Genomic DNA, 126,960 nt, shown 5'->3' on the forward strand with positions numbered 1-126,960 from the left:
GTTAAGAGCACTGGCTGCTCCTGTAGGGGACTAGGGTTCAGTTCCTAGCACCCATATGGTGGTGGCTCACAACCATCTGTGACTCCATTTTTATGGGATCCAACCCCCTCTTCTGGCCTTCTTGGGTACCAGGCAGGGTGACGGTGTACAGACATTCATGCAAACAGAGCACTCGTACACGTAAAATAATAAATCTTAAATGGGTGCACGTTTCCTGAAGTCTGAGTCATCCGAGGGTGGCTATGGGAACCTCCATCTTTGCAGCCAGCTATTCTGAAGCAAGGGTGGTCCTGAGAAGCCACCAACTTGGCAGTGGTGTCTAAGACGAAGGCAGACTTATGATGATGACAACTGGCCCCTCTATCCGAGTAGTCAGATAACTCAAGCACCATGGCTGAGCACTGGGGAGCTGCCAGGCCATAAGGGAAATGTTACAGGAACTGGGAGCCCTTGAAAGTGAGTGTCAACCATGGCTCTACTCCCCCCCACCCCCCCCTTAACTGTCTAGGCTTTGCTATAGCCTTCTACCCACAAGTAAGACCATAGCACGCACTTAGATCGGCACTTCTTGTCTGCAAGTGTCAGAGACCCATCTTGACCTTAGTTGCGGAGATGTACTGAGTGCTGGCCCAGTGACCTGTGACTGGACCAGGAACAAGCGGAGGGAAAGCCAGATAAGATGCCTGACACAGCACTTACTTCCTAGGAAGGGTTCAGGATGGAGACGGCTTGGCAGTAGGAAGGCTCTGCTCTGTTTCTGAGTACAAGTCCAGCTCTAATCACTGGGTCTTTGGTTCTGCTCACTTGGGTTCAGGTTACTTTCACTGTGCCGGGGAGGCCATGTTTTGTTATTTGCTTAAACTAGGGCCTCCTAGGAAAGGCACCTTGCTGCATGCTTAGGGGTAACCATGGAAACTGGCTGACTTTATCAGATTAAAGGCAAGTTGGTAGCAGTCCTGAACAGTGACAAAGAGAAGGCTGAGAACAAAGACGTTGTGAGCCATATTCAGCAGCATCCATACTTGGGGTTGAGTATTTGGATTCCCTGACAGCCATCACCCAGCTCCGTTCTGGGACCCCTTTTCTCTTAAACCACATGCTTGCCAGGGCTTGGAGCACACCCCACTGTAAACGGCACTGGCCCCCCTTCACTGCCCACTGCCTCCCTGAGAGCTCTGAATAGGATGTTTTTTACTGAGAAGCGCTCCACAAGTTCAGCATCTCTGAGGTTTAGGGAGCCAGGACAAGATTGGTAGGAAGCAGTGCAGAACAGGGGTACCGTCTTAAGAGAAACAAGACCACTGTCACAAAATGCCATGAGCTGAGTGACGTCAATAGCGGAGTTGTCCTGTCTCTTAGATCTGGAGGCCAAATGTCTGAAATCAAATTGCCAGCTGGGTGGGTCTCTTCTGAGGGCTAAGAGGAACTTCTCCATGTGTGCCCTGTCTTCTGGTGAGCTGTGCACCCCTTGGCATGTGTGTGTGTGTGTGGGGTGTGCATCACCCTTTTCTCTGCCTTCCTCTTTGTGTCTCTACATTTCCTTCTTGTTTTGGTTTTTGGTTTTGGTTTTGGGAGACAATGTTTCTCTGTGGAGCCCTGGTTGTCCTGGAACATGCTCTATAGTTCAGGCTGGCCTCAAACTCACAGAGATCCACCTGCCTATGCCTCTCGAGTGCTAGGATTAAAGGTGTGCTGTAACCACCACCTGGATACATTTTCCATTCCTGCCCCCCCACCCCCGGGGGCGGGTTTCCTTGTGTAGCCTTGGCTGTCCTGGACTCACTTTGTAGACCAGGCTGGCCTCAAACTCACAGCAATCCACCTGCCCCTGCCTCCCGAGTGCACCACCACTGCCTGGCTCACTTTTTAAAAGATATTGTACTACTGCGAATTGAACCCAGGGCTTTACATGTGCTGGGCAAGTGCTCAAACAACTGAGCTACATCCCCAGCCTTACGGATGTATATTCCAACACATTTCTCTGCAAGCCTGAGCAGACTTTCTCCAAGTGGAGCACATGCTCTTCTTGGAACAGGCTTTGCCTTGCAGTGTAGAGCCAGTTCGGGTGCTTGTCTCGCTGTACCCTAGCCTCTGAAGGTAGTGGGGGAGAGCCACGCTCCATCCTCAGGGAAAGCAGGGGTGTTGGAAGCTTACAGAAGGGGGGGGGGACGAGAAACCTGCACTTAGATCCAGGCAGGCGAAGTTCAGAGAGTCTGCAGGACTGCTGCAGACGAACACAGGTAGGCAGAGTTACAGTGCAACCTGGTGGAGGTAAGGGGGGTTGCTCTGCCCTTTTTCCTGGATGGTTGGCTGAGGCCCCTCAAGGCTGGGTATTGCCACATTGAAAGCCTGCGGGTGAGTCCAGCCCTGGAGAGAAACGGAAGCAGTCTAGCTGGTTAGGAATATGGAATTTTCCCCTCTAAGCCTCAATTTCTGGCCTTAGCTAAAAATAGTCTTAGAGCCTAGTGCCGGGTCCAAACTAAATACTCCGTACATATTGGTTTCTTTCCACCTTCGAGGACTGCTTTTGGTAGTTGCCACATTTTACTGTTTCTACAAACAAACAAATAAAAAATTAGGGGAAGTGATAGAGTCGGATATGATGGCATATGCCTAGTAATCTAGTAATGCAGTTAAGAGGCAGAAGCAGCAGAGTCAGGAGTTCAAGGTCAGCCTCAGCTACATAGTGAGTTAGAGGACAGCCTGCCTCAAAACAAATAACCAAAAAAAGGGCAGAGAGTGGCTAGGGAGGCGGTTCAGTCTGGTAAAGCATGTGCTACACAGACATAAGGACCTGAGTTTGATCCTTACTGCTCACTTAAAAAGTTGGGCATGGTGGTACCTACCTATAACCCCAGCACTGGGGGAGGCACACCCAGGAGGATTCTCAGAGTTCATTGGCCAGTGGCTCTAACTGAATGGGTAAGCTCTGGGTTCAGTAAGAGGCACAGTGTCAAAAAAGAAAGAAATACAAATAAAATGGAGAGGCTGGAGAGATGGCTCAGTGGTTAAGAGTACTGGCTGCTCTTCCAAAGACCTTGTTCAACTCCCAACACCCATAACCATCTCTAACAGTAGCCCCAGAGGATCCAATGCCCTCTTCTGGCCTCTGTGGGAACTACATGCACATAGTGCAGAGACATACCTACAGGCAAAAAACCCATGCAAGGCCGGGTGAGGTGGCGCACTCCTTTAATCCCAGCTCTTGGGAGGCAGAGGCAGGCAGATCTCTGTGAGTTTGAGGACAGCTCAGTCTACAAAGCAAGTCCAGGACAGCCAGGGCTACACAGAGAAACCCAACCAACGAACCAACCAACCAAACAAACAAAAAACCCATCCACATAAAATAAATAAATCTGGGAGTAGCGGGAAGGAGCCACTATCATGGACCTCTGGCCTCCATATTCATGCAGTAGCATGCACACATGTACACACACACACACACACACACACACACACACACGGGGGAGGGAGGGGGAGAGAGAGAGAGAGATGGGGGAAGAGAGAGAGAGAGAGAGAGAGAGAGAGAGAGAGAGAGAGAGAGAGAAGAGAAGAGAAAGAGAGAGGGAGGGAGGGAGGGAGGGAGGGAGAGAGATGGGGGAGAGAGAGAGATGGGGGAAGAGAGAGGGGGGAAGGGAGGGAGGGAGGGAGGGAGGGAGGGAGGGAGGAAGGAAGATGGGGGAAGAGAGAGATGGCCCTGCTTTGGGCTATTTCTATACAATGAATCCCTGGGTTATGACTGTTGACCCATGACAGGAGCTGTCAATTTGCAGCCCATCCTGAGGTTTTTAGCAGCTCTCCGGGCAGGAGCAGTTATCTTTTCTTTCCTCCACAGAGAAAGGGGGCATCTGTGCATCTCTGCGATTTTAACACTAGGCTAGAACCGGGTCCTCTGAGTGCTAGCAATTATCCTACACACTTCCTAAGTTAGCTCCAAAATACCCACACTTAAGAACAGGTCAGGAGCACCTGATCATTCTGAAGAGGTAATTTCCTTAAATGAGACACGAAGCAAATGAGTTGTCATTATGTATAGCCCCTCCTGCCCCTTAGAAGCCAAAGTATGATTTAATGTGTTTTAGAAACTAAAGTTCCAAATGTGAATTTCCTTTGCAGAGAAAAACAATCTGTCAGAACGCACTTGGTGGTGGTGGGGGCACAGCAGACCCACTGAAAACACCCCCAAATCACATCCTTAGCCTTCTCTTCTATGCGGCTGACAATGTCATTCAAACTCTGCCTTGTGACGAGGGATTGCTTGCTCTCCGTGGCTGCCCCCTTGGCTGGTCCCTGAGGATGTGGGCTCAAGGCCTCTGCTGGCTCCTGGACCGTCACCTACAACTTAGAATGTTGGTGTAGCTCAGTGGGAAGTGGCCAGTCCTGCACCCTCTCAGCAGCTCTTTCCCTGTGCATCCCCCGCTGGACCCCTTTTCTTGTTATGCTATTTATTATTTATTGAGGTTCTGGGGGTGTGAACCTAAGGCCTCATGAATGCTAGGCACCTGTTCTACCACTGTCACATCCCCAGATAGGACCTTTTAAAATGTTTTTTAAATGGAAGGTACTTCTAGCCTGTCAGTTGTCCAGGGCTGGCTGCTAGCTGAGTAAATCTTAGTGTTGTTGTTTTTTTTTTAAGATTTATTTATTTATTTATTATGTATATAGTGTTCCGTCTGCATGTATAGAGGGCACCAGATTTCATTACAGATGGGTGTGAGACACCATGCGGTTGCTGGGAATTGAACTCAGGACCTTTGGAAGAGCAGCCAGTGCTCTTAACCTCTGAGCTATCTATCTCTCCAGCCCAGATCTTAGTGTTTTTAAAACTGAGTCTCCTCATCCTCTGGGTTGGAGGAGTGGCATGGACCCTCTTCCCAGAAAAGAAGCATCTGGTCATTTACACACACATTTGTTTGGAATGTCCGTGGACAGGGGCTGTAAGGCAGAAGGACTAATGTGACGTGAGGCCAGCCTGCAGAGTGTCTCCCCTCCCACAAGGCCTGACTTCCCCTGCCTTCTCCTTTTCTTCTCCTTTATATCTTTTTCATTAATGACCTTTATTTTTTGAGGCACAATCTCAACTAAGTCCAGGATGGCCTCAAGCTTGCAATGTAACTGAGCATGGGCATGGTGGCGCACGCCTTTAAACTTCTGATCCTCCTGCCTTTGTGCTGAGATTGCAAGTATGCACCACTATGCCTCCTTTATGCAGTGCAGGGACCGCATGCAGGACTTCATTCCATGCCAAGAAACCACTTTACCAACTGAGCTACATCCCCAGCCCAAGGCTACTTCGTAAAAAAAAAAAATCAAAACGTCAGGCAAATTTTTGTGAGTTCAAGGCTAGCCTGGTCCATAAATAAACAAGTTACAAACCAGCCAGATCTAAAGTGAGACTCTGTCTTAAAAACAGAAAAACAGCTGGGCGTGGTGGTGCACGCCTTTAATCCCAGCACTCGAGAGGCAGAGGCAGGAAGATCACCGTGAGTTCGAGGCCAGCCTGGTCTAAGCGAGTCCAGGACAGCCAAGGCTAACACAGAGAGACCTTGTCTGGAAAAAACCAAAATAAACAAAAAAAGAAACATATTGCCCCCACACACAAATGCCAAGAGGTCTTCAAGGGTCTTCAGTCTCTCCTTACTAAACTGAGCCTCGTGATTTCTTTTTTATTTTCCAATATCATATGTTCTCAATGCTTAAATGGAGCTGTGTATGAAAACACTCACTGTAATCCCAACACCGGAGAGGCTGGAGCAGGAGCCTCATGAGTTAGAGGCCAGCTTCAGTCACATAGCAAAGCCTTGTCGAGCTTGCAGGGGATAGGGGAGCTGAGAAAGCAAGGAGAAATGTATAGGAGATTTTGAAAGGAGCAAAGGGAAGGGGAAATAATGTAATTATATTATAATATCAAAAATATGGTTTTAGAGACAAGGTTTCTCTGTGTAGCCTTGGCTGTCCTGGACTTGCTTTGTAGCCCAGGTTGGCCTTGAACTCACAGCCATCCACCTGCCTCCGCCTCCCTGAGTCCTTGGATTACAGGCGTGTGCCAATGCACCCAGCTACCTCAAAAATAATTTTTAAAAAGTAAAAGTAAATAAAGAGGTGGGAAAGGTGGAGGATGTAGCTGACGGATGGAGTGCTTGCCCAGCACACGTGAGGCCCTAGGCTCCATCTCCAGTACCGAAAATAAAGATAAATGAATAAATACTTCAGTGGCTTCCTAGTATAGCAGCAAATATGTCTTTAGTTTGCTGCATAGAGCATACCAATTCTGACTACACCCTTTTATTTTTAAGATTGAGAGAGAGAGAGAGAGAGAGAGAGAGAGAGAGAGAGAGAGAGAGAGAGAGAGAGTGCACGCGCACATGCAGAGGCCAGAAGTGGGCATTGGATCCCTTAAACCCGGAGTTGCATGTGGGTTGTGAGCCACCATGGAGCCTGCTGGAATCAGAACTCTAATCATAGGGAAAACAAGAGCTGCAGGCAAAAGGTGGCATGTGCCTTGGTGCCAGGAACAGTGAAACTAACTGTGAGGACGGAAAGAACAGCAATTTTACAGGACGTTTTCGGGTGTTTGGTTATTTATGATTTATTTACTTTTAGGTTCTGTTTCTAGCGTGGCAGACACTGTGCTGTGAATTATTCATCCTCTAGCTCTTGTTGGGTTGTTTGTTTGAGACACGGCCGTGCACATAGCCTAGACTGGCCTGGAACTCATTGCTTCAGAGTCTGGCCTCGAACTTGTGCCGATCCTCCCCGCCGGTGCTGGGATGATAAGGCGAGCCGCCTGGCCTGTCTGTTTTCTTTTCTTTTCAGGCAGGGTTTCCCTGTGGGTGGAAGGCCAGCTGTGCACCCGCTTTGCAGCACCAGGCTACAAAGATGGACCCACAGGAGCTCATTCCATCTTTACAGGAAGCTTTATGGCCTCAGGGTAATAATGTTAACTGATAAAACCCTGAAAGTTTAGAGAGATTAAGGAACGGCCCCCCGAGACTCACCGAGCAAGGACATGTAGCAAATCCCCAGCCTGGTGGTAAAGTGTCAGCACACCTTGTGACACAGCTTAAAGAGAGCCAACGTCAGTCTCGCCCTGGCGGTTCCTATTGCTAAGGCTTTATGCACAGAAATGAGAGATGCTGGTGAGATCTCTTTAAGTATGGATGTCAGTATGATTGTTAGCAAAGCAGGCTTCTCACTCACACCATGGAAAAGAACCAGAGCCATCCAGATTCACGGGAGGCTCCTATTCCCTGTCACAGCGGGACTGACATAGGCAGGATCCCAAGGTGACGCGTTTTCCTCTGAGAGTACAAATGAGTCAGACGCTGTCACTGCAATCAGAGGTAGGCACACTTGTATCTTCCTGGGGAACATCTCCCTGCAGAGACGGGGGAAGACAGCTTTGCCTGCTGGCCGTAGCTCCCCGGGGCCTCCCCAGCTGCTAATGCAGTAGCTGGCACATTAGGAGCTGGAGTGTGCCCATGCCGAAGGTCAAGGTTCTGTTCTTGGAGCAGTGGGGTTGGCAAAAGGAGTGAATCTTGAGGGCATCAGCACTGAGCTGAGAATTGGGCATGCAAAGATGGGCTCAGAAGGGCTGTTGCGTGGTACAGAGTGCAACGTGGGCGGCTGGGGCCCAAGAACACCTGCGCTTTGTTCAAGCAGTATCAAGAATTTCAAAGTCATGGCTGTGTGGGTGGGGGTTCTTGGCTAGCATGGACGAGGCCCTGGGTCTGAGAACCATGAACCAGGCCTGGTGGCACATGCTTGTAATCCCATGAGTCTGGAGGCGGCGGCGGCAGCGGGGGGGGGGGGGGGGGGGGGGGCCAGAGGGGGGCGGGAAGATTAGAGGTTCAAGGTCATCCTTAACTACTTTTTGGCAAAGAGTCTTGTATGACAGCATAGGTTGCGTGCCAATGAGGCTGTTCCTGGGAGAATTAGAGAGCTACAGCCCTCAGAGGGCTCTTAGTCAGTGGGAAGGACAGACAAGCAAGCACGCAGACAGGCACAAGACAACAGTTACTGGGATAAATAATGTGGTTAGGAAGGGAAGATGGTAAGCGTTAGAAGTGCACTCACTGTGTGGTCCTGAACTCTCTATGGAGCCCAGGATGACCCTGAACTCATGTGGATCCTCATGGCTTAGCTTCCAGAGAGCCAGGACTGCATGTGCCGGCTTTGATGTTCAGATGTTGCACAGACATGTGGTCCTAGGTTTTCTTGTCCCGATCCTTCCTTTTTTTTTTTTCTTTTTTTCCTTTAGGCTTCTACCAAGAGTGGGGTTATGGGCTGGAGAGATGGCTCAGAGGTTAAGAGCACCGGATGTTCTTCCAAAGGTCCTGAGTTCAATTCCTAGCAACCACATGGTGGCTCATAACCATCTATACTGAGATCTGGTGCCCTCTTCTGGTTTGCAGGTGTACATGCAGGCAGAACACTGTATACATAATAAATAAATTGTAAAAAAAAAAAAAAAGTGGGATTAGTTGGTTATGTTGTAACTATACACACACACACACACACACACACACACACACACACACACACACACCAGCAGCAGGGCCGGGAGGACTGGAGTTCAGATCCCAGCACCTCAGGTTGGACAGGTCACACCAACACTTAACTCCAGCTCCAGGGCATCTGACACTGGCACACTTCTGAGCCACTGCAAACTTACGCCTCCTCTCATCCATGCCATCACACGCTGCCATCCAGCACCAGCGCTGTTCTTTGGGATGCAAATTGTGTTAAATTGGACAGCTCAGAGCTGGAAGATTTTAAAGGTCTTTAATATAATCTGTATGCCACAAAATATGATGTACAAGAACATGAAACCCTAAAATACAGGCTACTGTCAGGTATTTTAAAATACCTTTCGAGTAACCTGTCAACATAATGTGTTGTTCCCTACTCCAGGGGAAATCTGTTGACAGGCCCTTTGATTTTATGAGAAGCTACCTTGTAGAACATTTCCTTGGAAGCTCCTGTCGGTGTATTATGATAGCACGTCTTCCTAAGAACGCCAAGGGGGTTTCGATCTCCGTGTGCTATTTCGTTTGTAACCAGAGTCTATTTCTTTATTTTCTCCTTGGTGCTGAGGATAAAACCCGAGTCCTCAAGCAAAGGAAGCTTTTTATGATTGAGTCACGGCCAGGCCCAAGATCATGAGCAGCTCTAACCTTTCAAAGTGGCAGAAGAAGAATTAGATGTTAATTCAGATCTGTCTGCCCGATCGCCCTGCATTTCAGACCCTGAGTGGGTGACGGAATAGGAGGTGAGGAGAAAACTGTGAACAGCTCAGACAGAGTGTGCCGGTTTCAGCTTCACAGTGAGCTCAAGGCCAGTCTACAATACCCTGTCTCCAAAAACAACAACTACAACAAAACCGGATGATGATGGCTTTACCCCACAGAGACCATATCTTTCCTCAAAGAGCAAGAATCAAAGGGAAGCTAGGTGGTCCTGCAACTTGGAAGGCAGAAGGTTAAAGATTATTCCACAGTTCAACCTTGAGGCTAGCCTGGTCTGCAGCATCCTGGAAAAAAAAAAAAAAAGGAGAATCTGGAGAAATGAACCAGTGACTAAGAGCAATTACAGCTCTTGCAAAGGACCTGAGTGTGGTTCTCAGTGCTCACGTCAAGCAGCTCACACGCACACTTACCCTAGTTCAGGAGTCAGATGCCCTCTTGTGGCTTCCACAGGTACCTGCATTCATGAGTACGTAGATGCACGCATTAAAATAAGTAATTGGAGGCAGGCCTTTAATCCCAGCACTCAGGAGGCAGAGGCGGGCAGATTGCTGTGAGTTCAAGGCCAGCCTGGTCTACAAAGTGAGTCCAGGACAGTCAAGGCTACACAGAAACCCTGTCTCGAAAAACGAAACAAAACAAAACAAAACAAAAAAAGTAGTTGGGAAGCAGGAGCCGTAAATCTCTGAATTTGAGGCCAGCCTGGTCTACAAAGTAAGTTTCAGGGGCTCACAGAGAAACTCTGTCTTGAAAACATAAACAAACAAAAGAGAAAGCAAAGAAGAAAAGAAGGTAAAAGAAACAAGTTTGTAGCTTTTGTTTTCATGGCCACAAGACAATCTCTGAACTACTTAGGCGTTGCATGCATGTCCTGGTGAAAAAGAAAAAAGAAAGACAGACGGAAAGAAAGAAATGGCCAAGAGGTCAAACTTATTGGAAAACTTTCTCCAGGGCCCTAAGCAGGTCCTTTTGTCCATGACTTTTAGGCAAAATTAGTATACTTGGTCTTTTCCCTGAAGAAGATGTGCATAGAAACATGATTATGAATAGCTCATTGGTACCTAATAACCAGGATCTTCCACAGCTCCATGAACACCAGAGCATCTTTAGTTGATGTTTCAAACATGTAAATTTTGTGGGTTTTTTTTTTGTGTGTGTTTCGAGACAGGGTCTCTCTGTGTTAGCCTTGGCTGTCCTGGACTTGCTTTGTAGACTAGGCTGGCCATCCTCCTGCCTCTGCCTCCTGAGTGCTAGGATTAAAGGGGTGTGCCACTATGCCTGGCTCAAAAATGTACCTTCTAAAGGGGCTGGAGAGATAGCTCAGCAGTTAAGAGCCCCTGCTGCTCTTGCAGAGGAGCTGCTTTAGGCAGCCAACAACTGCCCATAGCTCTAGTTTTAAGGGACCCAATGGCCTCCCTGGGCACCCGCATGAGTCGGTGCATGTACATGCTCTCAGGCACACTCATTCTCACACACACACACACACACACACACACACACACACGATTTTTTTTTCAAGACAGGGTTTCTCTGTGTAGCCTTGGCTGTCCTAGATTCGCTTTGTAGACCAGGCTGGCCTCAAACTCACAGCGATCCACCTGCCTCTGCCTCTGCCTCTGCCTCCCGAGTGCTGGGATTAAAGGGGTGCACCACCACACCCAGAAAGAAATCTTTTTTTTTTTGAAAGGGAAAGAGAAAATTATAATAACAGGTTTAATTTTTTAGATGAAATTTAAAAGAAAACAAAATGTTACTCTATTTTACTCTCTTTAGATTATATTTTTGAAGGCCAAGTACCAAGTGCAGAGGGATTCAAGGACTAGCGATGTGCTCAGAACCTGTTGTCTCTCGGTGGTGGCTTCTTTACTTCTTTCTTTTCCTTTTTTTTTTCTTTCTTTTTTTTTGGGGGGGGGGCACAGTTTCAGGTCAGGGTCTCTCTGTATAGTCCTGGCTATCCTGGACTCACTTTGTGAACAAGGCTGGCCTCGAACTCACGGAGATCTGCCTGCCTCTGCCTCCCAAGTGCTGGGATTAAAGACCTACACCACCACACCTGGCTCAGTGGCGGTTTCTAATCCTATCAAAACAGAGAGGTGGGTACTCCTCCCTTGGTGACCCTCCCACCCTCAACAGTTCTTCCTCACTTTTCCTTAATAAACATTAACAAGTCTACATTTGCTCTGCTAAAGAGAAAGGGACAGAGAATTAAATCTTGAATCACTTCTTTAAAAATAACTGTCTTGGTCAAAGAGTCAACATCCTGTGGAAATGGTCCCTTTGTGAAAATTATCTTAAATCTAGTTCACACTTGGACACCCTGGGCAAACTAGCCTTGATAGCCAGATGAGCGCAGCAGCACCTCCAGTGAGTGTAGTGACTTCAGTCAGCTATTTATAAATCACTTGAACTAGATAAGAACAGCTAACAAGAGGGCTATGGCACCAGGCATGGGGTTTCGTGCCATTAATCCCAGCACCCAGGAGGCAGAGACAGATTCTCCAAGTTTGACTCCCTGTATCAAAGACATATCCAGACACACACACACACACACACACACAGAGAGACAGAGACAGAGACAGAGACAGAGACAGAGAGACAGAGACAGAGACAGAGAGACAGAGAGAGAATTATTATATTGTTACATTGAGTATCATATTTATAAATATAACTTTAAAATCATAGTGATGATGCCATCCTAAATTCTTGTCCTGACAGGCAAAACACAAATGCGTAGGCTTCCTTAAAATCACAGTTGCGGAGGCTGAAGCAGGTGGATCGTTGTGAGTTCCACGCCAGCCTGTCCTACAAAGCAAGTCTAGGACAGCCAGTGCTATACGGAGAAACCCTGTCTCAAAAAACCAAAAACCAAAACCAACCAAACCAAACCAAACAAAAGCCACTATAGTTGTAGGGGCTGGAGAAACGGCTCAGAGGTTAAGAGCACTGGCTGCTCTTCCACAGGTCCTGAGTTCGATTCTCAGCAACCACATGGTGGCTCACAACCATCTATAATGAGATTTGGTGCCCTCTTCTGGCATGCAAGCATATATGCATGCAGAATACTGTATACCTAATAAATAAATAAATCTTTAAAAAACAGTTGTAGGGTGTCAAAATAGTTCAGTGGGTAAAGGCACTTGCCACTAAGCCTGACAACTGAATTAAATCCCCAGGAACCTCAGAGTTGAAGGAACAAAAGGAACTCTGAGCTAAGCAGCAGTGATGGCGCACACCTTTGATCTCAGCACTCTGGAGGCAGAGGCAGGTCGATCTTTGTGAGTTCAACGCCACAGGCTGGTCTACGGGTCGAATTCCAGGACAGCCAAGGCTACACAGAGAAACCCTGTCTCGGAAAACAAAACACAAACAAACAAATAAAAATAAGTTATCCTCTGATCTCCACATGTGTGCTCTGGCACACATTCATGGATGTGAATGGCATGTACACACACATACACACATATTAACAATAAATGATTTAGTAAAAGAAAGAATACTAAACCAGACATGATAGCACACACCTTTAATCCTAGCACTCGGGAGGCAGAGGCAGGCAGATCTGTTGAGTTTAAAACCAACCTGATCTACAAAGCAAGCTCTAGAAAAAAAAGAAAAGAAAAATATAATGTATTAGGCTACAGGTTCTTTTATTTCTTCTAGGTCAGGATTTGGGAAGCTAGCTGGGTGTGGTGATGCATATCTGTAATCCCAGCACTCGGGAGGCAGAGGCAGACAGATCTCAGTGAGTTCGAGGCCAGCCTGGTCTACAAAGTGAGTCCAAGACAGCCAAGGCTTCACAGACAAACCCTGTCTCAAAGGTTAAAAAATAAAATAAAAAATAAAAACGATTTGGCAAGCTATGACCCATAAGCCAAATTTGGATGGTGCCTGCTGAGAAAGAGGTTTTTTTTTAGAGGACCCCAGAATAGCCATTGGCTTATGTGGTTCCTAAAGCTGCTTTGCAACTATAGCAGCTGGCCCGAGGGGCTGTGGTGGAGACCATGTGGCCCTAAAAGTCTAAAACTGAACGCGGGCCTCCACAGAGGAGGATAGTTGGTGCTCAATAATTGCTCCTCCTTTCTCCATTACTAAGGATTATGCCCAGGATTTGTGTGTTCGTGACAAGTGCTCTAACCCAAAGTCAGATCCCTAGACCTCGTGGTACTTTTTATGTAGAGACAGGGTGTCACTCCGCTGCCCAGGCAGGCCTCACTGGACATCCTCCTGCCTCAGCCTTCTGAAGAGCTGGCATTACAGGCCTGTATCACTGGGTCCTAGAGCATGTCATATTAAGGAGCTCTCTGTAGACGTCTAGGTAAGACCATCCGCAGTAACGACCCTGAACCAAAGCGCTCCACACCTTCCCTCTAGCTTGCATTTGCCTGACGGAGACCACAAGGCCTCAGAAAGGGTCTTGTTAGTGTGTCACGATTCCAGAGCACAAATAGCCCTCGGTTCAAATTTTCAGAGTCGGCCTTGGAGCTAAATATGGCTCACGGACATGTTTTATTTGGCCCACAGAATGCCGGCTTTTTTTTTTTTTTAACGCAACATTAGCTGCCAATACTTCAAAAGAAAAAGACTTCACAGCCGACTCCAGACTCCAGACTCCCAGCTCTTTAGAATCTGCACGATCTGGCAACGCAGGCGCGCTATATCGTTAAACTCATACCTGCCTATGTAGGGTTCGGCAGCTGCAGCCTCCTTAGCTGGGGCGCGAATTGTCCTTCGCCACAGTCCTCATCACTCCCTATATCCTTACTGTTCCCAGGCAGAGGTCCCATGTACCCGGCCTTTGTAGCCATTTGTGCTTAGGATCTTGCGCAACGGGGGAATGCCGTTTGCTACCGAGGCCCCTAAACTGCAGCACTAGCTGGTAACGCCAGATGTGTACTTATAGGCATGGTGGCACCTGCTTTTTCCTGCAGGCTCAGCCTCCCTTCCCATCAGCTCCATCCGCCCACCTCATCCGCCAGGCTCTTGCTTCCCTTAAACCCAGGGATACCTTCTCCCTAGCTCCCCTCCCTTCCTCTCGCGTAAACAAGCACCCTTGGTCCTCTCTGCTTTCAGAATTTTACCGTTAATCACGGCGGGGAAACAGACAGGAAATAACAACGAGGAGGACACTGAGAAGTTTAAGAAGACTTTACAGTCTTAGTCACTGTCCTGGGTTCTGTGAATGAGGGCACCTGGAAGCGCGCCCCCTCCCTCCGCTCTTGTGAGCCTCTCAAAGCTGGTGTTGTGAGTAGACGGGGCTGTCGTGTTGCTGAGACAGACAGACAGCAAGAGAACCGCCCTGACACAGAACAGCCGTTAGGTGGCGCCACAGGGCACATCTTTCCACACTAGATGGACCCAAGTGAGGCACCGAATTTTCTAGGAAGGGATAACCTAGAACCATATCAGGCCAGGCATTTGGGCTGAGACCAGCGAAACAGTGAGTCAGCCAGCTGGGGCACGCGTTTATCTCCTTCCCTTGGTAGAAGATTCTACAGCAGACCTTAGGCCCTATAGAATATGTCCACTCCAACATGTAGATTTTTCTTTCATATTAATTTTTTTCCAGTTCTGTTTTTGTTTTCTTTTTCTTTTCTTCTTCTTTTTTTGTTTTTTGTTTTATTTCTTTTTGTTTTTCCAAGACAGGGTTTCTCTGTATACCTGTGGCTGTCCTTGACTTACTTTATAGAACAGGCTGGCCTCAAACTCACAGAGATCCACCTTTCTCTGCCTCCCAAGTGCTGGGGATTAAAGGTGTACACCACAACACCCAACTCTGGCACATAGATCTTATAGGCTAGCCACCCAGAAGCCCTGACACTGGCCTGTCCTCCTATTGGCTCTGTGCTAGGAACCCAGTCCAGTGTGGGTGTGGTCTGTGTGTCCCCTACTTAGCATGACTAAATCACTACTAATTTGAGCCAGGCATAGTGACAAAGGTCTGGAATCAGCACTGTGAAGGCAGAAGTGGGAGGATCAGAAGTTCAAGGCCAGCCTCATCTACTTAGCAAACAGGCCCTCCTTGGCTATATTGCTATAGTTCAAGGCCAGCCTGGGTTATTTGATACCCTATCTCTGGGGTAGGGAGTGTAAGGGGGGGAGGGGGGATTAATTTGATCTTTTCCTATTTTTCCCAGAGTGGAACTAGGGGGAGAATCTTTGCACATGGTGGAGCAAGGGTTTATGGGACGTGAGTAAAAAAAAAAAAAAAAAAAAACAAGCTTTCTTTCTGCCTCCAGCTACCTAATCCACTTGGGAGAAAAGTGAGAGCCAGGAGGTCCAGCATAGCGGAGTCTGCAATGTCAGCACTCCATGCTGCATGGAATGTGTGCCTTTTTAGGGAACTAGCCGGTACAATCGTGCCTCTTATCAAGAGTGGCCTAGCATTACAGGGCTGGGCCATGCACACCCAAAATAACTCACCAGCCCTCTCCAGTTACATTAGTAAAACCAAATGTATTCCTCGAATTTAAACGCAAGCTCAGACAACCGCCGCGTAACAAAGCCATGCTCTTAGGCTTCAGCTAAATTAGGGGGCAGGCCAGTGATCAAAGCAGAGAAAGACCTTATTAGAAGGTAGCGTTCGCTTGAAAGGCTTGGACTCAGAAGGCAAAATTTCCTAGAAACAACTAACCAATTCAAAGCCTAACCGAAAGAAAGAAAGAAAGAAAGAAAGAAAGAAAGAAAGAAAGAAAGAGAAAAGGCCCCGGGAGCTCCCAGCAGGCAGTTTGACACCACTGAGTTCCAGGAGCACCACAGCTGTCCCTCAGTAGCCACTTGAAATGGCATGGCACACGGCACAGGCACTCTCCCAGCCTCAAAGAAAGGGAGCCTTGGTGCTGGGTGGACCAAGTTGGAGCCTCAGCACAGTGGCACACACCTGTAATCCCAGCACTTAGGAGGCTGAGGCAGGAGGATAATGTGTTTGAGGACCAGCCTGGGCTATATAAAGACTTTCAGGCAAGCCTAGGCTATAAGCAAGACTCTATCTCAGAAGAAAGAAAGAAAGAAAGAAAGACAGACAAAGCCTTTACTGGTTTATACTGAAACACTACACTGGGTATCACAAGGCCTTCTGAGGTCCAGGCAGGAGGATTAGGAATTCCAGGCTACCCTTGGCTATGTATCTAGTTTAAGGACAATCTGGGCTATGTGTGACCCTTTCTAGAAAACAAAAGCCCACTACTTTAGGCTACCCAAGAGAAAAGGTGACCAGTAAAAGGTGCCACGCTTCCTTTGCTAAAATAGTCCTTACCTATGGAATATAGGTTCTGGAACACAAGCCAAAGGTGTGGAAAATGGCATTAAGAAACATCACATTGGGAAAAGAATAAACAAAAACACAAAATAAAAAGAATACATTAGGGGCCAGTGAGCTGGCTCAAAAAGTTGCCCTCAGATCTCCACAGGCACATACCCGACCATACACACATACATGCATATACATACATACACATACATATATACATACATACATACATACACACATACATACATATACATACATACATACATACACATACATACACACATACACATTAAATAAAAAAAATTTTTGAGACAGTGTCTCACTTGTAGCTCTAGTTGTTCTGTGACTCACTTTGTAGACCATGCTGGCCTCAAGCTTACAGAGATCCTCCTGCCTCTGCCTCTGGAGTACTGGTATTAAAGGAAGGCGTGCACCACCATCATCTGAAGTTTAATTTAAAAAAAAAAAAAGATGTATTTATTTATTTATTGCATAGTGTTCTGCCTGCCCGTATGCCTGCAAACCAGAAGAGGGCACCAGATCTCATTATAGACGTTAGTGAACCACTATGTGGTTGCTGGGAATTGAACTCAGGACCACTGGAAGAGCAGCCAGTGCTTTGGACCTCTGAGCCATCTCTCCAGCCCAGAAGTGTAATTTTTTTTAATTTAAAAAAAAAAAAAAGGATAGCTGGGAGTGGTGGTGTACACCTGTAATCCCAGCACTCAGGGAGGGAAGTAGAACAAGCTCATAATGGATGCTAAGGGCGTAGAGCACCCAGGGGAGGAAGGGCATTCCCAGTGGACAGAGCGGGATCAAGCTGAGAGGTAGCAAGGTGTACATTTCAGGCAATTGCCTACTCATGTGCCGATATTTCATGCATGTTCGCAGGTTTTCAGGACCGCTTGCTGTGTCACCCACTGCCTACCCAGATAACCTCCCCATAGGGTCAAAGCCTCTGGTTCTCCTGGGGACTCATTAAGCCTGCACACTCATTTGCATATGCAAACTGTTACTTCTTTAGCGTCAGACAGACCGGGTCCTGACCCCTTCCCACCTTGAGCACTTGGTTGTTTCCTGGTTCTTTTGTGATTTCTTTGGGGAGTATGGCAAATGGAATTTCTTTCTGTGCGCTTTCTTTCTTCCAAATCGATAGGGCCTCTCTCAGAGGAGGTGCAAATCTCTGCAAAAGCCCTTAATCAGATCTGATAAGTGATTAGTCTCAAAGCGATCATGCTTGAGGGCCAGGCCTTTATGTGAGAATGTGGGAAGTTAGTCCTGTTTCCCTATCTGTGGGTCTAGGTTTTCTTTCCAAAGTGAAACTGATTCCCATGAAAGGTGAAATCCAGAGTTTTAACATCTGCTTTCCAAATGAGCTGGTGTGGTTGTCACCCTCTCTTCACAAGGGTTGTCCTAGAAGTGAAATAGTAGGGATAAAATGGAAAATGGCAGCAGGCGGCGGTGGCACACACCTTTAATCCTAGCACTAGGGAGGCAGAGGCAGGTGGATCTCTGAGTTCCTGGCCAGCCTGGTCTATAGAGTGAGTTCCAGGACAGCTACACAGAGAAACGGGGGAGTGGGGTGGGGTGCCAGAGCGCCCCCACTGGATGTCTGAGGGAAAGGAGGTAAGAAGATATGCCAGAAACCGAGGTTCAGAGAGAACATTTTTTGGGGGGAGAGAATACCCTTACATAACTCTCCCCTCCACCGCCCCCCCCCCATACATGTAGTGCAGTCCGTGTGCGCTACATGCATGTGGCAGCCAGGCACTGATGTCAGCTGCCTAGATGGCGCCCTCCAACTCTCTCGACCTTATTTTCTGAGACAAGGTCTCTTGCTGAACCAGGCGCTTCCGTGATTCGGTGTAGACCGGCCAACAAGCTGCAGCAAGTCGCCTCTCCCCTCCCGCCTCCGCCTCCTAGCACTGTGATTACAGGCACACCGCTGCACCTGGGCTTTACATGGGCAGCGGGAGAGCCTAACCCAGGGGCTCAAACTTGCACAGCAAGCACTGTGCTCACAGAGCCCTCCTCGCCAGCAACTGTCCCCGCCCCCTTTCAGTTCTTTAGAATGGGGTCAGGCGGAGGAGCCCTGCCCTGCTGGAAGCGCCATGAAAGCAGGATGGCGCGAGCATGGAGACTGCCTGGGCTGCGTCTGCCCCGAGCTTTGGGCCTACAGATGTCTCTGCCTAGCAACACTGGCAGGGAGGAAGGCCTTACTGGCCCAGGGCAGCCAACTGTGCATCTCTGGCTGAGCCTATCAGCAAGCTGTCTGTCACCAGCTGGCCAGCACACTGGGGAGAGGGTGGGAAGGTTCCTAGATCCACACAGATAATTTGGGTGGATAGGAATAGCATGGGGGGCAGGGAGGAGAGTGGTGTCACCTGATCAATTCTTGAACTTCCCAAATGAACGTTTTGACTCCCTCCGGCTCTGGTTCTGACACTAAATGAAACAGACAGTTTGCTCCCAACAACAGAAAATTCATTTCGCTTAATGAAAGTCATCTAGAGACTTGATAGATTAAAGAAAAATCCAGGGTGAGCATCCTCTAGCCTGGGTTCTGTGTTTATTTAGCATTCTATACAACAATGTGTCTTCATATTCTCTCTCTCTCCTCTCTCTCTCCCCCCACCCCTACCCCCCCCCCAGTGTTGGGGTTTCACATGTAGCCCACCATGACCAGCAAATAGTCATCCTTAAAGAACCCAGGGTGCTGACACATGTCAATAGCCCCAGTGCTCAAGAGGCTGAGGTAGCACAATTGTGAGTTCAAATGCTACCCTGGGCTGTGGAGGGAGCCCCTGGCTCACTCTCCACCTCCAGTGACTCTTCAGCCCTGTATGGTAGTGTGCATCTATAGTAAGTAGTCCCAGCTACTCAGGAAATCCAGGTGGAAGGATTCCTTTGACCTGTGAGTTTTTGAGACCTGGCTGGACAACATATGAGGACTCTGTCTCAGGAAAAGGAAGGGGCGGGGGAGGCTAAGACTCTTTTTACACCCACGCAGTAGCAGCCGCATCCACAATAGCTAAAAGGTAGAAGCAATCCAAATGTCTGCCGCCCTGTTTGAATGATAACCAAACCCCCTGGGTGCACTCTGTAGAGCATCGTTCAGCCTTAGACTTAGAAAACATCTGCTACAAAGAGAGTGAGAAGAAATGAATGCAAGGAAAGGGAAAAGGAAAAAAAAAACCAAAAAACCTACAAGTCAGAATGATGTCATGTTGAGTTAGCTATAAAAAGACCAACATTGCTAGGTAGTGGTAGTGCTTGCCTGTCTTGAGTCCTAGCACTCCAGACAGAGGCACAGACAGGTGGTGAGTTCAAGGTCTACCTGGTCTACAGATGGAGTTCCAGGACCGAGAGAATCCCAGTCTCAAAAAACAAACAAACAAACAAACAAACAAAAGTAAGTGTCATAAAGTTCACTGATATCTGGAATAGTCCAGTTCATAGGGACTAAAAGTATAGTAGTGGTCAGAGTGGGCTGATGGGCCTGCATTGCGTAACTGTATTCCAGTTTCGGAAGCTGAAAACTCTCTGGAGCTTTGGCATGGCGCTGCAAGCCCATAATCACTACCCTCAGGAGGCAGAGGCAGGAGTAGCTGGACTTCAGGGCCAGCTTTGACTACATTGTGAGCTTGAGGATAGCCTTAATTGTAGAAGACCCTGCCCAAAACAGAAAATAAGCAAAAGGCGGCTGCTGCTGCTGCGGCTGCGGCTACGGCTGCTGCTGCTGAAAAGATGGCTGGAAGGTTGAGAGCACTCACTGTTCTTCCACAGGACCTGGATTTGGGGTGTTTTGTTTTGTTTTTTGTTTTTCGAGACAGGGTTTCTCTGTGTAGCCTTGGCTGTCCTAGGCTAACTTTGTAGATCAGGCTGCCGTCAAACTCACAGCGATCCGCCTGCCTCTGCCTCCCAAGTGCTGGGAATAAAGGCGTGCGCCAGCACCGTGCTCGGCTCCAGGACCTGAATTTGGATTCCGGCTCCCACAGCAGGCTGGTCACAACTTGTAACTCAGGCTTCAGGGGTCTAACACCCTCTGCTGGACTCCGCTGGCACCCACAAAAGCTGTACCTTCAAAAATAAGTACAATGAGCCAGGCATGATGGCACACACCTCTAATCCCAGCACTTGGGAGGGCAGGCACAGGCAAGGGGATCTCAGTGAATTCAAGGCCAGCCTGGTCTATTTACTGAGGTCCAGGACAGCAGGACGATAGGGAGAGATCCTGACTTGAAAAAAAAAAACAAAACAAAGCAAAACATGGGTACAATCGTGACAGCAGAGGCCTGAGGAATTCCTGCTACTCAGTGAGGCTGAGGCAAAGAGGATCACAAGGTCATGACCTGCCAGGGTTACAGAGTGAGTTCAAAGCTAGCCTGGGCAATTTCATAAAGCCTTGTCTCAAAATAAAAATATCTGAAGGGGTTAGGGATATAGCTAAGTGGCAGAGTGCTTTCCTAACATGTAGAAAAAACCTTAGATCCAACCCCTGGTACTAATTTAAAACCTTTTTTTTTTTTTTTTTTGGAAAAGCTAAAAAGAAAGTATAGTTTACGTCATAAATTTGTGTTCACAGACGCTGACAAACTGATCATATGTCAATCAGCCATGCAAAACAAAGCACAGGTCGCAATACTGTGACATAAAGTTTAGCAGGCAGGCAGTTTCCTATCTTGTAGATCAGTTTTTTTCAAGCCCAATGTGCACGGGTGTCACTCTGGCATATCTTAATAAAAACACGGACTCTGATGTGGGAGACAAAGGGTGCGGCTGGAGGTTTCCGTTTGCTTAGCCTGTTCCCTGGTAATGCTGAGTCTGCGGATGCGAGGACCCATTGTTAGTTTGTTAGTAATGTGTCTAGACCTCTCTCTACAAAAAAAAAAAAGATCCCTGTTCACCCCTTGGGGGGTCCCAGCTCCCTTTAAAATCAGAACACAGGCAGATTGGGGTGAGGGGATGATCTCTGGGTGATATGAATCATTCCTGGGGTCCTCTCACTTTCTTTCTTTCTTTTTTTTCTTTTCTTTTTTTGGTTTTTTGAGACAGGGTTTCTTTGTGTAGCCTTGGCTGTGGACCAGGCTGGCCTCGAACTCACAGTGACCCGCCTGCCTCTGCCTCCCGAGTGCTAGGATAAAAGGTGTGTGCCACTACCACCCAGCCCTATTCCCAGTACTTGGGAACGCTGTTTCAGGCTAGCCTGAGCTACATAATGACACCTTGTCTCAGAAACCTAAAGCCTGGAGATGTAATTGGGTGGGTGTAGCATGCCCAAGGCTCTCGGTCTGGTCCCTATCTGGGAATTGGGAGTTGGGGATTCTCCACACCAAAGCATGAACAAACCATAAATAATTCCCCTGCCTTTGGCCTCTCCAGGTATAAGCCAGATCAGCTTTGACCTGAAAATCCCAACAGAAAGGAAGGAACAAAGGATAGGACGAAGTAAGAGAGGGAGAAGAGATGGATAAATTTGTACAAAATTTAATCTTTATTTTATATGTATGGGTGTTTTACCTGTACATATGTCTTGTAGTGAGAATTTTGGTTTCTCTAAAAACATTATAAGAATAAGTTTTCATTTTAATCCCAGGTGTGGGAATATGGGGCTGCTTTGCAGCAGCTGAGTATGATTTGCCTCGTGCTCTGGCAGATAGTTCCTGCAACTGTGAGATGTTTGGAATTCTGGGGACTTTTCAGAGGGTATATAAACGCCAGGGCCCCAAGAGTTGGTGATAGTTGTCAGTGGGTTGTCGTTGTCAGTCGCCGTCGGTCATTGTTGGTTGAGGTGTGTCCGGTAGTTGTGCACAAAGAAGAAGAAATTAGATATCCTGATGGCGAAGATCAAACTTTCCCCGAGGTGCGTGGCATCGCTAATCAGCAGGAAGTAGGCCTAATGATAACGTCATCCCCTTCCAAGCCCCTGATTTCCTGTTCCTTCCTTTCCTCTCATTTTTTTTTTCTCTCCTATCTAGTGGCAGGGGGGCTGAAAGAGAAGAAGAAGAAAAGAGTTAGAGGAAGGCTGGACGAGGGAAGAGCCCACAAAGTAGCTAATGTCAGCTACATGTGTCTGTGAATCACATCCGTGCAGTGTTCATGGAAGCCAGATTAGGGCTTCAGATGCCTTGGGACTGGAGTTACAGATAGCTGTGAGCCTCCATGAAGGGGCTGGGAACCAAACCCACATCCCCTGGAAGAGCAGCAAAGTGCTCTTAACCATGAGTCATCCTCCAGTCTCTTTTCTTTCTTTCTTTCTCTTTCTTTCTTTCTTTCTTTTTGTTTTTCAAGACAGGGTTTCTCTGTGTAACCCTAGCTGTCCTGGACTCACTTTGTAGGCCAGGTTCCCTCCCTCCATCCCTCTCTTACTGAAGACTGAACACAGAGCATTGTGAATATCAGGCAAGTTCAGCTGCACCGCAGTAAGTTCACACTCTAGGAGGACCACAGGGGCCTACCAAGCCACCAGATGCCCAGTTCTCCCCCTTCATCTCCTGCGTGTTCCTCTTTGTTCAGCCATACCGGATTTTTATTCATTGATTTTACAGTTATTGTACCTTGAATCTGGACCCTTATCCTCCAGCATAACATTTGGCAGACAGCATCTCTTTTTGTTTGTTTATTTAGTTGGTTGGTTTGATTTTGGGTGTTGATTTGTTTCATTGGTTGGTTTTGTTAAGACAGGCCTCTTTAAGCGGGCGTGGTGGCGCATGCCTTTAATCCCAGCACTCGGGAGGCAGAGGCAGGTGGATCGATGTGAGTTCGAGGCCAGCTGGGTCTACAAAGTGAGTCCAGGACAGCCAGAACTACACAGAGAAACCCTGTCTCAAAAAACCAAAAAACCAAAACAAACAAACAAAAAAAGACAGGCCTCTTTGTATAGTTCTGACTGTTCTGGAATTTCTTTTGTGTTTTTTTGTTGTTGTTGTTGTTTTGTTTTTGTTTTCTCGAGATAGGGTCTCTATATACAGCCTTCGCTGTCCTGGACTCACTGTGTAGACCAGGCTAGCCTCGAACTCACAGCGATCCGCCTGTCTCTGCCTCCCAAGTGCTGGGATTAAAGACATGTGCCACCACACTCGGCTGTTGTCCTGGAATTTCTTATGTAGAACAGGCTGGCCTCCAACTCACAGAGATAGATCCACCTGCCTCTACTTCCCGAGTGCTGAAGTTAAAGGCCTGTGCCACTGCACCTGGCCTTGGGGAGGAAGCGTGAGATAGGGTCTCTTGTATCCCTGCCTGCCTTGAACTTACAAAGTAGTGGGTAATGCTGAATTCCTGATCCTCCTGCCTCCACCTCCCAAGTGCTAAGACGACCAGCATGCATTACACACACATGGCCCCATCTCTTTCCTTCTTCTTCCTCTCTCTCTCCTCCATCTGTCTCTGTTTCTCTGGGGTACCCCTCCCCCCTTTCCTTCTCTCCCCATGCTCACTTAATAAACCTCATAATATTAACAAACAAACAAACCCACCTGCCTCGTCTGAGAGACTTCTCTCCCTGCTAGCAGCCGTGTCTCCTGCCTCTGCGCTGGGATGTCCACCATCGTCAGCTGCAGGCTGTGCTTACCTCAGTGACAGCCTCTGTTTGGGTCCGCTGGACAATGGTCTCCTTGAGAGGTGAGAAGGGTGCCTTTTGTCCCTGGCAACTCTCTGGGGCCTTTTCGGATGCTCAGGCAATGCTGAAAGGATCAGCAAGTGCAGGAGGACCGAATGCTGCGTGACACTCGAAGACTCTGCTCAGCTCCTGGAACACTGTGAAGGTGGCCTCAGGATGACTTTTCCAAATGTCAAGCATATTACATCAGTTTCTTCTGTTGAGCTCTCCAGTTCCAACAGACTACATCTCCACAGCGTCCACACTTGATAGTGTTTAATATGTATGTCCTCCTGCAGCCTAAGGGCAAGGAAACACACAGGGTGGTGGCACCAGGTTTCTAATAGAATTTGGGGATTAAACCCCCCAAAATCATTCTTCTTCCCTCTCTCCCTCCCCCTCTCTCTCCCCCCCCTGCATCCCCCTGCCTGCACCTTCTGAATTTCTGAGTCCTGGGACTACAGGTAAACGCCACCGCATCTGGCTCATGAAGCCCTGTGTACGACCCCGGGGCTCCACAGGTGCTAGGCAATCATCTGCCAGCTGTGTTCTCTCTTTCCTGAGGACAGGTCACAAATGCCATTCAGGAATTCTCCCTCAGCCGCTCTGACCTAATGACTGCCTCTCTTCCTGCTTGCTGTGACTCCCGGTTGTCCCCTGGGTCCTCTTTGGAACCCTCTCTTTGCTTCCTTTGTCAACCCCCCACACCCTGCCCCTCCAGCCACCTTCCAAGGCCACGGTGCTAGAGTCCCTCAGATCCACTGCAAGGTCTCTTCTACAGCTGTTTCTTCAGCTGTACCTAATCTGTGCCACGTGAGCCCAACACACATGGCACCTGCCCATGCCCAGACCAAGCCCTAGCTTCCTTCTTTCTGAACTCAAAAGCCAGTGTTTTAAAAAATATTTTGGCCCAGGGTGGTGCCAAACACCTTTAGTCCCAGCACCCAGGAGACAGAAGCGAGCAGGTGTCTGTGATTCCCAGGCTAGCCTGGTCTATTTAGCATGTTCTAAGCCAACTACAGTGAGACCCTGTCTCAGTCAAAAATAAAATAAAAATACTGTATTTTTATTTTAAATTTATATATATATATATATATATATATATATATAGTGGTTATATATTTTCATGTAGTACCCTCAGAGGCTAGAAGATGACAGGAGATCCCCTGGAGGCAGGGTTACAGGTGGTTGTGAACTGCTTGATGTAGGTGCTACGAACAGAATTCTGGTCCTTTGCAAAAGCAATATGCACTTTTAACCACTGAGCTATCTCCCCAGCTCCATAAGGAAGAATTAATTAACTACAAATGAGGTATGTCCACTGTATGTTACGTGGAAATCTTAAACATAGCATTTTATTATCTATTGGCGAAGATATGAGCCCCCATTTTCTTAGCTGACAGTTATTTCCCAAATCACCACCATCATCATCATCATCATCATCCATCATCTTACTGTGATTCCCAGACTGGCCTTGAACTCACATAATCCTCCTGCCTCAGCCTTTCCAGTGCTGGGTGGCCCACCCGGTGGATCAAACCTTGCTGACTGGATGCCGTTATTCTTAAACTCGTCCAGTTGATTCTTTTTCCAGTGTCAGTGCTGAAGACAGTGTTGTCTCTCATCCAGGTTACTGAACTAGCATTCCACATGACTTAGAACCCACTCGCCTTTTCAGGTCCCTATTCCGACACACTCAGATCCTTGCATACCAAACTACTTACCAAGGCCTTAGCATACAAACTGCCTCTTCTTTCAGGGGCTTTCCACTTCTCCTTGGAAATTCAGTTCTAGAACTTTCTTCCTGGTCACTTTCCTTATGATGACTTCACCTCCAAGCACTCAGGACGTGTTTCTGTTAGAGCACTGGTCATGCTACAGCCATTGTATGTCTCTTCCCTGCTTGCTCTGTGCTCCTAGCATAGTCTGCCTTGTACCTGGCCTTGGGCCTGACTCCCCGTCAAGTGAGCCTTCTATCATGGTTCAAGCATAAGTAAATGAATAAATTGTCAACTATGATACAGTCCCAGTAGAAAAGCAATACAAAAGGTACAGAAAGGGTGCTGCTGTAGCTTCCACAGGGCTGAGTCACACTTATGGAAAAGACTTTGCGTGATTGGATTCACTTGGCCTAGCCTACTTGGTTATGGCAAAGTTCAAGGTCAGTTCTCAAGCAAGGCCCACCCTTCCTCCAACCTCCTCTCTAGAAATGAAGCCAGTTCTGCCTTTTCTGTCCCTGAAGTGGAAGCTCGCCTTGACTATACTATGTATCCCCGGCCTCAAACTCCAGACATACTCCCTCAGGCCTCCCACATACTTGTACAGTCGTGTGCCAGTGCACAGAGTTTGCATACAGTTTCTTTCTTTCTTTTTTTTTTTTTTTCAAGACAGGGTTTCTCTGTGTTAGCCTTGACTGTCCTGGACTTGCTTTGTAGACCAGGCTGGCCTCTAACTCACAGAGATCTGCCTGCTTCTGCCTCCCGAGTACACCACCATGTGTAGGCTCAATTTTCTTAATATATTTTATTACGAACTTATTAACCGAGAGTACCTAACTTATAACCAGACTAACCTAAACAATAGGAAAAGAAGGTTAAAGAATATAATAATGAACCTGTAAGGATATCAGTTTCAAGGAATGATTCTCCTGGCGTAATCAGCAGGATTTCTTCTGCTGGAACCTGGAGTAACCAGAACCTGGTACCTCAACCAGAGCCAGGAGCCCAGAAGCCTTCCCTGGAGCGGCTCTCTCTAGGAGTGTCTCGAAATGGAGCAATGAACAGCCGAAACTCCCCAAGTCTCCTTTGCCCCGCCTCTTGTTTTTAGCTCACATTCATACCTCCTCTCAGCATTTGTTCAAGGATGTTTTTCAGCTGCTTAATAACCAACCTCCCCCTCAAGGTGGTGCAACTTCTAAGGGAATTAACATCACCTGCTCTCGCACAAGTCTTTTTCTCATCCCCCACTTACGAACTAAACAAAAAGACATGTTTCTCTCTCCTTCAACCATGCATGACATAAACACATCCTTTTTTTGTTTTGTTTTTCAAGACAGGGTTTCTCTGTGTAGCCTTGACTGTCTTGGACTCACTTTGTAGACCAGGCTGGCCTCAAACTCACAGAGATTTCCTTGCCTCTGCCTCCTAAGTGCTGGGATTAAAGTTGTGCACCACCACACCAGGCAAGCATGTCCATTTTTTAAAATGAGGGTTGGGGATGAGGCCTTGAGAGCCTGAAGCCCTGGGTTCCAACACTGTGTACATCAGGCCTGGCAGCACATATTTATAATCCCAGTACTGGAGGGAGAGTCAGAAAAGTCTTAGATTCAAGGTCATCCTCAGATACACAGCAGAATGAGTTATCATCCTCAGGCAACTTGAGGTTAGTCTGGGCTTCAGGATCTCTTCTTTATCTTAAAAAGTATTCAAGGCAGGCATGGTGGTACACTCAGGAGGCAGAGGCAGGTGGATCCCTGTGAGTTCAAGGCCAGCCTGGTCTACAGAGTGAGCTCCAGGACAGCCACAGCTACACAGAGAAACCCTGTCTGGAAAAACAACAACCAAACCAAAACAAGACAAAACAAAAAAAGTATTCAAGTGCCTACAGCATAAACAGACTGTGTGATCCCACCATCGCTGCTGCTTCTTCTTCCTTCCTTCCTTCCTCCTCCTCCTCCTCTTCCTTCTCCTCTTCCTCCTTCTTCTTCTGTGGCAGTGGGGTAGGGTAGGGGGGTGGACATGGTTGTGGACCAACTCAAGCTTTTCATATATTGAGAATATACTCAGCCATGCTATAGTGGCACACGCCTTTAATCCTAGCACTTGGGAGGCAGAGGCAGGAGGATCTCTGTGAGTTTGAGGCCAGCTACAAAGTGAGTCCAGGACAGCCAAGGCTACACAGAGATACCCTGACTCAAAGAGAGAGAGAGAGAGAGAGAGAGAGAGAGAGAGAGAGAGAGAGAATACTCTGTCCCTAAGCTATACCCCCAGCTTCCTGCTGTAGCTCTTTACATAAAAATATTTGCCCCTAAAAATGTTTATTGATCTAGAACTGGGAAGCCAGAGTTAGAGGCAGAGGCAGAGGCAGGTGGATGCCTGAAAAAATACAGGATTTCTCAGGCACCATGAACAGTTTTGAGTTGCTTGGCTGGCATGTTCTCACAGCTCCTGAGGACCAGCAGTGGTGTTAGCAAGCATGACCCCATTACTCTCTGTGCAGTTATGCATGCTGTGGGTTTTCAGTCCACTCAGGTTATATCTTGTTCACAGATCTTTTGAGCCTAGAACACAGAGGCCCAGTGTATCTTCATGGCTCAGAGCTCATACAGCCCTGATCTGCCTCGGTGTAGTTAATGGTTATCCCCTAAAACAACCAATTTTTTGTCCTTTAGTCAAACAGAAATAACAACCCACACTAATAGGTGGCCTAAGTGAGGTGACCTGCACATTTTTCTTTATGGATATTGCCTCAGTTATTATCCCAGGCCAGCCTGGTCTATAAAGTGAGTCCAGGACAGCCAAGGCTACACAGAGAAACCTTGTCTCGAAAAACAAACAAAAAACCAGAAGAAAGTCGGACATGGTAGCACACACCTGTGACAAGGCAGAGGACTTCTTTATTTTTTTTTTTTAATGTTTTTTTGGTTTTTCGAGACAGGGTCTCTCTGTGTAAACTTGGCTGTCCTAGACTCCCTTTGTAGACCAGTCTGGCCTCAAACTCACCGCGATCTGCCTGCGTCTGCCTCCCAACTGCTGGGATTAAAGGCGTGCGCCACCACCGGCCCCGGCAGAGGATTTCTAGGTTAACATGAACCTTGGTTACAGAACAAGTTTGAGGCTAGCCTGAGCTAACATAAAAACCTGTTTCAAAATCCCAGGGGGCTCAGGATGTGGTTCAGTTGGTAGACCATTGACCTAGCATGCACAGGGGCCTGCGTCTGCTGCATAAACCCCGCACAGTGGTACACTCAGGCGGAGTAGGACACAGGGACAGAAGTTTAAGATCATTTTCAACTTCATAGTCAATTTGAGGCTGGCTTGTTCTACATGAGCCTCAGTGCCAAAACAGAAACAAAGCCAAAAGCCTTTGAAACCAGTGCTCTCATGGAGCCTTGGCTTGCCTGGAACTCCCTACATAGAACAGGCTGGCTTCAAACTCACAGTGATGTTGGAATTAAGGGCATGGTGCCACCATAGCCAGCATGTATACGGCAATATCCAGGGGTTGGAGCGAGCCCTTTACTGAGTCAGTACAGAGCTTGCCTTGCAAGCATTAGGATCTGAGTTCAGCTTCCAGAAGCCATGTGAAAGTGTTGAGTGTGGTGCCACACACTAGGAAGCCCAGTGTTGGCAATGAGGACACAAGACAAGCCTTGGGGCTTGCTGGCCAGCCACGTAGCCTAAAGGTGCTACAGGTCAGTGAGAGGCCCCGTTACAAAGGAAGTGGGGACGCCTTTAACCCCAGCATTCCAGAGGCAGAAGCAGGTAGATCTTTGAGTTCAAGGTCAGCCTGGTCTGAAACAAACAAACAAACAAAGAGGTAGGCAGTGTTTCTAAGGATGATATCCAAGGTTGCCATGTGGTTTTATATTGTGTGCGCAAACACACACACACACACACACACACACACACACACACACACACACACGCACACAGCCACGCATGTAAAACAAAACAGGAGGAGCTGCTTTGAATAACACTTGCATAGGATTTGGAATGCAAATGTCTGGTTTCCCAGGCCTGCCCACACACACACTAAAAAATAACATGATCCCTTTGCTTTTTTTTTCCTCCGTGTGTGTGTGTGTGTGTGTGTGTGTGTGTGTGTGTGTGTGTGTGTGTTGGGGGGTGGTAATGATATTAGACCATGGCCTCAAACATACTAATCAAAGGTCCTGCTACTTACTGGGTTGCACCCCAGCTCTCTATTTTCACTTTTATTTATTTTTTTATTTTGAGACAGGGTCTCTGTGTAGCCTTGGCTGTCCTGGACTCACTTTGTAGACCAGGCTGGCCTCGAACTCAGAGATCCACCTGCCTCTGCCTCCGGAGCGCTGGGGATTAAAGGCATGTGCTACCACCCCCCCCCCCAAGCCCCCCACCCCCACCCCACCCCACCCCGGTTTACAGGCCAATTTTACAGAGGCACCTTCTGGTTTAAGATTCCTTCTTTAGTCAGGTGTGGTGGTGCACACCTTTAATCCCAGCACTCAGGAGGCAGAGACAGGCGGTAGAGGCCAGCTTGGTCTACAAAGCAGTCCAGGACAGTCAAAGCTACCCAGAGAAACCCTATCTCGGGAAAAAAAACAAAAAAACAAAAACAAAAACAAAAAACCAACAACAAAACAAAACAAAGCAGGGCCTGGTGGCACACACCTATAAATGGGTCCAGGACAGCCAAGGCTATACAGAGAAACCCTGTCCTGAAAAACCAAAATAAAAATTAAAGCAAAACAAAACAAAATATGTCTAGGTTTATGTCAGGTTGATTTAAAAAAAATTAAACCAAAAATAAAAACCAATCAGCAAAGTTGTAGTCCCTTCTGCCTTCCAAAGAGATGTCCAAATTGCTGAGCTTTGTGGAAAGGTCCCATGTCATCCTTAGTGACAGAGCCTAGAGTCACCTGAGAGACAGCAGGCCTATGAATATGGGGGTGTGGTGGGGTGTATCTCGATCCGTTTATTAATGTGGAGAGACCTATATTAATTGTGGGGTGGGGCCATTCCCTGGTCAGGGTCCCCAAATTGTAGAAAATGAGGAAGTGAGCTGAGCATGGTCATGCATTCCCCCTTCTGCTTTCTGACTGTGGGTGTGACCTCCTGCCTCAGGCTCCTGCTGCCTTGACTTCCCACCAGGATGGACTTTGGGGAGCCTGTGAACTGTGAGCTAAAACCCTTTCTCCTTTAATTTCCCTTTTTTGCCCCCAGAGTATTAAAAACAAACAAACTTTATGTGTATGGGGCTTTTACCCGCATGTATGGCCTCCAGAGGCCAGAAGAGGGTGTTCCTTACAACTGCAGTTATGGATGGTTGTGAGCCACCATTTTGGGTGTTGAGAACTGTCCTCTGGAAGAACAGCCACCACCATTGCTGTTAACCCCTGAGCCACCTCTCCAGCCTCTTTATCGGTGTTTTATCACAACAGCAGGAAAAGAAACTAAGGCAGAGTACTAATGATAAATTTGTTATTGTTTTATTTGTTTGTTTGTTTGTTTTTGAGAGGGTTTCTCTGGGTAGCCCCAGCTGCCCTGGACTCCCTTTGTAGACCAGGCTGGCCTTGAACTCTCAGAGATCTGCCTGCCTCTGTCTCCTGAGTGCTGGGATGAAAGGCGGGCACCACCGTGCCCAACCTGATAGAACTATTTTTGTTGCCACTTCATAACTATAGTGTTGCTACTGTTATGAATCATAATGCAGATATTTGATATGCAGGATGGTCTCAGAGAACCTGCTTGAAAGGGTCATTCCACCCCCAACATGGCCACGACCCACAGGTTGTGAACCGCTGATCTAATTAGAGCTGATCGCAGGAGTTGGAAGAGCCCGCCAGGACTTGGGCTCCTCCCTGTCTGGTAGATGGTACACCTCCACTCTGCGGCAGCCAAGGAGCGGGAAGCACCCAGCTGCCAGGAGACAGGCGTTGTGGCACAGGTGGCTAGGGAAAGAGCCAGAGAGAGCAGAGCCAAGGAATGGATGTGTTGTTGCCTAAAGTCTGGATCCAATTGTTCCCAGATCTCCACTGAGTCAATAAGTGTTTGAAATCACTTTGCTTCATTTGTAATATTAAACACCGTCATGGATACATACTAGTTAGTTTGTAAAGTAAGAATGAAGGCAGAGTGGCCACCCGTTCCCACTGTTGGTGCATTTCCCATGGGAAAGACACCTTCCAACTCTGCCCACTTGACAGCTAAGAGACCGGGTGTTCTGTAGACAAGTAACGAGGAGCTTGAAGCCAGCTTCTCTAACTTAGCAGGAAGTTCCCAGTAAACCTGTTGGGGTCTTTGTGGAGGTCTAAAATCAGCAGGCCCTTCCCTTCCCTGCAAGTTTCAAATGGAATCAGAAGGCATTAGTTAAATTAGATGCGAACTCAAAATAATCTTTACTGCAGATAAACCGATAGAGAGAATGTGGCTCAAAGTGTTAAAAAAAATTGAGCTTCCTGGAACTCAATCTTAGGGTCAGGCCAACTTGGCCACGTAGAGAGGATCCTGGGCCACGCTGAACTCCTGTTTGTCACCCTGCAGGAGAAAAGTATGAACACAAGAAGGCAGGAAAAGGGATGCTATGAGGCCTGCTTCTTCCTCCTTACCCATAAGTCACACTAAGCTCCTCCTCCTCAGGGAGGGGTGGGTGAGGAGGGGAGAGAAGCCAGGAGTGCTATGCCAAGGAAGAAAACGTCAGCCAGGATGGGCCCTCTGCCACAGACCTGTAGTTCAAGCTACATGGGAAACTGAGTCAAGAGGATCAGGTGTTTAAGACCATCCTTGGCTACATAGTGAGGTCCAGGCCAGCCTGGGCTACAGAGTGAGTTCCAGGCCAGCCTGGACAAAATTAATGAGATCCTGACTCAAAAAAGAGAAGCAGGGAGGCAGAGGCAAGCGGATCAATGTGAGTTCAAGGCCAGCCTGGTCTACATAGTGAGTCCAGGACAGGCAAAGCTACACAGAGAAACCCTGTCTCAAAACAAACAAACAAACAAACACCCAAAAGAGAAGGAGAGGAGAATGGGGAGGCTAAGGAAGAGAAGGGGAGGAAATGAGTGACAGGACCGTACTGTCCTGCTGCATATCAGGTGAGAGGCAGTCAAAGATGCAGCTTTGTTTTCAGCCAAAATGGATTCTTCTTCAAAGCTGTGGAATTTTAATCTAAATTATCTCCAGAAGTAGCTCATACATCACAGCAATACCCACCTTCCACAGGAATTAGAGATCTTAGCTTAGAATTCTTTTATTTATTTATATTTTTAAATGCATTTGGAGATGTAGCTTAGTGGTAGAGCACTGTGGCTGAACCTGATGGCCTGAATTCGTTCTCTGAGATCCTGTGGTAGAAGCTCCTACAAGTTGTCCTCTGATCTTTACACACATTTGTGCCTTGGCACGCATGCAGACGTGAGTATACACACACACACACACCATTTGGGGGTCCAGGCACAGTAGTGTACAACTTTAACCCTAGCTCTCGGGAGGCAGAGGCAGGTGGATCTCTGTAAGTCCCAGGCCATCCAAGGCTATATAGTGAGACTGTTTGAAAAAAAAATTTTTTTTAATTTTTTTTTAAAAAGCAAAATTCAGAAGAAGAAACTAGAATTCATGAAAAAAAAATTACATAACCAGGGGCACTAGGTGGCAACAGTCCTGTGCCCACTCACCATGCCCATCAAAGGCGTCTCAAGAGCACTGAAACCTCACATGCTTCCCACGCCAGCTGTCAACGTCTTTCTGGATGATGTCAGAGTAGCACAGTGCGTGTGAGTCACCCAGGAGCAGAACCAAAGCTCAACCAAAGCCGGCAGGAGAGGGCGTGTCGCGATGGATTCTGGGAAACTCAGGCACAGCAGGGCAGGGGGGGGGGGTTAGGTTTCCTCTTTCAACACTGGGGCCTGAGCTTAGTTCACAACAAATGGCCAACCTGGCAGCGCGCCCGCCTGCCCCGTGCTTTTGGTTTCTCTCATAGGCACTTTCCCCTGCTCCCGTCTCCTAGGGGCTTACGTGGCGGTGGTTTTTGCTTTGTTTTGAAACAGAGATTTATGGAGTTCAGGCTAGCCTCAGACTCACAATGAGGCCAGGGGTGACTTTGAATTCCTGATCCTCCTGCCTCCATCTCCTGGGTGCTGGGATAGTAGGCGTGGTCTATTTATTGCACCTGGTTTATGCTGTGCTGGGCCTCAAACACAGGGCTTGAGCATGCTAGGCAGGTAGCCACGTCGTGGCTGACATTCATCACCACCACCCCCCTTTCTTTTGCAATACTGGGGATTTAACCCAGGGATTTATTTACCACGTGCCAACGGCTTGCCTGCTGAGTTATGTTCCCCATATGGCTACCTTTTGTTTAGCTGTTGCTGTTTTAAAACCCTTCCTTTCGATCTGCTTTTGAGACGTCGTGTATCTCTGGCTGGCCTGGAACTTGTTATATAGACCAGGCTGGCTTGGAACTCACAGAGGACCACCTGCCTCTCCCTCCTGAGCGCTGGGAAATAAAGGTGTATGCCACCATGCCTGACCTAGTTTTGTTTTAAATTTTTATGTGTGTGTGTGTGTGTGTGTGTGTGTGTGTGTGTGTGTGTGTGTGTTTGCCATGTGTAAGGGGGTGCCTGTGGAGGTCAGAAAAAGGCATCTGATCCCCTGGGTGTGGAGTTTCAGGCTGTTAGGAGCTGCCTAAGACAAGTGCTGGGACCCAAACTCGGGTCCTCTTGAAGAGGAGCAAAGACTTTTAACTTAGGGAGCCGTTTCTTTCTCCAGCTGCTCGGTTTGGCTCGTGAGACGGGCTTGCCCTAGTCCTGGCCAGAGGTCACTATTTGGATTCTGGTGCCCAGGCCTGGGACAGCACAAGCTAACAGTGGAAATCTAGGACGAAGCAGGTTAAGACAGTATGTCCCCATCCTGTCTTCTCCAAAGTGAAGCCATCTTCTAATCTGTCGCCCCACCTCCACCCCACCCCCACCCCGTTTGTGCCATCCAGAGCTCTCCAATGCCACTTAAGTGATCAGTAGTTGGCAGTGAGTTTTGCAATAAACAGCTGCCCAGAATCAATCGAAACCACTTCCTCCAGAAGAGCTGACTGGGAGATTCCTCAGCCGCCTACCTGTCCTCTGATTCTTATTCTTGCCTCTCACAACGTCATCTACCAGAAGAACGTGAAACTGTAACCGTTTTACCTAGATGTGCAGTTCGGAGTGGGCATTGGATATTTGAGAACCGCTTGAGTTGATGAGCAAAGGAAGCCGTGGCTGCACCAAGAAGGTGCTGGTAGCCAAGTGCCCGCTGGGAATCTCAGCCCCTGGGAGGTGGAGGCAGGAGGATGCGGAGGCCGAGGACAGCTTCCATAGTTTCAGTTAGCGGTGAGGTATATTGGTGGTAATAACAACAACAACATTTCAAAATAAAATGCAACAAATAAAGAAGTTGTTGCATTTTTCATAAGGAGCAAGAGCGAGCTTTCCCGCTGACTCTTAACTCCCTCCTTATTTCAGAGGAAAAGCTCCAGGGACGGCTTTGGGTAACAAACATGGCTGCAGGGGAAAGCAACGGAAGCCGGAAGAGAAGCAGCAGGGAATTGCCAGCTGTGATGGGCCCATTTTCACTTTTGCTGGTTTATTTATTTCATGAGCAAGATGCCCTCTGGAGGGCCCAACTTGCCTCTCACCCACTCCCACGGCAGATGTAAGATGGGTTTTTTTTGGTTAGCTCTTTGTCCTGACAACCAGGGACATGGAGGAAACTGGTCCTGTCTCTGTGGCCTCAATGAGAAGGCCGTGGACCTCCATTCTCTGGAGACCTCGGTAGCTTCTGATTTTTAGAGACCTCCTACATTTGGAGTAAATACTTGCTTTCCTCCGCTCCCGATCTTGTGGCTGTGACGCAAAAGTGTCTCACAGTGAAGCAGCATTGAGAAGGGCCTTGAGCCGGGCGGTGGTGGTGCACGTCTTTAATTCCAGCACTCGGGAGGCAGAGGCAGGCGGATCGCTGTGAGTTCAAGGCCAGCCTGGTCTACAAAGCGAGTCCAGGACAGGTAGGGCTACACAGAGAAACCTGGTCTCAAAAAAACAAAAGAAAGAAAAGAAAGAAGGAGGGGGGCTTGACTGTGCAAAAGGGAGTGAGGATCATGGCCCCACGAACTCAGGGGACCTCCGTGTGCACAGGGCTCCGTGGGCCTGCCTTTTCTCTCCTGGTGCTTTAAATCATCCTCAGGGCAGTGGTTATCATGTGGTTTAATGTTTACGGCGGAAATAAAGGAGCCATGGTGATGTCTCCGTGTTTATAACTGACCCCATGGTCCAGGGAATCATCACCCGCACCGAGGGTGAACTCTGTCCCATTTTTATCTGTGCAAAATACCAGGACGTCTCTGCCTCAAAGAGGTTGACCCTGTTGTCAGCTGTGGGGTGGGTGGGTGAGGGGGTGTGGGGGTGTGAGGAGATGACACACACAGCCAGGGTTGCTGTTTACACCCCGAACTGTGAGCTGGGTAAAAATAGTGCTAGCAGCCTGGTCCAGCTTTAAACCCCCGGCTTCAAACTGCAGAAAGAGATTATTTTGGGAAGGGAAGATTTTCTTTTCCACCCACAGACCTGAAAATGGTCACTTCTCCGGAAAAAGGGAGACAATCCCACACAAAGGTGAAACATACCCCTTTGTATGCCTCCCTAGGAGATCACCCCAAGAACCAGTGAAGCAATGTCCTCCTCTGACAGCCAGGTCCATCCCCAGCACAGACCTGTGGGTGACCTAGTTCAAGGTACAGTGGGAATTAATTAACTTTGACCACGGTGACAGAAGGCAGCTGCCTGGGCCCGGATGCCTCTGCTCTCCTGCTTCCTAGTTCTCTCAGGCTCTTTGCGAGCAGGTTACAACTATAAAGAGATGAACTGTTTCCATAATGCCAGGACTCTGAGAGTTGTGGGCTGAAAACCTTTGTATATTGCCAGAGCCTGGGGCCTGTGTCCCGGCTCATGGAATCTCTTTCAGGCTTGGAAATTGACAAGCAATGGAACGAAAAGACGCACCTCGAGATGCCTTTCCCCTGCCCTTCCGTCCCCCTCACTGCATTCCCCCAACCCCCCACACCCCGGGTGCTGGCAATGTTTCAAACTAATTTTTATTATTTTTATGTGTATGAGTGCTTTGCCTGCCTGCTTGTATACCATGTGCATGCCCCTGAGGCCAGAAGAGGACATCAGATACCCCTCTGGAACTGGATTTACGGATGGCAGGGAGCAACCAACCATCCCCACCTTGTGGATTGAACCACGGTCCTTGGGAAAAGCAGCCGCCGGTGCTCTTAACCATTGAGTCATCTCTACAGCCCCCTGTGTTGGGAATTTAACTCAGGTTAAAAACAAACGAGCACATGTAAGCACACAGTAATGACACCCAGAGGGGAGGCAGATACATATGGATATGTTTGTTTAAGAGGCAGGGGGGACTCTCTGTGAGTTCGAGGCCAGCCTGGTCTACAGAGCAAGTTCCAGGAACAGCTAAAGGCTACACAGAGAAACCCTGACTGGCGGTGTGTGGGAGTGAGTGGGTGGGGGTACGCGGGACGGGGCCTCGTGTAGCACAGGCTGACCTTCCAACTCACTGTGTATCTGAGGGTGACCTTGAAACTCTGATTGTCTTGCTTCTATTTGCCAAGAGAAGGGCTTATGGGCTGGTGCCACCTTGCCAGTAACCCACAGATGGTTTTTATCACAGAAAGTCACATTAAGATATGTTAGGAAGGGCTGGAGAGATGGCTTAGCGGTTAAGAGCGCTGCCTGCTCTTCCAGAGGTCCTGAGCTCAACTCCCAGCAACCACATGGTGGCTCACACCCATCTATAATGTGATCTGATGCCCTCTTCTGGCCTGCAGGGGTACATGCAGGCAGAGCACTGTATACATAATAAATAAATAAATCTTAAAAAAAAAAAAAAAAGATGGGTTAGGAAGTTGCAGGAAGTGCTTTGGAGTTGGCTCAGCCATTAAGAGTGCTGTCTGCTCTTCCAGAGGGCCTGGTTTGAGTCCCAGGAATCACTCTAATGGGTGCGGTGGTATACACCTTTAATCCCAGCAACTCAGGGAGGCAGACGCAGGCGTATCTTTGTGAGTGTTCAAGGCCAGCCTGGTCTATGAAGCGAGTCCAGGGCAGCCAAAGCTACACAGAGAAACCCTGTGTCAAGAAAGAAAAAGCTGCAGAAAAAAAAATCACACCAGACCAGCTGAGCCTGGGGTGGGGGGTGGGGTGGGGCAGGTGCAGGCCTGTGAGCAATTTAAGGAGAATGGTTCTCTGAATGAATGAGCAAGCAAAAGAAAGGCTGGGGACGTAGCTTGGTGGCAGAGCACTGGCTGAGCATGCGCACAAATGCAATCAGACCAATGGTAGCGCTCAATTGGTCTATAATCTGTAAATTCCCAGGTTACTGAGCTGGAGCCCAGTGAATATTTATTTAATCAATATTTCAGGGAGCAGGAAAAGACATCTTCTATGCCCCATCTCCACTCCCTTCGGTGACCCAGCAGCTAAAGTAGGTCATGGGTCTTCCAGTTTTGGAAAACATACCTAACTGTTAAAAAGAATTTCTTGGGCAGAGTGTTAGTGGCCCACACCTTTAATCCCAGTACTCAGGAGACAGAGGCAGGTGGATTGTTGTGAGTTTGAAGCCAGCCTAGTCTACTAAGGACAGCCAAGGCTACACAGAGAAACCCTGTCTCAAAAAACCAAAAATAGACGATCTCCCCCCCCCCTCTCTCTCTCACACACACACACACACACACAGTTGCACACACGCTCATGCATGCATGCCTGCACCCATGGTCTCAGGGTGAGTATACAATAGCATCAAATATGAGATGACAGCTGTCTGGGTCATTTATAAGAGACAGGAAGGAGTGTACCTCAAGTACAGAGGCTACTAGCTGTAGCCTCACTCAAATTTTCATTTTATTTTTGTCACCAAGTCACTCCACCATCTACCTCCCTGGGGAGGGGGTGTGGATCCCACGTGTCGGGTCTAGTGAAAACGTTCACCCTGAGGCAGTCCTCAGACGGTGTGTGCTATGGTCTGCGCAGACACTGGAAAGCAGAAGTCTAGCTCTAGAAGCCATTTCAAGTCTCCCATGATCCTCTGGGGAATCTATCCTGCTTCTAGGTGCCAGACGATGTTAACATGGCCAAGACCCGTGGACGTGCGGTACATCACCCAAGTTGCAAAGGATATCTTGTTCCCCAGTGGCCCTCACCTTTCCACTTCCACCTATCTCTAACAGCCACATCCCTGAGCCTTGTCACCAAGCCAGAAACAGAATCCTTCTGCTTCTGTGTCTCAGCCTCTGGGGAGCTCTGACCAGCTAAGGGGCCGGCTCAGCACTGTCAGCCTGGCCAAAAGAGGCCACAGAAATGGAGTCCAAGTGCCCTTTTCCAAGTCCCATCGACCCATGACAAGGAGAGAAGGGCTGCCGCCGAGGCACAGCCTCTCCAGCTATTTGTGTCCAGGGCTCCGAGACTCCCCGGGGACCAGGGAGAGACAACTTAAAAGGCCCTTTGTTCAGGACCTCTTCAGGTTGTGTTTCCCAAATTGAGAAATCCAGATAATGCTGACGGTTGCCCAGGAGGGAAATGAGCTCAGGCAGGTCTGTCCCATCCACTGACCTCTTGCAAAGGATTGTAGGCCAAGGTGGCCCAGCTCCGCTCACCAGCCTAAGTCAGCTTCCTTCTGAGTCAGCTTTCTTCACCTCCCTATTAATAGCCACTGCTTTGGCTGACTCCACTCACAGTATGATTACAGTTTAATAATACATCTCAAGCAAGGAAGCAGAGCCCTTCCTGAGCTGGGTTGCCAGGGGCCCGCAGAGAGCACAGGCTCCAGGCCGGAATACAGAGGGAGGCTGTTGCTTGCTTCTCCCAGATGAGGCAGTCTGGGACAGAGGTTGGGAGACTTAAAAAGACAAGCCACAACCACAGCTGTGGGGTTGTTTCCAGCCTGCGGGTCTGACCACGGGTTCGGAGGAGGAGACAGGCATGCAGCCTGATTGTCACCTTAGTCCCAGGTATTCCTGGGCATCACTGAGAAAGCGTGGCTGTTGGCATACCTACCATGCAGATGCCTCAGCTACCCTGGATGGCTAGTTCTGTGCCAAACTGGAGTTAGTCTCTACCAAGGTCATCTTTTCTCAGCCTCCACAGTAGTAAGGTGACCTACTTACGAGAGCTCTGATTATCCGAGTGGGATGGGGTACTTTGATCATACCAAACTCCACCAAAAAAACATGTTGTTTTTTTTCATGCTTAAACCCCATCCCATTTCTTCCCAGTAAAGCCAGATAGGATGAAATATGGCCCAGTGTTTAAATACACACACACACACACACACACACACACACACACACACACACACAGAGACACAGACACAGACACACACACAGATACACACACGCACACACACACTTTTCAAGGGCTTCCATGGACTCTACCACAGATTGCTTCTCTCTTTTCAATGTTTTCCTTTGGCAACCCGGCCTGCGGGAAACACTCTATCAGGAAGGCCGAAAGAGAAACAAACTATCAGGATAATAATACTTTTAACTCACTAAGAGCTCCGCTCCCGTCCGGCCCCTGCCCCTGCCCCCCCCCCCAAACCTGATTATTCCATGGCAAATAATGGTGTCTTTCACGCAGTACCAGGTTGCTTCTCTCATCTAAGTCCCTCACCTGTGCGGAAGGGGGGCTGGGAGCCTGTGCTTGCTCCAGCTCGGCTCATTTCCTTCCTGCTTGCCAAAAGCTGGCTTATGCTACACGGCCAGAGGTCTTGGCAGAGCGAAGTAGGGCAAGCCGCAGCATGACCTTACCCCAACCCCAACCCCTCTGTACAGTCTCTAGACTGGCACTCGACAGGGCAAGTGCAGGAGGACAGAGCTGGTTCCAACTTGACTCAGGCTCTTTTCCATAATAGCAGCCCAGGCTGGGGTAGGGTGGGCCACGCCTTTAAACCCAGCACTTAGAAGGCAGAGGCAGGCGGAGCTCTTTGAGAGGGAGGCCAGCCTGGTGTACAAGAAGAAGTTCCAGGCCAGCCAAGGTTATACGTATACTCTGTCTAAAGGGGGGAGCTCAGAATAGGCAAAAAGGCAGTGCCTGGCACCTGTTAGAAAAGGTCCATCCCTCCTTTTTATGCTCGTAAGGACATGTTAACCCTAGCCTGGATCCACCTGCAAGCAAATGGTGAGGGGTTGAAACACATACTGGAATTTGCATGCCACAAAGACTGCCCTGTGAGGGAACAGCACTTAAACATTTGCCAAATCATAAGAGGACCAGCCACTCAAACATTTGTTCAATTATTCTTTTTGGGGGGGGGGGCAGAGGGGTTGTTGCTTATGTTTTTTGAGACAGGGTTTCTCTGGGTGTTTTTTGTTTCTTTGGTTTTGGTTTTGTTTTGTTTTTTGTTTTTGTTTTTTGTTTTTTTTTGAGACAGGGTTTCTCTTTGTAGCCCTGGCTGGCCTCGAACTCATAACGATCCGCTTGCCTCTGCCTCTGCCTCCCGAGTGCTGGGATTAAAGGCGTGCACCACCACGCTCGGCTCATGATAATGAATTTTTAAAACTAGGTTTGTGCCCTAGATGATGAGCATCAGAACTATCAAGTGACTAACTGGAAACTGTGAGAGATGCCATTGAGAGAATTATAGCAACGGAAGGTAACAGTTGCCGTACAGCGTCTGACGTAGAAGAGAGGGAAAGGGAAGGCCCACAGGAACTCCTGATAGGAGAGTTTAAGAACTTGGGGACTTCAGTAGCAGATTGCACACGAAGGTCTCCTTTTACTACTCAGTTAAAAGTCCAGGAGCCTGTCACTGACAGTGGTGGCTTCTCTCAACAAAAGCTCCAAGATGAATCTAAGAGTACCCCAGTCAGGGGTGCCCAGAAATGCATTCTGGGATATGTCTCTGATGTGAAGCATCATTTCTCTTTCCTTTGGGCCCTGGCTACTACTGCCCTCAGTGCCATCACAGTTTGAGTATACTTGTCCCCACCCCCAACCCCCGCCAGCCTCCTTGGTTCTGACACACACACACACACACACACACACACACACACACACACACACACCGCCCCCGTATCTTCTTTCCTCTGTGAGGACGCTGCCCTCCCTGGCATACCCCAGAGAAGCTTTTTATGGTCTCACCATCTTTCCAAACGCCTTCATTCTGGGATCCCAGACTGCCCTTCAGTGTCTGGAAACCAAATAGCTCTGCGCTTCAGGAGGCGAAACTCACCATTCCTGCTGGACCAGCTAATTAGAGTCACTTTTCTACAACTCTTTATCTGGGGGTTGTTTTCCCAAATTAGCATTAGCCAGCTAATGGATATCAGCCTATCTACCCGATGAGTTAAGGATTTGGATGTTCAGTCTGACATAAAGACAGCTTCGACGTCAGGGCCAAGCAGACCTGCCGATGACTCCCCCTCTATAAGCGTTGTGGCCTTGGACACGTTATGCATCTTCTTTGGGATTCAGGTTCTTTGCATGCAAGATGAGGAGGCAGATGGTTACCTGCTCTGCAGAGTCTTGTAAGAAATGGCCTAGAGGTGTGAAAGGCTGACGGGATGGAAAAGGTAGACCACCACTGGGAGTCTTGGTCATTATCGAGGTATAAATAATCTGCAGCCAGGCGTGGTGGCGCACGCCTTTAATCCCAGCACTCAGGAGGCAGAGGCAGGCGGATCGCTGTGAGTTAGAGGCCAGCCTGGTCTACAAAGTGAATCTAGCACAGCCAAGGCTACCCAGAGAAACCCTGTCTCAAAAAACAAAACAAACAAACAAAAAAGTCTTCGCAAAAGCCAGGCAAGCACTTGAGAAACTAAAAGCAGGAGAACTGTGAGTTAAGGACAGTCTGGACTACATAGATATGGATATTCTGGGCCAGCCTCGGCTGCACAATGATAGCCTGTCTCAATAACAGAGCAATAGCTTTTTACTGCCTGCCAGCCAGCCATCATGTACCCTCAAGGGGCCCTGTGGCTGTAACATCCCCAGGAGGCTGCCATTGACATCTGACAATGCAAAGCAAAATAGATGTGCAAACTGCTCGAGAAAAGCCAGACTCCCTCAGAGACTGGTGCAACCCAGAAGAACTCACGTGGTGTTGTGCAAGTGAGACTTTCAAAGTCCAACGGACTTGCTTCTGAACCTCCTTAGGTAATCCACCCCTTACCTGTGAGAGCAGTTGCCTTCTACAAGCATCTTGAGAGGAGCAGAAAGGATAACGATGCTAAATTCCATTTGATTCAGGCGGAGAACTGAACTCACCAATTGGCTCCTTCACTATAAGACTCTTGGCAGTGGTGGCGCACACCTTTAGTCCCAGTACTCGGGAGGCAGAGGCAGGCGGATCGCTGTGAGTTCGAGGCCAGCCTGGTCTACAAAGTGAGTCCAGGACAGCCAAGGCTACACAGAGAAACACTGTCTTAAAAAAAAACAACAGGGGCTGGAGAGATGGCTCAGAGGTTAAGAGCATTACCTGCTCTTCCAAAAGTCCTGAGTTCAATTCCCAGCAACCACATGGTGGCTTACAACCATCTATAACATGATCTGTTGCCCTCTTCTGGCATACCGGTGTACATGCAGACAGAGCATTGTCTACATAATAATAAATGAATAAATCTTAAAAAAAGAAACAACAACAACCAAAAACAAACAAGCAAACAAACAAACAAACAAACCCAAAAAAGCAAAACAAGCCAGGCGGTGATGGCGCACGCCTTTAATCCCAGCACTTGGGAGGCAGAGGCAGGCAGATCACTGTGAGTTTGAGGCCAGCCTAGTCTACAAAGCGAGTCCAAGACAGTAAGCCTACACAGAGAAGCCCTGTCTCAAAAAACAAAACAAAACAAAACAAAACAAAAAAGGCTGGGCAGTGGTGGTGCACATCTTTAATCCCAGCACTTGGGAGGCAGAGGCAGGTGGATCTCCATGAGTTTGAGGCCAGGACAAAGTGAGTCCAGGACAGCCAGAGCTCAGAGAAACCCTGTCTCGAAAACAACAACAAAACAAAAAAATAAAACCAAAAAAAATCTAAGGTCTGTCTGACATGATGACATACCTTTGGTCCCAGCACTCAGGAGGCAGAGGTAGGCAGCATAGAGTCCTGGGCCAGGCTACACATCTGTCTCATGACAGCGCCGGTTAGTGAGATGGGACTGTTGGGAGGCATCATTTATTCGTGTCTGTCTCTCCCCCTAGATAACCGGAGCATTCACAAGCATCGGTTCTTCCTTGTGCAGCTCCAGCAAAGTATCACAGAGGGAGTTGTCCTTGGGCTCGTGGTCAGACAGAGCATCATGGTGGGGGCATGAGATGGACCATAGAGACTCACTTTGTAGCGCTGGAAGCAGGGACAGGGTAGCTCCAACGTGGCATAAGTTCCAACATGTGAATTCTTACTACACACACACACACACACACACACACACAAGGCCTGGCATGGTGGCACTTGCCATAACCCCAGCCTCAGCTACATAGTGACTTTAAGGCTAACCTGGGCTATGTGAGATACTGTCTTCAAATAAAACCAAAGAGGCAAAGAAAGGAAGGAGGGAAGGAAACTAAGTCAGCAATGGGCCTACTTTTTTTTCTTCTTCTTCAAAACAGGGTTTCCCTGTGTAGCCTGTCCTGGACTCACTTTGTAGACCAGATTGGCCTCGAACTTACAGAGATCCACCTGCCTCTGTCTCCCAAGTTCTGGGATTACAGCCGTGCGCCACCACGCCTGGCACAATGGGCCTACCTTAAGGACTAATGTGAAGACTGCTAAGCAGGCCTTTACACTGTGTGGCGATGGCACAGCTGTGCACTACGCACTATTATGGCTACCGGCTGTTTCCCTACAGCTCCATTTGACCCCATCGTGTCACCATCGTTTTTGGACCAATGTTTGGAGTCCTCTCTCTCTCTCTTTCTCTCTCTCTCTCTCTCTCCTCTCTCTCTCTCTCTCTCTCTCTCTCCTCTCTCTCTCTCTCTCTCTCTCTCTCTCTCTCTCTCTCTCTCTCTCCCTCCCTCCCTCCCTTCCTCCCTCCCTCTCTCTTTCTTTCTCTCTCTCTCTCTCCCTATCCTATCCCAGATATCTCTTTAGGACTCAGTTACCTCCTTCCACTGTAAATCCTGAGGATCAAATTCAGGTCATCATGGTTCTGCACCAAAGGGCTTTTACACTCTGAACCATCTCACTGAACAACACTTGTTGTTGTTGTTTGGTTTTTTTTTTGTTGTTTTTTTTTTTTAGAGACAGGATTTTTCTGTGTTCTAGCTGTCCTGGAACTCGCTCTGTAGACCAGGCTGGCCTCAAACTCAGAGATCTTCCTGCCTCTGCCTCCTGAGTGCTGGGATTAAAGTCATGTGCCACCACCGCCTGGCACCATTTTTTAAATTAATATAAAAACTCACCCTTGAATTTACTCTTGAATTTGTACTTCATTTTATCAAATAGGATTTTCTGCACATTTATCTCAAGGAAGAAAGTGGTGGTAAAAGCCATAGGTGGGGGAATCTGTCACAAGGACCAAAGTGACAAACGAGTGGATGGATGGTGCTCAGTGCTGACAAAGCTGTACAACCAAGGACTCTAGTATGTGGCTGAGTACACAATGACACAACTATTAGGAAAAAAAGTTTGGTAGTTCCTTATAAACTTAAAATTCCCCTTACCACTTATACATATATAAATTTACATGAACTAATCCACAAATGTTTACACAACTTTATCAGAACAGTTGAAAACTGGAAACCAGCTGGCCTGGTGGCGCACGCCTTTAATCCCATCACTCAGGGAGGCAGATGCAGGTGGATCTCTGTGAGTTCAAGGCCAGCCTGGTCTACAAAGCAAAGCCAAGACAGCTAAGGCTACACAGAGAAACCCTGTCTTGAAAAACAACAACAACCAGACACCCAAAACAAACAACAACAATAGAAAACAAAAAAAGAAAAGGAAGACAAAGAAAACTGGCAACTACACAAATGTCCGTTCATGGAAGGTACTCTGTGGGATACTGTGTATCTGCACGATGGTTATACCACAGTGTACCTTCAGCAATAAAAAAGGAGCTTATTGGTCCATGAATCTGTTTGTTGTTGTTGTTGGTTGTAGCCCCGACCCCTCAGGTGGGTCTTTGCTTCCCGCTATGTTCGTCCCTTACATGAGGCCAGGGAAAGGATGGGACTCTAGTCTCCTGACTAGAGCGTAGCGTGTGTATGACCCATGGCCCGTCACACGGCCATACCCGTGTACTTTTTGTCCATTTCCTACTCTTGTCACGCCAGCAAAACAGGAAAAAATATTGAAGTGACAAACTTGTTTAGGAAGTGATACCAAGAAAGGGGCAAAAAACAAAAACAAAAGGAGGTTTTTTTCCCCCTCCATTATATTAATAATCCTTCTCCTTGCACAGTCACACTTTTGTTTCTCCCTTTTAATGAACACACATGCAGGCCTTGCACCCACCCCCGCCTGAGCAGTCGTAGGCTTTAGGGTGAGGTCCTATGTCTGTCAAGGCGCCTTCCGTGCCTCCCCTGCCTTGGTCTTCACAGCTCTTAGATGAGCCTCAGGGATAACGGACCCATCCATGCTCAGAACCTAGAAATCTGACTCCTGCATATTCCCCCACTTTACTCCCAGGCTCCCCAGCCCACGGGCAGGACAGAGCTTCAACACAGCGTAGGTTCTTGACCCGCCCCTTTTTAAAGGCAAGCATCCCTCTAGCTAAACATGGATTTTTGTCAATGCAAGAGTTAGTATCTGACACTCTGGGCACAACTGGCCTGTGCCAGTCATCTAGGACACAGCTCTTCTCAGGATGACTGCCCAACCCTTTTGCTAAAACAAAAACTCCCTTGGGTCCTCCCTACAAAGAAGTCTCTAGAAGGTCAGTGGCTCTTCCTCCCCTGCAGTCCTCGCTCTCAGATGGCTGGCATTCTCCTCAGTAAACAATTTCTTTTATAGTATCATTGAGATCTAAAATGAAATGAAATGAAATCGGAACGTTGGCTATGTCTTGTTGCCATGGAAACAACGTCAAGCCTGAGTGCCTCCAGGAGATGTGGGTGCTGGGAGTCCTCTCCCAACTGCTGGGGAAGTAAGGGAATGGGAGCTGGACAAGGCTAAAACAAGGGTTTCTATTAGATTAGCAGCAGTTTGGGTCACACACACACACACACACACACACACACACACACACACATTACGTTCAAAACGGAGCAGTGCCACCAGCGGAAGCATGATCCACACAATAGCTTCCGTGTCCACAGGGGACTGGGTGGGTACAGAGCATACCAGGCAAATAAAGGACCACTCAGTCCACTTATGCAAAACTCTATTAAGGCTCAGGAGACTGGGATGGTGGAAAGGCTTAAGCAACAGCACATTTCAAGAGCTTTATGAAGAAGCATTTTTGCTTCTGTGAGTGGGAAACCAAAAAAAATTATTTTCTTTTCAAAGATGGATTTATTATTATTTTATGCAGTCTTCTGCCCACACGTGTGCCTGCCCACCACAAGAAGATACCAGATCTCATTACAGGTGGTTGTGAGCCACCATGTGGTTGCTGGGAATTGAACTCGGGACCTTCAGGAAGAGCAGACGGTACTCTTAACCTCTGAGCCATCTCTCCAGCCCCCAGTTTTTTTTTTGTTTGTTTTTTAAGAAACTCTTTTAAGCCCGGCGGTTGTGGCACATGCCTTTAATCCAACCACTCGGGAGGCAGAGGCAGGCGGATCTCTGTGAGTTCAAGGCCAGCCTGGTCTACAAAGTGAGTCCAGGGCAGCCAAGGCTACACAGAGAAACCTTGTCTCCAAAAAAAAAAAAAGCAAAGCAAAAAAAAAAAAAAAAAAAAAAAAAAAGACTGAAAGCCAGGGGCATGACTCAGCAGTAAAACAGAACAAATGACGTCATAAAGAATGTGGATGGGAATGAGGGGAGAATCTGAAAACCCAGCCTTGACTTTGATGGGCACTACCTTTGGTGGTCTTCAGGAAATCAAAATCGGCCCATTATACCTGCACCACACTGGACCAGGCTGGCCTTGAACTCACAAAGATCCGCCTACCTCTGCCTCCCGAGTGCTGGGATTAAAGGCGTGCGCCACCACCGCCCAGGCCCAGCTTTCATTCTTTTGAACATACTATCTTTCAAAATCTTGTCTGGGTAGGTCTGAACCTCATGCTACTCCTGCCCAGGCCCAGAACCCTGAGTTACATAGTGTGTGTGTGTGTGTGTGTGTGTGTGTGTGTGTGTGTTACTTCCTTGTAGAACTGAGGTTAGGGGAGTTAATGCTACGTATCTGCAAGCATCGTGCATCATGGTGAGCTATAATAACGCCAAAGGAATCCACGTGCCAACGTCTATTTGCGCTGGTGGTACTGTCTTTTGTACTTGACCTCCTTTTTGCTTTGTTTGTATCTGCCCCCCCCCCCACAACCTCCACCCGCTCCCCAGACAGAGTTTCTCTGTATAACAGACCTGGCTGTCTTGGAACTAGCTTTGTAGACCAGGCTGGCCTTAAATTCACAGAGATTTGTCTGCCTCTGCCTCCCAGTGCTGGGATCAAAAGTGTGTGCCACCACTGATAGTTTTCAAGACAGAGTTGCTCTGTATGTAGCCTTGGCTGTCTTGGAGTCACACCCTGTAGACTAGGCTGGCCTTGAACTCAGTGATCCGCCTGCCTCTGCCTCCCGAGTGCTGGGAGTGCTGCCGAGTGCTGCCTCTTATATTTGACCCTTAATAACTTAGGTTGGTGCTAGCATCTCTGAGTGCCAGACAGAACTCAGTTCCTGCATTGTAGTCACTTTCTCAGAGGTCAGCGTCTACACAGTGTACACCTGTACGTCCTCCTCTAAACCCCAGAGCCAGTGCTCTTTCTTGACTCTGATGGTTTCTTTTGCGAGCATTGTGGGATTTTTTGTTTGTTTGCTGCTTTGAATGTAGTCTAGGTTGGCCACAAAGTTGTGACGTGGCCCAACCTGCCTCCATTTCCCAGGTGCTGGGATGACAGGCATCCACCGCTGTCCCCGGTTTGACTCTGAGTTCATGAACTTGTCGAGAAAAACCATTAACACTATTTTCATCCCCCCCAAACAACACTTAATTGTTCTGTCATGGATTTTAGATAATTTGCTAAGTGCCTTCAGAATAATATCTTTTTGGCTGTTCCATTAAAATGATTCTCATATCACTTGGAAATTAGAATCCTCTTGATGTGACATATGACGTTTAAGTTCTTAAAAAGTAGTCTCAAGGGGGAAAAAAAAATCTTAGTCTCAGTAGATAGCCTACGCTGCCCTTGAATGTCCAGACCTCTCGCTTCTGCCTTCTTCTTCCTGCTGGGATCACAGGGGTGCACCTCAAGTCTGCTGTTTAGTGAACATTTCCTGGGTAGACACAAACACCTACTCCCCCCCAGCCCCATACAGCTCCAAAGATAGACCCAAGTAACCATTATGTCAAGATGCAACTTTGGGAACCAATGGGTATGCTGGGCTTATGTACAGAAGCAGAGGTGAGGGGTCAACCGGTGAGTGACCCCCAAAGAGTCACACCACTGAAAAGTCTTTCACACAAGTGCTGCATAGATGACATCATTCATTTAGTTTAGTTTTGGTTTTTTGGTTTTTAGGTTTTGTTGTTGTTTGTTTGTTTGTTTTCTTTTTCTGAGGCAAGGTTTCTCTGTGTAGCCTTGGCTATCCTGGACTCACTTTGTAGACCAGGCTGGCCTCAAACTCACAGCAATCCACCTGCCTCTGCCTCTTAAAGGCATATGTCACCACTGCCCAGCTTGAGATAGCACCTTCTTAGAGACTCAGACCAGGCACAGGAGGCTCAGGTGAGTCTGATGACCTTCCTTGTCCCCTTCTGTGAGGGAGCACAGTAGGCCCAACGGCAAAGGCACCTGTAAGCAGTCACAGCTACTTTGACGGAAACAGCTGTTAGGGTCAAAGTCAGCCCCTTGGCTTGTTCCACAAGAGTCTGGCACATGCAAATGTCAGATAGTGCGATATCAGAGTCACTTTCATATGGGTAAGTGCTGGGATGTGCGCCACCATGCCTGGCCATCATTCTTAACTGAGGGCAGCAGGTTTTCTCTCTCCAAAACGATAAAACAGTCGACAGTCCTGAAAAATGACAGACTTTCTCTGTTCTTAGATCTAAGCTCTGTGCTCCTAGTGGTTGAAGGCCGGGATTTCTCTCAGACTTAATGACAAATGCCATCTTACTAGCTTTTTTTTTTTTTTTTGAAAGGACTCATCCAATGAATCCTGTCCTGGCCAATTCAGATAAGACTGCCTGGGCAAAAGTGGGCCCTTTTTATTGTTAAGACCCCACCGGGTGGGGGTGGCACATGCCTTTAATCCTAGCACTTGGGAGGCAGAGGCAGGTGTATCTCAGTGAGTTCGAGGCCAGCCTGGTCTACTAAGTGAGTCCAGGACAGCCAGGGCTATTACGTAGACAAACCCTGACTCGAAAAGCAAAGCAAAGCAAAGCAAAGCAAAACAATACAATACAATACAAAGACAGACTTGCCATTCTCCAGTATGGCTTATCCAGTGCCGGGGACTGAACCTCTGGGCTGTTACTTGCTGGTCATACATTTTTTGCTGGGCTGCATCCCTATTGCCAGGACTTGGAAATTTTATTTATTTATTTAGTTAATTTTTCTGGATGTTTGTTGTTGTTGCTATTTTTGGTTTTGTTTTGGTTTCGTTTTTTCGAGACAAGGTTTCTCTGTGTAGCCTTGACTATCCTGGACTCACTTTTTAGACCAGGCTGGCCTCAAACTCAGCATTCCACCTGATTCTGCCTCCCAAGTGCTGAGATTAAAGGCATGTGCCACCACCACCCAGCGTTTTTTGTTTTGTTTATTGTTTGGTTTTTTGGGTTTTTTTTTCTTTTAGCTAGGGTTTCTCTGTGTAGCCTTGGCTGTCCTGGAACTGGCTCTGTACACCAGGTTGGCCTTGAATTCACCGAGATACACCTGCTTCTGCCTCCCTAGTGCTGGGAATTAAAGGCCTGCACCACCACCTGCCAGCCTTAAGCTATTTGGTATTTTGAGACAGTGCCTCACTCACACTACAGTCCAGGCAGGTCTCACCCAAACCCGCCCTCACCCCAGTCCCGCCAGTGCCAAGACTGCAGCATGAGCCACCAGGCCTATAAAAACGCAGGCATGGCCTGGGGGATTCTTTTTATGGTCTCAGATCTTTGCTTTCCTCATCTTTATTGGTTTTTTGTTTGGGTCTTTTTTTTTTTTTTTTTTTTTTTAGTTTTTCAAGACAGGGTTTCTTTGTGTAGCCTTGACTATCCTGGACTCACTTTGTAGACCAGGCTAGCCTCGAACTCACAGCGATCCACCTGCCTCTGCCTCCCGAGTTGCTGGGTTGTTTTTGTCTCTAGAGACAGGGTTTCTCTGTGTAGCCTTGGCTGTCCTGGACTCACTTTGTAAACCATGCTGGCCTCGAACTCAGAGCGATCCGTCTGCCTCTGCCTCCCAAGTGCTGGGATCAACGGCGTGTGCCACCACTGCCCGGCTTTCCTAATCTTTAAAGGGAAGGATTATTGTGAAAACAAAATGGTGTAGAGAGCAAGGAGCAGTCAAGGTAGACAGACTAGATTATTCTATGAGAAGCCACGGCCAGCTTAATAAGGCTGAAGGGGTGACCTAAAGCTTGGGACCTGAGCTAGACCTTTGGTCCCAGTACTAGGGAGGTGGATCGCTGAGATCTAGGCCATGTAAGCCTACATGACCCTCTCTAATCGGGGCTAGAGAGATGGCTCAGTGATAAAGGGCACTTGCTCTTGCAAAGGATCAGGGTTCAATTCCCAGCACCCACAGGATGGCTGACAACTCTCCCCAAACCCAGTTCCAAGTGTCCAAAAGGCACAACTACATTCATGCAAGCTAACATTTATATTTGTTTATTTATTTGGTTTTTGGGTCTCTCTGTGTAACAGCCCCGGCTGTCCTGGACTCGCTTTGTTGACCAGGCTGGCCTGGAACTCACAGAGATCTGCCGGCCTCTGCCTCCCGGGTGCTGGGAATAAAGGTGTACGCCACCAGGCCCAGCTACGCAAACATTTATGAAGTTAAAATGAATAAACCTGAAAATCAAAATCACCGAAACCCCCTGGAACACAGAATAGGGGAAACCTCCAGAGTCATGAAGTCAGATGCGCTGCTTCCTGATCCATCGCTTGTTCTGAAGATGATTAGCACGTGACCACACTCCCATAGGATGCTGAGAAGTCCCTAGAGTGATGTGAAGAGGCGCTATAGTTTAAAGGTCCCTGCTCAAGGTTCTGCAAGCAAAGCAAGAGTCACAGGTCAGGCAGGGACCCAGGCAGGCGCTCCGTGCTGTCCCCTCCCGGCTACCTTAGGCAGTAAGAGATCATCAGAACAGGGGCCCAGGATGACTGGCTGGCTGCAACACATTGTCTTTTTCCTCATCTCTGTCCACAAAAGGCAAACGAGAGAGGGATGATAGCAGGCTGCTAGTCTGCTGAAGCAAAGCAGGTCACAGGAAGGAGATAAGGCGCTGAATGACAAATAAAAAGACAGCAGCAGCTGGGCCCAGAAGGTAGGTGAAAGGTCACGGGAAGTAAGCAGGGGTTTTTACATATGTAGTCTTGTTTCTGTGTGTAGCCCTGGCCGTCCCAGAACCCTCTGCTGACGGGCTGCCTCTGTCTCCTGAGCGCAGGGTGCTGTGTGCCACCACGTGCAGCCCTCTGAAGTAGTTTACAATACAGAGCAGGAGCTGGGATCGGACTTAGCACTTGCCTAGCCTAGCATGCACTAAGCCTTGGATTCAAACATAGAGTAAAACGACTCTTCTTAAAAAGGCACCAGGATAAATAAATAATTCTTTAAAAAAAAAAAAAAGTCACCAGGACAGCCAGACTTGATGGTACACGCCTTTAATCCCAGCACTCAGGGGCAGAGCCAGGTGGATCCTTGTGAGTTCGAGGGCAGCCTGGTCTACAGAGCGAGTCCAGGACAGCCAAGGCTACACAGAGAAACCCTGTCTCAAAAAACAAAAAACCAAACCAAACCAACACACAAAACAACCAACCTTTCTTTTTTTCATTCTCTGTGACAAGGCATTCTGTACCTCAGGCTGATTCTAAATTTACTATATGGCCTAGGGATGATCTTGAACATCAAATCCTCCTGCTCGACTTCCCCGGTGCTGGATTGCAGGCGTGTATCCTGTGCCTGGTTCGTGTGGTTCTGGAAACCAAATTTTGCTTTCTTGTTTGTTTGTTTTTGGGGGGGGGGGGGGACATGGTTTCTCTGTGTAGCCTTGGCTGACCTGGATTCTCTTTGTAGACCAGGCTGACCTCAAACTCAGTGATCCACCTGCCTCTGCCTCCCGAGTGCTCGGATTAAAGGCGTGCGCCACCACTGCCTGGCTAACTAAAGCTTTCTACCCCCAACCTACATCCCAGCCCAAATTCTTGTTTTTCAATTTTTAAAAAATTGTTCACGGGGCTGGAGAGATGGCTCAGAGGTCAAGAGCACTGTCTGTTCTTCCAAAGGTCCTGAGTTCAATTCCCAGCAACCGCATAGTGAGATCTGGTGCCCTCTACCAGCCTGCAGGCATACATGGGGGCAGAACACTGTATAAATAATAAATATTTTTAAGAATTGTTCATGAAAATATTAGTATATTGAAACCTCTACTTGTGAGCCTTATATATTTAATAAAAATTGTTTTAAATGAACAAAAGGGCCCATGAGAGGCTAGCTTAATGAGTAACGGTGCTTGCCATGGAAGCCTAATGACAACCAGGACTGCTATACAGAGAAATCCTGTCTCAAAACAAAACAAAACAAAGCAAAACAAAAAAAAAAAAAAACCCTGCACTTACAAGTGACTGGCTTGTGATTTATTGCACTGAGAATTGTCAGGGCTTGTTATCACAATTTAATACTTGAACAAGATTTGCTTTTTATTCCCCACCCCCATTGTTAACTGTGGAATTTATCTCCTATTGTCAGCTCACCCCCTTTTTAACGCAATCTTATCCAAAGACAATGAGGTCATCAGGAAAGCTCTCAGTCTCTTAGAAGATGGGCCGTGGCATAGATAAGAGGTAAAGGTCATTCTGCACTTCCTATAGCTAAAGCCAAGAGAAACATGCAGACCAGAGACCTGAGCGAAATCCCTCCATTAATTGTCTTGCTGTTTTGAGAGGAAATATCCTTTATGGTGTCAGCTAACAGGTCTGTGATCAGGCTCAGACAGATGGGCCAGTGAAGGCTTCCCAAGAGCACAAATGTTAAATGTCACGATACATACACATGTGTCACAGAAAACAGATGACCTCCCAAGAGTTGGTATTTGAAAACTTTATTTTCTCAAATGAGCACCAACACAGATTGGAAATGACAGAGAGAAATGCACTTCTTACTAATACTGAATCATTATGTACAAATACCGGAAAGAGGTGAAGACAAATTACTTGAAAACAATTGCCTTTGTTATTGAAGCAAAGTGGCCCAGAAATTAAAAAAAAAAAAAATGCCACCAAAGAAAACCAAAAATGAAAAACAACACAAACAACCCGAACCCAACAAATATAGTTTGTAAACACAGACAGGCAGACAAATCCATGGTACACAGTCTCTGTAGGCTAAGGAAAGGGAACGGACTCCCGCCTTCACCAAACCACCGTGAACACTGGGCAGATGCAACCCCAGAAAGACAGTGTCTCCACTGCAGTTCATGACTGTATAGCAATTTTATAAACCATCTTTTCCACTCATAGAACTAGTATATATTTTTCACTGAGGCAGATTTTTTTAAACATAAAAGTTTTGTTCCAGATTTGATTTGCCAGTCTCTGTCTGAACCCAAAGCAATCTGACCTTTTAAATGTCCTTTTAACCTGAACCAGTTAACATTTAATGGCATGGCGTCTGGAACAACCAGGGCCCCGGGATGCACGCACACTTCTCTCAGGCTTCTCTTCACAGATTTGCTTTGCAGGCTGTAGGAGCTGAGCACACAGAGGAAGAGGAACTGGCCACAGCTTTGCGCTCAGGAAAAGAAAATCCTGTTGTTGGTCCATTCAAACATAGAAACCAGAAAGGGAAAACTATGTGCCCAAGGTGTAAACTGTAGTTCATAGTGTCCTCAGTAGGAAAGCAAACAGAAAAATGAAGCGCGCGCACATACACACACACACACACACACACACACACACACACACACTCACTCACAATGATTCCAATTTCTTGGAAGTTCTCCCAACTACAGTAATTACTCTTAAGTTGTTACTACTAAACTCGTTTCCTTTCTAGCCAATACTGGGCAAGAAAGAATCAGTTCACAACCTCATAGTTTACTAGTATACTCCACTGGGGGGGAAAAATGCAAACAGAAAAAAAATGCAAAAATGTTTAAAAGCCTCAATCCATTTTAAAGTGACAGATCTTTAAAAAAAAAAAAAAGTATATTGGTGATTAGTCTTTCCCTTAAAATATACTTCAAGAAACACAGAGGAAGCTATAGAATTGAAAATAAAAGTGCTCTCAGGGAATCTGAGAATGCAGCACCAAATATATTATTTAAAAAATTAAATATTATTTACAAAAGTATATTTCACAAACAACTGTGTGTGTATATATATATTTGGAAATTTTATTATAAAGGGGACACCTCTTTTCATACACATTGATTCACCAGCAAAGATTTACTTCATCTACATGGTCTGTCATAGGTGTTGGGGTGGTTGACTCAGCCTGGCCCAGCTGAGAGGCTGTGGGCATCAAGCCTAGCTACACTCTCATGTTGCTGTACCTGTCAGCAGCCTGGGGGAAACACATGGAGAGGGGGGACGAGGATGTGCTCCAGGGTGGCCGCAGCCCTGTCACCTCCAGTGGCACGGGGGAGAGGGAACGAGAGTTGGTCAGCTAGACTTCAGTTCAAAATGAAGGCAGCTGGTGGCTGAGGTATAGACCTTGGGGCCTTTTCCTTCCTCTTCCTCCTCGCCCCGCCCCCAAGTCTACCAAATCAACTCCGATTCCCTGAACCTATGTGGGATGAATGGATGGGGTCTTTGGTTATGCTGACTCAATAATTTGGTGAGGAAAATAAAGAATGAGTGGACCGAGGCCTCGAGTGCTCAGCTGCAGACCCTCGAATACTGCTAAGTGTCAGCGTCAGGTAGACAAGCCATGAATGGAGCTACGGTGTAAGAAGCACTTTTGGTTTCACTGTCACAGAGGGAAGCTAATGAGCTTTGGTCCCACCCGCCCCCCACCCCCAAGCCTTGTAGTTATGGAAAACACTCTACTCTTATCTTCTGCACCAAGTATGCCGCCGGGTACCCGCTGGATGGGCAGAACCAGGGTCCCACTGGAGCTTGCTATGAGCCAAGACAATCAGGAACCAGGAACCCCACACCGAGAAAAACAGTGGCACACTGGTCTCCTTTCTCTGCCCCTTGAGAATGCCAGGGCATCACGTAACCAGCATCTTCACGTCACCAATTTTAATTTTAAAGAGAAAAAAACAAAACAAAAAAAAACCCCAAACCATCTACCCAATTTTAATCATCACTCCTTATTTAAGGAAAAAAAATATAGAAAAGGTCTCATAGCATATCACTGGGTTTTCCCTGAGCAAAGGGTCTAACCAAATCCTTAACTGAAGACCACACCCCTCAGACAGGATAAGGGAGGGATGGGGGGAAGGGGGCGACGACAATGCATGACTTCTGAACCTGCAAGCCAGCTTAGGAATGTGAAAGTGGAAAAAAAACGTTGTGTCACTGAGAGTTTGAGCCTGGGAGGGAGCTCAACACTTGTGAGCCTCAGCTGGCCTCGCAGTCCAGGGGGTAGGATGGGAGGATGAGCCAGCCAGGGCTCAGGACAAGGAGACTTGAGGGGGGAAAAAAAATTTCTGTTTCTAGGAATCCTTTTATATCCCAGAAGAGAGGCAGTCTCCTGCTAACGCGAGCTGGCCTGCTTTCTGTTGCCCTGCCACTATCACCGGAGGGGCAGGGCCAAGTCCCAGTTCTTCCATTCCCAGATCAGCACTTGAGGGACAAGGGACAAAGCCACGTCCACCATAGCTCTCTCTGCACTGAGAATTTGGCTCTGCTGAAGATGCGAATTGGAAACAGTCCTGGGTGGGCTGTTTTAACCTTGGTTAACCACTTACTTCTAAGGGTTCTTATCTCTGTGAGCTCCCCCTTTTATTAGGCTTTTTTGAAGAGGTGAATTTTTTCCTGTAGGACCAGCCTACTTAGTTAAGAGAATGAGATGTTGAGAATTACCTAAAATTCATGTATTTTAACATTATTTTCTGCCTAGGAAATAGTTTCGGCCATGAGCCACATAATAGCTAACTGCTGCAGAGCGCCCTTCACCGTGTGCCTTAGATAAGTTCCTTCTTGTTTCCTGAGACTTCCAGGGACTTTTGTCTCCATTCGTAACTCAAGGGAGCTTGGGTCGGGTGGTGGGTACCATGTTGGATCTGCAGTTCCTCCCCACCGCTGGACGACACTGTCAAAAGCTTCCTCTCCACAGAAGACACTCAGGTCTAAGAACAACACGGGCATGAAGGATGGAACCTTGGATCTCTGTTTCCCAGGTTACGATGTGGGGGGGGGGCTGGGGGGGGTGAGGGGGGAGACACACCAAAAACACCACACACAAAGAATTGCTGATCCATGGAAGCTACTGCACATCCAACGAGCGAAGATGTGCCGAGCCTGCACTCTGCCTCCCAGAACCTCTCCTGGGCTACATTGCTCCCATGGAATTGCTGACTAGTTCCCAATTTTGACTTTTCCTGCTGGCTTCCTTTCCAGCTTTCCTCCATCGCTGATTTATCTTGTGTTGCTGGCTAACTGGGGCAGTTTGCATCTTGCATCTTTCCCCTCACTTACAAAACAGCTAAGGAGACCAAAGAAGGTGACTGCTCAGGGGCAGGGTGGAGGGCAGAGTCACTAAAACTCGCTTGGATTTCTTTTACCTATCCCCGTATTCACCCTAGCAGGACATTCTCCAATTCGGGTCCAGAATGCCAAGGTCTTGACCCATCAGCTAGCACGAGGGCCACTGCTTGTGCTAATCCGCTGTCCTGATCCATGTGATGTTAGGGAAGGAGTCTGTCATCAGGGAGAGTGCAGCCGTGAGGTATTTTTTCTTTTCCTCTTTGTCCTTTTGAAAGAGTCGATTATTTCAAGCCTAAAGTTATCAGGTCTCCAAGAGCGATACAGTTCGCTTCCATCTCCACCCTCCTGCTCCTCACCCCAAGTCCCAGGGCTCTCAGGTTCCCCTTTGCTCTTCCTCGCGCCCATGAGCCACTGCTCCCACAAGAGGCCAGTAGGCAGCTCTCCTGCGGGTGCGGGCTGGGGGCCCCTTTCCAAGGCGGGCTGCCACCAGGCGGCCGAGGATCTGTTCTGTTCGTTATTTTGTTTTCAGCCAAGAACACTAGAACAGAGAAGCCAAGATCAACTCACAAACAGATACAAAGCAAAGAGACAGAGAGACAGCGGATTTAGAGGCCAGGCACCAAAAGAGATGGTGTCAGGGTGGGAGGACGCCCCCTGATGGCAAGGCCCCTGACTGGATGGAACCAAGTGTTCAGTTATTCTCTCACGCGTGGGTAGAATGTTCGGTTGGATGGCATTCACGTGGACGCTGCTGGGCTGGGTGGAGGCAGCCAGGTCAGTCCCAGCCATTGTCCTTGATCATGTGTGCTAGTTCAATGATATATTTGCCTTCTTTATACTTCTGACTGCTTTCAAAAGCGTGTTCCTATAAAAGAGGAAAAGAGACACTGGGTAACCCAAGGCAAAGGTGATGGCCGAGGCACAGGAGCAGAGATGGTGCTGACGACTGGCACCAGGACAGCAAAGGTCAGGTTCACTGAACGCTGCGCACACAGACATTCAGAGTTCCTGTAGGGAACAGCAGGGAACAGCTGGGCGTGCCCGATAGCCTGACAAAATCTATTTTGGATCATTGCTCAAATGTCACCATCTTGGTAAGTTCTTTCCCAGCTACTCAACACCTCTCTTCCCAATCCTTCCCTTATTTCTATTCGTAGTATTCCTGACTTTCCAATACACACAGTGCCCACTTCTATTCATTTGATGTTGCCTATATATATAATGCGATATAAACTTCAAGCAGAGATGTTCATGTTTTACATGCTGCCATATTCCTGGAAGACCAAAAGCCAGATAACAGGCCTTCCAGGAAAGAGATGAATGACACTTCAGTATTCCCTGGCACTGTGCGTGCATGCTTGTGTGTCTGTACACACAAAAAAGTGCTATGATTTGGGAATTAAAACTTGTTGTGCCCGTGTTTAGGGAAGAAGCGGAGGAGTAAGAATATTAGGGTGAGTTTTCCTCAGATCCTGGGGGGCGGGGGCGGGGGCGCACATCCCAGAATCAGTAAACAGAGGCAGGAGGAAGGAGTACAGTCTACGCTACCCAGCGGGTCCCCAGCCTGCCTGGGATGCACGTTCCCTATTAAGTAAGAAAAAAGCAAATCCACCTGCCCAGGGGCATCTGTGATGGCAGCACTGGACTTGGCAGCAAGAGCCAGTAATCTGGGTCATTCTCTAGGAACTGCTCACTTAACCCACTGACCTGCCAGCTGGGCGTGGTGGCACACGCCTTTAATCCAGCCCTTGGAAGCAGAGGCAGGCGGATCTTTGTTCAGTTCTAGGCCAGCCTGGTCTACAGAATCTAGGACAGCCAAGGCTGCACAGAGAAACCCTGTCTCAAAAAACCGGAAAACAGAGCCGGGCGTGGTGGCGCACGCCTATAATCCCAGCACTCAGGAGGCAGAGGCAGGTGGATGGCTGTGACTTCGAGGCTAGCCTGGTCTACAAAGTGAGTCCAGGACAGCCAAGGCTACACAGAGAGACCCTGTCTCGAAAAACCAAAAAAAAAAAAAAAAAAAAAAAAAGGAAACCAAGAAACCAGCTGGTGGCTGTGGAAGCATACAGACCCAAACACAGGTAGAACACCACCCACTCTGCAGTGTATTTTGTGTCTTGGTTGTCTGGCTGTTTATTTTAGTTTATTGAGACAGGGTCTCCTGTGGTCCATTGGGTCTGTAATCTACCCATTTCAACCTCTTGAGTGCAGTACCTTGTTTGGATAACTAATATTTTTATTATTTGTTATATGTATATATGTATTTGTGTGTACATGTGTGTGTGTGTGTGTGAGAGAAAGAGAGAGAGAGAGAGAGAAAGAGAGAAAGAGAGAAGGTGTGTTAGCCAGAGGTTAATGTCAAGCGTCTTCTTTATTTTATTTTATTTAAATTTTAATTTATGTGCCTTGGTTGTAGGGGTTTCAGATCTTGGAGTTACAGACAGTTGTGAGCTGCCATGTGGGTGCTGGGAATTGAACCCGGGTCCTTTGGAAGAGCAGGCAGTGCTCTTAACCACTGAGCCATCTCTCCTGCCCCTCAAGCATCTTCTTAAGTTGCTCTTCTGTACTGGGAGCTCACTAAGCGGCTAGACTGCCTGACCCCAAGCATTCCCCTGGTCTATGCCTGCCCAGCTCTGAGATTAAAAACACAATTCCTACTCCCAGCTTTTGCCATGGGTGCTGGGGGTCAGAACTCAAGTGCTCACACTTTCAGACAAGCACTTTGCTGACTGAACCGTCTTCCCAGTGTTGTTATATCATGTGTCCCTACCACACAGCAAGCTGTCAGGAGACTGTTTTAACGTCCTACTATAAAGGTACACATATACGCGCCCACATGCATACAGGGCAGGTGAAGGAGTGAGCGCGAAGGAGTCAGTGACTGTCTTGGCCAAAGGGAAGAGCCCACAGGGCTGAGGGAAGCCTTCGGAAGAATGCATCCTTCAACCATGAGGCCCCTTCGCTATCCTTCCTAAGCCCCCCTACCCCCACCCCAGGCTCTGCTGTACTTACATATTTCCAGCCCAGAGTGGTTTTGCAGTTTTCACAGTAAATGTCTGCAACGGCGTGTAGTCCTGTTAGCAACACCCGCTCCTCGGCAGGCCCACAGCCCACATTAACTCTATGCCAAAGACAGAAAGAGAACGGGTAGTTAGTCATAAGGATAAACCACCATTAGTCACTCAAGCTGAGCTTCTGGCAAAAACAGACTGGACAAGGATACTCCCGGGGAAGCCAACGGGGAGAGGGAAGTCAGTCTAAAGCTGAGATGAAAAACATCCCCTCGCAGGTAGCCACATGGAAAAGCCTCAGCGGGAGGACAGCCGCGAAGTGCACGCCTGAGCTCCGAGAGTTTACCAAAATAGCCCTGGGTGACAGTTTGCTTGGGATTTAAGTCTTCTGACACAAATTTTTAGTCGTGTAACTAAGGAAAATTTCATATTGCATTTACTCGCTGGGTTGGGGGGACACATGTATGCTGTGGTGTATGTGTGGAGGCGAGGGCAAGGCTGGGAATGGGGGAGGGTGTCTCTCCTCCAGTGATAAGGATTTCTAGGGATCCAGCTAGTGGTGTCGGGTTTGGCGGCAGCAGTAGTGCCTTTACCTCTGGTCCTCTCCTCCTCCTCCAATCTTGTAACTGAAAGGGACAAGGAGGCAACTACACAGTAAAGTCCACAGCCTTCATAAGGGTCCCCAGCAGTCACAGAGGACTGGATGCCGCCTAAGATGGTGAATAAGATGCCTCACAGAACACCTGTTTCAAGCTGAATGCACTAGATTCCCTTTTCCTAGTTTGGATTTCTGTGAGCTCTGCCTTCCTTAATCTAGTCAGAGGCTCTGAGTCACATGCCCATGGTGACAATGGGGGGTGGGGGGGGAGGAACACGGCGCTGGGGCCATGTAGACATCCTCTGCAGGAGGGAGGAGGCTCTGGGAGAGGGCCCCTCGACATCTTCCTTGTGGGAAAATCCAGCGCCGGAGCCACTGTTGGAGATGCTGCCAACAAGATTTCCCCTAAGGTGCTGACGGGAATGCCCCTAGGGATTTTACTGTTGTTGCTATTATTACTAAGGCAGAGGTCATTCTGAGTCACAGAAGAGCACTTTGCCCGCCCCTCAAAAACTGCACCCACTAAATAGATGCCCCGTTCAGAGATACTTACACCGAATTAAAGAGGTATGCTCGTCCTTGGCTCCCCTGGAAAGACTGAAATACAACAGTTAGACATGCATGTTACTTATCTGGGACGCTGACCCCCAAATCTTAACAAACCCGACCTCTGGGACTGGTGTGATGGTGCAGCGGGTCACACTAGCACTGGCCACAAGCTAAGGCCAGCCTGGGATACACGGAGAAACCCAATCTTTATTTAACAGCAGAACACCAGGTAATTAGATGCCCCTCCGTTCTTGACACTGCCTGACAGTGAGTTAGTTCACTGGAGAGAATAAATCCACACTTCCCTGTTTCCACTATCTGTGGTGGCATCGCTTCCCGCGGTGGCTGGGCACGGGGAGCCAGGACCGACAACCTGTTTGTCCTCTTTGGACTCAGACCCCACACAAGAGCCTGCACTCGGTACTTGCTTCTGGTCAGTTCTATCGGCCACAGCAGTTCCGGTCCTAAGGGGGACTAGAGAAGTCCCATTTCAACCTCTAGATGGGTCTCCCTACTGTTGAGAGGCGGAGTGACTGGGGACGGGACAGAAAAGGAGCCGGGGGCTTGCTGTGCAAGCTGGCATCTACCTCCGCTAGCACAGGCCTGCCTTGCTGGGGTTCCCCGCCTCTAGTCTCACTGAGCTGTCTGCATGACATGAGCCAGGCGTGCTCGCATTGCTGCCTGCATTTTTAATGTGGTATGACAACTGTATCCCAATTTAACTTCCTAGTCAGCTCTGGGGGGTGGGGGGGCGGGGGTGGGGGGGGGGGAAAGGCAGTATAAAAACAGACAAGGGAACAAGAAACCCTGAAGAAATCTGGGGCATCTAGTTGACAGATGACTGGAGGGTAAGAACACCAGATGGGTCTCAGATCACTATGGCGGAAGACAGCCATTTTGTCAGGGGCGCAGGTCTTCCGTAGCGTCGGTGCCTCTGGCCAGAGAAAGGCCAGCTTCCTGTGGAGATGCTGATAAGGAACAGCTGGGCTGCTGGATGCCTTCCTGCCCAGGTGCAGCTCAAGGAGCAAGCAGATGTTCCCCAGCTGCTGCCCAGCCCCAAAACAGCCCAAGGAGCCTAAGACCTCCCAGGCACAACAAAAAAAGCTGCTCTGGGAATCTGGGCTTCTAACACCGAACACCCAGGTCCCAGGGACAAAGCCTAGACTTTACACAAACTGTCCAACCAAGGCAACAAAAGCTGCCCACTTCGCGGAGGTGGCCCTTGCCCAAGCCAACCACACTCAACAGCTCCCCAGCTTTGCCCACCCTGTTCTCTCACCTCAGAAAGACATACAACCAACACCTATGTTCTGGATTCTCCCTAGTCCCCATGGGTTTCCTTTTTTTTTTTTTTTTTTTCATCTAGATATAAATCTTTTGAGCCAAACTCCATCTCCATGCTGTCTCATATCCTCAGTCTCCCCAAAGCCCCAGGATACAGCAGATTAAAGGCGCGTGCCACCACCACTCAGCAATGATTGCTTATTTTATTTTGAAGAGTCTCTCTATGTATCTCAGACTGGCCTTGAACTACAAGGGTTCCTCCTACTTCAACCTCCAGAGCTGACAGGGCCATGGGTGTGAGCCGTGACATTCAGCTCAATCAGCAAAAATAAGGACTTATCCAGTGAACTAGAGTACCTCTATATTTTTTCTTCACACACTACTGGGGTGCACTACTACATGAGTTGTGACATCTGAACACCAGTGAAGCCATCACCACAACCAAGATTAAGGATACTTACCAGGCCTGGTAGCAACACAGCACTTCAGAAAACCAGTTTTCTTCAAGACAGGGTTTCTCTGTGTAGCCTTGGCTGTCCTGGACTCATGTCATAGACCAGGCTGTGAACCAACTAACAGAGGATTGCCTGCCTCTGCCTCCCTGAGTGCTGGGATTACAGGCATGTGCCACCACGCCCGGCTTCAGGTGTGCATTTTCTTTAGGGTAGGAGAGTACTACGATTAAGGACGTGTGCCACACCACACCTGACCTAGATCTCTGTTCATTAAGGCCAACCTGGTCTCTACATTCATCACACCCCTTAGATGATTTCCTTGGGCCTCTGCGTGTAGCCCCTTCCCTCTCCTCGTCATCGCTTTCTCAATTATGCCTCACCGTCACTCACACACTACATAGCATTTTCTGTTAGACTTTTTACTTAGAATTGTTGAATTCGTTTGTTCCTTTTGAGTCAAGGTAGCCTTAGCTGCCCTGGAACCCATTCTGTAGATCAGCCACCACTGCCTGGGTATTTTAAAAAGTTGAAGGTGTTATTTTATTTATGTGAATGCATGTAAGTTGGTGCCCAGAGGCCAGAAGAGGGTGCTCATCTCCTGAAGCTACAGCACTAGGCGGGTGTGAGCCGCCAGATGTGAGTGCTAGCAACTGAACCGAAGTCCGCTCTAAAAGCAGCAGGTGTCCTTAACCACAGAGCTGGCACTCCGGCCTTTAGCATAGTTTTCTTTTCTTTTTTGTTTGTTTGTTTTTGTTGCTGGGTGTTCTGGGTTTTTTTTTGGGGGGGGGGAGGGCTGTTGTTGAGACAGGGTTTCTTTGTGTAGCCCTGGCTGTCCTGGACTTGCTTTGTAGAGCAGGCTGGCTTCGAACTCACAGCGACCTGCCTGCCTCTGCCTCCCAAGTGCTGGGATTAAAGGCGTGTGCTGCCACTGCCTGGCTTTGTTTTTATTTTTTCAAGGCAGGGTTTCTCTTGTCGTCCTGGCTGGCCTCAGAACCCAGAGATCCGCCTGTGTTGGGATGACGGACCTGAGGCACCATGCCTGGCGGATCCAGGCTGTCCTTTTCTTTCTTTTGTGCCACAGTTTCTCTCAGGTACATAACCGAGGCTTGCCACAGGAGCAGCGGTCCTCCCTGCCTCCAGCTCACAGGTGCAGGCAACACCAGTCCCAGCTCTGTGGTTTTGTTTTGTTTTAAGAATGACCAGAGAGGTGGCTGTGGTATCACAAGGCTTAATCCCAACACTTGGGAGGCAGAAGCAGGCAGAAGATCTCAGAGTTCAAGGCCAGCCTGGTCTATAGAGTGAGTTCCAGGACAGCCATGGCTACACACAGAAGCCAGGCATGGTGGTATATGCTTTAATCTAACAGGTGGATCTCTTCACGGGGTGGGGAGGAGTTGAGGCCAGCCGAAGCTACAAAACAAGACCCTGTCGCAGACAACACCCAGACAAAAAGACCAGAGAGGATAACAGGCGAAAACAACTAGTAGTCATCATGCCGTGTCACTGTAGGAAATGGTGAAACAATAGACTGTCAATAAGATAACACAAAAAGAAATAGAGATTCCATTATTCTTTTTTAAGTTTACTTATGTATTAGGGTATTTTGTCTGCCTGCATATCGCACCTCAGAAGAGGGCACTGGATCTTTAGCCGCCATGTGGGTGCTGGGAATTGAACTCAGGACCTCTCCAAGAGCGGCCAGTGCTCTTAACCACTATGCCACCTCTCCAGAGGCCATACAAAATTCTTACGTTCACAACATGCACACTTTATAGCAATCAGAACATGAGTGTGTGCATTAGACTTATGCTCAGGCACTTTGCTGACAGGTCGCTGCCCTGGGGAAGCCCGCCTGCTTCAGGGAGTAGCTACTTCCAACCTAACCCAGATGAAAATTCCTAGAGAGTAGGGGCTGACAGGAGGACTCGTGGCAAAGAAAACAATCTCCTTAGGCTCGAAGGTGGCTCACCAGTATGCCAGGACAGTTCCTCTGGGCATGTTTGGTCAGAGTATGCTGGCAGAAATCCAGGTCCTGCCTAAGGTGCAGGGCTGTCCTGGTGGGTGTACTTCCTCAGGTATACCCTTAGAAGCAGCATCTATCACCCTCAGTTTCCTCAGCCTGGCACCCACATCCAGCTGCATTTTTTGAGGCAGAAGTCTGGACACTCTTCTACCGTGACTTCCACCACCCTGGGGACTCTGCCAACTCAACATTTATGATGAGAAAAACAGACACTGAACAACAACAGGCTTCTTGCAAATAGACATAGACAAGAATAGCCCGGCTGGGTCACTGTATCCTGCCAGCCCAGTACAACCTGGCACAGCCTGGTGTTCCCTTGGGTGAGGGTGGTACTAAGGTGAGGAAACTGAAAGGGAGCTGAGGAAGCAATTAAAATGAAGCAAATAGAATTCAGACCAGGAAATGCCAAACAGACTGCCAGACACATTTGTTTGCTGTCATTACTGCCAGGCAACAAGGCAGTTCTTTTCCACGTTGTGTGTCAACCAAGGCTGGTGTGAGGGCCTTCACAAAAGGGTTGGGTTTTTGTTGTTGTTTTTTTGGTTTTATTTTCTTTCAAACCATACAAAACTTTTCTTCTATCCTTTAAAGTACTGTAATAGTTGCACCCAGCCCTTCCAGCCAGCTCAAAGAACCGGAAAGGGCTCTGGGTTTCCTGTTTGGTAGCCAAACCAGTGATTTCTGGCCCTCTTGGAAGTCTGGAAGGCAGGAACTCCTTTTTAGAGCACAGCTGCTGGCGCTGGGCGTGGTGGGTGCACGTCGGTAACCCAAACACTTGTGAGGCCGTAGGTGGAGGAATGCAGGTTCGAGACCAGCATGAGCTACAGAGCAAGAACCCCCTGTCTCAAAATGAGTAAAATAAACAGGCTTCTGGCTTGGCAGCACACAGTTGTAACGGGGGTGGAGGAGCAGAATGCAGAGATTCGGGAAGCGGGTGTAACCTCTGGGTATGAGGAGTGAGCCACCCCAGAAGACTCAGGCTCCAAATCTGACTGTGCAGCCCCGCCTTACTACTACGTGAGCCTCTTGGCTCTCACTTCATGCCTTGCTTCCCAGGGCAGCAGTAACAGTCAAGTCCCGAGTGGAAAGTTTCTGTCTTTACTCAGGGCTTTTCAGGAACCTGAGGAAGAGATGAAAAGGCTCACTCAATTAATTCCTCAAGCCTGGCCAGGCAGTGGTGGCGCACCTTTAATCCCAGCAGAGGCAGGCAGATCTCTGTGAGTTCCAGGCCAGCCTCGTTTACAAAGTGAATCCAGGACAGCCAGGACGACACAGAGAAACCCTGTGTGGAAAAAAAAAAAAACCAACCAACCAAAATAAAACAAAAATCTCTCAAGTCTCTTTTTCTTTGGCGATATTGATCTTTCTATCTTTAAAAAGAATAGTTTTTATGTGTCTGAGTGTTTTATGTGTCCAGGTGTGTATGTGTGCCTGGTGCCCAGAGGGCATCAGATGCCCTGAACCTAATGCTATGGATAGCTGTGAGCCACCAAGTGAGTGCTGGAAATCATATGCAGGCCCAACTCTAAGAGCACCAAGCGCTTTTAACAACTGATCTCTCTGGCCTCTCTTCTCATGACAACAGGTGAGGCTTCCTCCCTGGGAAACTCAAGTGTCATCACAAAAAGACAACAAGGCTACTGTGTTCCAGACTAGCCTGGGCCAGAATACAAGATTCTGACTCAAAAACAAAACAACAACAACAAAGACAACCAAAAACTTCAGACATAAAAAGGATGGAAATGTGAGGCAGGCAGTGGTGGCGCACGCCTTTAATCAATCCCAGCGTTTGGGAGGCAGAGGCAGGCGGATCTCTGTGAGTTCTAGGCCAGCCTGGTCTACAAAGTGAGTCTAGGACAGGCAAGGCTACACAGAGAAACCCTGTCTCGAAAAACAAAACCAAATAAACAAAAAAGGATGGAAATGTCTTAAATATAAACTCAGTGGATCTTGGTATAGTCACAGATTGTACAGTCGTTATCACTAATTCCAGAACAGAAATCTCCCATCACCAGCAACCAACCATCCTTCCCCTCTCCCGCCTCGGTCTCTGGTAGCCAGGCTCCTTTCTACCCTTGGAATTTTGGCTGGCACCGCCTGTTACCCAGCAGGAAACAGATGTACCATGTTATGAGAACGGGTCAGGTCAGCCATTTTCCTATTATTCTTTTCTTTTCTCTGTCTATCTTTAATGTCTATGACGTTTTCTAAGGTAATAAACCACAGGTGTCACTGTAAAGGGCTGGAACCCAAGCGAAACAGTGCTAGATCCTGCCTGGACCTCCTCCTCGATGAGCAATAGAGAAGTGAACAGAACCAGAAGGCAAGCGCAGCTTAGCTAAGAGAAAAGACTACCGCGGGGGGATTTCTCCCATCTTCTCTACAACAAGAACCAAAGGAAATGGACTCACATGGAAACAGGGGAGACGGGCTAATTATAAAGGAATTTCCTGACTGATTTCCACACTGGGACATAGGTCACCAGGAAAGACTGGGATTAAAAAACAAAGCCATTTGTGTATCTTCGTGACTTACCAAAAGCTCTCACATAGGGTTCTAGAGACCTTAGGGGTGATAAGCCTGGCATCGCGGCATGCCTGTAATCCCAGCACCTCGGAGGCAGAAACAGAAGAACTGCCTACAGCTCAGTGTGCTGAGTACCACGTGACCCGGAGTTACAGAGGGAGACTCTGGGTCAAATAAACAAGAGGAAAGGATCTTCTGCAAGATGGCTTCCTGGAGGTCTCTTCTCCATGCCTTTGGCCTACGGGTCTCATTTGCCCTCATGATCTTTAAGCACACCAAAGGCAGGGCAGAAGGGACTGGTTCTAAAGGAAGAACTATCTGCTGTACAGAGGTTTCACACACCTGGTCCTGTTGACCCATGTGACTTGTAGTTTCAAGGCTGGGCCCAAGGACAGGTGGTGGCCCTGCTCACACAGACACCTCCGCCTTGTGTTTGATAAAGAGAAGGCTGGCAGCTTTGGTGCTTGGGAAGCCTTGAGCCAGCTCACTAGCTGCACATCCCTGGGCAAGTTGTTTTTCAGCCTCCGGAACCCATATGCAGAGGGTTTAAAAACAGTGCCTCCTCCACAATATACCAGGCAAGAGGGATGGCATGACAAGTAAGTGCATGTGTGTATATATTAGGAGTGCAGCCCGCATCATAAAAAGGTCTTAATAAGCGATCGTTTCCTTTCACACAACTTTAGCTTTCTGGAGTGTTTGCGCCAATAGGCCTCCCAGACTCCCTTGCACACACACGCTCAGTCCCCACAGGCTCCTCCCTCAGCGGTCCTAGGGCCTCCGATGGACTTGGCCACTGTGGCTGTTCTCTGCTGAGCTTCTGAGTCTGTGGCAGTGGGTCTGAGTGGAAGATGCCAATGTAAACATATTCAGCCAGTGAGAAAACAGATCTGCCAGCTTGGAGCCATCCTCCCTCCCTCCCCTCCCCCTCCCCACAGAGAAGTAAGGCCTGGCAAATACTCCCCCTGCAGTGAGATAGGGTAGAGGATGCCCAAAACTCACACACCCTGTCCCCAAGGACAAAGGCTGGCCAGTCACCCTCACAAGGCCTTGCTTAGAGAAAAGCGGCTTTTTCTGAACTGGCCAGTGGGGACGGTGGAAACGATGTCACCGCAGCCGGTCACCACTGGGCCCTTTGCAATTCAAATATAAAACTAAAAACTATTTGATACTGGAGCTCAAGTTCCCCTCAAAGTCATGGGGCCTCCGAAAATAATTCAGAGCTGCTATTATCTAAAGAAAGATAATGCTATGGCCATGCTTCAAGTATATATAAATCAATAGAAAAATAAAAATATCCGCTGACTTATATTTCAGTCTGCACCCCTGCTCCCAAAGTCAATGGGGCACTTGTAAACGGAATGCCCTTAGAGCACTAAAGATAACTGTGGAGTCCTTGGTTAAAACCAACAGACGCCTAAAGAATAAGCTAAAGCCACATGCCCTACAGCAAACAGCCCTTCCTAGATGTTTTTTTTTTTTTTAAACAATTACTGCAGTGAAGCTGGAGAGAGGGAACACATGAGATTGAAGGGGCTCACTAGAAGGGTCGAAGGGGGTGGCAAGATGGCTCAGCAGGTTAAGGCACTTGCCAAGTCTGATGACCTGAGTCCATTCCTAGGACCCATGGTGGCGAGGGCCACACACAATAAGTGACACTTGCTATGTGCCGTGCAGGATTCAAACTGTGATCTGAACACAGTCCTCTAAGCAATACAGATGAGAAAGTTAAATTGCTCCCCACCCACCAGATGCAGAAAACACAAAGTAGTTGAGGGCCAAACAACAACACATGGCGACTCAGGCAGTTGGCTTTATTTTTTTGGTTGGGAGCCTAGCCTTTAATGGCTGAGCCATCTCTCCAGCCCGTGGCAGGTGGCTTTAAAATCTGGGGGAGGATGAAGATGGAGTGAGGACAGCCCTGTATGCATGGCTTCCTAAGAAGAAAGGAATTGGTCTCAAACACGTGTATATCGGGCTCCAGGATGTATAGTGCACATTACAGGCTCTGCCTCCAAAGCAGAGCAATGCCCAGAGCCCAGAGGAACCTCCCAGCTTTCACACAGCTTGTATAAGTCAAGGACAGGATGTAAGGCCCATGGCTTCTGACTCCAAGCCCCAAGGTTTCCCCAGCAGATGTTCCCTGGGGAAAGCTGTCTCTTTAATGAAGAGGGATGGGCCAGTCTGTCAGGACTGATGAAATCTCATAGGCTGGTCAAATGCCTCTGCTCTGGTGCCATATTTACAAGGGTCTAAATTTAATTCTCTCGCTCAAGTGAGTTTACCTTCAAGGAAGATAACACACAGTCCAAGCCTCCAGGATTAAGCACACCACTGTAAATTAATGAACTCGAATTCTGGCTTACCAGACAGCTTCCTATGCGCCATGTTACAGTGAACATGCTTCAGAGTTCGTTCACTCTTGAGTAAACGAAGAAGAAAACAAAAAACTTGATTTATGGACCTACAATGTTTAAGGCTGGCTGAGGACCACCCAGGGAATGTTGTGCGCCACAGACTAAAACCAGCTTTTCCAGCTCACTACTGAATGATTACTTCACAACACTTGAAATAAATAATTCAAAGCTAAGACGTTAGCTTTTAGCTTTTTTAGCTCCTTAAAAAAAAAAATCCTTTCCTTGGCAGAGAAGGATTAGGAGACTGCTTGGGACTTGTACAGTGAATGCTCCAGTAACCACGGTCCCTTGAAAGCCCCTGTCATGGGCTGTGAGTGCATTGGAAGCCCTCCAAGGGCTTGGGTCGTTATCTTATTTTATAGACCCGCACGGTTCTTGCCCAAATTACAACCAAATCCCAGTGCTTTTTAGAGCGAACTCACCGCCTCTGCGTCAACCCATTCTACAGCCAACGGCTCCTGCCAAAATTCCTCAAATGAGCTGAGTGAGGCCTTTTCCTTCAGCGCTGCCTGAATTTTCCAGCGCTGGATCGTGTGCTATTTTCATTCTTTGGGCTGCCTATTTGAAGTTCTTCTTGTCGGCATCAAGCACCAATGGACTAAACACTCGGCACTTTCGTGTAATGAAGGAAGTAAGGCTGGGTCGGGTCGGCTGGCACGTACTTCAGATATATAATAAAACACTGTCTCAAAGAGTGTGTGTGTGTGTGTGTGTGTGTGTGTGTGTGTGTGTGCGCGCGTAAACAGCAGTTCCCTAAGAGTAGAGGTTGTGGTGTCTGTGCAATGCTGAAATCTTCTAGGGCCAAGCTTCTCAGAATACTCCGCTGACACATGACTGTACTTGAGCAAGCTACACTTAATTCCTGTCATGAGCTTCGAGTGTCTCTGGTCCCAAGTTCCTCCTCTGTGCAATGGGATGATGACAGTGTCCGTTTTCCTTCAACTGCCCTTTCTGTTTTCTATATATAACTTTGCTTTGCATCTCCCCGCCCATCTCTTGGCTTCTGTGCCTCATTTTCAGCCCTAAATGGGCAATACCTCCTTCTCCTCCTTGAAATGCGTATCAATGTACATGGTAATTCTTACAATTAATTGTGCTTCGGGTTGGCTGTACAAACTAAAGGAGGCTGGTGACTGCGTTCTTCCCCGCCGTGGCAGCTGTCTAGCGTATACTGTATTAGCATATTCCTGTGTCTGGCCTCTGCATTTACACACCTTCAGGGACTAGGTTTTGAAGAGTTGAATAGTACAGTTATGAAGTCAGATCCGGTACTTAAAAGGTCACCTCAACATGTGGAAGGGGAGGCTGAAGCTTGGGAAAGCAGTGAACTCCAGGCTGGCCTGAACTACAGAAAAAGGCCTGAGCTAAAAAATGAGCCAAGTGTAGTGGGGCACGTGGGGAGGCACAGGCAGGTGGATCTCTCAGTTCCAGACTGCATCTACATGAGTTCAAAGACAGCCAGGACTACATAGTGAAACCATGTGTGGGGTGGGAAAGGGGGCAGGTAGAGCACATGGGGTGTTTACTTAAAGGGCAAAGGCTACACACACAATAAAGACTCCTGAGCTGGGCCTGGTGGCGCACGCCTTTAATCCCAGCACTCAGGAGGCAGAGGCAGGCAGATCGCTGTGAGTTCGAGGCCAGCCTGGTCTACAAAGTGAGTCCAGGACAGCCAAGGCTACATAGAGAAACCCGGTCTTGAAAAAAAACCAAAAAAAAAAAAAAAAAAAAAAAAAAAAAAAAAAAAAAAAAAGACTCCTGGTATTTCTAGCTCCCCAGAATTAGAATATATAACTAGATTCGAATAACCAATCGGTCTGCCCCTACCCAAGCCAGGAAAGACTCCACAGGCTGCCCTACAGAGGATGGTGTCCCTAACGCTCTGTGAACTGAGGGGCCTGAGAAGGTCTCTCGCTCAGCAAACCTCTAGAGACAGCAACTCGCATGCTGACCATCTCTGACCTTCACTCATGTTTGTAAACTTCCTCTTTGCGTCTTCGATGCTCATTGGCTGACCTATCTGAGGATCCCTTGCTTAGGGCTCTCAATGCTGAGATGCAGACACTGAAATTCCCGCCACATGAATCTGGTGCTCATCCTCCTGGGCCAACATGAAGGTGCTGTGTTCACATGAGTCAATTATCAGGCACTGGAAAGTCATTTCCTAGTCAAAAGGAGAAGGTGCCAGTCTACAGAAGCGAGGATGCCTAAACGGCCAGGGAGGGAGGGAAGGGCTCAGGCCCTGCAGCGTGGTCACATGAACAACATACTAAGTGCTCTTTCTTTAAAGCTGCAAGACCTCCTGGGTACCACGGAGGATTTTAGCTACTCATCTCTGTCCTGTTCTTGAAGGTGCCTATTACAATCTGGCTAAGCAGAAGACACAAATAATAAAATGAAAAAAAAAAAAAAAGCAGGAGACACACATACTAAAAACCCCACACAAATAATAAAACATTCTAGCACACTGCGGCTGTTAGTGGAGTTTAGAGAAGACGTCTGGCCTGGCGAGGACAGACTGGAGCATTGTCCGGGTCAGTCCATAGGAGAGGGCTTTCTCTGGGAGCAAAAAAAGGGATTAAATCTAAGCTAAGAAGCCAGAGAAGTCAGAGGCCCACAACCTGCCCTGTGTACATGTCATAGAGACCAACAGTTGTCAAGACCGTCAAGACAGGATCTCGCTGTGAATACGTAAGCCCGGGCAACCCTTATAATTCCCTCAGGTATGGTATTAAATGAGTTTTTAAACATGTATTCATTTATTTTGGGAGTGTGTGTGTGCGCGTGGAGGTCAGAGGACAATTTCCAGGAACCAGTTCTTTCCTTCCACCCTACAGGCTGCGGCAGGGGCTTGGCGGCAGCCACCTTTAGCTGCTGGGCCCATCTTGAAGGCCCCTAAGCACTCTTACATCTTCTAACCCAGGGACTACACAGGTAGAATTATCTGTATTATCTGTGTTTTATGGGAGAGGAAAGGCCTGGGGCCTGGGCCACTCTGACCCCAAAGAGAGGAGCGCTGGCCCCTTGCAGGCCTCTGCACACTGTTCTGTGAGCCTTGTCTATTGTGTGTGTGTCCAAACACTGGGCGTTCTTACGGCTCCCTGACTCCTCAACTTCCATCACCGATGGGGGCGGAGAGGGTGTGCCATATCTAACAGAAGGGCAGTCAATGTGAAAGCAGAACTTGTTAGTTTTTAAAACAAGGACAGGCCAGTTGGACCAAGGAGTGGGTGTCTCCACATAAACTGCAGCTCTTTCATGTTGCTACCATGAGCTGAGCCAGGACAGTGAGCCCTGGTGTTCTGCAGTCACTGACAGAGCCTCTGATTAGGTCTAGCAAGGGACTCAATTAGCATCATGGAAACACAGAGCAGATTTCAGAAGAAAGGTCAGCCACAAGCCCTAGCATTTGCTGTCAGCCATCTGCCAGGCAGGAAGTACTCCTCAGATCTATTTTTAATCATCTTCCCTGGGCTCAGGCTCCTGGGAGAAGGCAGAGGCTGGGGTTACTGCAAGACAAACATTTAATTGCCACCTTTCTATACACATTGGAAAACAGTCTCAGGATACTCAAGACCAACGTGGAGGCCAAGGTCTTAGATCCGGGTCCTTCTGGCCCGGACCCGCAAGGTCATTCTTTGAGAGCCATGGGTGAGGAATCGCTCCTTGGGAAAGTGTCTTGAGACTGACTGAGTTACCAACTCTATTAGGTAACTTGGTGACCTCTATAACCAGGTCCTGGGTACCGGGTAATGGGAGGGAGTCTCGGCCTAGAGCACATAGCTGTTCTCCAGAGCAGGCCTGTGAAGCGATCTGTGCGGACTTCCTCATGGTGCCGTCTCTGTTTACACACGCATATCCCATCAGAAAGGTAAATTAAAACCAGTGCAGCCGGGCGGAAACCACATTCCTTCCTCAGTATATGGAAAGCATAGAAAAAGGACAGGCTCTGTTCCCAGGGACCCAGGCTGTATACTGCAGTAGGCCCATCAGAAAAACAGGAACATTCTGTCCGCTGGCTTCTCCTCCTGTCTCAGCCACACTAGTGTCTCAGTTCAGCCCAGCCCGGCCCAGGGAATTGGACAGGGGAATCTTGCATGACCAGGCCAGCATATGCAGAACAAGAGCCTGGTTCAGGGAGCTGCTCTGGTCAAGGCACACACCTCAAACAGAGATGCCTTGTCTCTTGCCTCAGCCTCCAATTTCCATCCCAAGGCAAAGCCTCAGCATATGTCATCAGCCAGCAGAGGCCTAGAGTTAGGCAGCTAGTCACCACTACCCTATTCAACACGGCACTGGGGAGCTTCAGGGCGCTGTGCCCACCAACAAAGTGGTCTACTGGGGGCTGGAGGGGGGGCAGCAGCTATCCAACTCTGTGTCGTCCCTCTTCCTCCTCTCGGGAGCTTATGTATCAGTGAGAAGCAAGCAGGAAAGGAGAGCCGAAAGAGCGCTTGGCTGGCTGCAGGACCTGGGCCCGAGGATATGAACTAGGAGACTGGGCACCGGGGCAACTTAACAGCGGCACCGGCAGAACCAGCGTGCCAGGGAGGAAAGGGGGGGGGTGATGAATAGGCAAGCCTGGGCGCCATAGAAACAGACTCCCTCGGCTGGGTGCTGGACTCCCAACCTCTCGGTGATGGGGGAACTCTGCTCCAGTGAGCTGAAGCATACATGGAGGGGGGGGGGAGACTCCAAAGGTCGCTCCCCTGACCTAGTTGGAACACGGTTAATTAAGGCTCCCAAGGTCTGCTGACTCGAGATTTCCTCTTCTTGTCTGGTTTCAGGAAAGAAGGGAGCTAACCAGCCAACAATTTAAGAAAGGTAACTTCTTTACCCTTGCTGAGGATCACAGGTTCAAAAGCACCTAAGGGTTGGTGGGCTGGTGCTTGCCATGCCGTCTGGTGACCTGAGCTCCAGGACCCACGTGGTAGAAGGAGAAACCGGTGAACGCCAAGTTGTCTTCCACACAGCGGGTACACCTGGCTGTATACTTCCCCCCCCCCCACACACACACACACGGAGACAGAAAAACAAAGGTTGTAAGAGGAATAAGACCTTGTCTTTGAAAGGCTAAATCCGAGCTGAGGAGATGGTTCGGTGTCGAAGTGGTCAATGTGTCCTAAGTCACCAGCACCCACGGGGAAGCTGGGCCTGGCAGGGCACACCTATAACTAAGTGTCAGGAAGAAGTGTGTAGGTAGGAGAAGATGGAAGAAGGTGCCTGAGAGACAGGCAGATTCAGGGCTCTCACAGCTGGCCAGCCTTGCCATGCTACTAAGCTCTAGGCAAACTCACTTGCACAGGCAAACTCACTGTGTGCACATCACAAATGGCTTTTTTGTTTTTAAGTAACAGAAAGACCTTCCAAGAGCGGGGCTTCGGGTGACAGCTTCTAATCATTCAGGCAGCCTTACTCCTCAAGAAGTCAGGGACATTAGCGTAGACAGAATGCCCAGGCCCCAGAGCCTCCAGGCCACACAGGGAGCATTTATAAAGGTCTGCCATGGCCTGTGGTTTGCAAATGATTTACCAACTGCTGTTCAGCTGATGGCATCGTCAGGGATGGAGCCCGCTTTTATTGATTATAAACAGCCATGGTACATCATAATGCTTTACCAACTGCTATACGTTATCAGCCAACTCAAGACCCTCGGCCGTAACAGTTTACAGAAGCCAATGGAAGCCGGATTTTCCTGATGTGGACCATGTTACAACATTCCTGTCCACTTCTTATCAAATCCTATTGTTCCCTCCCTTCAAGCCATTTGGTGGCTCCCTACAGCACACAGAACTGAGTCTAAACTCCTGAGTGTGGCCCACACCTGCTGACCTCCGGCCTCCCTGAAACATGCTCTGCCCATCTGGTTTGCCTGTGTTCCCCATGCATGGCTTCCTCTAAGTAACGCCTTCTCTTCTCTACTGAGAGCCAACTCCTGTCTTAGGCACACAGCTTTAGAGAACACATCTGCACAGTAAACAGAATAATCCGGTACGCACAGCCCGTGTTTCAACCCATCTTTTAACAGCTCAGCCACTTGTCTTTTGCTTGAGAACACTGGCTGTCTTACAGGCATTAGCTATATTCTTGCTACCTCCACAGCCTTGGAGCACCATCCAGCAGTGTTCCCTGCATGCTTGGAGGTCAGGGAGGTTAACAGACCGGTCCAATGCAACAATGGAGATTTAGTGCAAAGGCCGCTTCACCCTTCAGATCAGGGTTTTGAAAATGGTGCCGCTGGTTCTTTGCCCAATAGGGCTGCACAGTTGTTTCCCAGTGACGGTGAGGAGCCTGTTTTACACTGTCTGGTTTGGTCACCGGCTTAACCTATGGTGGGAATGAAGTCGAGCCAGTGGAATGGAATTTTCCATACAGTTGCCTCAATCCCTATACTACCCATGCCACGCCAACTGGAGATTTCTCTTTAAGTCCTGTGGGGCCACTTCCCCCGACACCCACTTCACAAGAGTCATCTCAAACATTCAACCGGGGAGTTAGCAAAGCCTGGGAGCCCTTTTTGTAAATGAGGTTTCGGTGGAGCTCCGCCACTCTGGCTTGTTGATGTTTTCTCCAGTGCCACAGAGGCCGGCCATTAAGACAGTGGGCTCAGCAAAGCCCAATATTTACTATCTGGTCTTCACAGAAAGTCTTGCAGACCCTTGGCTGCAACCCAAAGAAGAGAGGATCGAGACTCTGGGAGAGCCCCTCCCTCCTGGAGACAGGCTCCTCACTTCTCACCCCCCCACCTCCCCTCTGCAAGCTCGGTTTTTTGAATGAAGTCATTTCTTTTTTTAGCGATGTTTGCAAGCCTGGGACCCATACAAGTCTGTTAGAGACGTACAGGAGCCTGAAAACCCCTAGCACATGACCTGCCACCTAATGGTGCTCAATAAATGTTTACTGAATAAACCAAGGCGTGGGAAGCCAGCCAGTCTAGCCCCGAACCAAAGTCCATCCCCCTGTCAGCTTCAAGGTGACCAATCACACAGGTGGCTGGCAGCAGCCTGGTGACCTAGATGTGCCAAGGCTTATCTTATCGGCTTTCCTTCTTCCTCATGTACTTACCCAGCACCCCGCCTCCTCACCCCCGGTGCCCAGGGCGGAATGGCCTGTTGTTTTCACAAAGAGGCAGAAGCGGACAGGCAGGGAGGGAGGGAGCTTTCCTCCCCCACAGATATATTTTGCATTTCTTCTTTCTCCTGGCAGGGGGAGGATGAAGAAATATGACTTCATTTGCCTGCTTCCCGCGCAGCCCCTAGGTGAGGCTGTCTGGAATAAGGCTCCTTAGAACCTTACCTGTTGTCTGGAGCAGCCTTCAGCATGGCTGAAGTGAAAAGGGGTCAGTTGGGCAACTTTTAGAAGGTCCAGTCACGGGTGAAGCAGCCACTAGCCAGGAGGGAGAGACCCAGCCCTGGGAACAGAAAGCCTCCCCAAACAGAAGCAAACAGCAGTGCAGCGGTTGGCATGGCAGGTCAGGCAGAAGCACAGCTGTATGTATTGGGCCGCTCCACCCCCCCCCCCAACACATACAATCTGAACTGACAACAGTAGGGAAGTGATGGCCTCTCAGCACCACAGATAATCTCTAGGACCAGGCTCACACAGGGGACGACTCCCCCGACGTAGCTGCCACCCACGATGTAGCTGAAGGGTCTTGTGAGGCAGCTCAGTGAGGCCAAGGCTTTGTCTCTGTCTGCTACTGCGCTGCCTGAGTCTAACCGCTAAGGGATGGGCTTAGAGCAGCAAGCCGCCTGCTGGGCTCTTGTTCCACACCCATGGATGTGTCTTTATCCATCTGCTCGGAAACTGCTGCTAAAAAGAAGAAAAAAAGAAAGGAAGGAAGGAAGGAAGATGGATGCTTTTAATGGGGCCTGACTCTCGTGTGGAGTAAAAAAGCCAATTTCCTTCTGATGCCCCTGCCCCAAAAAGACCCAACAAAAGAGAGAAGCCCATAAGGAAAGGGGGACCAACTCCACCTGCTATGCCCCGGCATTACTGTGGTCTAGAGAGTGTGTTCATGGGCTGAGTGGATGATGCTGTTTTTAGCAGCAGTTGGTGGAGCTATCTCCTCCCCCCATCCTCTGACTCAGTGCCCAGAGAGCAGCCATAGGCCTGGGAGGGGACAGAACAGAGTTTGGCAGCTCTGACCTCAAAGATAATACTTGGGATCACCAGGTCAAACCCTCCCCGTCAGGAGTTTTGCTGAACTTTGGGAACAAAGATATCACTTTTGTTTTGCGTTGGGTCTTTTTGTTTTTGTTTTTGTTTTTTGAGATAAAGAAAGTATCTCCTTTCAAAAGAGCCCCAAGCCCCACGCCCAGCCTGCAGCCTCACAGAATGAGGCAAACTGACACGCAACTCACACAGCCAAGGGCGCAGCGCCAGTCTGGAAGCCCTCTCTTCCAGATGCCAGAGCAGCGGTTGTCACAGCGGGTTGACGTCTCTGTGACTGGATGAAAGGTGGGCCCAAAGCAAAACCAAACCAAAGAGCTACACTCACTGGACAGGTTAGAAGGGAAGGCGAGAGTCCCTGTGCTGCCTACGGGCCTTAGAGCAGCACTGCTCCACGGTGCCGGAGTTCAGTTACCTTAGACTTGTAAAGAAAAGAGACCCTACAAGCGTAAAGGCCTCACGGGGGACAGCTGGTGGCTAGCATGCACTACAGAAGGGAAACCACAGAGTGCCAGCCCCTGCTTATGTCTGAACGTCGCTTCCTATTCGGTTTTACTCAGCATATCTTGATGGGAGAGCGGCAGGAGCTACTGCCAACAGCTACACACCGCACACACTAACTTCCACCGATGATGTCATTGAATTTCCCTTAAAAATAATCCCAACCACATGATCTCCTGTTATTTCACTCTTATTTTGTCGCTTACACCAAAGTCACTTATTTGCACGCTACCAGGTGAACACTGAACACTGAGGGGCTGGCAGCCTTGGATCTGCTTCTGCTACAACTTATATTCAGAAAGTGGGGTGGGAGGGTGGGGGGTTGAAGGAACCTTAGACAGTCTAAGCTTCCTGCACTTATTTAGATATATGTGGGGGGTGGGGAAAGAGCCCGAGTAGAGCCGTCCCTGGAAGACCACAGGCTTGACACCTTCATGTCACTGGGGCTGGAGCCAGCACTTACAAGCACCTGTTATGTACAAGGGAGTAAAGTAAAAAGCCACTCTTCTCTCTGGGTCGTGGTTTCCTAATTCATAAACCGAAAAGGTTCAGGTTCAAAGGCACTGGGTTCAAAAGGTCTAAAGGCACTTAGAGCCTCATTAGAAAACGAGGCAAATAGCTGGGCGGTGGTGGTTCGGGCCTTTAATCCCAGCACTTGAGAGGCAGAGGCAGGTGGATCGCTGTGAGCTCGAGGCCAGCCTGGTCTACAAAGCCAGTCCAGGACAGCCAAGAGTACAGAGAGACCCTGTCTCAAAAAGCCAAAAAAAAAAAAAAAAAAAAAAAAGATTAAAAATAAAGTTTAAAAAAAGAAAAAAAAAAAAAAGAAAGAAAGAAAGAAAGAAAGTGCCTTGGCAGGGGGTGTGGGCCCATTAGCCCAGAACTTAAGAGACTAAGACAGGAGGATCCAGCACAGCCTGGGCTACACAGTGAGACTCTGAGTGGGATGGGGCTGGGGGTTAAAACACCGTGCAGTTCTGCAGCAATTAAAAGCAGGCACAAAGCACGGAGGGAGGGACGGGCTCTTACGGCCAGGCAGAGTTCCTATGAAACAACCTCAGCTGAGAATGAGCAGAGATCTAAAGTAGCAGCAAGGTGGCTGCTTAGCGCGGCTGAGGGCCTGGGTTTCATTCCAGGGCTCAACCCCACCCCTCCAGTGTGTGGAAATTAAGTGAAGAAACAAGGAAGGTGCCCCAGCATGGGCTATGGTGTCGCGAACAGAGGGCGGTATCCGCCACCAGCACTTGTACTCCGCCATTGGTCAGCCAACGCCAAAAGGAGCTGCCCAGGCCGCACAGGCTTCGGTGAAAAGAAGTGGGCGGATCCAGGGTGGCCTATTTGGCTTCTCTGTAACCTTGGCCTCGGGCATGCCACTTAATGCCTACCTAGAAGGGCTGTTGTAAACTGTGGGGAGGAGAAACATATCTGAAACAGTTGGACACACAACCAGTCTCATTAGAAACATTCTGCTACAGTCTGTGATGAGCCTTGCTCTCCCGCATCCCACCTACTAACATCACTGGCTCTCGCTGCAGGAATCCTGTCAGTTTCATCTCCTCCTCCCTAGCACCTGGATCAAGTGGTAAAATAAGTATTGTTCAGGCTCGGGGGCCGGGGTTCCACTCCTATAATCCCACCACCAGGCAGGCTAAGGCACAGGATCCCCGGCCCACACTGACACATACATATAGGCAGGGGGCGCGGGGGTGGTGGTGGTGATAAAAGATATGAAATATCATTGAACTGTACAAGAACAGTGGACTCTGGTCAAGCTCCCAAAACCTAGCAGCCAAACTAGCAGCGGGGCAGTTTTGTCTTTCCAGAGGCCACAGCAAAAGCCCGGGCTAGAGCAGTCGCAGAGCTAAGTCTTGTTCTCCAGCGTGAACAAACACTCCTGAGAAGCTGCTGGCCAACAGTGGTGGTGCCGACCTGAAGTCTTAGCAGGAGGCTGAGGCAGAGTATCTTCAAGTCTGAGGTGTACACTAAAGGGAGTTCTAGGCCAGTGTGTGTGTGTGTGTGTGTGTGTGTGTGTGTGTGTGTGTGTGACCCTGTGTGTGTGACCCTCTTGGGGTACCCATGTATCTGTAGCCCACAGAGCAGGCTTGTAGGACATGCTCCACTTGGTCAAGTCAACATCTCTTTTTGGTATTTAAAGTGTGCTTACACAGAAAGAGGATCCCATTTGAGCAGGTTGTGTTCTGTCCCCTGCAGTCTGCAGGGAGACACAGGTTATCCTCAGTCCCGGTCCCTGGAGCGCCCTTGATAACAGACCAGTGAGTGACGTGACATGTGCCAGGTCATTCCCTTTCCCAGGGAGCGCCCATGACTAAGGGGCCAGTTTGACTCTCCTATAGAGAGTGAGAAACAGCACTGATTCCCCTTGTCCACGCCTAAAAGTGAAAGGGTGTGAGGCTTCTACTGCTGACTGTGTGTATAGTCTCTGCCGAGCAGCAGTCCACCGTGGGGTGCTGGATTACCATGCAGTTTCCAGAACATTCGGACCACAGCAGCAGAGCGGTGGACATAAGCAAGTTGCCACTTCAGCCCCTCCCTCACCAGAGGGCTAGCCTTCCACACCACAGCAACACACACCTCAGGCTGGCCACAGCCAGGGGTTACCCAGTCTGCAGAAACACCAAACTCCCAACAGGATGAAGCTTCAACTTCCAACAACCTGGCTTCAACCCACTCCTTTAACACACTTACTAAGCCCCAAAAATGGCTTCTCCCTGCAGGCTTCTCGTACGGCCTTTGATCAGCCTGCCCCTCCCATCCATTTCTATAGGCTTCCAAACACAGGGGGTGATGTTCTCCTGCCTCAGTTTCCCAAGTGCTGGGGTTGCCAGGCACGTGTCACCACACTTGGTTCACAGGTACTTGTTTCAAGGACACCCAGACCTACTTTCTATACAGACAGGGGATCAGCTGGTTTCTTACTCGACCGGTCAACAACTTCCAATACCTGATGGAAGCCATCTTCCTTAGAAATACACCTGTGTGTGTGATTCCTTTAGTCAGTCCACAGACCCTAGATTGAAACTCCCTAGTGAAAACCTGCCACATGGTGCTAAAGTCATATTTTACTAATAGAAAAATCTACCACCGGGCATAGTAGCGTATGCATTTGATCCCAGCAGGCAGATCGCTATGAGTTTGAGGCCATCCTGGTCTACAAAATGAATCCAGGACAGCCAGGGCTACACAGAGAAATGACATCATGACATCCCCTTAGGTTAACACCCAGGCTAACGGGACACACATGTCATCATACTGGTGGTGACTGTCTCGGGAGAAACTTCAGGTCAGATACAAACTTTCCAAGGGATGAGCCTATTGTCTCCTTGATGAAATCATAGAAGAGAGGAATCTCCTCTCTGCTGCAGAGCCAGGCAGAGAGAACGCCCCTGTCATCACAAGAGCAGCCTCGTCTGCGGTTCACCTCACCCTGAAGAGGCTATATGGTGCACTGTTTTCAGGTTCCCAGGGGCTGTAATCCAACCAAGGTTCAAAGATCTTTCAGCTCAGACTTCTTTTACACACACACACACACACACACACACACACACACACACACACACACACCTTTAAGGCATTCAGGCTGGGGAGATATAGGGCTTGCTTCACAGGCAAGAGAGACCCAGGTTTGAACCCCACAAGCCACGTAAAAAGCTGGGTGTGGGAAAAAAAATTCAGGTGAGGTGGTGAGCACTCGTAATTCCAACTGGGAGGCAGAGGCCGGGAGATTCCAGTCAGTTGCTCAGGAAAGCCTGATCGGAGAGGTCTAGGCCAATCAGAGACAAGACGGACAGCAGCTGAGAGGAAGAACGCTGAAAACTGACCTCTGGCCTCCACACGGAAGCACAGGCACGTAGGCACAAACACACTTACAGGCAGACACACACACACACACACACACACACACACACAGAGAGAGAGAGAGAGAGAGAGAGAGAGCGCTTAAAAAAGAAAAAGAAACAAACCTATTACTAGGTCACACAGGAATGATTCAACCTCCTGTTATGAGCCCTTTAGTTACAGGGATAGAATCGGAGCCCAGGAATCTTAAAAACCTTTATGAACTGGGTAGTTACACATTTAACGTCAATCCTGTTTTCTCCCCATTGTCAACAGAAATACTAATTTCATTTCAATATTTTGTTTAAAAGAAAAATACAGCACACATCCATTGGATTGGGGGGGAAACTTTGCAAGGAGCTGGAGAGATGGCTCAGCAGTTAAGAGTGCTTGCTGGTCTTGCAAAGGACAAGAATTCAGTTCCCAGCATCCACAGGGTGGTTCAGGACCATAAATAACTCCAGTTATAGGGGATCCACACGTAGTACACATACATTCAGGCAAACACACACACACCACACACACACACACACACATTCAACATCATTTGCAAGCTAGAGATGCTACAGGACTAGTCAGTGGGAGCCCTGTTAGGCGGACATGTTCCTTGAATTTTACTACACTCTGTGGAAAAGCACACGGTGCCCTAAGTAGCAACCCAGTGTCTACTCGCCTTTCAGGTTTACCTAAAGAAAAGGAAATGTGGGCATTTCGTACGCGCACATATTCATCACATGACTTTCGTGCAACTCAAGTTGGCCACAAACTTGCTAGGTAGCCAAGGATGACTTTTAAGCTTTCCAGTCCTTCTGTCTTCATCTCCTTAGTGATGGAATTACAGGCAGACCGCCATGTTTTTTGTGGTTCTGGGGATCTAATACAGGGCTTCCTACATGCTAGCTTAAAAATTCTGCCAACTGGGCATGGTGGTGCGTGCCTTTAATCCCAGCACTCAGGAGGCAGAGGCAGGTGGATCGCTGTAAGTTCAAGGCCAGCCTGGTCTACAAAGCGAGTCCAGGACAGCCAAGGCTACACAGAGAAACCCTGTCTCAAAAAACCAATAATAATAATAATAATAACAACAATAATAATAATTTAAAAATAATAAATAAATAAATTCTGCCAACTGATGAGATACATCTCTGCTCAGGACCTTAATACTTTAGAGCAGTGGTTCTCAATCTCTCAACCAGATATTTGCATTACATAACTACAGTTATGAAGTAGCAAGGAAACTGTTTTATGGTTGGGGGTCACCACACCATGAGGAACTGTATTAAAGGGTCACAGCATGAGGAAGGCTGAGAGCCATTGCTTTAGAGTATTTATTAAAAGCACAAGACGGTGGGCAGTAGACACTAGGAGAAACGAAGTTCTGCTTTGACAGGACAGTCAGCAGGAAGGGACAGGGCTCTGTAGTGCCTTGCCGGCACCCCACTGTGTCTGCAACCTTTAAGCCTTGCTGGGAGCCACAGCTGTCAAACACGAGGGCTCAGAGACACAAGTGGGAAACTGAGGGCGGGCTGGCCCCTTAGCAGCCACTACAGAACTACAGCCTCAGCACACCCTGCCCTCCTGCCTCTCTTCTCAAAGCAATGCCACATCTACTCTCTCGGCAGGAAGAGTCCAAATGCCACCCCAGCCAGCCTGAGGAACGCCACAAGGCGCTAGCTGCACCTCAGGAGGGCTGACAGAAGCACAAAGGCAAGTCAGCTCATAACTCTCCCACATGGGCTCCTCACACATGGCCCAAACTGGAGACAGAGACCCCTGGCTCAGGGGCAGTGTGACCTAAGGCTGGTTACTGCCTCACCCTGACCTGTTTCCTCACCAAGACCAGCTGGTCTGTGGTTCTGGAATACCTCTGTCTCCAGGAAACAATCAGACCTACAGATCTGACCAAACACCAACAAGTAGGTTGGGTGATGAGCAAAACATGTCTTCCTTCCACCTGCCCTGGACCCCCACCCGCCAGCCTCCCACCTTGCCCTTCCGATAAGGATCAGGTCTTGGGATGAAGTCACAAGTTCCCAAACGCCCTGCTACTCAGGGTTGGCAGGAAGACAGCTGAGGGAAGGCTCCCACACAAACCGCTTTGTGGAGCTGGACCTGGTGCTACAGGAGGCCTATGTCTTGGCTACTTGGGAGGTTGAGGCAGGAAGACTCACTGATCCAGTGGGAGCCATTATTATTTTATAACCAAAGTGTGTTTCTGTGCTGGCTGGGGCTGGCAACGCTAAGAAACAATGGTGAGAGCAATTCTTCGTGCCAACTCAAAATACCTCTGCAGGCAAACACCCCAGCATGTGGGGCCACAGCACCCTCTAAGCAAGAGATTGCAGGGCACCTCTCAGCACATTCCCTCCCCTTCCCCACAGTGCAAAGGCTGTGTCGCTTCCTATAGACACCCTGGGCCATCAACTGTGCTTTCCGTACACCCAGTGCCTGGGCACCAGACCTTAACGGAAAACTCCTGGCTACTAACTAAGCAGAACCATCCCTCCAACCATTTCGGATGATAAGGCCAAAGGGAAGAAGCGGAACAAGTTCCTATTGCAGAGAGCTTTGTCATTTATAAACTATCCTGATCTTGTCTGAGTTGTGTGGCAACCCAGTGAGGTAAGGCTTACTCCCTTCCCTGTGAGGTATGCTTCGCTATGGAGACAGCGCACGGAGGCACACACTAAGTGCTACCTACCTGCCACTTGATATGGTCTGAATGCCTACCCAGCCCTCGATCGTATTGAAATAGGTGTATTGAGACGTGTGGCCCTTAGGAAGTTATAAAGCCACGAGGGCAGAGCTCTCATAAGTGAGATTATTATCAGTTTAAAGGGGCCAGAATGAGACAAGCACAGAGGCACATGCCCTGTATACCTGGGAGGTAACTCGGCAAGCCTGTCTCAAAGCACATACACAAAATAAATAAACGAATAGGCCTGAGGGAGATCCTTTGCCCCTCCCACACGTAAACCCACACAGTAACAAGAAGCCATGTGTGAACTGGAAAGTAAACCTCCGAGACACCGAGTTTGCCAAATTTCCAAATCTGGGGTTTTCTGGCCTCCAGAAGTATGAGAAGTAAACTTGTTTGTTCAGGAGGCAGTCTGCTGACAGCCCATTGTTACCCCAGCTCTCACAGGCCTCAGACACCAGTAACACAGCGAATATCATCTTGCCCAGTTTATGAGTAAGAAACCAGACTTGGAGGTTGGACAGCTGGTTGCTGGCAACTTAGCCCCTGGGTATGTAAAGTGAGCTGAGAAGGACGCAGGCCCAGCACAGAGCTTTCCACCACCAGAACCAACACGTTCAAACTGTTTAAAACTTTACAATGCTGCATTTCCCTGATGGCTTAAGCCATGCTGACAGGGAGCCTGAAGTTGCCTCGGTCCTCTGGACCTTTGTGTTTCTTTCTCCATAATAAAAGCAGACATTTTTTTTTTTTGCTCTCCCCTCCCTTCCCGCTCCCCCCCCAAACAAACATCCATCTCTCTGACTAAAGACCCTATTACAAGCACAAACACAAAGGCTCATTTAATTGCACCACTGCAGCTATCTGCTGCCCAGCTCTCAAGTCCTCCTGGGCAGACTCTGAAACCACACAGGAGATTGCGTGGAGAGGGGAGAACAGGAGGGACATTCTCCCCTTGAACTTTCCTAAACAGAAGGGCGGCCATGAGAAGAAAGGCCCATTTTTCCAAGGAGGGGGCCGGGGCAATGGTCTTTCCATTAAGCGGCAGTGCATAAGAATGTATAGATTATTTAATGCTGGGGGTGGCTGTGGTGGGGAATAAAGGAATCTTTGTACAATGCCAAGTGCAGTCCCTTCACTCTTTCCCCACTCAGGCATCTCACCCAACTCTTTAAATCACCCAGCTCTAATGTACCCCATCTGTGCACTGGCCGCAGCCAATGAAATCAAAGCCTGTGCTGCCTCTGGATTAGACCCGTGAGCCTTCCTGCCCCAGAAGGGGTAGGACAGAGGACACGAGGCCAAGGAAGCTTTTTTTTTTTCCTTTTTTTTTTAAACTTGTTCCTCATCTCCATCTGTCCATTTATTTGATCGTTTCCTGAGGTTTTGCCACGAGTCAAATTCTGATCAGGGGACAACGTCAGAGGACACACAGAAGGAAACAGATGGGTTCATGGGAGGAGGTGAAGGGGGCTGTGCCTTTGCAGAGGCTCGGGATGCCCCTTATAAGCATGCCCAGGACCACTGCTTAGTGTCTAGTGGGAGACCATCTACCGAAGGCCCTGAACACCTGACTAAACCCGGCAGATTCAAGCTCGGAAGCCATTACCATCATCAATCACTACGTGTCCAACTTTCCCCCACCTTTTCAGGCCCAGCTCAAAGACCCACCTCACTGAGACGTTCTTAGCGAAGGCCTGCAGACAGTAATCCCTCTGCTGACCCTCCTTGAGGAGTCTCAGCTTCCTCGAGGTCATAACATGTGACTATCTACTCACCTTAGAGCCACAGTGTTAGTGGAATAGCTGTTGTGGTTTTTGTTTGTTTGTTTGCCTTTAGTGTCAGGTAGCTGATTTTAGTACATAGAAAAATGGCGCCTTGACTTCTTGCACCACAATACTTCTTGTGTTAAAATGGTGGCCTGGATTCCTCCCGAGATAGAAACACTTATTTTGGGAAATGTACACACACACACACACACACACACACACACACACACACACACACACGGTTGTGGAAGGGAGACAGCGCCAACTCAAATACAAGTCTGTGGGCTCACGTTCCATGCCAGGCGACTGGCTGGTTATCCTGTTGCCATGACCCCCCACATCCAAATTTCCAGCCAAGGGTTTACCCCCAAAACTCAAAAGGAGATCGGCAACAAGATGACTTATCTGCTATAGAGGGAAACTAAAGGCTGTTCTAAGTGTCAACAACATAAAGTTGAGGAATGCAGGGGAGAGAATGGGACGAGATGAAAGCTCAGCCAGGACGATGAACTGGACCCAGCACCGACACCGCGCTAGGACTCGGGTCAGCATCTATGACCGCAGGCCTGGTGGTCTGGGCGGCCTTCGCGGGCCAGTTAAGGCAGCCAGCTGAGGAGGAATGTTCTGTAACTGCTGGCTAGAGCTGTCAGCCCTCTTGGGCTGAGACAACTAAACCCAAGGCAAAAAAAGGCAAGCACGCCTTTGCCAGCAGGTCTTATAAATAGTTCCGAATCGCTAATTTTTTTTTTTTTAAGTCTGGGTCTGCATAAAGTGTCTGTCCTCTGATTGTATGAAGGCTAGCTTTGAAGGAAAGAAGCTACTAGGGGGAAACTCTCCCACGATCTTTTTCTCTTTGTCACCTAGCCCTAGTAAAACCTGTTTCTCCTCCCTTGGGAATCTAGGGCCAGGAGGGAGATAGCTCCCTTGAGAATGCTACCCCAAGCATCTGGTTCCTGCACTACACAACTGAGAATCCTGGGTTTACTTATTGGTAACCCCCAGCCTCAAAACTTCAGAAGCAGCTCTCAAGGCGCCTCTGGAAAAAAACAGGGTCTTGTGCATCAGCTACGATCAAATGTCACCCTGTATTACTTCACGTAGAAAGGTCCCTACAGGCTGGAGGCTCAACTTCTTCATCAGGCCGCTTTTGTTTCTCTCCAAGGGACAAGTTTTCACAGGGCTACAGCCTAGCAACTTTCCTTGGGGCTTGCCAGGGGCTCGCCCATCTCAGCTAATGAAGCTGCTACAATGGGATTGGAGTGTGGCTCTGTGGTCGAGTTCTTGCCAAACATACAAAGGCCAACATACAGATACCAAACATCACCATCTACAAGACTCTCTCTTCTTCACCTCTCTTAGAATTCACTTCCAAGCAGACAGTATTTTTCCTTGACCAAGATAAACCAAGGAAGAAAACATGAGGCTCTAACTGTTCCTTTATTCCTGCCTTGTCTGGCCTGTGAGCTGCCAGACCCCCCAAAGCCTCCAACACAGTTGACATTTAACACCCATAATAACCCACTGGACCACTATTCTGTCCCCGAAATCCTGGGTTAATTCTCAAGTTGAGTGGACAGCCCATGTGGGTCAGCCCTCCCCCTTAATAAAGACAGCATGCAAATATCCCAGACTGTTTGAGAGCGCTTGTAAGTCTGTGACCCCAAGAACAGACCTCATGGTAGGCAAGAGAGGCTTTCTGGGGAAACAAAGTACCTTGGAAATGAGTTCGTCGTGATTGGCCAAGTGAGCCCTGCAGTGAATACAGCTGTAGGTGCGGTGGCAGGAGGGCAGGTATGCCTGAAAAGTCTTCGATCTTGTCATCTTCACCATTGGTGCTGCTGAGCGTGGGGTGAACTCTGGGGCAGCCCACGAGGCACTCCCACAGGATGGGTCGCACGGGAAACACCGAAAGACGCAGGTAAAGGCCGTGGTTTGGCAGGGGTGGGTGTGCGGCAGGTTCCACACACTGGTGACTTCGTCAGAGGAAGGACTCTCTAGCAGAGGTCTCGAACTGGTTCTCAACAGCCTGTAGCAAAGGAGGGGGGAAACCATCAGCAGACGGAGCCATGCCTCCTACGAGACGTGCGCAAGAGCGTCCCTGAGAGGGGGCAACAGACACTGGCCAGATAAGCGGTTGTCTTCTCTAGTCCCTCACAGTGTGCCCACTCGAGTCTTGAATGCGTTGACAGGTAGCTGGAGATTCAGTGTTAGCACAGTATTTTCAAGAATTACACAGGCGCCCAGCCAAACTGGTATCACCAAACCTGGACAAAGACCAGGACTGAAGACGGGCTACACTCAGGCCCAGAGAGAAGACCTCTGATGGCAGCAGCTCTCCGCCACATCCAACAGTCCTGTTTGTATCTTGCCCATTTTCAGATACCAGGAGTATGCCAGCACTTGAAGCTGCCACCTACAGAGGAGCAAACTACCCAGCAGCCTCTGCGGGAATAAGTGTGAGATACGGAAGACCAGCTTCCCATTTAGCAAAGGCCGGAGGAAGGTAGCCAGCTTGCGAAGGGGTGCCCTTTACAACACTTTGCCCAGACAAGATGCCCAGAGTGTGGTGTGTGTGTGTGTGTGTGTGTGTGTGGTGTGTGTGTGTGTGTGTGTGTGTGTGTGTTAAAAGGCAAAGCAAATGAATTCAATCAAAGGCATTAACATTCTCACTTTTGAAAAATCTTAAGAGCAACGGATTTCACCGCAATTTCTTCCTAATTCTCATCACATCTCCACCGTTACCTCCCATAAAAGATTCCCCTATCACGCGTGTGGTCCCAGCTTTCTCGCACTGCTGGGAACACAGGACACTAAGAATGGGGAGGAGGGCTCTAAAGCATCTCTTTACGGGAGGCCCTGACACCTGTCTATGCTGCAGACTTCACTAATAGGGGAGGCGTTCCCACTTGCCTACCTTCCCAGGAGAGCAGTGGTAATTAACACCTGCAACATGCTTTGAAGCCTGAATTATTTAGAGGAAGAGGGGGGGAAATAAAACAAGCTCTTCCTTGGTGGACTGTCTGGGATCCGTCTGGACTTGAGAAAACCTGCAGCTGGGCTCGGTGGCGCACACCCATAACCCCAGCACTAACCCCAGCACTCAGGGAGGCAGAGGCAGGGAGATCTCTGTGAGTTCAAGGCCAGCCTGGTCTACAAAGAGTTCAGGAGAGCCAAAGCTACAGAGAAACCCTGTCTTGAAGCCCTGCAAATCATAATGTCCTTTTTCCTCTAAATCCATGCGGACCAGGTCTTCCGTGGGAGGCCACTCACCCCGCCTGCCTGCCATTCTTCCTGCCATAGCCATCACATTTGGGCTTGCCGTTTTTTTTTTTGTTTGTTTGTTTTGTTTTGTTTTTGAGTGGATAATACCACTGCCCAGCACTACAGTGAAACCAAGAGTGGCCACTACCCCTCACACGTGCCTCTTCGCCGAATCCTTGAGCCAAGCGGGCTCTGTGTCCGACACACATCTCTCCTATGACCTGTCTGATTTCTAAAGGGGTTCAGATTCAAACCCACAGGGGCCAGGGCCCGATGCCATCCCTGATCGGTCTCTCACCTGTTCAAGATGAGGAATTGGGTTACACCAACACAGAAATGCTGGCAGTAGACAAGAGGCAGGCAATGACACCCTCGGCTACGCCTCAGAGTTAGGCTTAGCCACAGGATACAGATGCCTCGGATGCTCAGCCAGCCTGTGACCTGTGACCAAAGGCTGAAAGAGCTAAGTGACCCTCTCCCCACGCTTCCAACTCGGTTTCCTGACACATCCTCAATACTTCCAGTATCCCTGTCCTGCTGTTAGCAAGGACAAAAATACCAGGAAAGGAGGCAGAGGGAAGTGGAAGCAGTGTCCAGCTGCAGTCCATGACAAATGCTGTTTTGTTTATTGGCAGGCAAGAGTATGGGGCAGTTTCTTTTTGTTTCATCTGAGTTGTGGGTTCCTCTGTGTAATAGTCCTGGCTGTCCTGGAATTGCTTTGTAGACCAGGCTGGCCTTGAACTCACAGAGATCCACCTGCCTCTGCCTGCGCTGGGGTTAAAGATGTACACCACCATGCATGGTATGGGTTGTGTTTTTGTTTGTTTGTTTGTTTGTTTGTTTTTTCATAGCCCAGGCAGGCCTGGAACCTGTTACCTTCAGTTCCATGGAGGTGGGGTTGGAAGTGCCCAGCACCATGCCCAGCTGTCTACACCAAATCAATGGCAAGTCCACAGCCTTGGCTACCCCAGTGGCCAGGATGAGCAGCATTGAATCCACGGGCCATACACAAACACCAAGGAGAGAAAAGAAAACCATGGCCCTGGCAGCCTCTCTTCTTTATAGAGGCCACACAGTGTTTTCTCAAGCACGCAGACAGCTTCTCAATTATGCATTTCCCTGGAGTAGAATTATTTCCTTTCTCACTTTTCCTCTGTAGAAAGCCTTTAAAAAAAAAAAAAACCAAAAAGTACACAGGCAGAGGTTCCCAGTTCTGCCCTGAATCCAAAAAAACACTGAATTCGCAGCTCCTTCTACAGAAAAAAGTGTTTGTAGCATCTACTGGAAGCTGAGGAAGTCACAAGCATAGAGCCACGAGACACACCTCACCATGGCTAAGCAACCATCGTGCTGCATGATGCTGGAAAACCCTGGAAAGAGTGGGCTATGGGTAGGTTTGGTTTTGAGACGTGGTCTCCCTATGTAAACCAGGCTGGCCTTGATCTAGAAGCCCCAGCCTCCACAGCAATGGGATTAAGCTGTGCGCTATCAAGACCTGCATTACTGCTCTTTAGTCATCTCACAAGCACCCTAAAGAAGGGACTTGTTGGGGGCGGGGCCTGGGCAGGGAGGCAGAAAGCATTAGGAAGAGTGCCATGCTCAACTGGTCCAGGACAAGCTAGAAGGAATGGGAGACAAGAACAGTAGTCAAGCAAGGGGCATGGAGAGATGGCTCGGCAGTTAAGAGCATGAGCTCCAGCAGGGTTAGCTTCCAGCGCCCACCGCAGAGGGCTCACAGCGGCCTGCAACGCCAGCTTCGGAGGAGCTGGTGCCTCTGACCGCAAGGGCTGCCTTTGCACTCACACGTGCACACCCCCTCTCTTAAAAATAAGCAGTCTTGGGAAAAAGAGCGGTGAAGCAATGGTAGTAAGAGGCGCTCTGTACCTAATTAGAGAGAGCGCAGGCCAAGTAGAAAACAAAGATGGACACCAGATGGGGGAGGGGTTGTGGGGGGGTGGGGGGGGTTGGGGGTGGAGGCACCTAATCACCTAGTGTCCTCCTCCTTCCCATTTGGGGCAGTCAGGGTTCTAGAGGGACAGAGCTCATATGGCATCAGAGCGGCTCACAGCTGTGCTCTAGCTAGCCCGACAATGGCTGCCTACCCACAGAAAGGCCAAGCATCCAGCAGCTGTGCAGAGGCTGGTGTCCCCGCTGCCTTCTGCACAGGCCCAAATCCTGAGGAATTCTAATGCCAGTGAGGCAATGGACTTGCCAAGGAAGACAAGCACACAAGGAGCAAAATGCTTTCTTCTCCCAGAAGAAGGTGTGGGCCCAGAGTAAAGATGGGTCTTCCTACCTCAAAGATCCAGATTAAAGTGGGTCTTCCAATTTCAAATGAATCAAGAAAAATCCCTAGCTGGGCGGTGGTGGCACAAGCTTTTAATCCTAGAATTTGGAGGGTGGGGGTGCGGAAGGCAGGCTGGATCTCTCTGAGTTCAAGGCCAGCCTGGTCTACAGAGAGAGTTCCAGAATAGTCAAGGCTACACAAGAGAAATTCTGTAAGGGGGGGGGGGGAGGGGCGACATTCATAGGCGTACCTAGCAATCTGGGTTTTAATTCTTGAAACAGTCAAGTTGACAGGCAATAATCACCATGGAATCATTTAAGGGAGGTTTAAATTGCTTGATTTAACTCTCAATAAAGAAAATACATTGATTTTCCTGAAGAGAGAAGTGTATACAGGGCTATAGACCTCACCACATTTTAATTTCTTAACTTTAGTCCTGCTAATGGTGCCACCGTGCGCAAGGGCTACAAGAGTCCAACTTGCTGAGCATTTTGCGAGGCCAAATTGATTTCCAACAATAATCAAAAGCCCTCGGGGCTTGTGTACAATTTAAACAGCATTTTAAGTGAACTAATAATCCACAGTGGAAATTAATGGGAGACTTTCTACCACCACCAGCTAGCTCATGCTGACCGCCACGGAAAGAAAAATGTGAAATATTATGATTAAAAACAAAGATCTCAGATATGCTACCACCTCAAGAGCCGACAGCACAGGGAACACGCACTGAGCCTGGCAGGCCCTCCTGACTGACAGGCCATTCCCATGGGGAGTCACAGTAGCAACTGAAATTCAAAACTGTCCCTTCCAGGCGTCACTGGGAGGGAAGACTGCCATGGGCTCTTTCTTTAGTTAAGCCATCAGGAACCTGAGAGGTGGCCCGGAAGCCAGGCAGCATCACACAACAGGCTCAGAAGCTGGGTGGTGGTGGAAGTGGCCTCAGGAAAGACAGGACTACCCCTACCATGTGCCTGTGTTGTTTTTGTTGTTGTTTTAACATAGAGAAGGCAGAAGGTAAGTAGAAGCAGGTTCTAGAATCCCAGAAATGAGTTCAGTTCCTTCCTAGCTGGGGACACCCGGCAAGCTTCTCAACTGCTGACCCTCGCTTTCCCTTAAGTATTAAAATGAGATGACCGTGTGCTCGTTAGGGCTGGCACGCATAAGCTGTAGCTATTTTTAGTGGTCAGTGGAAACAAAATGATGCCACTTTGGATGGGACAACTCGAACCGCCCATGGTTCCAAGACACCACACATGCACACTTCCACACTTTGGTTGCCATCCCCCGAGTCCTGTACAGCCCTCTCCTGTCTCTTCACCAAGCTCTTACTGGTCCATTCAGACCTAGCCAACCGAGGGCATGGCGGTGCTATAAAGCTGGCGTTTGGAAGCTGAGGCAAGAAGATGACATCTGTTTGAGGCCAGCCTGGGCTACAGAGCGGGGAGGGGGAGGGGGAGGAACACAGGGCCTGGGGGCAGGTGAACTTGGATTCGGTCTGGATTCTTCCAGCTAGTTGTGTTAACCCTGGGCAACATGCCTCCGAGGAGGAAACCCTGCCGCCTTCACCCTGAAGTGATTAGAAGGACAAACAGTCACACACAGCCCCAGGCACATGGTTCTCGACAGCCCTCAAGAGCAAAGGGCGCAGGAGTTACTGTTCTTATCCCACCCCCCAAGCACCCCCTACCCCCCCACCCACCCCCACCAAGACCAAAGGTACCAGTGCCCCTGGCTGATTCACAGTGGTTAGGAAGCTGCATAGACTTACAGGCCAGCTAGAGCCTGTACATAGTAAGACCATGTATCAAAAACAAACAACAGGGAGGGGGAAAAAAAAACTAACAAAACTGTTATGGGTTGGGTGTGACAGAGCAGGCCTAAAACTCAAGCACTCTAGGAAGACTGCTCCAGGTTTGAGCTAGGCTGGTCTCTGTTGCAAGTCCTGGGCCAGCCAGGGCTACATAGTGAGTGAGACCTTGCCTCGGTTTCCAAAACCCCAAACCAACAACTCACAAAAGGAGGGGGGAGCAGGAATGTGTTGTCATTTCGGGCACCTCTTTTATAGCCGTGGACCACAGAGAACTCCAAACGCAAGGAGCCATGTTCCTTCAGAGACACAGACAACCATTCGTTTCAAACCTGGATATAGGGTCTGTCTGCCCTTGATTCTGGGCAAGTATCTGACATATGGCAATCCTCCATCGTCTCTGGGACTCCTCGTCTCATTAAAGTTTTTGTTGTTGTGTTTGAGCGCTGGCATTAAAGGCTTGCATCCCGAGCGTAGTGTACATGTGTGTACATACAACTGTGTGTGCAGTGCCCTTGCAGGCCAGAAGAGGGCTGGCTGTAAGTCATCCTGTGGGTGCCAATAACCTAATAAGGTCTTCTGAAAAGACAAGCGTTCTCTCCAGCCCCTCTAGTTCCAAGTTTTAATGTTTAAGCAGAACCTCGGCGCACAGTGAAGCCTCTTCTGTGCACTGACTTTCATTTTCTTTTTTTTTTTTTTTTTTTTTTTTTTGGTTTTTCGAGACAGGGTTTCTCTGTGTAGCCTTGACTGTCCTGGACTCGCTCTGTAGACCAGGCTGGCCTCGAACTCACAGCGATCCGCCTGCCTCTGCCTCCCGAGTGCTGGGATAAAAGGCGTGCGCCACCACGCCTGGCTCCTGACTTTCATTTTCTTAGGCCCATCAGTTCAGCAAGGCAACAGAACATGGCGGTCTTACAGAGTCCACTCAGTGGCTGCTGAATGGTGGTGGCTTTGCAGCCTCCGCCAGAAGAGCAGTGTGCTACATGGCTCTCAGTGCAGCACTGTAATGGGGGTGGGGGGGGGCGTGTCTCACCTCTGCTAGCACATCTGTGTGGAAAGAGAGGGTTCCCCTGAACAACCGGCAATGTGCAGGGCACTGACTAGGTACTGGGCAGAAGCCGCTGGGGCTGCCTACCGAGAAGATCAGATATTACAAGTTGCTCTACAACCGCAACAGAAAATAATGCCAAGGGCTCTCAGGGTTTCTGAAGACACTAAGGCACTCAGCTGCAGATCTCAACAGCTCTAAAATGAATTTAAAAATAACTTACAAAATGTGTGCACAGGGAGGAGCCGGGCATGGTGGTGCATACCTGTAATCCCAGCACTCGGGAGGCAGAGGCAGGTGGATAGCTGTGAGTTCGAGGCCAGTCTGGTCTACAGAGTGAGTTCAGGACAGCCAAGGCTACACAGAGAAACCCTGTCTCAAAAAACAAAACAAAACAAAACAAAAATGTGTACACACGGATAGAGATGATGGTGCACCCCTTTAATTCCAGCATTCTGGGAGGCAGAGGCAGAGGGATCTGAGTTCCAGAACAGCCTGGTCTATAGAGATCATTTCAAAAAAAACAAAACAAAAAACCCAAAAATGTATATAACATACATTAAGATTTTAAATAGATTAGTCGGATGTGATAACACACACTTTTAATCCCAGCACTTGGGAGGCAGAAACCAGCCTGGTCTACTAAGTAAGTTTCAGGACAGCCAGGGCTACACAAGAAACCCTGTCTCAACAAACAAAGATTTAAAACAGACTTTAAAATTAGGAACAGGTAATAAAATTAAGAAAAAAATGTTAGGGTACTAGAGAGATGGCTCAGAGGTTAAGAATACTGGCTGCTTTTCCAAAGGTCCTGAGTTCACCAGGCATGGTGGTGCACACATTTAATCCTAGAACTCAGGAGGCAGAGGAAGGTGGATTGATGTGAGTTCCAGGCTAGCCTGGTCTACAAAGTGAATCCAGGACAGCCAGGGCTATACAAAGAAACCCTGTCTTGGGGGGGGGGGGAAGGACACAAAAACAAAAGGGGGCTGGAGAGATGGCTCAGAGGTTCAAAGAACTAGCTGCTCTTCCAGAGGTCCTGAGTTCAACTCTCAGCAACCACATGGTGGCTCACAATGAGAGTGGATGTCTTTTTCTAGAGCGCAGGCATGTACATGCAGACAGAGACTGTATATATAATAAATAAATAAATTTTTTTAAAAGAAAAGAAAAAAGAACAATGGTCCTGAGTTCAATTCCCAGCAACCGCACGGTGGCTCACAACCATCTATGATCTATAATCCATCTGGTTCCCTCTTCTGGCCTTCAGGGAGGACACTGTATGCAGTCCTTGACTCGCCATGTAGACTATGCTGGCCTCAGACTCACAGCCTGCCTCTATAGGGTGCTTCTGTGCGGCGCCACCACGTCCAGCTGTTTGTTTTTCAAGGCAGGGTCTCTCTGTGTTGCCCCGGCAGTGCTAGAACTTTCTGTAGACCAGCCTGGCCTTGAACCTGGACATCCAACCTGGTTCTGGAGTGCTGGGATTAAAGGCGTGCTGGAGGAAGAGTTCAAAAGAAAAGGGAGATGGGGAAGGAAGGTGATGGGAGGGAAAATGCATGTTCTTCATATGCAGAATCTAGGTTTTGTTTGTTTGTTTGTTTGTTTTTGGTTTTCGAGACAGGGTTTCTCTGTGTAGCCTTGGCCATTCTGGACTCACTTTGTAGACCAGGCTGGCCTCGAACTCACAGCGACCCTCCTGCCTCTGCCTCCCGAGTACTGGGATTAAAGGCATGTGTCACCACGCCCAGCTCAGAATCTAGGTTTTAAATATTTTTTTTTTAATTAAACAACAACAAGAGGGCTAGAGAGCTGGAGAGATGGCTCAGAGGTTAAGAGCACTATCAGTTCTTTCAAAGATCCTGAGTTCAATTCCCAGCAACCACATGGTGGCTCAAAACCATCTACAATGAGATCTGGTGCCCTCGTCTGGTGTGTAGACACATTTAGGCAGAATACTGTATAAATAAATAAATCTTTAATTAAAAAAAAGAGTTGGGCTAGAGAGATGGCTCAGCAGTGAAGCTTTTGATGCTCTTACAAGAGGACCTGGGTTTAATTCCCAGCACCCACATGGTGGCTCACACCAACTCCTGTTCCAGAGGATCTGATGCCTTCTAACCTCTGGTGTGTGCCATGCACATATGACGTACAGACATACATGAAGGCAAAACATCTCTACACATAAATAACAAAGTTGGGGCTGTGTGGTAGTTTGACTAAGAATGGCTCCCATAGGCTTATATCTGAGTGCTTGGTCACCAGGGAGCAGCACTATTTGAGAAGGAATGGGAGGTGTGGCCTTGTTGGAGGGGGTGTCTTATGGGAGGTGAGCCCAGTGTTCTGCTCTCTGTTTGTGGTTAAGATAAAGGTCTTGGCTACTTCTCCAGCGCCATGCCTGCCTGCCACCGTGCTTCCTGCCATGTCTAAAGTGACCTCTGAAACTGTAAGCCTCCAAGTAAATGCTTTTAAAAGAGTTTCTTTGGTCACAATGTCTCGTCATAGCAATAGAGCAGTGACTAAGACAGGCTGAACTAATGGCCCAGTGAGAGCCCTGCTGCTCCCCTAGAGGACCTAGGTTTGCAGAGCCCCGTGTCAGAAGGCTCCTGACTGCCTCTAACTCCAGCCCCCGTGAATCCAACAGCCTCTTCTGGCTTCCATGGGCATACACACACACACACACACACACACACACACACACACACACACACACACACACACGGGTAACACTTGATGCACGTGCACACACTCGCACACTCTTTTAAAACATGTATGTATGTATGTATGTATACACACCACATACATACATGAATAATAAGGACGCCAAGCCCAGCTTGAAATGAGTGGTCTTAAAATTGCTAAAATACTACCTCATAACCTGGGGAAGCAAAAAAAAAGAAACTGCCCAATTTCGGGAGGCAGAGGCAAGTGGATCACTGTGAATTCAAGGACAGCCTGGTCTACAAAGTGAGTCCAGGACAGTGACAGTCAAGGCTACACAGAGAAACCCTGTCTTAAAAAACCAAAAAAAAGAATAAGAAGAAGAAGAAGAAGAAGAAGAAGAAGAAGAAGAAGAAGAAGAAGAAGAAGAAGAAGAAGAAGAAGAAGAAGCTACCCAACCAGTATACAGATTTTTGAATTTTTGCTGTGAGGGCAGGAAATAATGAGAAATCTAACATACAAAATCCCAGAATAAAATAGGCACCGTGGCTCATTCCTGTAGTCCCAACACTCAGAGGCAGAGAGGCAAGGACTGCCGCAGTTCAGGACTAGCCTAACCCACATAGAGTTCCAGGCCACGCTGTCTCAGAAACAAAAATCTTCCAACTCTATCACAAGAGTTCATATCATGTGATTAGCTTGCAAATTTGTTCCTTGGAGCATCCATCTGAGAAAACAGACATAAACAAACTACAGCTTGACAGGAGGGTCAGAGCAGAAGGGGCCAAGACCGTGGATTTCGGATGGTCTTGCTGGATCCTAGGGTCAATGCTGACTCAAGAAGAATGAAGAGCTGCGGAAGTTTCTGGCAATGCTTCATGACTATCATTAATCACAATCAAGATTGAGTAACAAAAAACATGGGCCTCTGAGCAAGCAAGTGGCAAGCACTGAAATCTTATCCACCGCTGGGGCTATTCTGCCTTGGTGGGGCCCTCATCTCCTTCTCCCTAAGCTTATGGACTGAGATGGGGAGGACTGTGCATACCTATAAGTCTATCACTTGGTTTAAGACCAGCATAAACAATAACTCGAGACTTCATGGGCCTGAGCTGAATAGTAAGGTCCTCTATCTCAAAACCAAGGCTGCCTAGGCTTCACTTCCTGCCTAAGGCTGGCTCTCCGGATGTGCCTTCTGCACCTTTGACCCCTTTTCTAAAGAGTACATTCGGTAAACTCCCACCCAAGAAGACACTTGACACTAGGCTGGGATGAAGATCAGGGATGGGTGACTTACCTACCCATGAGGCCCTGGGTTCAACTCCCTGCAGGGACCGGGTTTTTGTTTTTATGTTTGTTTGGTTTCTCGAGACAGGTTTCTCTGTGTAGACCAGGCTGGCCTCAAACTCACAGAGATCCACCTGCCTCTGCCTCCCAAGTGCTGGGATTAAAGGCGTGCGCCCATACCACCACCACCACCACCACCACCACCACCACCACCACCACCACCACCAGGCTCAGGTGCTGTATTTTTAAAATGTAACATTATTACTGTGTGAATGTGTATGTATCCGTGGATGTGTATGTATGCTTGTGTGGGCAGGGTGACTCGCACTCAGTTCACCAGGCTTACACCAAAAAAAGCACATTTACCCACTGACTCACCTCACTAGCCCTTGTAAGCAGTTTTTGTTTAAATGTATTGAATGTTTTGCATTCGTGTTTGTGTGTTCACAAGAGCGCTTTGGTGCCCGCGGGGACCAGAGGGCACTGGATCCCCTAGAACTGGAGTGACAGATGGTTGTGAACCAGCAGGCAGGTCCCAGGGATTAAGCCCAAGTGCTCGTAACTGCCAAGCCATCGCCTCAGCCCCTAGAGGTAGCTCATTGAGAGCTCCATCATTGCTTGCCTCTTCCCCACAGGCTGGCCATCATCTTCTTCACTGCATCCTTTCACTCCACCCCTCTGTCCCGCTGGGAACTAAACCCTGGGCCCTGCACACACTAGGCAGGTGGGCGGTCTGCCACCCAGCCCCACTTCACCTCCTTAAAGACCCCCTGACGGATCAGGTTAACTCCTTTCTCTCCCCTTTTTATACTTCAGGTCCTCTAACCGACTCTGGTTTTTGTTCTTGGTTAATTGTATGGAGTTTGTTTGGTTGGTTGGTTATGATGCTGATACCAAACCCAGGGCTGCAGGCATGCCTGGCAAGCGCTATACCACTGAGCTACACACACCCCATCCCTGGCTATGCTGCTTAATCCTATCACCCACAGCAGTCCTCACCAGCAGCCCTGCACAGGTGCCTGTCCTTTCAGAGGACTACTGTCCTTGCTTCTTTTCTGTTTGTTTGTTTGTTTGTTTTTTCCTAGACAGGGTCTCTCTGTGTAGCCTTGGCTGTCCTGGACATGCTTTGTAGACCAGGCTGGACTCGAACTCACAGAGATCCACCTGCCTCTACCTCCCGAGGACTGGGATTAAAGATGTGCGCTACCACGCCTGGCTCCATTCTAGAATCTCAAACACAACTTGGCCACATCGCTCTACTACCCTCTACTAGTTTCCTTCCAGGCTATAGGGCACAGTCCAAACCACTCTGGTGGGACCAAGAACCCGAGTCAACCCCTATATTTCGTCACCTCCCCACTCCACTGCAAACACAACGGCCACCTTACCCTGTTTCAAACCATTTCAGTTACCTGCCGTATTTTAATCTATCTCCCAGCGGGTGTAAGTGCCCGCTCATCCCTTAACACCCAACACAAATCAAACCCCGAAGCAGACCTGGCAGCCCCCCATTCCCGCACACAGAGAACATCTTTCTCTGAGATAGAATTTATCCCACAAGACAGGGCAGTTTCCTGACCCGCCCTTCACAGTGGCTCCTTCAGGACTCAGCAGCTACCTTGAAAGATAGCTAGCCTCAAATCTTACTCTGCGCTGCTCCTGTGCCCCTGCACACTCTTACACACATTAATGGGACTCACCATTAACTCTTGAGTGGCCAAGTCACCAGGGCTGGAAGACTCAGCACTGTGAGGTCATAGCCCACATGAGCTGTGCAGCATGAACCTCTCTGTTCTGCCTCCCTGAGCCTTCGTACTCTCTTGTACCCCTTGAGAGCTTCTCACTTGACCTCACCCAGGCTGCAGGTACCTTCCAGAGCCGAGAAGCTCTGAGACTTCCAACCTAGGCACCGTCTTCTCCAAGGGTTCCCTTACAGAACCCGCAGAGATAAGCCCTGTGTCAGGGCCGGCATAGGATCCCTCAACCTTGCCTCTACTGAACAGGAGAGGTCCCAAACAACCCGCACTTTTTTTTCCCCCTTCCAGGCCTCCCCTGACATCCCTTCAGTCAAGCCTTTTGTATTTGATCGGGCTCACAAATGACAATCCTGGTTAAAACAAAACGAATCGCATTCTTTCTACGCTCTGTGACCCAGAGCGCTACCTAGCCCGTCCCTTCTGCCCTGAGGCAGGGCTATACTTGAACTCTCATGAGAAACAGCCATTTAGGAGCCCTGTTGAGAACACAGCCTTAGAAAATGAGCCGAGCTAGGAGTAGTCTTGTCTGGGACCCCAAAACTCGGGAGATAGAGGAAAGAATGCTGCTGTAGGCTTGAGGCGATCCAAGACAAGTGAGTTCGAGGCCAGCCTTAGCTACACAGGAAGACCAAATATGACCAACCCCCCCCCACACTGCCCAAAGGATACAGTATGGCTTCTCTTCAGAAGCTACACGGCCAGAGCTCTCGCCCTGTCACCCAGCTCCAGTCTGGTCCCCTCAGAACTTGAGCTCTCAGAACCATCTTCATTTTCACTTCTATTTATGTGTTGTGATCACATCTGGGCTCCCCAAACTGATCTACCTGCGGAGTTAATGGCCGTCTTGGAGGCCAGGCACTGCTGTGACCTTGAGCGCACTGATGGGTCTCTAGGGCACAGCTGGAGCCCCAATTAGCTACAAGTTACCCATCCCAGACCTGCCAATACAATGCTGTCATTCAGCTGTCAGCACGCCTTTGGCCTTCTCACTTTTATCCCCAGGTCACATAAACCCCACGTTCCGGATGCGGACTGTCTGTGGCTGAGCCCCCTGCCTTTCCACACCTGGAATCCGGAAACTGGACTTTTAAAATGTAAGAGAAAGGGACGAGATAGTATTGAAAGGCTGCCTTTCGATCACCAGCCTGTAGATGGATAGGTTTTTATTTCGGGGTATGGAGCGGGATAGAGGTGGAAGAGGGAGGGAGAGGGAGAGAGGAGGAGAGGGGAGGGGGAAAGGAGAGAGAGTCAGAGACAGACAGACTCCATGATGAATTTCTGGCTTCTCTATATGGAAACAGCAAGTAGACCCTATTCAGAAGTCAAACCTTTCTCCTTTCAGGCCTGGTGCTTGGAGGACAGATTGCACTTTGCCAGTTCAGCCTCTCCATCTAAGAAGCTTCCACAAAGCTAGTTAATGGGTCGCCCCAAAAGCCGGGCATGAAGTACAAAGCTGGACAGCTGAGCCGGACCAGCTGTGGGCACATGCCTGAACCCCTGGTGCTTCGAAGGCTGAAGCAGGAGGGTCAAAGTTCAAGGCCGCCTGGGTGACAGAGGGACACCTTAAACTGGCCATGTAGCCAAAGGTGACCTTGAAACCCTGAGCCTTCTGGCTCCCAGAAGAGGACTCTGTATTTTTTATTCCGGTGCCCCACAGAGCTTAAACAATGAAGGACTCTACAAGCTACGTGGTAGGACAGCATGGCCAAGGCCACTCTGTATAGGACACATAGTAAGACACTGCCTCAAAATACAAAACCAAAATACAAAATACAGGGCTACAGATGTATAAATACAAGATATACATACAGGGATGGTGGAGGGCTTCAAAATGCAAAAGAAAATCTTTCAACGTGTAGTCCTTGGACTAGGGACACAGCTTGGTGGCAGATTTAGCTTGCCTGCCAGGCCCAAGGCTTTGGGTTCAATTCCTAGCACCACAAAAATATAATAAATAAAATTTATTACACACACAAATTACTAGTTTTGTTAGGTTAAGGTGATGGGGGGGAGGGGAGCAAGGCAAGCACATAGCTGAGGCTGGCCTGTTCAGAATCAAAACAATCCTCCAACCTCTAAGTGCTTGGATTATAGCTATGCACCACATATCTATAATATGATATAATATAATATAATATAATATAATATAATATAATATATCTGAGAATTCTGTCAAATCCTCATTCAGATTCTGAATGAGAATGCCGAATTCTCTTGAAACATCACCAGATTCAGTTCTTCAACGTTAAATTCCAGAAACAGAAAGATGACTAGGGTTTAGATCATTGGCTGCTCTTCCAGAGGACCTGGGTTCTGTCCCCCAAGCACCCACATGGTGGCTTCACATCCATCTGTAAGAAAGCTTCAGTGTCAAGGGATCCAACCTCCTCTTCTGTCCTCTTCACAGACACATATACAGGCGAAACACTCACACACATAAAACAATAGTAAATGCCAAACTTAGGGAAAGTAGGGGTGAAGGGACTAGGTGACAGCCTAAGGCAGAAGGAAAAGTGATAGATTAGGCACAAAAAGAAACTAATTTTTGGTTCTTATAAATGGAGTAGTTCAAAGCTATAGTTAGGTGTGGGGATAACCTTTTCCTCAAATCCAGAAGAAACCAAAAATCTTTAAAATTCCAGCCTTTGGAGGTAAAAGCAGGAGGTTCAGGAGTTCAGAGTCAGCCTAGACCACACCACAAAAGGCAGGGATTTAGGGAGTGAGAATGAACGCATATGTCAATTTTGTTTTGTTTTGTTTTTCGAGACAGGGTTTCTCTGTGTAGCCTTGGCTGTCCTGGGCTCACTTTGTAGACCAGGCTCACCTCAAACTCACAGAGATCCACCTCCCCGAGTGCTGGGATTAAAGGCGTGAGGACATTTTAATCAATGCCAACGAGCCACTGTTTGAAGCTCTTCAACTTCATTCAGTTCTACTGAGAATGGAGGTCAAAGTTCATTTCCACGAAGGTGCCCCCTTTGCTGCAGCAATGCCACCCCAGGCAGCGTTCTTTCCCCTGTGTCAGATGACTTCAAAGCACCCCATAGCCTCCCTTTGTCTGTGCCCTTCAGAATACACTCCTCCCCCCCCCCACTTAGAACCTCTTTATTCAGCCCCTACCTCCAAAGCCCCACCCTTCCTTCCCCATCTCCACAACGACTAAGCTCTTTCTACCTTGTACCCTTCATCGCTGGTTAGACAATGTACTTCTAGGGAGACAGGGTTTCTCTGTGTAGCCCTGGCTGTCCTGGACTCATTTTGTAGGCCAGGCTGACCTCAAACTCAGAGATCCATCTGCCTCTGCCTCCCCGAGTACAGGCCACCACGCCTAACCAAGATCCATGTCTTAACTGCCAAAGCCTTATTATCTGAGTAATGATTATTACCCATGAAAATAAAAGAACCGAGATCACATTTTAGCCAAGTTTTGAAGTTCTTCTACTACTGTTCCAAACCTTCACGGGCAATCACGGCCAATCCTAACCTCCCAAGCCCTGGTACTATATTCCCAAGCACAACTGGAGAAGAAACCAAATGCTCCAAATCATTAGGAAGGTCAGTGTCTCCCAGGATCAGCCAAAACAAAATAAAGGCAATCTGACACAGCCAAGTGCCACTGTCATTCACCCAGAAACCCTGTCGGAGCCCAGGGGCACGCACTGGCCATTGCCACAGGCACATCAACCCTTCCAATCCCACTGACAAACACAAGAGACCCACAGCCCTGCTTTTTCTTTCCTTTTTTTTTTTGATTGTTGTTTGTTTGTTTGTTTTCTGGAGACAAGGTTTCTCTGTGTCACCTGGCTGCCCTGAAACTCAAGAGATCTGCTTGCCTCGGCTTTCCTGTGCTGGGATTAAAGGCATGGGCCACCACAGACCCGCCAGGCCTACTTCCTTCTGAACTGTAACTTTTGTTTGGACATGCCACATTCTCAAGACCACAAGGAAGGATGGCCCTGTAGCTGTAGAAAAGCCGTGCAGCAGGCATGCAGGCAGCAGCATTGCACCACACTGGCAGAGATGCCCTGGCATTGAAAAGGTTCCTTTACCATGGCTTGGAGGAGGCACACTTTGCTTAGGACTGAAACATTATGGGCAATTTAGGGCTAGATCAGAAGTGGGCACTCCTCTGAAATGTGCAGGGAATAGAAAGAGCCTCTGACCTGAGAAAGAGAAGGTATGATCTGTACTTGGAGCCTGTTTCTTTCATATCCTAGGCTGACCATGAACTTCCTGCCTCAACCGACCAAGTGCTGGGATTACAGATGTGCACGGCCATGCCTGCTTTAGAAGATGCTAACACTCGAAGCTGAGGATTCTTAGCGCATCCTAGGCAGGAAATCACTCTTAGTGAACTACATCCCTAGATTTGTTTGATGCTGTTTCAGGTATCTCAAGATGCCTCCACCTCCCTAGTACCCACTGAGCTTTGCTTTACCTAATTAGAGCTATGTCTTAAGCAAATCTTCAAAAATTATAAGGTTACCACTGTGGGGGGCGGGGATTAGGATGCAGGCCTCTGTGAAAGCAAAATCAAGCCACAGTTTTGGCTCTGTACTTCCTGGCAATCATAACAAAAAGAGAAATATGAGCGGTTATAAATTTCCAATTGTAAAAAAAACAAAACAAAACACCAGCCGACCAGTTGCTCAGAAGGGCCACAGCATTTCCTGGCACTATGATCTCCCTAGACCTCTTTAGAGGAGACATCTATAGAAGGTTGTAGAAAATCTCCAAGGACACTCAGTCCAAGCACTCCTGAAGACGAGAAGAGGGTGGCCCATCATGCAGCTTCCGGTCAGCCCAGCTTGAGGATCAAGGCTAAAACAAGAGCGGCCACAACAGGTAGACAGCATACTTGGTTTGTTTTTTCTAGACAAGGTCTGTAGCCCTGGCTGTCCTGAAACTCATTCTGTGGGTTTTTTTTTGGGGGGGGGGGTGCTTTGTTTTGGTTTGGGTTTTGGTTTTTATTTTTCCCAAGTGCTGGGATTAAAGGCGTGCGCCACCACGCCCGGTTTGGTTTTTATTTTTCAAGACAGGGTTTCTCTATGTAACCTTGGCTGTCCTGGACTCACTCTGTAGACCAGGCTGGCCTTGAACTCACAGTGATCCTCCTGCCTCTGCCTCCCGAGTGCTGGGATTAAAGGCGTGCTCCACTAGCCAGGCCCCTGGAACTCACTCTGTAGACCAGTCAGCTGGAGCTAGTGAGCTCCAGGCCAGTCTGAGCTACAGGAAGACCCAATTTCCAAAAAGATTCAAAAATAAGAGTTGTAGGGCAGCTGTCTACAACTTGATGATCTCTAAATTCCATTCCAGCCGGGTGTGGTGGTGCACGCCTTTAATCCCAGCGCTCAGGAGGCAGAGGCATGGGGATCGCTGTGAGGCCAGCCAGTGCTGCATAGTGAGACCCTGTCTATAAAATAAGCTTTCTATTCTAATTCTGACAAATTTGAGTGGTGCTTCTGGCCTTCATCTACTTAATATAAGTTAAGACTTGGTCGTTGCCCACCACTCACTGCCAAATCAGTTGATTAGGAACGGACTCCTGTCGGCTGGAGATGAGGTGCTACCTCATACTGTAAGTGCTGTTACTGCCAGCACGCACTGAGTGCCGCCTACTAGGTGCCAGGCCTGGTTTCTCTGGCACTCCCACCTAATCCTCTCATAAATCCTGAGTGATGGCAACTATTATTAGTCCCATTTTACAAATAAGGACCAAAGATTGAGAGAATTGTAGATGGCCCAAGGTCACAGGGCTAATTATCCGGTTCTTTCTGATTCCAAAGACAGGCCCATAGCTCCACTGTAGGGCCCGCTGGTATTAATGAAATGTGTGGTTGCTGACAGAAGCACTAATGTATGTCAGGAAAAACAAAAAACAAAAACAGTGAGGCCCAAAGTGAGGTCAGCAAAAGAGGCATAGAATGTTTAATAAATAACTCTAAACATCACGGACTTTTCAGAGGCGGGGAAACCTATAAATGGAACAATAACAAAAAAAAAACAAAACTGATCTCAGCACTGGGGAGGCAGAGGCAGGTGGATCGCTGAGAGTTCGAGGCCAGCCTGGTCTACAAAGCGAGGACAGCTAAGGCTACACAGAGAAACCCTGTCTCAAAAAATAATAATAAATAATAAAAGCGTGGTTCCTTTGGTCTTTATGCTTTTAACCAACAGGTATTTCTCCAGCACCCACTAAATGCCAAGTGCTGGCTAGCAGTGAGCAAGTCAGAGTGGCACGGATGCTCTCGATGTTCCATTCCAGTAAACAAGTAGACAATATAGTTTCAGAGGGTAGGAAACTTGTTTTGATGATGATTATGGTGGTGGTGGTGGCGGTGGTGGAGGAGGAGGCGGCTAGGGCACAGCTGTCAGTAGCTTGCTTGCTTAGCAAGCTTTAAGTGGGGAGCTCAGCAAGGTATAGAACTCAGCCTGCAAAAGCTGGGCATAATAACTCGAAGACCAGCCTGGGATCCAAGAGACCCTGTCAAAAGAAACAAGTTAAGGGAACAAAAGAGGCTGTGCGGAAGCCTGGCTTTCATCTGGAAAAGGGAAGTATCAGCAGAAACAAAGAAACAAACAAACAAACAGCAAAAGCAAAACAAACAAACAAAAACAGGGTAAGAGATCATGTCTCCTTGAGGACCAGAGTTTGGTTGCCAGCACCCACAGTAAGACCAGTTCCAGGCGTCCTTGCTACTCTCCTCGTCTGGTGCCATAAATACGTGCAGACAAAACTCTTTCAAAAGAAAAAGGTGTAGCCAGGACGGGGGGGGGGGGGGGGGGGGGGGGGGAGGCTTGAAGTTGGGTGTGGTGACATACACCTGTAATCCCAGGAGTCAGGTGATAGAGGCAAGAGGGTCAGTAGGTCAGGGCCAGCTTGAGCTACATAACAAGCCAAAGACACAGCCTGTGAGCTTGGAAGATACTCTCACCCGAACGCACGGCCCATGTCAGAAACTTCACCAGGGCCCGTGCAGTTGCCGCAGAAACGTAACGAGGGCGGGAAGGCAGGTGGGGAGAGCCTGAGAGGGCACAGAGGAAGAAGAGCTTGCCACAGACACCAGGAAACCAAGGCAGGTTGCCATCTTCCACAGACCCAAGTAGACAGCATCTTTTGTTATGGATATCATCAAAAACTTGCCAGCCTTAACAAAATACCTTTAGCTTGCAGGCAGGCTGACAGGAGGGCACTGGCTGGTTTTCCATCACTGTGGGCTAGAATTTAAACCAATGCTTTACACCTGTCAAGTGCACCCAGTGGTTTGGTTGATAGACCCAGGGAAATGCTGACATAATTTACAAAGGGAAGCAGCTCCCCGATCTCTTCCCAATCCCTTCCCCTCTGCTCTCCTAAGGCTTGTAATCCTGGCCACTCTTCCGCTACTTTCATTTTTTTTCCCCCTACATGCTAAAAACTGGTTGTTCTGAATGTGAGCAGCTAGGCCAAATGGAGCGTTATGAGAGTTAATTTAAACAATCTCACAGTGAATGTTCTTATACAAGACACTTTTTTGTCAAGGACCACAGCACAGTAGAATCTGAATTTAGCTAATTAAGTGTCCCCCCCCCCCTTGTAAAGTGAAACTGCAGCTTTAATTCAAAGAAATCTCTTCCACCAACCTGTTTGGACAAAATAAGAGGGGAAATTGAATGTACAGCCCCACCGGTGGGCTCACGCTTATCTGTGCTTGAAGGCAGAGGTAAAAAGCATCAGAAACCGGGTGACTAAGGAGATCCACCTGCGCACGCTGTGCCCGTGCAATGGGAAAGAACCAGCTGACGAGGCAAGAGGTGTGGGAACTTGAGTCTCTTATTAACATCGGATGATAGACAAGGCCCCCCATCCCCCCAACCCCCAAATCAAAAATAAAAGTCACAGCCTGCCTTTCCCTCGGGCTACAGTCTGGAGCACCAGCCAGACATTAAACAAAATCAATCTCGTCTTCTGCTGGCCAGTTGCTAATCCCCTAGGCCCAATGACTGCCTCGAAGCCATTAACATCGTTACGACAATGAAAATTCACATAACCTGAACAGCACACGCGCGCTCGCGCACCGCTCACATCTCCAGCCCGCCCCACCCCCCACCCCACGGGCTCAAACATCCAGGGGTACACACACAACAGTGAGGAGTGGCCTCGAGTGAGCTGGAGCGTAACGGGGTGCAAGGATTGCCAGGCAGTCTCTTCCCCTCTTCACCGAAGCTTTTGAGGGCCCCACTCTGTAACCCCACCTAGCCTGGAACTCGCTACTACGCAGAGAACTCAAGAGCTGACTGCCTCTGCTTCCTGAGTCGGGGGACCAGAGGTACACACCACCATGTCAGGCCCCTTAGACTTTTCCAAGGGACTGGTGGCTCAGTGCTCTGAAAGCTTGCACCCACGTGTGGGACATCTACCTGACTTTGCACTCCACATCTTCAGTGTCGTCATCAACTCCAAGGAATCAGCCACCTGCAGCATCTAATGGGTACACTCCACCCCCACGCCCCCTATTAGCACCTCTAAATAGATGTGAACCAGCCTGTGGCTACATGGTGCTCCAGCCTACAAGGCCAGCCTGGACTGTAGCAAGAAACCCTGTCTTGGAAATGAGACAAAGGAAAAAAGAAACATCTCTGGAGTAATTAACACACTATACATATACATAAGTAAAACATGCACACATATTATTTTTTAAACTGGTTAATTTCTAAACACTACTCTGGCCATCACGCATATACAGGCTGGAGGACCTCTGCCCTAAAACAATGTTTCTCAAACTGAAAGTCATGACCCATTTGGTTAGGAAATCAAATTAATGAGTCATGACCACCAACTGATTTTCTTTTTCTAATGAAGCAGGGAAAAAAAAAAACACACAGCATATACTGCGGGTAGTATGGCAATAGTTATTGCTTCCTAGAACTTTGTCAGTAGCAGGCCAGTAGCATTGCTATAATATATTCCTTGCTGTTTGAAAACCGTTGTTCTAAAGAACTGAAAGGTTTTTGTTTTCTTTTCTGAGACAAGAGTGTCTCCCTACATATCCCCGTCAAATCTGGAAGCTTTTTATACAGACCAGGGTGGCCTCAGACTTGCAGTGAGCTGCCTTTAGCTTCGAGAGTGCTGGGGTTAGTCACATCCCACCATTCCTAGCTAGGAAAGCTGTATTATTTGTATTTCAGAGACAGTTTTACTGTGTAGCCTTGGCTGTCCTGGACCAGCTTTGTAGACCAGGCTGGCCTCAAACTCACAGTGCCAGGATTAAAGGCGTGCACCACCACCGCCCGGCTAAAGGTATGCTATGTATGTTCCTTATTTCCCGTTTTCCACCCTTCAAATCAAGCAAAGAGACCCAAGAGATGATGTTACTGAATTCTAAGCTAAGGCAGAACGCAACTGAGGTAGTCCTGAGCCCAGGACCGGCACTCCTCCATCCCATTTGACCAGAGAGTGCCAAGGGGAAGTTTACCCAGCTCTCGTAAGGCTGAAGAACTCATATCTGGTCTGTAAAGCCACTCATATCACAGCCCAGGACAAAATGGGGGTGGGGGCAGTTATAACTGAGTACGAACCAGGCACAATGATGCCTATGTATGAAAATGTCATAATAAAGCCATTATATTGTAAACCACAGAATTTTTTTTAATTACATAAAAAAAGAATGAAACTTCCTCAAAGGTTAAGACTATCAAATAAGAGAGTTGGACTGAGGGACTGATGTTGGGTAAAGCCTACCACAGTGTGGGGCCAAAAGAAAAGCAGGCGTGAACCCCATCTCACTCATCAGATCCTGTGAGCTCCCAAGCTAGGGGACTGCAGAGCCTCAAGCATGAGATTTACTTTAATTCCCTTGTGCCTCTAACGTTCTCTGTAAACGGGGTACAGAAAAGTAAGCCTTAGTGCTCTGAACACGGAGCCCATCTTACAAGAACGAAAAGCATGAGGGGAGAAAAAAAAGAGGGGGGATAGACTCCGAGTCAGTGGCTCAAAGACCCTCCAACGTGGCACCGAAGGATAAACTAGCCAGGAGGCCAAAAAGCAAAATCCTAGCAGAGCTCCGGGGCAGTCCCATTGGCCATTTCCAGCAGCCTTGATTGTGGAAGGCTGGGGAAACCGGAGGATGCCCACTCAGCTTTTAAAGACTGGGTAAAAGTGAAATCAGAGGTGGCAGGCAGTTCTTTGCACAAGGTGTCCAAACAAACAGACTTGCACCCTCTGGTTAGTAGTGCCAGCCACGAGACAGGAGTAATGCCCCACCGTTTCGGGGAAAATCACCCGAACAGAGACAGCAACCAGGCAGGTGAGACTCCAAGCAGGAAGAGGCCAGAGCCAGCTTCGGGGAGGGACCCTCTGCAGAGGCCCCCGCAGCGGGTCTAGCAACAGAGTTCGCACCCACCCCTTGGCAAGGCCGCTGGGAAGGCGCCAGGGAAACGTCCAGGCAGGAACTCGCTGCGGTTCCCTTGGCCAGGGGCTGGCGAACCGCTCCGGGACTTTTGAGGGCGTTGTGCCCCAGACCCAACTGTCTGATGGAGACCCAGACCGCACAGCCGGGTGCCACTGTGTGCCAGCCGTGGGGAGATCACGCCGAACAAGAGAAGCGGCGGCTCAGGGGGTCCTAACAATCGCTGGCCAGTTTGCCGTCGTCCCCAAGTCCCGAACCCAGAGCGCGCGCCAGTGTTTGTAAACAAACCGGTCACGTGGCCCCGGCAGCCCGCCCCTGGAGCCCCAGGAACCCTAAAGGAGCCCCCGCGGGACCTCGCCAGCATCACCCTAGCCGAGCCGGGCTGCGCGGGAGCCCGACCGTCCCCAGGGCGCACAGCTCTAACCCGAGTGGACAGCGCCCCACGCCCACGCGAGGCCAGTCCACGATCCCCTTACCTGGCGACAGGCTGCCCGGTCTGGCCAGCGCCGGGCTTAGCTGCTTCAGATTGTTTGGCGACGAAGGACAGCAAGGCTGACTCTAGCGCTCCCTGCGCGCTCTTAAAGCCACAGCCTCCGCCACCGCCGCGGCCACTGCCGCTCCGCATCCCTCCGGAGTCCGGGCCGGGGGCTTGACGGGTGACAGACGCGCCCCCGCGCCTATCCCATCGTCTCAGCACATAGCAACATGCCACTGGTTGGTCCGGCACGGCCGCAGCCCATCCAGGAGGAGCCAATCAGCGAAGGACGGAACTCCGCCCCTGCTTCCCCTGCCTCCCGCCTCCAACCCCCACCCACCCCTCTGCCCTGGCGGGGCGCGCGTGCGAGGAGTGTGGCGAGCTCTGGGTCCCGCGGGTGCCGGCAGCTGGCGGGCAGGGCTGGGAGGAGAGGTGATTAGGGTGGGTGACCTCTCGGAGATAGGAGCCTGTTTGTTTGGGTTTACTGGGATTCCCAGGACCGGGGGCTATGTTGGGAAGTGGGATTTACAGTGCTTTAGCTTGGAGAACATGGACTGTAATCTCTCCCTTTACTTTTAAGTCATTCCTGACCCAGTGCCTAAGTTACTGGAAGTGGCCGGCAGAGTTCAAGGCAGGTGGATTTAATAAGATAGCACCAGTTTCATCAGGCCCACTCATGCCCAGCTCAGAAGCAGAGAGGCAATTCTCCCTTCTCTCTGCTTTAATAGTAATTTCGACCCGTTAAGACCAGGAAGGGGTTGCCTAGTGTGCGAGTGTCCCTGGATTCAATCCCCAGTGGGAAAGCCTTCAAAAGGACTTTAGAAGAATTGGGGTCCCTAACGCTGACGGTTTTCCCAAGGTCTTCAGAGGTTAATGAGGTCGATCAGTACTAGAAAATAGAAATAAGAATAGTCAAAGTGACCAAAGAGGAGGAGCTGGCATTCTGGGTCAGTGGGGTGGTGCTTTTCAAGGAAGAGGTGGTTAAAAAATAAACTCCTGACAGTCGGGAAGTCCAGTGAGGAGGCACCAGGTGGGTGGAGTGGGGCAGAGTCTTCCAGCAGGAAAACAGGTCAAGTTGATAAAGGATTCCTGCCACAGGACAGAACCGGTCCACCCATTTCACTAACGCCCTGGGATTCTGCGTGGAGTTGGGGCAAAAAACAAACAAACAAACACGTGTTTTCACTGACATTTTAGAAAAGAAGGAAACAAATAGTAGCTGGGCAGGGTAGTTCTTGCCTTATAACCCAAGCGCTTGGAGCTTGGAAGCCGAGGCAGAAGAAGGGTTGGAAGTTCAAGGTCATCCTCGCTACACAGCCAATTCCAAGCCAGCCTATGTTACATGGGGAAAAAAAAAAGTTTATGTTTTTGCATGCGGGGTCCTGAAGGAGGCCTAGGTGACTTGAGTCTCCGACCTGGCAGTAGCTTACACTGGGTATGGTGTTTGGGTAGATCCCCAGGTGACTCAAAACGTCACCTGTAACCCCACCCAGCTCTTTTTAATACACGTGCAATCAACCAAGCTGTCTTCAGTTAATGTACGGCAGGGCACGCGGTTAGGGATGCACTCCTTCCCCCTACGAGTAGGTATCACTTCTCAGTGTAAGGCATTGTCACTGTTTACAACTGGCTGCTTTGGGGAGTCTAAACCCTGGCGGCAAAAAAAGCCTTGGGCCAATTAATCACAAACTTGAACAGGTTTAAGGTCCCTTCGATAAGAAGATATGTTACATTCTTTAGATTATCAACAGTGTGATTACCAGCCCCAGGACTGCTTTCTGGGATAAGTCCGTTGTGTCCTTTGGGCCTTAGTTCCCATAACCTAAAATAAAGGGTCTAGGGTGGAGCACACAGATCTTACCGAGTGTGCTTGAGGCTCCAGGTTCAATTCCCATTTCTGCAAAAATAAATAAGGAGGGCTGAAGTCCTTCCCCCACCCCACCCTAACGTTTCAAATAAGGAACCAGAAACTTGAACTTGTTACATTTCTGCAATATTGTATTACTGAATATGTTTATATCCACCGCTTCCCTACCTGCTAACAGTAGATTCTGTACTGGTTTAACACCCTAGGATACTGGTGTGTTATGTAACAAGATTGGAGGCTACTGTTTTCTGTTTAAATAAAAGATAACATTAGCTAAAGAAGACCTGCCTGGTGTAGGGTGCTCTGAGGACCCCTGCAGGCATGCTGTGTGATTGCAGTAGATTGATTGAAAGAGGCAACAGAACCACCGGGCCTGGAAAAACAATAGAATAGGCCAGCCAGCAAAAAAAAAAAAAAAAAAAAAAAAAAAAAAAAAAAGCCAGAGCATGCCTCCTCGCAGCCAAAGGAGCCAAACATTGTGAGCTGACAAGGAAAAAGGGAGAACCGAAAACAAAGAAGTGGGGAACTCAAGTGCTAGAAACTAACTTCTCTTTCTCTCTAAACCCAAACACCTTCGCTTGCCCTCAGTACACATTTGCTTAGTGCCCATCTTGAGCACCATTTCCTGTTTAACTTGGACTTATTCTGAGAATCTATGGAGAGGAAAGAAGGCCAGGCCAATGGACAGTTGGAGAATAGACAGCGATTTATCCTGAGGGCGACGACAGATGAAGCAATATGCAGACTAGAGACAGCAACAAATGTATTCAGAGTCACAGGACAGGACTACGTTGTTTAAAAAAAGAAAGAAAAGAAGAGCAACAAGAAAACCAAAACCTTTGGGAATAAGGGTTTGAGAGTTTGCTGGCCTCACAGGCCTAGCATCAGCCTGGCTGGCTCTTTGTGAAGCCATCCCAAACGTATTCATTCTCAAAGCGTTCGCTGTCTTCCGTCACCTTTGACCACCAGTCCCATGTTTTCACTTTTGCAGCACAAATGCTGCCACTGCTATGACCAAAGTCACTTTTTTTCTCTTTTCATTCTTTCTTTCTTTCGAGATGGTCTATTTTGTAGCCATGGCTATCCTGGAACTTATTCTGTAGATCAGACGAGCCTTGAATTCACAGAGATCCACCTGCCCCTGCCTCTCGAGTGCTGGGATTAAAGGCGTGCGCCGCCAGGACTAGGTTCTCTTTTCATTTTTCATGGTTGATTTTTAAAATATATTTATTAGCCGGGAGTGGTGGCGCACGCCTTTAATCCCAGCACCCGGGAGGCAGAGGCAGGCGGATCGCTGTGAGTTCGAGGCCAGCCTGGTCTACAAAGAGTCCAGGACAGCCAAGGCTATACAGAGAAACCATGTCGGTGGTGGGGGTGGGGGGGTGCAGGGGGGGGAAGGGGGTGGGGAGGAGTGAGGGGGGAATTTATATATATTGTGTGTGTGATTGTGTACATGTAGAAGACGGGAAAGGACAACTCGTAGGAGTCAGTTCTCTGCTTCCATTTTGGTTTTATTTGTTTTGAAAAAGTAGGAAAAACTTGTTTGAGAACTAGATTTACTTGGTTTTCTTTGTTTCTTTCTGTTTTGTTTGTTTCTATAATCTAGTATCCTTTTTGTTTGTTTGTTTGTTTGTTTGTTTTTCCAGACAGGGTTTCTCTGTGTAGCCTTGGCTGTCCTGGACTCACTTTGTAGATCAGGCTGGCCTCGAATTCACAGCAATCCGTAGACCAGGTTGGCCTCAAACTCACAGCAATCCACCTGCCTCTGCCTCCCGAGTGCTGGGATTAAAGGCGTGCGCCACCACACCCAGCTCCATTTTAGCCTTTCATAGCATTTGAAATACTCCCATCTTCTGGTCCCCTTCCCTTCCCTTCCCACACCTGAATCCACCCGCAGGCCAAGTCACTTTCACTCCAAAATGCACATTGGCTGCTGCACACCTTTGATCCCAGCACTCCTGAGACAGAGGCACGTGCATCTCTGAGTTCAAGGCCAGCCTGGTCTGCATACTGAGTTGCAGGAGAGCCAGAGCTACAGAGAGAAAGCCTGTCTTGAAAAATCAAAAAGCAAGCAAACCAACCAGCCCATTTGTTCTCTGTACTTACTGGTGCCACCCTGGTTTGAGCCTCTTGCTTTGAGGAAGCTGAAACCTTCCAGTAGATCTCCCTACTTGTAACTCTTTCTCTATTTAGCCAGATGGTACTTCTTCGAAACAAATTCCTTATGGTAGTCCTCGGGCCCACTCACCAGGCCTGCCAACCTCCTGGCCCTCCAGGATGTGGCCTTTGTTCACGTTGCTCAAGTCAGGCTGGCACCCTTTCCGTTCTACCAATATCCCAGCCCTTGTATTGTTGTAGGGTATAAGATCATCCCTTAAAACGCATTGGAGGGGCCGGGCGTGGTAGCACACACCTTTAATCCCAGCACTTGGGAGGCAGAAGCAGGTGGATCACTGTGAGTTCGAGGCCAGCCTGGTCTACAGAGTGAGTCCAGGACAGCCAAGGCTACACAGAGAAAGCCTGTCTCAGAAAACAAAAACAAACAAACAAAACCCAGCTCATTTCCATGTTGGTACCAGCCCCTGTAGGTACACATGCTCACATCCCTGGTCACATCTTTAATGCACTTTAAACATCTCTAGCTCACATCCAAGGCTATGTAAACAGTCACTAGACTATTGCTTTAATAATAATAATAATAATAATAATAATAATAATAATAATAATAATAATAATAAAATCTGTGTCTATTCACTAGAATTATAATTTTTTGTTTATTTTGGGTTTTTTGTTTGTTTGTTTTTTCAAGATAGGGTTTCTCTGTATGCTGTCTTGGACTCACTTTATAGGCCAAGCTGGCCTTGAACTCACAGCAATCCGCCTGCCTCTGCCGCCTCCCCAGTGCTGGGATTAAAGGTGTGCGCCACCACCGCCACCACCACCTGGCTTCCCTTACTGTATCTTTGATGCCATGAAGCTGAGAGTTGGGCAATACACACACCTTCAATCTCAGCAGCCTAGATGGCTGAGGCAGTGGGGCGGCTGCACAATCAAGGCTGGCCTGGCCTAAAGAAGGCAGAGGTGCTACACACCTTTACTCCCAGCACTCAGGAAGCAGAGGTAAGTGGACCTCTGTGAGTTCAAGGCCAGCCTGGTCTACAAAGTAAGTTCCAAGATAGCCAAAACCACACATTATGAAACCCTATCTCAAATAACAAAGAAAGAAAAAGAAAAAAGAAAAGAAATCAAATAAAACCTGGAGTGGTAATTTGTACCTTTAATCTCAGCACTGGGTGGTGGGACATGGAGGGAGAAGGCAGGCAGAGACAGGCAGATCTCTGAGTTCAAGGCCAGCCTGGAGTACATAGTGAGTTCCAGGACATCCAAGGCTATGTGGAGAAACCTGTTAGTAATAATAATAATAATAACAACAACAACAACAAGCAGAGCATGGTGAGTTAGCCCTATAATCCCATCACTCAAGAGGCTGAAGTAGCAACACCTCTGTGAGTTCAAGGCCAGCCTGGGTCACCGTGTAAGCTTCAGGTCAGTCTATGCTCTTGCAGTGGGCATCAGCCACGCCTTATGCCCCATCTACACCTTCCAAAAGCTTTGACCTTCCTAACATGTAACCGCCACAAGGTAGGTCGGGACAATAGGATCAGCTTCCTGTATTATCCCCTTACATCCATGCCTTCACTGGTCTCATAGCCTCAGAAATCCTTCTACCCTGGCAGAGACCCCTCCCCTCTAAAGTCTACAAACCCGGAGAGCTGCCTGTGTTTTGCTAGTTACCACTGGAACACTGCCACATGCCAGCGCCTCTTGCTGGGATTGGCTGCTTTATTAAAGGACCTGAAATCTGCCTCAGCATATCTACCAGACCTGCAGAGAATCTTTGGTTGGTTGGTTGGTTGGTTGGTTGGTTTTGTTTTTTCAAGACGGGATTTCTCTGTGTAGCCTTGGCTGCCCTGAAACTCGCTGTGTAGACCAGGCTGGCCTCGAACTCAGAATCCCTCTCTGCCTCCTGAGTGCCAGGATTAAAGGTGTGCTCCACCATGCCCGGATAAGAACCTTTAATATTTAAAACAAATAAATAATGTTGATACTAATAATAGAGTAGGTAGGAGCAGAGCTCAGTGGCCTAGTGCCCTCCTAGAATAGTCAGGGTTCTGGGTTAGATCTGGAAGGAAAAAAAAAAGAAAAGAAAAGAAAGAAAAGCTATTTGCCTGTTGACTCAGTCCAAAGAGCAGATCAAATGTCTTTAGAGGACTTTCCTTTGCCCTCCCAGCAAAATTAATGTTTCTCTCCCCCAGTGCCCTGAATAGCACTTTATTCATAGCTCTATTACATCACCCAGGCCTCTACACTCCCTAGGAAGAATTATCAGCTATCTGTCCGCTCCGCCAGGCCCTGCTGGCAAGTACTTATCAGATCAACAGTGCATTTTCTGCACCTGGCACCTGGTCGCTGCTCCCCGACTGAGTAGCATCCAGTGGGAATCAGGCAGGAGTGGACAGGGTCTGTTCTCAGTGTGCTGATGTGAGGATAGCAGGCCAGCTTTCAAGTATGAACACGCTGAACCTGAGACTTCAGGATGTTCTATAATAAAAGGAGCAGGCTGCATTAAAGGCGAAAAAAGAAAAAGAAAAAAGAAAAAAAAAAAAAGAAATCACAGTACAATGGAAACTTCCTGAAGGGTAAAGGCTGCATGTTCTCACACTGGGAACATGTCCAACTCTGCCCGTGTGGGGCATGGGGGGCTCTGACTGCATGCTCTCCCCAACACCCATCAGTAAAGGCCTGTGGCATTACATCACAGGGGAGGGCCTGGTGCCATCTTCCTGTGTGGACAGACATTGTAACTGTGCTTTGTTTCTTCATGCACAATAAATGCTTTCTTTCTGCTCCGGCCACGTCACTGGTTGCAGTCATGAATTTAGCTGACACTGTGCCTTGCACACTATTTTTAAGTACCGTGGACTTTTCTGGTCTTTAACTTGTTTTTAATAAAATAGCTGTTTGCATTTATCCAAAGCATCACACATACAGTGTCTGATCCATTCTTCTTTTTTTTTCGAGACAGGGTTTCTCTGTGTAGCCTTGGCTGTCCTTGATACGTAGACTAGGCCAGCCTCAAACTCACAGCAATCTGCCTGCCTCTGCTTCCCTGAGTGCTGGGTTTACAGCTGTGTACCACCTCGCCCAGCTTTGATCCATTCTTAAGGAATCCTGCAGAATTAATATTTTTCTCCTTTAAAAACAAATGGCCAGGTGTGGTGGCGTAAACCTTTAATTCCAGCATGCCAGGAGGCAGAGGCAGGTGGATCTCTGTGAGTTCAAGGCCAGCCTGATCAACAGAGCAAGTTCCAGGACAACCAGGGCTACACAAAGAAACCCTGCCTTGGAAAACAAACAAAAAAAGCCCAACAACGAAAGGCTAGCTAAGGATATGGCTCAGTGATTGGTGGTGGAACCTTTGTCTAGCATGAGTGAGGTACTGGGTTCAGTACTGATAAGAAAGTAAAATGGCTTGGAGGCTGAAGAAATAGTTCAGAAGTAAAGAGCAGGCGTTGGTCTTGATGTTGGTCTTGCTGAGGATCCATTTTGGCTCCCAGAGTACACTTGGTGATTCACACCCACCCATAACTCCATTTCCAGGGGATCCAACACCTTCTTCTGACCTCTGCAGGCACGTGACGCACATCCATGCATTTGGGCAAACACGGTTACACATAAAATAAGAAAATAGAGTCTGGGTGTGGTGGCTCATGTCTATGATGCAGCTCCGGAAAGCTGTGGCTGCAGGACTGTCAGGAGTCCGGGGCCAGTCTGGGTAGATTCTTGAGCTCCGGGCTAGCATGGGCTACAGTGTGAGATCCTTTCTCAATCAACCAACTGATAGATCGATAAAATAAAGCAAGCTGGAGACGCAGTTTAGTCACAGAGCTCTTACATAGCATGCATAAGGAGCTACCTAGTAGGCTCAACCTCAACGTGGAAAAAAGCTACGCAGTGGTAATACACTCACGGTCTACAGTCAGCTGTCCTGGACTCGCTCTGTAGACCACCCTGCCCAGCTATGTTTGTTTGCTTTTTGACACAGGACATGGTGTTCCATTGTAGCCCAGGATAGCCTGAAACTCACTGGTATCCAGGGGGGCCTTGAACTCATGGCAGCCCTGCCTCAGTCTCCTGAACAGTGGCGTTACAGATGTGAACCACCACCTTAGTGCTTAGTATTCATTTCTCTAAAGATTAAGTTAATTGCCAGGTGTGTTGGTGCACGCCTTTACTCCCAGCACTCAAGAGGCAGAGGCAGGTGGCTCTCCATGAATTCCAGGTCAACCTGGTCTACATAGTGAGTACCAGGACAGCTAGGGCTCTTATGCAGAGAGACAAAAAAGAAAAAAGAAAAAAAAAACTAAATTAAGACAAACAAGGGCTGGGTGTGGTGGCGCAGGCCTTTAATCCCAGCACTCGGCAGGCAGAGACAGGTGGATCTCTGTGAGTTCGAGGCCAGCCTGGTCTACAAAGTGAGTCTAGGACAGTCAAGGCTACACCAAGAAACTCTGTCTTGAGAAAAAAAACAAAACAAAACAAAAAACACTGCCACTGTGCCCTGGCCCCAGCCCAACACAATTCAAACTCCCTGGGGGTGCGCCAGTGGCTGGAGGTACTTCTGGAACCATTTAAACTCCCCGAAAGCTCAGTCCTGGGTGGCCCACACGTGCAGCCACAAGGTTCAAGAGTAACTTATTTCTCCTGATCACGTCAATCACAGTTGCTGTTTTAGCATGGGCTGCTCTGAGGTAGCCCAGGCTGAACTCAAACTCACTATGTATCTGAGAGCAACTTTGAATTCCGGGTCCTCTTTCCTCTTCTTCTGCCATCCTGGGACTCCCTGGTTCTGAGATGTTTCCTGTAGTAATAGAAACCAGTGCTGGCCCCTCTGACGTCACTCTGTGGTCCTGTGTAGACAATGTCACGGTTGCGTGTGCCAGGTAAAGATCCCCCTGGTCCCAGTAAAGAGAGTCAAAGTGGGGCAGGAGGGAGACAGCCAGACATCTGCAAAGTGCTGAGTCCTGCGGCAACCGGGCAGCTGGAAACTCGAGACCACACGCAACCAATTAGCGCCTGGGGTTTCATTTTCAGAAAAGAACAATTGTGCGATTCTATTGTATTCAAAGCTGTCAAAAGCGATGTTTTCTGAGTGAATTCATTGTGTTGTTCCCTGTCTGAAGTGTGCTCGCATTGCTTACTGGAGAGTGTGGGGGTGGGGGTGGGGCGGAGGGGAGATAGGAATTCTGCACTGCAGAGGTTTACATAGACACTTTACTGTTTTCAGGACATGGCACTTCACAGTTTACTCTGCCCTGTTATAACATTTTAAAAACCACCCCCCCCCACCTCCACACACATGTATTTATTTTAGGGGAAGGGACCTATGTGGAGGTCAGAGGACAGCTTTAAGGAGTCAGGTCTCTCCTTATTCCGTGAGGTTCCTGGAGATCAAAGGCAGGACACCAGGTTTTGTGGCAAGGGCCTATGCTCACTAAGCCATCTCACCAGCCCCACCCTACACCAATCCGTTTTCACTAAGTTACACTACTATTCCCTCCACCCCAGACAAGGTTTCTCTGTGTAGCCTTGGCTGTCCTGGACTCACTTTGTAGGCCAGGTTGATTTTGAACTCACAGAGATCTGCCTGCCTCTGCCTCCTGAGTGCTGGGATTAAAGGCGTGCGCCACCACATCCAGCAAATAAGATGAACAGTTTGTTTGTTTGTTTTTGTTTTTTGACACAAGGTTTCTCTGTGTAGCCTTGGCTGTCCGGGAACTCTCTTTATAGACAAGGCTGCCCTGGAACTCACAGAGATCCACCTGCCTCTGACTCCCTTCACTAAGTTAAAATTCACAAAATAGACAATGATTTAACAAGTCTTCTATTTTAAAATTTTTTTCTTTATTGGTTTTTCATTTGTATGTATGTTTGTTTGTTTTTTGAGACAGGATTTCTCTGTGTAGGCTTAGCTATCCTGAACTCACTCTGTAGACCAGGCTGGCCTTGAACTCACAGCGATCCACCTGCCTCTGGCTCCAGAGTGCTGGGATTAAAGGGGTGCGCCACCATGCCTGGCTCTATTTTTAAAAATCGTGTGTGTGTGTGTGTGTGTGTGTGTGTGTGTGTGTGTGTGTGTGTGTGTGTAAATATGAACCTACAAGTACATGTGTCTGCAAAGGCCAGAAGTTCCCCTGGACCCAGAATTACATGTGCTTGTGAACAGCCCGGTGTTGGTTCAAGGGACCAGTGTCCGCCTGATCCTCTGCAAGAGCAGAACACCCTCTAACTTCTGAGCCACTTCCTGTTTCGTTCATTTTGAGACAGAATCTCAGCCGGGCGTGGTGGCGCACGCCTTTAATCCCAGCACTCGGGAGGCAGAGGCGGGCGGATCGCTGTGAGTTCAAGGCCAGCCTGGTCTACAAAGTGAGTCCAGGACAGCCAAGGCTAACACAGAGAGACCCTGTCTCAAAAAGAAAAAGAAAAAAAAAAAGAGACAGAATCTCACTATGTATACTAAACTGGCCTTGAACTCACGGAGATCATACCTGCCTCTCCCTCTCAATTGGCATTGAAGGCATCTGTGCCCACATCTGGCCTGCCCTGTTTGGCTTTTTGTTTGTTTCAGTTTTTTTTAGAGACAGAGCTTCTCTGTGTAGCCTCGGCTGTCCAGGACTCACTTTGTGGACCAGGCTGGCCTCAAACTCACAGTGATCCACCTGCCTCTGTAATCTGCTGGGATTATAGGCATGTGCCATCTTGCCAGGCTGGGTTGTTTTGTTTGGTTGTGTTTGTTTGGTTTTTCGAGACAGGGTTTCTCTATGTTATCTTGGCTGTCCTGGACTCGCTTTTGTAGACCAGGCTGGCCTCGAACTCACAGTGATCCTCCTGTCTCTGCCTCCCAAGTGCTGAGATTAAAGGCGTGTGTCACCACGCCTGGTTCAGGCTGGTCTGTTTATTTGTTTGTTTGTTTTAAGATTTAAGATAGAATTTCTTGATACCCAGGCTGGACTCAAACTCATTATGTATCTCAGCCTGACGACGTTGCACTTTGTTTTTGTTCTAGGTGCTTGTGAATGTGTTTTCTTGAGTGTGTGTGCACACATCTGTGGAGGCCAGTGTTAGATGCTGGGTGTCTTCTGACACTCTCCACCTTATATATGTAGGCAGGAGCTTTTTTTTGACCCCACAGTCACTGATGCAGCTAGTCTAGCCATCTGCTTGTTTTGGGGACCCCCTGTCTCTGCCTCCCAAGCACTGGGAATACAGACAGTCAGGTGGTTGTGCCTGCCTGTCACTTATGTAGGTAATGGGACCCAGGCTCTAGTATTCTCTCTTGGATACCAAATAGTTTCCCTACTAAAGCCATCTCCCTAGTTTTTGTTGTTATTTGTGTGTTTTGTTCCTATTTGTGTTTTCAGATAGCCCTGTTTGTGTAGCCCTGGCTATCCTGGAACTCATTATGTGCCCACACTCACAGAGATCTGCCTATCGAGTGCCAGAATTAAAGGCGGGCACCGCCATGGCTGGGCTAACTTTAAATTCTGATCCTCCTAACTCTACCTCCCAAGTGCTGGAATTACAAACGTATGCTACCCCCAAAGCTATGGCATCTTGTGTGTGTGTGTGTGTGTGTGTGTGTGTAATAATGTTAATTCATTAACCTGTATGTTGGTTGATGGTTTGACCAGCTAGACAGTGAGGCCTGGCTTCCTAACAAAGGCTCTTTGTTCCATACTACACAACTGCTAAGGTAAACTGACACACCGAGTTGAGTTCACAAAGGCCAGAGTAGCTTCTGGGATGCTGGCAAGCTACCAGAGTATAGAGTGGTAAATAATTCTGTAGCCTAACTACCTGTCCTTAAGGCTGCATCAATTGAACGCCCCCTTCTTCAAATAACATGGAATGGATGCATTTCCATCCACCAAAGACAGTATCGTCTGATGCCTAGCAACTTGACTAGCCAGATTTTTATTTTAGTCTAAGCTGATGTGAGTGTTCCAATTCCAGCAACTTCTTAGGGGTAAAGGACAACCTGTATCGGCCAAATATGGAAACACATGATTTTAGCTTGTTTTCGTTTTTGTTTGGTTTTGGTTTTTCGAGACAGGGTTTCTCTGTGTTATCTTGGCTGTCCTAGACTCACTTTGTAGACCAGGCTGGCCTCAAATTCACAGCGATCCGCCTGCCTCTGCCTCCCGAGTGCTGGGGTTAAAGTCGTGTGCCACCACGCCCGGCAGAAACACACACCTTTAATCCCAACACTCTGAAGGCACATGCAGCCAAATCCCTGTGATTTCAAGGCCAGCCTGTCTACATGGTCTGGAACTCACAAAGTTCTGCCTGCCTCTGCCTCCAGATTAAAGGTGTGTGGCAGCAGGTCTGGAATATTGTTTGTTCTTTAAGATAGGGTCACACTGTATAGGCCTCACTGGCTTCTTCTGCCTCCCAGGTGCTGGATTCCAGGCATTTTTCATCAAGCCTGGCCCAGCTGACTTTAGATCATTTAGAGCGAGAGTTCAGACTTGCTTATAGAGCAGAATCACCTGGAGATGGTTAGAAACATACTAAGACAATTCTAAGGTGAAGCCTAGACATAGGTGGCTTTTAAAGCTCCTCAGGTGCTGGGGCATCAAGATGGCTTAGTGGGGATTGCCAGGCAGTGGTGGCGCACGCCTTTAACCCCAGCACTGGGGCACTGGGGAGGCAGAGGCAGGTGGGTCTCTGTGAGTTAGAGGCCAGCCTGGTCTACAAAGTGAGTCCAGAACAGCCAAGGCTACACAGAGAAACCCTGTCTGGAAAATCAAAAACAAACAAACAAGATGGCTTAGTGAGGGAGGGTGCTTGGTTTGAAGCCTAATAGCCTGAGTTTGGTTCCCAGGACCCCCATGGTAGAAGAATAGGACCCATGCCCACACGTTATCCTCTGACCTCCATGTGTGTGCTATGGCACTTACACACACTAAAATAAATAAATAAAATGTAAAAAAATTTAAGCCGGGCATGGTGGCGCACGCCTTTAATCCCAGCACTCGGGAGGCAGAGGCTGGCAGATCGCTGTGAGTTCAAGGCCAGCCTGGTCTACAAAGTGAGTCGAGGATGACCAAGGCTACACAGAGAAACCCTGTCTCAAAAAACAAAAAAACAAAAAAATTTAAATCTATATAGATGATAGGTATAGCCACTCTTCTTTTCACTTTACTCCTCTTCTCACCCATTATACTGAGATTTGAACCTAGAGTTTCTAATATACTAGGCAAGTAGTATGGCACAGAGTATTCTCCCTCTCTCTCTCTCTCTGTGTGTGTGTGTGTGTGTGTGTGTGTGTGTGTGTCTGTCTGTCTGTCTGTCTGTCTGTCTGTCTGTCTGTCCCTGTGTCTCTGTCTCACAGCAACATGAGCCTAGGGCCTCATGTATGCTAACTCACAAAGCTATCTGTTCTCCAGGCTGAACATCTTGAGTTGTTGTGTGTATTTGGGTATGTTTGGGTGCGTGTACGTGTGTATGCATATAGAGGTCAGAGTTCAATATTTGTTTTTTGTTTTGTTTTTTCGAGGCAGTCTCTCTGTATGTATCCTTGACTGTCCTGGAGTCACTATGTAGACCAAGCTGGCCTTTAACTCACAGAGATCAACCTGCCTCTGCCTCCCGAGCGCTGGGATTAAAGGCGTGCGCCACCATGCCCAGCCGGTAACTTTTTAATAAAGAAAAAAGGAGTGTTCATACTTCTTTAGGATACGTGCATTATTTATTTGGAATTTTTAAAAAAATTAACAATTAATCAAATGCTTTACTTAAATGTTTCCTCACTGGTAGTTTCCACAGCCCAATGGAGGGCTGATTGCAATCATAATGAGGTCTAGGGAGACCTCTTGTGGTGAAACTGGGGTATAGCCAGCCAGGTCATTCCTAACCAAACAACCTCCACCCACCCACCCCCCTCTCTCCCAGCAGAAGCACCCACCCAACCAGCCTCAGGAAACTAAAGAAAATGAATGACATAAAGAAAATGAAAAGCCAGGCATGGTGGTGCACGCCTTTAATCCCAGCACTCGGGAGGCAGAGGCAGGTGGATATCTGTGAGTTCGAGGCCAGCCTGGTCTACAAAGCGAGTCTAGGACAGTCAAAGCTACACAGAGAAGCTCTGTCTACAAAAAAAAAAAAAAAAAAAAAAAAAAAAAGATGTTTTTATGTATAGATAGATGTTTTAAATTAATAGAGATGAGATATGATAGATACTGATTTTCATTCAGAATTTTAGACTCAACAAGATAGGAAAGATGTTTACTTCAAGTTTGCCAAATACAAATAGCCAAATCACTATGAATATAACATATATATATATTTCCTGATTGTTTTGTGTGTAATAATATAAAAGTATATGTTAAAAAAGAAAAAAAAACTTGGGCTGGAGAGATGGCTCAGAGGTTAAGAGCACTGTCTGCTCTTCCTAAAGGTCCTGAGTTCAATTCCCAGC

At 48.5% G+C, this 126,960-nt stretch overlaps 1 protein-coding gene and 3 long non-coding RNA genes across 6 annotated transcripts; 2 read left to right on the forward strand and 2 right to left on the reverse strand.

The window, feature by feature from the left end:
• Nucleotides 1-21,962: 21,962 nt before the first annotated feature.
• LOC311578355 lies at nucleotides 21,963-40,587 on the reverse strand. Of its 3 annotated transcripts, XR_014772859.1 has the most exons (4): nucleotides 40,428-40,587; nucleotides 25,813-26,061; nucleotides 23,967-24,388; nucleotides 21,963-22,480 (listed from the first exon to the last, which is right to left on the reverse strand). It is a non-coding gene; the product is annotated as an uncharacterized lncRNA (long non-coding RNA). The 3 variants fall into 3 exon arrangements; XR_014772860.1 differs by lacking the exon at nucleotides 40,428-40,587 and having other exon boundaries at nucleotides 24,062-24,388; nucleotides 25,813-26,855; XR_014772861.1 differs by lacking the exon at nucleotides 40,428-40,587 and having other exon boundaries at nucleotides 25,813-26,855.
• A 13,573-nt stretch (nucleotides 40,588-54,160) lies between these two features.
• On the reverse strand, nucleotides 54,161-112,773 carry YPEL2 (yippee like 2). The gene is made up of 5 exons (XM_084803305.1): nucleotides 112,554-112,773; nucleotides 89,295-89,607; nucleotides 61,895-61,938; nucleotides 60,745-60,853; nucleotides 54,161-58,597 (listed from the first exon to the last, which is right to left on the reverse strand). Exons 1-5 carry the CDS (start codon nucleotides 112,700-112,702, stop codon nucleotides 58,508-58,510), a joined length of 705 nt encoding a protein of 234 aa, XP_084659431.1. The 5' UTR covers nucleotides 112,703-112,773; the 3' UTR covers nucleotides 54,161-58,507.
• On the forward strand, nucleotides 63,148-67,551 carry LOC311609882. The gene is made up of 2 exons (XR_014783529.1): nucleotides 63,148-65,458; nucleotides 67,243-67,551. It is a non-coding gene; the product is annotated as an uncharacterized lncRNA (long non-coding RNA).
• On the forward strand, nucleotides 106,972-109,746 carry LOC311579740. Its single transcript, XR_014773240.1, has 2 exons — nucleotides 106,972-107,718; nucleotides 108,486-109,746. It is a non-coding gene; the product is annotated as an uncharacterized lncRNA (long non-coding RNA).
• Nucleotides 112,774-126,960: the final 14,187 nt, after the last annotated feature.

This window comes from Acomys minous, assembly GCF_964271855.1.
Source record: "Acomys minous genome assembly, chromosome: 12".
Lineage (NCBI taxonomy): Eukaryota > Metazoa > Chordata > Mammalia > Rodentia > Muridae > Acomys > Acomys minous.

Coding starts and splice junctions, on each gene's coding strand:
- YPEL2 (XM_084803305.1), bottom strand. CDS start 112,702: ATGCGGAGCGGCAGTGGCCGCGGCGGTGGCGGAGGCTGTGGCTTTAAG. Junction 61,939..89,294: donor ACGACGAACTCATTTCCAAG/GTACTTTGTTTC, acceptor GTTGTATTTCAG/TCTTTCCAGGGGAGCCAAGG. Junction 58,598..60,744: donor CCACTCTGGGCTGGAAATAT/GTAAGTACAGCA, acceptor CCTCTTTTATAG/GAACACGCTTTTGAAAGCAG.